At 41.4% G+C, this 144,179-nt stretch overlaps 3 protein-coding genes across 3 annotated transcripts; 1 reads left to right on the top strand and 2 right to left on the bottom strand.

Moving 5' to 3' along the window:
* The first annotated feature begins 4,435 nt into the window (after positions 1-4,435).
* On the top strand, positions 4,436-11,457 carry lrrc4.2 (leucine rich repeat containing 4.2). The gene is made up of 2 exons (XM_069162381.1): positions 4,436-5,799; positions 5,949-11,457. Exon 2 carries the CDS (start codon positions 6,070-6,072, stop codon positions 8,068-8,070), a length of 2,001 nt encoding a protein of 666 aa, XP_069018482.1. The 5' UTR covers positions 4,436-5,799; positions 5,949-6,069; the 3' UTR covers positions 8,071-11,457.
* Positions 11,458-49,673: 38,216 nt separating this feature from the next.
* hgfb (hepatocyte growth factor b) lies at positions 49,674-68,996 on the bottom strand. The gene is made up of 18 exons (XM_069163381.1): positions 68,876-68,996; positions 67,325-67,484; positions 66,897-67,009; positions 65,679-65,793; positions 63,573-63,721; positions 62,081-62,201; positions 60,919-61,037; positions 58,149-58,314; positions 57,881-58,014; positions 56,999-57,092; positions 55,627-55,757; positions 54,402-54,431; positions 53,687-53,792; positions 53,262-53,336; positions 52,868-53,017; positions 52,659-52,765; positions 52,034-52,176; positions 49,674-51,468 (listed from the first exon to the last, which is right to left on the bottom strand). Exons 1-18 carry the CDS (start codon positions 68,922-68,924, stop codon positions 51,289-51,291), a joined length of 2,142 nt encoding a protein of 713 aa, XP_069019482.1. The 5' UTR covers positions 68,925-68,996; the 3' UTR covers positions 49,674-51,288.
* Positions 68,997-77,952: 8,956 nt separating this feature from the next.
* Positions 77,953-142,051, bottom strand: LOC138206344 (voltage-dependent calcium channel subunit alpha-2/delta-1). Its single transcript, XM_069162977.1, has 38 exons — positions 141,963-142,051; positions 135,520-135,601; positions 135,123-135,239; positions 121,240-121,299; positions 120,380-120,415; positions 119,348-119,477; positions 113,601-113,732; positions 112,707-112,776; positions 112,037-112,087; positions 111,709-111,808; positions 107,718-107,876; positions 106,325-106,429; positions 103,717-103,795; positions 102,677-102,726; positions 102,472-102,561; positions 102,328-102,390; positions 102,157-102,237; positions 101,342-101,416; positions 96,723-96,794; positions 96,384-96,455; positions 95,740-95,801; positions 95,282-95,358; positions 92,655-92,715; positions 92,470-92,561; positions 90,521-90,602; positions 89,708-89,770; positions 89,040-89,143; positions 88,441-88,530; positions 88,276-88,343; positions 88,140-88,178; positions 87,799-87,870; positions 85,501-85,653; positions 84,808-84,860; positions 84,345-84,400; positions 84,074-84,203; positions 83,201-83,313; positions 82,330-82,412; positions 77,953-80,033 (listed from the first exon to the last, which is right to left on the bottom strand). The coding sequence occupies exons 1-38, from the start codon at positions 142,049-142,051 to the stop codon at positions 79,923-79,925; spliced, it is 3,222 nt and encodes a 1,073-aa protein (XP_069019078.1). The 3' UTR covers positions 77,953-79,922.
* Positions 142,052-144,179: the final 2,128 nt, after the last annotated feature.

Here is a 144,179-nt window from a genome sequence, read left to right as displayed (position 1 = left end):
TCTGTGTTGTATTTCTCCATTTGGAAACAATTACTATTTTGTCCGTTTTCAGGGAATACAAACTTTTTTTTTCAAATGACCTATTCCTGACCCTGTGATCCGATCATTGCCGGCCCAGTAACAAAAAGATCATCAGTTTTTGTGTCTCTTATTGAACTGGCCGTAGATGCCTAGCTTCCATCAATACTTGGGGATTCTGAAGCTTCTTCAGTGTTTCTGCCTTCAAGGCATGTAGAGCTGTGATTTATGCAACACTTTTAGCACTTAAGGATGCTCGTTCATCTGAAATATGTATTGAAAAAAATAATGATGCATGCTAAATAGGAAACCTAAGCATGCAGCACAATAAGTTATTATAAGCCTTTACTAGGAGTGGTTTTATAAATGACAAATGCTTAAGTGAATAAAAAATGTTCAACAGCAAACTGCGCGGTTTGTATAAAATGTAATGCTGCTGACTGCTCCACATGATTGTCGAGTAAAAGAGGTTGTCTATTAACGGACAATGTTATATTTTCGTACTGCTGTTGTAAGGAAATGGAAATGAATGCAATGCTGCGCTGCATTATTGATCTGTGGGGGTGGGGGGGGGGCTTTCTGGTTTGCCAACTAATTTGCCTGATTATCTACTGCTGTCATTTACCAAAATGAGCCAAAATATTATCACCACACACAGTTGAAGCCAATTATCTTATAACAATGGTGCATGTAAAAGGGCTGGGGTCCAAATGACGAGTCAGTCCCCACAGTGAATGTGTTGGATGCGGCAGAAATGGGCAGGTGCAAAGACCTGGGACACTTTGATAAGGGACAAATCGTTCTGGCCAGAGGACTGGGTCAGAGCATCTCTGAAGCAGCACAGCCTGTGGGGTAATTCCAGTCAACAGTGGTCCGAGAAGGGACAAGCCACGAACCGGTGACATGGTGCTGGGAAATGTTCTGCTGGAACAAGTTTGACCACAGCGGCTCAAACTGGAAACTTACAGGACTTAAAGGATCTGCTGCTAAACTCACGGTACCGGATGCCACAGGGCTGTTTCACAGGTCTTGAAGTTCCCATGCCATAGTGGCTTGGAGCTGTTTTGGTGGCACACAAAGGACCAACAGCATATTAGGCAGGGGTGGTCGGTCATACTGTTTTTGCTCATCAGGGAACAATTGTTTTTTTTTTTGCATGATGTATATTAAAAAAAAAAAAGATTAAATAGAAAATGTAAAATTAAATCCAGCTACAAACTAATATTCTTACAAAGAACCAACAAAACAAGAGGCCTTTCACATGGCTCCTCCAGAACAGGACCGGATGTCATTATAACAACATCACTCTTCAAGGAGCAAAATATCTATAAATCAACAAATCACAAAATGTAATTTGAATGACCAAAAACTGATATATTGACTAAACAGCTAACCCATCTCGTTCATAATTTCTGGCATTTTTAAACAAGACAGATTTTTTTTTTTAAATTGATTAATGTTGTGTATTTGACACTCTTACACAACAGACTATGATTTACTGCACACTATACATTTATTTTCAGATGGCAGTAAATCGTCACCCCGAACCTCACTTCACATATTTATAGGAAGAACTGGCCTTCAGCAGCTGTGGCTGATATTTCTTCCTCCAATAACCCCATGGAAACATGTAAACAATCCCAGAGGGACAGAGAGGCACAGGGAGACAGAGACGTAAAGACAGCGGGACGAAACGATATATATTCAATGTGCTAACTGACCTTTCCATGCTCATGCCCCCTGTAATCGCATTAACACAGCAGCTACCACCATGGCCATCAATTATCTGACCAACGCTGCCTGCCCCACCTTAACTAATAGTTATCCACCCTCCCCCTCCTCCTTCGTCTCCCCCCATTATGCATCACCTCTCACTATTTCTTCCTCATCTCGAATCTTCCCTTTAAAGCACCACATCTAATGGGAATAGAATAGGTACATGAGCTGCACTTGGCACGTTTTTGAAAATTCTTGTCCAGCCTATCCGGGATACTACCTCCAGACAGCCAGATGTGAGAGGGGTTTTTTTTTCTTCTTTTTTTTTTGCTCTTTCATTCAGTCTTTGACTTTGAGGCGGCTGAAATAACAGATAAAAAAAAAAAAATTCTTTGATGCATTAAACAAACTGAGATATAAGTTTCATTTATTCCCTTTGTTGCTCACACTGAGGTTTTACTCCCAAATATTGTAGGGCAACGAAGGACAGACGTGGTGGTTTTTGATAATAGCATTGGTCTTACCTGGTCACTCCTTTTTTTGTTGAAACATAAGATATCAAATAATCTGGACACAATGTTTATCATGTCCTTCTTTTGCAGCTTTAAGTAAATGATATTATTAAGGCTACACAATACAGGCATGGAACACAAGCCCACGGGGAAATAGAATGTAAATATGTGCACACAGTTGTCACCGATATATGCACAGCACTGAATTGCTTTAAAATCCACACAATACAAGAAGAAAGCATATTAGGGAATGCAATCTGTCAATCAGTGTGGAGAGAAGAGAAGAAATATATGTCATGCCCAAGCACATTATATCCATGTCCCTTCAGTTTCCTGACAAGGACGATGTAACTTTCTGAAATGAAAGCAGCAGAATGAAAATGAATGTGTTGCATTCAGAAAGGCAACAGCCTTCACTATTTTATTTATAAGTATTCGGAATATAATAATAAGCATTATCATTTATTCATTCTTATATTTTATTTATGTTTGTATATGTTAGCACAAACGAGGGATCACATTCAGAAACACGCATACATCAGTCCTGATGCTCTTCTTCTGTAAACTGCACTTTGCATCTATTTAAAATAGCTTCTTTATCACTTCGTCCTCTTTGTGGCCCAACGCAGACCCAGCACATGAATTTCTCAACAACATCTTCGTGGTGAAACGCAAAATCCCAGTAATGTGCTTCTTATTTTTATAAATTGGAATTAAGAGTGGAATTGACATATATTACTGTTTGCTGTATTGTTTTTCTTCCATCGATAGACCCCAACAGCAATATGTATGGGGCAGGATGGAGGAAGAGAGGGAGAGAACGTGGTCATTAGGGAGACTCCTTCTCCTGCATTCAAATGATGCTTAATCCAACACTATCAACACTCCTCTCGTCCCTCCTACTCCTCACCCTAATCCTCATCCTTCTTTTTCTCTATTTTTCTGTGCCATTTCACCGAGGAGTAGCACCATGCAGTACGTTCCCTCCCCTGTCTCCCTCATTCTTCTTCTCTATCCCTATTTATCTCATTCCTCTCTCCTTTCTATAGGCTCCTCTCCCCTATTTCACCAAGGACTTGGATATATCTCCTCCTACCCCCCCCCCCAACCCCTCCCTCCACTCTCTCAGTAAGTCTCTTTCCCCTCTATCTCTCTGTCTTTCTCTCATCTTTCCAAGAGATAACTGTGTGCGAGCTCTTTCATCTTCCTCCTCCCTGAAGAGAAGACTGCCCAGCAGACACAGAGAAGCAGAGTCAGCATTTCCGTCCTCTATGATGTCACGGACCGACCCAAACCTCCCTCCCCCTTCTCCCCGGCCACCACCTCCACCACCACTTCCAAATAACTGGCACCACATGAGAAATCCCACATAACTAACAAAATAAGAAAAATCAAACACAACAAACAGCTCTGTCTGCCTGTCCCTTACAGAACTAATGCACGAGGGAAACACTCACCAAACTGAGGCTTACAAGAGGTGAGGAATAGCAGCAAGCTGCATCTCCACTGGAAAACTCTGGCGCACTGCTGCGCTCATGAGAAAAGAGAGAGAGAGGGCGAGAGAGAGAGAGAGAGAGAGAGAGAGAGAGAGAGAGAGAGAGAGAGAGAGAGAGAGAGAGAGAGAGGAGAACACAAAACCACTACTGGAGCTGGAGTGTAAAAGTCTGACCTTTTGTCTGTGTATGATACATTGGAATGGGAGTTTTTTTTTTTTTAAATTTATTTGAAAGGTGGGTTGTGGAGAGGTGGCATCTAGAGGGGCAAGCAGGAGAGAGGGGAGGACGCAGGTAAAGTGATCCACAGAGTGAAGAGTGAAGGAAGGCGGCGAGGTGGGGGCGGGGGGGGGGGGGGGACGGCACGGGAGAAAGGGAGAAAGAGAGCGAGAGAAGGTAGAGGAGAAGATAGTTACAGTGAAGGGAGGGAGGAGGAGGGGTCAGGGGGGAGGAGGGGGGAGGAGGGGGGAGGTTGAATGTGTTAATACACAGGAACACTGCATCAAACCAATGCACTGCTCTGAGGCTGGCTGAGCAGCTGAGAGGAGTGCGTCAGCAGTACATTCACGTTCCCACTGAAGGACAAAGGGAGGGGGCAGAGCGAGCATCTTAGCCGCCTGCAACACCGACACACATCGGAGGGGGGGGGGGGGGTAATAGAGAAAAGAGAGAGATTGGAGAATAAACAAGAAGAGGAGATGTGGATTAGAATGCCGCTCCTGCTGTTTCGGTGACGGTGGGCTGCCTGTTAAGACTGCTTGCATGCCTCTCCATCTCTCTCTCACACACTCTGTCTTTCTCTTGCTCTCGATCTGTCAGTGGTTCTCTCTCTCTCTCTCTCTCTCTCTCTCTCTCTCGCTCTCTCGCTCTCTCTCTCTCCTTCTCTTTCAGGGTCTCTCTTTCCCTCCCTCGCCTCTCTCTCTCTCTCTCTCTTTCTCTGTTCTACTCTGGCTACTGCAGTAGTCCACCAGCCAGCCGCAAGTCTGACAGCCACACACATGGCTAACTGCCACAACTTACTACCTCAGCCCTGGAGAGAAAACTAACAAACAAGGGAGCAGGAGGACACTGCAGGAGACAGCCCGGGGGACAAACAGCGAGCGCGGAGAGAAGAAATCTCCAACGTCTTGCTCTGCTTATGGATACAGATACGGAGCTCACTTCCACACACATCCTCCCAGCGTCATCCTCTCTCTTTTTTCTCTCATTGCAGAAGAGGACAGGAGTGCGCGCTCTCCCTCTCCCTTCCCAACAGCCTTTTGCGAAGCTCCAACAGCGCAGCGCATCCCCTCCTCCACCCCCCACACAGCGCCACCATCTCTTCCACCACCCCTAACTCCCCCCCCCCCCAGGAGGAATAGATGGATTACTGCTAACTGTGCACACGGCAGCCTGCAGCTGCTCTGACCAGGGCCAGCCCAACGTTTGGGAGGAATCGAGAGGAGCACAGAGGAGGAGAGGAGAGGAGAGGAGGGGATGACTGTGCCCGGAGTTCTTTAGCCTTTTTCTGTCTCTCAGTCTCTGTCACAACAGGGCTAATCAGCGACCGACAAGCCCTTGGCAAAGTCACAGTGAGGGAGGTCTCTCACCCAAACAGGCGACCAGTCGACGAGCCAACACATGCATCAGGAGCCGACAGAACAGGGGATTTTTTTTTTTGACTTGTTTCAGTTGGTCACTTCCACTTCTTCTCTCCTCCTCTGTGGTGTTGAACTGTGTTATGGAGCGTTGTGATTTATCCACAGTGGAGCTGCATTTTGGAGTCTGCAGCCTGGCAGGGGGGCAGTTAGTGAGGGCAGGAGGGATCCAGGCACCTGCTAAGCCTTCATGGCCTTACCTCTGCCTGTGAGTGTTTTTCATGCTGCTCTCGGTCTTTAATATCAGGAGCCATTTTGTACCTTTGGCTCACAGAGGGCCACATCACTTTTTCCAAAAAGGGAAAACAAGAAAACGTCTGTCTCATGTCAGTCCACGGAGAGGAGTTATAAATGAGTGCGATGCTTGACTGTTGCTTTTAACATTTGGAAAGAGGCAAAAAGGAGCACTTTCAAACTAATGAGGTACGTCACTGACACTCTTACTCAACCGTTTTCTTAAACTGCTTCACTGCTTCCTCTCTGCTACTTCTTGTATTAATCTCTCTCACTCTGTCTCCCTGTCTGTCCCTCTTTTTTCCCCTTCCTTCGCTTACACTACAATTTTGATGTAGCATCTCCCTGCACTGTCGATGGAAGTTGGGAGCCTTGAGTTGCTCCAGCCAGGCTAGGGTGGTCTGTCCTTTGGTGTGTGCCATCTCCCCCCACCATGCAGAATAATGAGCCCTCCACACCATGAGTCCTCTGGGCCAGGTTAGTGTGCAGCCTACCTGGAACGCAGCCCTGCTCGCCTTGCTCTCTCTCATGGTGCCTGCTCTCAGTATGTGCCAGTCCACGGGCCCTGAGATGGGCTCAGCTAACCCCCAGAGCTGTCCAGGTGTGTGCTCCTGCACTAACCAGCTCAGCAAGGTGGTGTGTACCCGCAGAGGTCTGATCAGGGTTCCTCCGAACATCCCAACCAACACCAGGTACTTGAACCTTATGGAAAACAGCATAGAGACTATACAGGCAGACACCTTCAGACACCTGCATCACCTGGAGGTGCTACAGTTGGGCAGGAATGCTATCAGGCAGATTGAAGTGGGGGCCTTCAATGGCCTGACCAGTCTCAACACCCTGGAGCTGTTTGACAACCGACTAACAGTCATACCCAGTGGAGCTTTTGAATACCTGTCAAAGTTGAGAGAATTGTGGCTCCGAAACAATCCCATTGAGAGCATCCCCTCTTACGCCTTCAACCGTGTCCCCTCACTCATGAGACTGGACCTGGGAGAGCTGAGGAAATTGGAGTACATCTCTGATGGGGCGTTTGAGGGCCTTCATAACCTTAAGTACCTGAACTTGGGGATGTGCAACCTGAGGGAATTTCCTCATCTTCTGCCTCTGGTGGGATTGGAGGAGTTAGAGATATCCGAGAATGTTTTCCCTGAACTGAAGCCCGTTTCCTTCCGTGGGCTCAAGAATTTACGTAAACTGTGGATTATGAACTCAGCCATCACTACCATAGAGAGGAATGCGTTTGATGACATCACAGCCTTGGTGGAGCTCAATTTAGCCCATAATAACCTGTCGTCCCTGCCCCATAACCTCTTCACCCCACTGCAGTACCTGGTGGAGCTACACCTACACCACAACCCTTGGCGATGCGACTGTGATGTAGTGTGGCTCTCCTGGTGGCTCAGAGAATACATTCCCACAAATTCCACCTGCTGTGGACGCTGCCACACCCCACTCCACATGAGAGGACGATACCTGGTGGAGGTTGATCAGACCACCTTTCAGTGTTCGGCACCATTCATACTTGATGCTCCGAGAGATCTGAACATTTCGGCAGCGAGGGTGGCAGAACTGAAGTGCCGCACCGCTGCCATGAGCTCGGTCCGATGGCTTCTCCCGAATGGGACTGTGTTGACCCACGGCTCAACTCACCCGAGGATATCTGTCCTCAACGACGGCACGCTCAACTTCTCCAATGTTCTCCCATCAGACACGGGGGTCTACACCTGCATGGTGAGCAACATGGCAGGAAATTCCAATGCCTCGGCCTACCTAAACGTCAGCAATGCTGAACTCAACACATCTAATCTGTCCTACTTCACCACCGTTACAGTGGAAGTTTTGGAGCCCACAGTGGAGGAGACCCCGAAACCCAAGCCTACCGTCCCTGCCTCGCCCTCCGTCTTTCAACCTGTCTTTATCTCCACCCCTACTGTCCTGTTCCAAAACACTCAGACTCCAAGGCAGGTGTCAATTCCCACTGCCAGAGTCCCTAGTGGGCCAGCTGCCAGCCTGGACGAAGTGATGAAAACCACCAAAATCATCATTGGCTGTTTTGTTGCTGTCACCTTGCTGGCAGCTGCCATGTTGATAGCTTTCTATAAGTTGCGCAAGAGGCATCAACAGAGGAGCACGGTGGCAGCAGCCAGGACCATAGAAATCATACAGATGGAGGAAGAAGTTCCTCCTGTTCCGCCGCCCACATCCGGATCTAGCGGCTCTGATGACACAGGGTTGGTACTGCCTACACTAGTGGAACACAACAGCAACACCTTTAAGCCTGGGTACGTGTCCTCCTCCTCCGCATCTCGCTCAGGGGGCTACGGAGCCCACTGGACCCAGAACAACTCTCTTCATCGCTCTGTCAGACAGCATCACAGCCACATCAGCACCATTGCTGATCCCTACGTCATTAAGACTACTCACGGCAAGGAGAAGGTTCAAGAGACCCAAATCTGAGTAATGCTCCCTATGGATCTATCTCTGACTCTGCCCAAACCTCTCCTCTCCTCACTGCTCATCAGTCCATGCAATAGAATGCACAAAGAACAAAACGGTAACTTTCTTTTGTACAGAAGTGCAAAACAGAGACAGTTTTTTGTTTATTGTACATGCCTATACATAAGTATATAAATATGAAAAAATACAAATATATATATAAATGAAAATACCGTCAGGCAGTGGTGAGACATACAGATTATATTAGAAAAGAAAGCAATTTCAAACTATTTTCTAATAACTGGTGACTTCTATTTAAAAAAGACAAAGATAATGAATTGCTTTTTTGACTGAAAATAGAAGGTGATACTGTCTACTGTAGGATAAAAGGAATTTAGTTTGTTTTTTGACCATATTTAAGAGGCAGTAAAAAAAACTCTTTATAAAAAGGCACCAGTTTCTAAATACAACCCCAAATGTAAGCTACAGTTTTTACTGTGCCAAATATTATATGCAATAAAATGGTATTTCCAGACTAAGGAACACAAAAAGACACAGAAGCAAAATCTAGATAGATACAAACATTTGTCCAATAAGCAGCATAATGGCACAGATAGATTGTGCTGTTCAGTAGCTATCAGCCAAATGCTTTTGGACTGCAGTGAATTTCTGCAGCTAAGGTTTAACCCTCTGTTTGCTGGAGCTAAACTGCGTTTATTTGACAGTGCCAGTGCTTCTTAGTTGTAGCGTATCTAAACATGTTTATTTAGTGTGCACATGATTCCCCATTGGTTCAACTGGCAAAGGTGGAATGCAGGCTAATAACAGTTGTTGCAAATAGGTTGTTCTGTTATTGGTTGCATTTGTATTGTTTTTTTTTTGTTGTTCCCTTAGGTTTTGACATGCTTCTTAATGGCTTGTGTAGTGTTTAGGGCTAATTTAGTAATGCATTACAGCAGTTGCCTGACTTGTCTCTGCAAGGGCTCATTCCGATGCTAATTTTTCAAGGGAACAGACATGTGGTGCAGTGATACAGAGCTTTGCTGACCGTTCTGCTTTTGGAGAAAAACACAGGATTGAAACAAAATGAATGTCCGACACCGGGGCTTTTCCATGGACTACATTGAAACATTACTTTGTGTTTCTTTTTTCTTTTAACATTTTATTTTTAGCAACACTATTTTTATGGAGAGACAAAGGAGGCTATAAAAAATAAAAAACCTTTGGTTTGTATTTCTCTAATCAGAAAAACTTTCATCTGATGTTTTTTCTTCTCCCTGAATATATTTCCATTTGTGTGTGTAAGTTGTTTAATCGTAAAGGCTGGAGGCAGTATTGTAAATCGTATCCTACCCCAAACCCCCATCTTACGGTCCTATGCATTTACTTAGTGTCTGCATGAATGGGTCTTTAAGTAACTGGTGTACAATGCTGCATTATACCCCACAGTGGGGCTCTATGCAGGTCAGACAGGCTGTTGGTCTTTGATGCCTCAGCTTAGTTTTCAACATTGATTTCTCAGTGACTGTGAAGGGGAAAAATACATGTATCCCACAGTTCTACAGTTTGTGGGTTTCTTTTCCTTCCGCATTCATTTGCAGGTTGTAGTTTTTATCTGAATCTGACATTTATCAAGGGGGAAAAAAAGCATATGTTGTGTTTGTAACAGAAGACAAAAAACTGGGATTCAACATATGAGGTACAACACAAACCTACTTCAAAAAAAGCAAGTACTAGAATCCAATCTTAATATACCCAGTCCCTCCAGGATTTCGCCAAATTTTTTTTGTGATTGTTGCGATCAAAAATGTTTGATTTTGCGGGGGATTTTCTCAAAAATTGCGCAAGTGAGTTGTCTGTGTAAAATTGCGGCAATTTGAAAAAATTGCAAGTTCAGAAAGAAAAATGATATTTTTATAACACTACCTGATAAAGGAATAAATAATATAATAATAATCACTTCCTGTGATAATAATCATGCTGCACATCACAGAAATATTTTCGTTCTAATCTTTTTTTATTTATTTATTTATTGAACTTAGAGAACCATGGGGCTAAAAGTTACACACAAAAAAAAAAAAAAAAATCATAAAAGTGACGCAACTATACAGAACAGATAGGCTGTGACTGTAATATAGAATATGACTACATCAGCTGTCAAAATAAGAGCTTTAGATGCCGTTTAATTCATGTTAATTCAAAAACACAAAAACAAAGTGTGGTCTCTTACAGCTTGACGCGTGTATAAATTTCCTGTAGCATACAGTAATATGTAATCACTTCCATTGATAATAAGCATTTCATTAGAAACATTTATTGTGAAAACCACATCTCTGCAAACCCTGCCACTTCCATTTCTTCTGCTGTTCTGGTTTCCTCCCGTGCACAGTTTGTTTTGGTGAGGAGATGAGAGGAGGAGAGCCGTAATGATTGTAAATGAGGAGTTATTTGTGTGAATAAAGCGAGTTTTGTCTGAAAAGACTTACTTTATACCCTAATACTTTCAGCGCAGCTTCTGCTGACTACATTTTTCGCAGAAAAAAAAAATCGCAGAAATTTAAAAAAATTCCGCAGTTTGCTTGAACTTGTGTTAATTATTGCAATCGCAAGATCGCGATTTCCTGGAGGGATTGTATACCACCTAACAATGGGAAAGCACACAGATTTGTATTATTTATTTTGTGCAGTTGCTGTGTGTGTCAGTGCATTTCTGAGCAATCTGAATGATCTTAACATCAAGCAGCTAAAAGGCCCCCTGCCATAATTAAGTGTCTGTAGTGACTGAAATGTCTTACACATTATTATTATTATTATTATTATTATTAATTATATTATATAATTATACTGTCTCCCTTCATACAACCACTCATTAGTCCTTCTTATTTTGTACTGATTTTGACATATGCTATTCCAACCTGCAGGTTACTGGTCCTTTAAAAAGTTTAATTTTGCACGACAACAGTGCTCCTGCTGAGGCTATTTGTGGATAAAGAGGAAATTAAAGTGATAATTATGGAGCCTGATGAGTTGACAGGAACACCAAGGCTTCATTTAAAACCTCCAAGCTGGACAGACTGTAACATCAAGAGACAGTAATGTGTTGTGAGTTACTGACTGAAATGCTACTTTACGTATAGCCTACATGTTTCTTTTCTCCAAAATCCACACCACAATGAACTGCATTACAATAGATACACTTCCAGAGCAGTAAAACAAAACAGGAACAGCAACTATGTCACTCTTGAATAGAGGTTGAGTGAGAGAGAGTCCGTTTTCTCAGGAGTTTGTGTCCATTTTTTTTTTAAATAAATGTATTGTTTAAATACTGTGAATACATTAAGGTACAGAACATATTGCAAGCATAAATTAAATACCTCCAATTATTTTGGCGGTTTCCGAAGCTTTAAATGGATGGCTGAGAGTGTTTTCTGGCAGCACACCACTGTGTGAGTACAGGTAGGCCTCAGCAAGCAGATGGAACTCAAGTGTTTCCTCGTTTTCCTTAAGAAAATGTGAGAGCGACACACTACTGAATATTCAGCCACCAACAGAATGTGATGGCTGCTCTTTGCTTTGGCAAAACAGAATGTTCTTGGTTGTTACAGTATGTGTGGGTTGGAAAAGAACAGACTCTTATTATTTCCCCAGCACAGCGTGGCTCTGGCCGTGCAAGCGGCTTCATAAGAGGCTACTGGCTGTTTATAAAGCCTTTAATGTGCTTGATAACCAGCCACATACAAACACTGACAACCACTTCCTTTCTTCCTCCTCCTCCTCCTCTTCATTGGTAGCAGCAAAAGGGGAAGAAAGTCTGGAATTAACATACTGTCAACCATTCAGTCAATTCACCAGTGTCGAGGGTGAGAGGCTGAGGGGTGGACCGTCCAATGTGTTAACCGCTGAAAACAAGGACCCAGACAATAGACCGGCCCTGACAACATCAGTCGGGTTAATATGAATCTTTTCTCTGGGGTGGCTGCATTCTTATCTCTTGCAGCTGAGTCAGTCGTATGCTTTGGCTGTATGTTGCCTTGCTGCAGATGAGCTGTGAAGATGTCTTATCATAACTGCTGCCGTCTCCCTTTCTTCGTCCTCACCCTCTACCGCACGCTAATTGACTTGAAACCACTCACTGAAACCCCCTCATTACAGCACGGACAGGTTGTGTTTTAAGGCGGCGTCTTCCCCCACCTCTATTTCTCTTGTTATCTGTTTGACACACAGCTTTGCATGGCCCTTTGGAGCACGCTCGCTAATGCCCACCTGTTTTTTCCCCTCCTATTGATTTTCAGCCAATGGGTTACTGATAAAGCTTCAGCCAAAGACGTGATTCATCTTTCTGAAGTAAGCAGTGTGTCAGAGGCTCACGGTATCCCTATTGGCAGGGGATGGAAGAGGTGAAAAGAATGGCTAAGCTGCCACCATATAGTTTGTCTCACTTCAGCTTGATAAGATCTGCAGAGAAACAACAGGAAAAGGACTGGGATAAGGCTCTACGGCTGCCGTTCTATGAGGTTAAGGGTTTGTTGGGAACAAGTCCCTGAGCCTCTAGATCCATATCTGTTAATGAAGTCTCTCGCAGTAAGAGGTGTTGGTCAGGTGGCAGAAATTCTGTCACAGTTTCTCCACTGACTGATGCCTTTTTAAGCCCACAAAGGGATTGCAAGAAATGATTCATGGTACTCTTAGAAGTGAGAAATGACCTAGACTCAATTCACATCCCTCTCTCAACACTTGATTAGTCAAGCTACACCTGACAGCACTGTTTTACCATTCTGCTCTACCTTGTCAGGACCCAAGTCTACCGTCACAGCTATTTAAATGTCTACAACAACTACAATGTAAAATTTTAAACAACAGAAACAATGGGATGTGACAACATTGAAGAGAAAAACAATTTTGAAGACATTAATAAGCTTGAATCAAAGAAAATAAAAATAAAATGTGTGTGGCATTTTCCAATTGCACTGGCTATTGGTTTTGGGTCAAGGCAAAACAAAACAAAGAAAACGGGTGAAAAAAACGGGTGAAAAGAAGGTAACAGCTAGTCTCATCTACATCAAAATACAACATAAACCACCATAAAATCTACAAATCTTTTTTTTAAGAACAACTGCCAGTCCAAACAACTTTGATTTTCAGTCTTCAGTGTTCATAGATTTGTACTTTTTTTCTGTAGATGCAATTTCCCCAAGACTTCTTTTTCATAATTAGCTGAATATTGCATGCACATTAAGCGAGAAAACAGAGAAAGTTTATGTGATTACACTGCCAAGAAATTAATTCCATAGCAAAATATGGAAGGAAAGAGAAAAAGGCTACACACACACAGTCTCACACAAACACATACACAGAGCTACATGATAGGACTTTATACGTTTCTAATTCCTCAACATGGCTGTCTGTGCACCAGGTGAGTTGCCTTCTTCTCAAAATACTGACAAGACATTCTTTCTTTGACAGCTTTCTGTCAAATACTGGAGAAGGTATAAGACAGACCTCACTTAACTGAAATAGGGAGGGATGTTTACTTCCCCGTCCTGATTCACTGAAGGTTAAAACGTTAACATACGAAGCCCCCACACATACAGAATGCATGCCCGCATAACATATTGCACATTAAAAAAATTAGAAGCATTGTGTAAAATCCTTTGTCTTAGGTTGTGAAAATATATCACCACAATTATGTTGCTTTAAAGCAGGCGCACAGTGTAGATGAAACTGTACATACAGTGTGTGTCAGTGTCATTGCAATGTAGGCCACTGTGCTCTCTGTGAATCACTGCAGCTCAGGATGAGGAGCGGCATCTTTGTTCCTGGAGGTTTCTTACTCTGACAGTCAGTTACTCTTACTCTTTCATCTCCTCTTATCTTTAATTGTGTATGTGTGTGAACACGTGTGTATGTGTGTGAACACGCGTGTGCGTGTGTGTGCGTGTGTGTGTGTGTGTGTGTGTAACGTCAAAATGCATGCATGACCAAATATTGACCAGGTAACAAATAAACAAAACGGAAGGAATAAGCCAAAAAGAAACACAAATGCACGTTATGGACAGACGACACTGGATGGCACATTCTGTTTGCTACAATGAGGAGGCAGACGAGAGGTAACGTGGCTTTAGTTAAACTGTTAGTGGATGTACTTCTTTATGTATAGTGATGAACATGCCCCTGTGTAGGGGTTCACACAGGAACAGCAGCATCTTTTTAATCTAGTTCCATAGATTTTCACGTTTAGTTTTAAAAGCCCTGAAAAATTCTCCTGCTTAAACACCCTTTGAATAGAAGTGGTGTTGTCCTCGATGACCAAATCATTATCTACCTAAGTCGCAACCATTCTGCTTATTTCATTTGGGAGAGTTTTCATGTCTATAAAACTATGTGGCACTGCATTGTGGCATTGTTACCAGGAAGTAGTGCACATGCCAGGAACACAACCGTTTTTTTATATGGATCTTTTCAAGGCCCTATGTATTGTGGATAGTGTTTGTTGGAAAAACAGTGATCAATGAATCAGAATTTTTTTTTATACTGTATATATATTCTACTTATTGGGTGGGGGTCTGTTTTTGTTTGTTGTTGTAGTTTTTTTTTTTTTTTGGGGGGTGGGGGGTGGGAGGTGAGTTACCTGATGTTGACTGTTGTGTCAATCAAACATGATCAAACTCCTCCCCTACAGTCTTGATCAAAACGGATTTGCTGAGTGTTTTGCCTCTAGCCCCTGAAAACTACATGGTCTACAGTTCAAACGATGAACTTGTACTTTACATAAGTTTATCACAGACTATATTACACAAAGAAACAAAACTACAGTGACTACGAATACTGTAGATCTTCAAGTATCACAAGCACATCTCACACCTGCCACCTTTCTCCTTCTCTCACATAGAGCAAGATGAGTTATTCGCCACGAACTAACCCAGACATATTGAGGTGGTGTGCGAGGAAGCGAGTGAGAAAAAAAGAAAAAGAGAGTTGGGTGAAATTTCAAATGGTACAAAGATATTTTGTGAGCTGCATCAAGCCAACGTGCCACTGACACAGCATCAATTTGAGCTCATAGGTTTCATCAAGAGACTCACTGTCAAATCTCCACCGCTCAGCGACAGTTCTGGCAGTTGCATAGATTCAGTTATTTTTCTTTAAACTTGACTTCCGTCTCTTTTCTCCTTAGTTCCATCGACCCTGCCAATAACATCCAAGGCCTCAGGGTTGCTATGGTTTCCCTGGATTCCAGTGCAATGGTGATTGGCTGTGGAGGAAATTGTGGTAGACATGGAACTGTGTGAATAGGGAGCTTACTGTGACCCTGACAGAATGTACTGTATTCATATTTACTTTGAGGACCTTGGTTAGACAGCCACTCCAAATAAAGCTCAATGGGCCTATTCACTGACTGGTATGTGTTGAGTTCATGCTGTGGCAAATAGAAGAGAGTGATGTGAAATAGGAACAAAGTCATCATTTGTGCTGCTTCACAAATAACACAAAGCAGAGCTCTAATGACAATTTATTGTTACGTGATAATTTGAAGCAATTTACCAAGTTTTTCATGTTTCAGAGTTTCATAAGGTAATATCACTTGGAATAGAAATCCATTATAAAAACGTACAATATGGTACAAATGTAACAATAACTATTCCATGTCTGTTTTTATTTTGTTCTATCTGAACCAACCAAAACATGAAACAACCTCCAATCACCGTGGCATAATTTTATGGCCCTGCAACCAGTCAAGCTGCAGCCATATCTGTCCAGATTTATATGAGGACTGTGAAGAAATACGGCCATCAAAGCCGATTTGTAGTCGATTCGTATTCAAAGTCGTGGACATGACAGTAGACAATACTTCAAATATGGATGTTGCTCCAAAGAAGCTACAAATTCTTTAACGGGGATGCTTCACACACTCATATCTTCAAACAAACAGCACAGAAGATCTATATACTCACCACAGTTTCCAGGTGGACACCCAAGATTAGTTTCACCAATTCAGTATCTGACCGAATGTGAAATAGGGTCACAATCTCCCCTGGAGACGTGCTCTTGCAGAACATTATGATGTCACAATGCAGTTGACCTTTGACCTCTCAGATACAAAATGTCAGCACTTAATTTTGTCCTATTAGACATTGGTGCGAATTTTTTCATAATAAGCGTATCAATTCTTGAGGTGTAGCCACAAGGCTGTCAAGGTGACCTTTGACCTTCAAACAGCAAATTCTAATCAAGTCAGTTTAGTGCAAGTGAACATTTCTGCAAAAGCTCTTTTCATTACCCAGATCTTGTGTTCATGAGAATGGAACAGACAGAAAGACACGCAACCATAAGAAATAATGCCTCCAGCCACAGCTGTCGCATGAATAAATTCTAACATTTAGCAGCAAACATGAGATTTTTCTGTCTCAGTTCATGAGTATTTCTTGGTAAACTGTAGGTTAAAGAAGAAAACAACACAATCATTAGTTGAATGCAACAACAAACTGTACCATGTTTTTTTTTTTTGTCAAAGCTGTCAAATGTCAGTCTGAATAATACCGATATCAGCAGTATATATTTGTAGCCTGGCTCCTCCTGACTATCACTCATAGCTTCAGTCTTTGCTGTGATTATACACTGTGTGCACAATTATTAGGCAAGTTGTATTTTTGAGGATTCATTTTATTATTGTGTTCATTATTGTGAGCAACTACAGTGCTCTTGTTCAATCCAAAATGTTAATAAACCTCAAACCTAAATATTTAAGAAAGTAAAAGTGAGGTTTTGGCTTTCTCAGGAGAATATCGATGTGTGCACAATTATTGGGCAAGTATTAGTGTGCAGAATTATTATGCAACTAAATGAAAAAAGAAAATGTTCCCATCTCACTTGTTTATTTCCATCTGTTAAAGTGAGAATAATTAACAAACAACTCAAAATTTACAAATAAACATTTCTGACATTTCAAAAAAAACAAAAAACAGGGACCAATATTGCCACCCTTCTTTTCAATAACAGTAATAAGCCTTCCATTTATGGATTCTGTCAGTTTCTTGATCTGTTGACGATCAACTTTTTGTGCAGCAGCAACCACAGCCTCCCAGACACTGTTCAGAGAGGTGGACTGTTTTCCTTCATCGTAAATCTCCCGTTTAAGAAGGCCCCACAAGTTCTCAATAGGGTTTAGGTCAGATGAGGAAGGAGGCCATGTCATTATTCTTTTATCTTTAAGGTCCAACTAGCTCATCTCTAATAACACCAGCCCATACCAGTACCCCACCTCCACCTTGCTGGCGTCTGAGTCGAAGTGGAGCTGTGTGCCCGTTACTGATCCGGCCACGGGCCCGTCCATCTGGCCCGTCAAGAGTCACTCTCATCTCATCAGTCCATAAAACCTTTGAAAAATCTGTCTTCAGATATTTCTTTACCCAGTCTTGACATTTTAACTTATGTGTCTTGTTCAGTGGTGGTCGAGTTTCAGCCTTCCTTACCATGGCCATGTCTCTGAGTACTGAACACCTTGTACTTCTGGGCACTCCAGGTAGGTTCCAGTTCTGGAATATGACAGCACTGGAAGATAACGGCTTCACTTTTGATTCTTCTCAAATCAGTTAAATCTCTTTTTTGGAGGAAAAGGGGCTGCCTAATAATTATGCACACCTTGATATAGGGTGTTAATCTCCTTAAGCCACACCCAAAAGTTGGAAAATAAATAATTGTGCACACAGTGTAGTCTGCGATCCTGTTCTCATTAAGATTTGCTCAAGCACACTGAAGCGTAGACCGATTAGAGACCAGTCGGGTTGGCTAAATGCAATGATGTAGTTCCAACAATAGCAGCGGTGGTAGAGGTTCAGCAGACAACATAAAGTACATTGTGTCAATGTCGATTGGTTACAGGCTCCTCTAGTAGTTTCAAAATTAAGCCGAGGTCTACGCACACCTACTATCAAGCCATGCTGAACGCCACGAGCCCGAAACATCTGTGAAGTCATGAAAGGAAGCATTCAGGATTCAGCATCAGAAGGTTGTTTGCTGGACTTGTATAATGCAACTGACTTGCAGCAATAGCGCTTATTACGCAGACACAATTATATAAGGCAAACACAAGCTGATCATGTAAACTGTAGACCATTACACCTCAGACAGGAATACAGGGAGGCGTCTCTGTTTTCACATCACAATAATAATTTTTCAGTTTCAACTTGGGTAACAATAAAGATAAGAATCCTCTTTAACAGAATTTAGCACTCTTATTAAGTTGGTTCAGGTGTTTTGTCATTATACTATTGAAAGCACTCATAATTAATGGCCATGGTAACATTTGATAGGCTAAGTCGAATTATGACTGGAGTCAGCAGAAACACGTTGAACACCACTAAACAACCTGGCAAACACATCCAGCACTTAAAGCGCAACATTAACATTTGTTTGGAGTTGTGTTTCTGGCCACCGGGCAAATGCAAGTTCAATATTCACTTCCCTGCTCTGCTTTTGGTCTGTACCAGTTCTTATGATACCTGGCTGCTGAGCTGCTAAATGCTCCACTATGTTCACCAGCTAGTTACGAACTGTTTAAGTTTGCTGTAGCTGAAAATAATGCTGGGACAGAAAAGAAAAAAAAAAACATTTTATATGAGCACATATGTTTTTGTTGATATCTCTATAATAATAACAATTGAAGTGCAACGTGAAAGTGATTGCTCATCATAATAAACCTACAGATTTTGTTTTCATCAAAAGCTTTAGGGACCTTAACTGCGAGTTTCTCATTGTTGAGCTGTCAAACCCACAACTTTGCTGTCTGCCAAGACAAGCTGTTGATAGACATGCCTGTCCTAAAGTTCTGAGGCTCTTTTCTACCTCTATTCTATTAAAGTCTATTAAAACATGAATCACAGGATGCAAACTAACTGTACAACCTGCATTCCTTCATTTTTTTTTTCCATCAGCGAGATAAAGCTGCCGAAAGTTTTTTCAAAGGAAAAAAAATAACAGCTGATAATTCTTGGCTTTTGTTATGGCTGTATTTTGTTACTTTCAGCAGCGCTGTTGAGTGCAGCAGCGAAGCATTGTGCGTCTCTAACCTTCTACGAACCCATTTCAATAAACTAGCTGATATCTCAACCGTCGTGTTACAGAAAACGTGTTACTGTGACGGCATTGGGTCTGTTGTGCTGAATAGTTCTCCGAGAGGCTTGACGCTCTAAATATGATGCAATGTGCAGTACGTGAACGAAGCACAGGGCAGCACAGGTACAGTGTCATCCGTTTTCGATCACAGCGACGTGTTCTTCACGCCGACGACGTGACTCGCAACACCGGCACTAAAACGTCTTCGTGCGTGGCAGCGGAATGAATGTCCGGCGGCGGCATTGGGCGCCACGTACAGTACATGTGTTTGTTTTGTATGCGGTGGCCTGTTTTCCCCCACAGTGAACCCAATCACACAGTCGTTTAATGAACTGAAAGCACGATAAACGGCAATTACGCACGTTGCATAACTGACTACACATCGAGGTCCAATTTGTTCACGGCACAGACAAAATATGAATGAGCGGTTACGAGCACAGGTTGCATACTGTATGGGGGATAATTATGTGTTCTTAAGAGAAGCATTTATCTTAATACGCAGAAGATTACCCTCCAAATAACTCTCACAAATTCAAACTATCAGCTTGGAAATAACCTGCTGACAAACATGGGGGTGGGGGTGGGGGGGGCATAAATGTTTATGTTTTTTTTATTTTATTTCAACACTAATTCTGTTGTGTTTGAATTACGCAGACCATTAGCACCAGCAAATGTGCTCCAGGCCTGTCTGTGTGTGCGTGTGCGTGCGTGCGTGTGTGTTTGTTTAGAAATTACTATGTTGGAAACAAGTGTTCAACGATGTGTCAGTGGTATTAATAGGAGGATGAGAAGATGCAGTTGTCTCGCCTTCTGCCTGTGCTGCACATTCTCTAGCTTATCACTTCCAAACACTCTGGCTGTGCTCTGTCAACTCAAATGAGCTAATTGCTTTAGCCTTCCACTCTTACTTATTTTCATTTCGGCTCCCTCCCTCTCTTTCTTTCACTCTTCTGCCCACACACCACGGCCACTGACTCTCTCTCTCTCTCTCTGTTCTCCTTGTCCCTCGCTCTCGCTCTCTTGCACAGTCTCTAAATGCCTCTCTTTTAATTTGGTTTCTGTCTAAGAATTGCACCTTGTCCTAATTGCCGATGCAGCTGAGTCATAGTCCTCCCTTCAAGCTGTTCTCTTTAAGAAGCTCCCCTCTCAGCATAGCTCACCTCTTTTAAAATCTATTCCTGTTTTGCTAACTTTGCCATTTGTTGATCAGGTGTAGCCACAGATCTGTTGAATATGTTTTCATATGCCTTGTCTTTTTCTTGCCTCTCACTCTCTCTGAATTTCCATCTTGGCCTCTCAGCGAGTGAGGAAGGATTATACCGTGACAAAGAGCCATGGTGCAGTAGAGGGGGATTTGGGGACGCCAGGCTCTCTGTCATCTCAGGACTCACTCATATGCCTCTGCGCTCCATTATTGTCCCACTGACGCATCTGTCTAACACGGAGCAGGGAGAGAGTGAGAATTAAGTGTGTGTGTGTGTGTGTGTGTGTATATATATATATAGCAGTGTGTGTGTGAGTGTGTATATGTGTGAGTGTGTATATGTGTATGTGTGGGAGGATGGCTGGGCTTCATTGACAGAACAGTCTCAGTATCCTGGACTTTCTTTGACGGTCCAATTAGGAAACTTTGCAAAAATTGTCACTTCTTGGACTTTTCCATACTATATCACCTGTATATTAAAAGGTACGATATATAACTTCTACACAGTACAATGTCTAAAAAATAAAAATAAAAAAAGACTAGACCTTTGATATATATTTTGTTGAGCTGTGTACATATTTAAAAGGTTTCCTACAATTTTTAATCCCAGAGAAAGCCCGTCAAACCTTAACGTGTCATATCCACTTCTCCTGCTCCACTTGCTATGACTACCAACTAAACATGATGATACATAAGCGGGTTAGCCACTAGCTAACGGTGGCTAATTAAACTATTATACGGTGCTATTGTTTGTGTTGCCCCCTTGTGACGGAGCACGACTCATTGTCATGTCCCGTGCATTCTGTCACCGGAGCTGTCGCTGCAGAGCACAAACATACGGGTGAACCAAACAACCCAAGAAGATGAATGGACAAGAAGAAATCTAAATCGGGGAAAATATTGGTATGGCATTTCCAAGATGGAGAGAACTTCGTGACAAGCTTGGTCTGCAAAGAGAACACGGATTCTGCATGTGTTCTATTGCACAGGTAAGCAACCGCTTGGCGAATGTTATCAAAATGTCAAATATAACTTCCAGAGGCGTGTTATGAACCGTCAGTTTGTTTCTACCAGTGTATTACCAGCCCCGGTGACCTGCCGGGTCTGAGCATCTGGGAATCCTTTTAAGGTATGACTCAGAGTGAGTTTCTCAGCGGGTGTATCTCTGAGTGGGGAGAACCTGTTACACATCGACTGTTTAGCGGTGAACTGTGGGCGTCTGCTTGGGGCTATGCGTCCTTCAGACAGTCACCCGGGCCACCCGGGCCACCCTGGCTTCTCTGCTGCTCAGGAGCAGCCGAAGGGAGAGTAGTACCTACGAAGGGTCGGCCTGCACCGGCTTCTAAGGCCTGGTTAACTACAGCAGCGAAGGATTTGGTTTCCATGGTGCTGAGCCTCACCTTTAGCACAGCAAAAAAAAAAAAAAACTACATTTATTACAGGGACTAGGGGTCGACCGATTATCGGCCTGGCTGATTATCGGAGACGATATTTAGCACGTTTTTCCGATTATGGGTATATTTTGAATGAATTGTTTTATAAAAAAAAAAAATACGCTGTTTTGGCTCTGATGTAACATCTCTCAATCTGTCATCACCACTCTGTGGTGTTGGGCAATGTCCCGCCCACAACTTTATCTGATTGGTTACACCTCGTGAGTAATAGCCAATCAACTGGAAGCTGGGTTTCAAAAGGTAAGACTGGAGACACGGCAGAAGTTACAACATAACTCAACAGCTGAATACCCCTAGGGTTGGTGTAAGTCCTACAATGCTACAACTCAGTAAGAGTAGTACAGCATTTTTTTTTTTTTTCTGCCACACAGCATAACTATTTCATTAGCGCCATGTATTTTTCAGCACGGTAATCCAAGAGAGACCTAATTATTGATATGATATTACAATATTAATGTAGTTTACAACAAACAAACAGATTGAGGGGGAAAAAAAACACTGTACTGCAGAACTAATATATGATGTGTAATATAGTAAATTTGTTGAAATTGTGTCAATATTCTTAAAAACACTTTCGGTTTTTCAAAATGTCATTTTTTTGTGGGATTTTTTTCAAATCCCTTGTAATATTTTTTGTCTAAAAAGCTGTTTCAATAAATCAGTGTTTTGAAAATCTGCCTGGATTTTTTTTTGAAAAGCTGTTCACCGTGTCAAATTTACCCCCCAAAACATGTTTTTTAATGTTCTAAAAATCGTTGTCAATATTTTAAGACCCCCGATTCACCGAAGCACTCGTCTTTCCCTCACTGCTAAATGGAAATTTGTAATAAAGCTGTAAATATATACACAAGATACTGTGCATGAGCAAAGCTGGATTCTTTAGCCGTGAATCACAAGAGTATGCCACAGAGGCCAACTCTGTCCTATGCTCGAACGGATGATCTGGTCAGGTTTCTCTGGGGAAACTGTTAGAATCAGACTGGAGTTCAGGCCAATGGCATCACTTCACAGACTGTTATAAAACTATCGTATATCCAGCGTTCTGTGCCATCATTATATACCATAGTGGGTCTGAGGATAGCCCTTAAAGCACACTTACTACGGGGTGACTGCTGAGATGTAAAACAGCTGTCTGGGTGGGGAAATGAAAATAAGACTTGCCATCTCCATTACAATAGTGCTGCTGTGATCATCTTTAATGAGCAAAAGAGAGAGATTATGTCTGAGTGGATATAACGTCTTTTATTGTGTGCATGTGTTGGCAGGTTGGGGTTTTAACAATTAAGTTTGCATTTATATTAGAGGCTGATCTTATTGTAGTCTGATATACATAATTATCCAGCAGTTTGATGTAAATGATTGATTCTCTAATTCTCCAAATTTACCTCATTAGATACACGAGTCTAATAGATGTAAACAAAATTTGTCAGCAACTTGCGAATCCAAAGTACGAAGCCACGAGCCAAAACACACCCACGGTGTCGGACATCAGCCTGCTTTATTTGGATATTAATCATTGTCATGGCCACACCCACCCACCCACCCCCACACACACACACACACACACACACACACACACACACACACACACACACACAGACACACCGCTTTTGTTCAGCTGTACGAGTCTTTGCTCAGATAGGGTATGAATCACACACCAACACAGTCCTGAAAAGAAGATTCTCAGAAACAGTGCGACTTGTGTTGAGTGTGTGTGTTTGGGGAGAAGGAGGTGGGGGTTGGGTGGGTGAGTTGGGTTCAGGAAGCTTTTTTTATAAGCAGGTTAGGACTCGCAGTAGCATCAATCCTGCTACAAACCGCTTTGATCAGTTTGTAGTCTCAATCCAATTTAAGAGCTCGCCCCAAGCAAGAGGGTGTATGTGTGTCATTTTGTTTATAAACTGTAAACTGGTGTTTGGCCCATGGCAGGCAGCTGGGCAGAGACTGCAGGCTAGAGCTGAATAATGTATATTACGCCACACACACACATGCATATATATATATATATATATGTATGCACATAAAGTCACTTGCTTTGCAGTCTTTTCTGTGGGGAATCAGGCATCATTGATATTCTGTTGCTGCTTGCCACATTCAGGAAATAAGGACCAGCCCATGAAACACAGCCAGCCCTTTGTACCCGCTTCTGTCTCCCCGTCTCTCTCTGACACACACACACACACACACACACACACACACACACACACACACACAACCTCCATATAGCTAACACGCAGTCCACCAACTTATTCTGAATGAGTTACTATATTCAATATTTATTGTTCTAAAACTGCAGCTGATCAGATTAGCATTTTACCCCCGTAAGAAAAAAAAACACAGTATAAAATATTCAGCTTCTGGAAGTACGAGTCATGGGAGCCCAGAGAGTGTTTATTCATGTAGCACCCTGGGAAAGCACACACAGGAGCATGTTGGAGAGAACACTTTACAGTGCACAGCCGAGCTCATCAGCTGAATATATTACTCTGCTCCTGAAGGCAACGCTGTTCACCCCGGACTCCTACCGAGCGAACACTGCTGATCAGCGGGACACGCACACGCACGCACGCACACACACACACACACACACACCGATTCTCTCTCCCATTTCACACCCACCCACACCTCAACCTCTCTTCCCCCGAGCTGCCCTTTCTTCCATCTCGTTCCCTTGCCCATAATGGGGAGGAGGAGAGGATGTTAATAGGCAAGAAAAGGTCAAGGACAGCCACTGATGTCCTGCTTAGGCCACGAGACAGCTGCTAACGGGAGCTGGGCACCAGGAACGATTTTGTATGGCACAAGTACATAAAGAAAGCTTGGCAGACACATGAATGGTTAGTCACCTTGCCTCAGACTGGAGGCTTTTGTTTTTCAGCTGGTGTAAACGGCACTGTGAAGTGACAGTGCACAGTTTTGCCACTTTAATGAAAAGTGCTGATACATGTCCGTGTTCCCTGATCCATTAATCAAAGCACACACACCGAACTTATTCAAGCCAGCCTAGAGTAGCTCTTATCTTATCACGCCTGCAGTTTTCTCTTTTTCGCTTTGCTTTTGTCCCTCGTTGTCTGGCTGAATGATCATGTAAACAGACAGAGAGGCAAACCTTGCTAACAAGGCTCATGTATCTCAATCACCACAAAAAACGATATCAGTCTCAGCTAAAATATGCGAGTCAACACTGCTTACAACAACAATGCCAGGGGCCACAATGACTAGCATTTCTTGCCAAATACACTTATATTCGATGTTACAGTTTTTGTGTTGTTAAATTTTCCTCTTACTTGCTTACACACACACACACACACACACACACACACACACACACACACACAGTATTCCTCGTTCATTCTCTTTTGTCTTTTTATAAACGATAAGGTTTGAGTCCTGACTGACAGTGACCCAGCTTTCCCTGCACCCTCTTTCCCTTTTCTGCCTCTCCTTGTCTCTCATTTTCGGAGCTTCCTTCTGCTCTCATTCTGCCCGTCAGCATTATAAACCTCCATACCATGCACGCGCAAACACACACGCACGCACGCACGCACACACACACACACACACACACACACACACACACACACACACACACACACACACACACATAGGCAGGGGGGGGGGGGACAAGTTAGAAGGAAAGGAGAGCAGGGGAGAGAAGAGGCCCCGAGTCTTCGCTGACACAAAATGCATTATTCTGTGATTCATAGTAGGGATTTTAATATCACCGGGTGTAATAGATTACTGTAGGCATCACCTTTACGCACAAAAACAATCCATTGGCAGCACCAAGATTATTATATATATTTTTTTTTTACTTAATACGAGTCGCCACCGACAGCCGTGAAGTTCGCAAGGCACGCTTCCAAATAAATTCTCAAAACAATACTACCAGTGGGCCAAGCAAACAGCAACCTGTTCATATATTGTCAGTATCATCACAACACACATTGCGTTACTGCGGCCCGAAACCGACACTGAAACAGCGGCAATTACTGTATTGACTTTTTCCAACCTGTGGCATTTATCCTCACTGCAGGCAGAGACAACGTACACATACGAGTCGAGAAGAAAGAGTGGCAGAGCACACTCACCAATGGATAGATGTCACATTGTCGTCGTGGTCCCGTAGCAAAAGGCAACTGCGATGTCCCGCTCGTCAAGGTCCATATTCCCCGTTTTCACATGCCAGTTTTTTTGTTTTTTTTTTAAAGTCTCTCGTTGACTGCAGTGCTTTAGTTTTAAGGGCCACTCTCTCTCCGTAATTTGAAACTGGACCATGCGTCCCTGGCAAATTTACGTCCGGCACTCTCATCCTTTTGTTTGGAGTGACTGTGGGGCTTTAAGCCAAAGTGTTGAACCCTGTCACAGGTTAACGCGGTTTCTTCAAGGGAACCGTCGGCCTGTGAGTCCCATATTTGATGCGGGCAAAACGAAAAGCACGGTCAATGATCATTGAGTACTTGAGCCAAGCGTATTGCTCGTACCATTATCGATTGAATGGACAGCATTTGCTGCTTTTAGCCGGGGATTTGTTTTGGTTTTTTTTCCCACAACATAGGGTGTCTTGTTCTATCACCGGCTGTCAGTCTGATGCCAGATACGGTGAGGAAAAGCAGCGCACTGCAGCTTGGAGTAAAGGCCAGCTATTTACTCAATTATGATTCACTTGAGCACGCCAGCTACCTCCGTTTGGCAAGTTCACTGGCCTCTGACGCGACACATGCCCGCTCTCGCGAGACTTCAGTTCAAATGTTTGTTGTACTCGCTAAACGTGAAGAAAAAACAAAAACTGCTATCAAAAATAAATACATATTTTAATACATATCTGTTATCGCCTATATGTTTTTTTTTTTTAGTTTTCATATCAAAAGCCTTGGGGTTGCTTTATAAATGCTTGTTTATGGGCGCGATCGCGTTTGACTCACTCTTGAATGAGCCAGAAGTAGGTCGCATTAAGTCAAGCTGCGTGCCCGACACGTGTTTTTAAAAGTTTGTATTTATGATTTCACCGCTGGCCTAATGTTCTATTTTGTTGTGGGAAATACCCGATCCATTTTTGGTTCCCTTTGTTTGTAATGAAAGTAGAGTCACTGTTAAAGGCTGTAACCTTTCACTCTTATCCTTCACTCTTAGTCTTAAAGCAGCATCTATTATGTTAGCATTTTACTGCAGCATGTGTACGTTTGATTTTGATGCTCTGAGTAAATTTTTGCTGATAATACATACTTTTACATAAGTGGGGTTTCTAATGCAGGAGTATTTTCACAGTGTGGTATTTGCACTTTTACGTAAGTAATGGCCTCGAATCCTTCTTCCATCCCCGCCTCTACGTGACCCATATCATATAACCTGTGCATTAGGACTGTGTTGTCTAATACACTGTATTGTATGATAACTTAGAGATCCAAAGAAAAAAACCTTTTCTAACTGAGCCAGAGGGGAGCAGAGTTTGATACACACACACACACACACACACACACACACACACACACGGCTTATTCTATTGTGCATTTGTATCTGTCAACACAGATGTTTACTAAAGAACCAGAGACCCAGAGCTGCCTCCTGCCTATTTAATATGACATCACCAGAACACAACGCAGAATTGCCATCAATGTAAAACAGTAGGGGGTGAAAATGGGATGAATCATTACATCCAATAATCCCTTTATTTACATTCGCACCTTTGGGCTTGTACAGCACTTTCAATAAACCAGTGGTTAGTGCTGCCACATACAGTATTTTCTTTCTAAATAGCACTTCACTACATGGAGTGAAATAGACTGGTGTACATTACTTTTCCAAAAATCTAACAAATGAACTTGGATACCTGAGAAAATAATGGCTGCACATGATCATAAGACTCATCGGGCTGAATTTAACAGTTGCACAGTCACATTTTCATTTTTCATTCATCATTCTGTTTATTGCAAGTAATGAAGTAGGACTTTATGAAACAATTCACTCCCAGTAACAGCCTGTGAAGAAAGATTACCTTTGAGCAGGGACTATTAGACCAAGACAGTCAAGTGTGTGTGTGTGTGTGTGTGTGTGTGTGTGTGTGTGTGTGTGTGTGTGTGTGTGCGTGTGTGTGTGCGTGTGTGTGTGTGTATGCAGTTTGCCCAGTTAAACAACAATAAATGGCCCCCAAGCCTGTAAGCTCGGATTCATCTCAGCATCCCCTGAGCTGAGCTTTTTGAGGTGAGCAGTGTAACGCAAGATCCTTGAATACAAATAATTTGGCACAAAAATGTTATGGATCGATAAATCAGAAGACTTGAGATTCCTGAGACTTCATAGAATAAATTAAATGATTGTGGCCAATCGGACAGGAAAGTTTCAGGTACCGGCGTGTCTGTGCAGGCTTGTGACTATAGGAAGGACACTCCAACACTTTAGTCTTTAGACTAAAAAAAAAAATCGAAGCATATCAGGGATGGATTGTCATGAACTTTTGTATAAACATTTGTTGTCACCTGAGAATGACTTTTCACCAGCGGCGCCAACTGGTCAAATATTTCCCTTATTTGATTAAATAACCTACAGGATGGATTGAACCACAATTTTCTAGTTACATTCATGGCTCAGAAAAGACCTTCTCCTCAAACAGGACCATGACAGACTTGAGGTTCCTGAGACTTCATAGAATAAAAGTAATACAAAAACATTGTGGTATGTTTGCATTGGCACAGAACAAAAGCAGAAGGGCAGCAGACTTTTACAAATCAGAGTGAGGGTTTTAAGGTACTCAGAGCTCCAGATGTCAGGAAGCTTGTCGGGATTATTTTCTAATAAATTCGCCAAATTTAACGACCACTATCTATTACTGGATAGAATCCAGAATCTGCAAATATTTGCAGTTTATTTTAACCTGCTCACGAGCAATATTAACCCGCTGATATCACTTTCATTGCGCTTTGCACCAGATATAAGATAGAGCCCTTTAACTTTAAGATCAAATAACCACTTTTGGTGTAAAAAAAAACCTTTGTTAAGAACCGATTAATTAAAAGTAGCAGAAAACACACAAAGTGAGAGTCATGAATTGAAAATCTTTGTAAAAACATGCAAATATTATTGACAAAAAATAGATTAAGTGATGGTCAAACATACTGCTGGTAGCTCAGTAGCTAAGATGGATCGCTATCACATCTTGGATGCACATTATATTCCCCACAGGATACATTTTAATAACCTTAGCAGTCCCCTGACAGTAACTTACCTGTAAGGTTCATTTTTTTAAATTTATTTTTACTGTATGTATGTTTTCCAAACCATGTTGTGTGTTGTTGACAGTGTCCCGGCCATTATGCAGCCTTCTTGTGCGGTGTTGTCAACTTTACTGCATTGTGTTTTTTTTACGCTTTGTGCTAGACCAGAAAATAATCTTTCCCTAAATGGACAATAAAGTTCCTAAATGACAAACTAAACTAACTTCTTATAGGCCCATAATAAGGTCAAAACCTAACTTTTTACAATACTTCAGAACATGTATAAAATCCACATCATTTTTAGCTCTTCTTTGTCTTCACTGCTAAGTACCAAACCTCTTTCACATACTAAATTACAGTGGTGAAGACAGTAAATATACAAACTCTTAGCCTCAGCTCAAATCACCTCTTATGGCTGATGGATCGTAGCCTTGTGAAGATTGTGTTTGGTTGGTCGACCTCGTGGCCTGTTAGCGTAATCTCAAGAGAAGACAACGTAGTTAAGTGGATATTGTGGTTCCAGTAATGACAGAAGCTTACTGGATTTCACAGGGTTACATGACACCGGATGTCGGAACACTTTAGAGGAACTGCAAGTGAGAAATTAGAGTGGCGGGCTTGTGTGCGTTCGTTGTTGATTGAAATCCCTGGAAGGCGTTAAAAAAAAAAAAAAAAAAAAAAGAGAGACAGGAAGCCCTTTTGCAAAGTGAGTAACTCATAATTGATCTTATGTGCTGCTCAGTTTATGTTGGATAAATATGTTTATCTGGTGTCTTGTCTATTTGTCAGTTTTGTTTGGCTTAGCTCTTGTGTAATAGCACACTCTCCAGCTACACACTCAACAGTGAACATCAAGTGTTTACTCTAGAACCTCTCACTCTGATTTTCAAGTGACTTGACTTGTTGATGGGAAGCAGCAAACAGCTCCAGCCACAGTGAAACCCGCCTACACACCAAACAGAGCTGTTGAGTGTGTGTTTTATTTCTTCAGGTGTGAGCGGGAGGGAGAGAGAGAGAGAGAGAGAAAGGGAGAGAGAGGGAGAGACAGAGAGAGAGAGAGAGAGAGAGAGAGGGTGAGGGAGAGAGCGAGGGTTTGGAGAACTGTGTGACTGTGTATCTGATGACTGCTGCTGTGTATGCCGTCACTCCAAGTTCAGGCTTGTGCTGCTGTTTTTCTGCTGCACTGCAGAGGCCTGTGCTGCCTCTTGCTCACAACTTTAGACTGGTTTCCCCAGCAACCAGGGTGTCTGCACATGGAGAGCAACCATCTTCCCCAGATGAGAGCTTTTTGTCAGTACAGTCACGATCCCTAGGAAAGAGAGAGAGAGAGGAGGAGAAGAGAGAGGGAGACAGAGAGAGATGGGAAGAGCACAAAGTTACTCTTACCCATATATCACTTATATATCTTGGTGGGGCATAAATTGCTATTTGTTCAACCAAGTTGCCAAACCTTCCCTAGTTATAGTAGCATGGTATCTCTCCATTTTTCTCTCTCACACACATCCGCACACGTATGCGCTCCCAAGTTTTACCGGGACATTTTGCTTCTTCTAGCTGCCACCGTAAAGTGGATGTGAAGTTGAACTCAAAGCGTAAAGTAATATTTCGGCTCAAAATGGAAAATACCACAGCAAGTCTGAGTTATATTGCAACTGTGCCTCTGTGTATAAAAATAGGTGGACTTGAAACTGTGTAGAAGCTTGAATAAAACAATGCTAATAAGGGCCAGAGTTGAGCAACTCCACGTTCACTTGTTTAGAGACAGTAATGTAACATTGCATCTTTTTCCAATATAAAGTGGTTGCTGTAAATGTAAAGTAAATAGTTGCTGACAGGCAGTCATCGTGTCGGTGAACTCCATGAACATTGTCTAGTTTTAACAGGTATAGTTGGTAGGTTTAGTGTTTGCTCATTTTGTGCCAGCACAAACACACAAAAAAAGTTATAATCCTTACAATTTGCCCAAACTGAGTGTCAGCTGAGGCTAGGTTTGTACCTTAGATTTGAAAATGCAGTGTTCATTATGAAGACCCAGTTCGTTACTGTGGAAACAGTATAAAAAAAAATCTGTACTTAACTGTTAATAGAAAAAGAATTCTGAAAGACAATTTCGTCCACATAAAAATTGAAAATTGATCTTATCTTTTCAACAAAATTGCCGTTTCACTCTCTTTGCCATTGTGTAAAAGTTTACCAAATAGCCTCTTACCAGGGACAATTTGTAGTGTGGGCAGATTTTTGTGATACAGCAAGTTGAACTGTAGAATGGGAGAAACTTTCTGGAACCAGCAGAAGCGATTTTTAACAATTGCAAAATGACGAACTGTCTGGCAATGTTATGTTTGTCGGCAGTGTCAGTGTAATCCTGCAATTATTTTATTCTCTCTCCCTTATCAACAGGAATTAAATCTAAATATCTAAATTGTCCTCCTGTGAAATTCCATGAGCTGAACGAATGAAGTTTTATTGCAGATATTGGTGAGACGGGACATTTCGTGATCCGTGGGAAGCCTGAAATATAGGACTGTGGATGAGTTAATGTGAATCCTTCATTTAGTGAGTGTTTGTCTTTGGTATTAACTTTTGTTAGTCACTTGGGTACATTTTAAACAGATTCTCTGTTGGGAATACATTCAATAGTAGGAAGATAAATAAACCAGCAGTGTGACGCTACAAAACTTAATTAGCCAAATCAAATGACCCACAATGTTAACACAAAGCTTCCTTTTTTTTATAACCCTGATTACTGGAGTTATTGAATTTATGCTCTTTATGATCCCCATATGTTCTATGATTTGTGTTAAATAACTTTGGCTGTCCTCTTGTCCTGTTTGTGGATTTTGATGGATTTTTCTCAGCTTACTTCTTCTTTGTGTGACTCCCGTAGTGCTGAGTGCTGATATGACCAAACACGTGTACCCTGGTACGTTTCAATGTCGTGCCTATGTTGCACACTTGAATAAGGACTCGGTGGGAATTCTTCTTCTTCCTTGACTTTGTATTCTGCAAAATACACAGACATTACAATACATTGCTATGTGACTCCTTCTTGTAGCGTGACGTCGTAACAGTTCTTGTCTTTATGTGTCCGGTGTCTGAGTCCAGTAAACCGAAGCTTGATAACCTCACATGGCGTACTTTGATTCCAGTATCATTGCTCTGAACGCATATTTCATGATTGTCTGTTGCGGATTGTGTCCTTGTATAGGTGGATTGTTGTTGTGTTTGTTACGTCACCCCGCTGCTTGTTTTTCCTGTAAAATGTGGTGCCTCGAGAAAATGACTCTTAAAAATGATGTCCAACCCTTTGGCTTTACTGCTTTACTGGCGCTGCTGCCTTGAAACTGGCGAATGTAATTGCATTACACTCTTGGTATTCAACTTGGTACACAAGTTTTCTGCTGCGGTGATGGAGGAGGCTGCGAGTGTTCCCACCACCGGCATCAACAGTGGCTCAACAAACTTTACAATAAACTTTACAGTATTTTGGTGTTTGAGGTTGTGCTTTTTTTTTCTTTTTTTTTTTTTTTAAACCCCAAAAACTTTCAAACAGAAGACACAGCTCATCTCTTGGGCACAAGTTCTTCTGGTGCATCTGCGGTCTCTCTTTTTTCAGTCTCCGTCTCTCTTTTCTGTTCTTGAATGTACTGTAGCCACAGAGCTTCTCCCAACTGTTCACACAGTGTTTTGCTACCTGGCTGGATAGCAAGTGTACCCAGCAAGCCATTGATGAGTGTCATTTAAAAAAAATTTTTTTATAAATTGTTAATGTGTCAGAAATTGTTGTAGTGTTTTCCTCCAATAAGGAGAGAGAGCTGTGGATTATAATCATTGTTTAACCATTAATGAGGAGGGTTTGCATTTAACAGTGCTCTGGAGGGCTCAACATAGTGAACTGGCATTTTCCTTTCACTTTAATTCTATGAATGTGTATAGTTTGCTGCCTAATAGTTACAGCCATCATTTCAACTTTGCACTGGTGTGGTGGTATCTGAAAAATTCAAAGTTTACTGCTATTTAAAACCAATATGCTGGATGAACCGGTGTACTGCTCAGCAGCACTACTCCCACTTGATAAATCTGGTCAGAACAACATATGGAAAACAGCTCTAACAATCTTGACCAAGCTTCTTTCCTGATGCTTTGGTTGAGTGTATTGATGCTAGTAGGTAAAAAAAGAAAAGAAAAAGAAGCTATATAACTAGTTATTGATCATCAAAGGAGAGGAAAAAGCCACTCCACATTTCTATGTCCCCTCCTTGTTTTGATCCAATCAACTGAGTTTTGCAGTCTGAAAAAGTCCAGATATGCACAGGTTGTCATGAATCTTTATTGCGACAAGCCAAAAATACAGATAACGGATATCATATTTCCCAGTGACCTAAAAATACACAGGTGGGAAAGAAATTCTCGACGTGTGCTTCCGCTGCGTTGCTATTTTTTCCCGTATTTGTTTGGCTCTTTCCATTTGGGTTTTGTAAAAAGAGCAACGCGATGTTGCCCGAGGGAAAACCTTTACCTGTATTTCTAAAAAAAAAAGTGCAGATGGTATGTTCCTCTTCCAAATTCTGATCACCCTACCACCTACCTCTCTCTCCTGCTATGCTCTCCTTGTCTCGCTTCCATGTTCATTACACTCCTGCTGTATTTGTCTTGATGTATGACTCACCCGACTCAAATGCTCAGCTGCAATTTAGCGTTTCTGTTTCATTCAAAACATTCTCGCTCTCCGTCCCTCCACACACTCTCACTATCTCTTTCTCACTAGTGCTTTGTGGCCTCAACTGCCCTCTCCTCTTATGACTAATAATGAGTTCTCCTCTGCTCACGTTGGCCATTCAGATCCTGTCAAAGGTCACTTGATGAAGGCAGGCCAGCTTGCACTCTCTTTCATATGGTAGTAATATGATAATTATTATAACACTGTAACAACAAGGGCTTAATAGCTGTATTTGTATTCATATTAAACTTGGTCATTTGGTGGCCTAATAGCATATCAATGTTTTTAGGCTAGTCATTACTGCCACTCAATCTCTCATAACTCTTCATTACGGCTAACAAGGACATGAGAACTCCAGCAACAGAAACATGCAGGCACACCTCCAACAACAGAGGGCTGTTTTTGTTATTGGGTTGTGGACTGTGTGTGTGTGTGTGTGTGTGTGTGTGTGTGTGTGGGGGACAACTCTTCAATCTCAGAGGAGCTTCACTGTTGTGATGTACTGTCTGAACCATTAACTCAACTAAAACGCTGCCCCTGCCCTCGGCCCTAGTTTTGTCATGTCAAACATAACAAGGTTAAACACTGGCTCACATAAATTTATAAATCTTGATAAATCTAACGTGTCCTCTGTTCTATGATCTATGACTACAGCCGAAGCCACGTTGTTTTCCGTAGCTCAGATAGGCACTATCTTGAATTGTGACACAGAAACGGAGAGTGGTGAACACAATCAGGCAGATGCACAAGTAGATAAAGATCACCTCTCTGACATGACCTCTGTCAATGACACCACACACACACACACACACACACACACACACACACACACACACACACACACACACACACACACACACACACAAAATCACTACCTCAAACACAAACATTTCCACCAGCACAAATACTAAAGGTTGAACATAATGTTTGCAATGAGTCAGACAGACTCCTTGTGCACATACACGCACACAAGATACAAGATGGAGTGAAGGACGTATAGATTCACCCTCAAATCAGGTTTCTGTGTAGAGTGTCCTGGTGCCTTATCAGCAACTCAGAGTATTAAAGCTCACTGGCAGCATTGCACCAGTCAAAATCAGTGTTGCAGACCTCCTTTGCATTTTTAGTATCTGAAGCCATTTTGTCACTATTACTTGTTAAAGAATAATCTCTTTGATCACAGAAAACAAACACTCTTTTATGTGTTATGCGCCTCCTCTAACAAACAAAAGAAAGGTAAGAAAAGACGGTATGATTATGATAATGCAAGCCATTCAGAGGGTGCTTTAATTTGAACTACACTCAAATTTGATAAGGCCTATTTTTAGCAAGGATGGCTCCACAGGCAAATTTCTTTGCGAGCAAGTGTTGGTGCCGAGGCTTTGGTCTGTCTGTTGCAGGTTCACAAATATTCACTTTAATAAAAGGTTAGTCCTGTCGCTCTGAAGTGGTCGGTTGTAAACTAAGGTCAAAGGTTCACTTCAAGTGGCTTTGTGAGTATCCACTTCTTGTGTTTGGACGCTTCAGTGCAGTACAGATCTCAGAGTCTTAATGAGCCACAAGTAACAATGTCAGGCTGCTGACCAGAACAAAACTAGTTCCATATTTTCATCCAGAGTGCTGCTGTCCGACATTTGACGATACAAATCATGTGTTAGCCAGTTAGAATACGGCATTAGAAAATGAGCAAAAGAAGGCCATTCTGTGAAGTGGCCACATTGGTAGACCATCTGACAATCAATCACTGCCTTGAGTTTTGCTTTAATGGGAGGAGCCCCAAAAAATGTGAGGTGAAAACGAGATCTTTGGCCTCCCCAGTTTTCATAGCCATTATCCTTTCCACCTTTATCACTCTCAGTGAGAGTTAGTGAGGCTGACTTCATTCAGCCAGATGTGGACTGGAAGCAGTCAAATACAGGAATTGTGCCTCTGTGTGATTTCATTGTGCTAGTATCCGGGGAGGAAGTACGGACTTTACTCTCAGGGCAAGATGATGCCACAAGTGTGTTGAATCCAGCCTTTAGCACCAGCAATAGGAAGACCAAGAGAAAGGCACCAGCAATCCATCCTGTGAGAGCAGGCAATCTACCAGATCCTTATGATGCTGACATTTAAGGCCCAGAGTGAATTAGGAAAAAGTTCCGTGCTGCAATTATGAGGCCGAGTCCTCATACGGTTAGAAGTTTTATCCTGATCACATGTACACTGCATGTGCAGTGCAGGTCTCATGCAAGGTCATGTGCCTCATATTTAGTCTGGGACTGTTAGACAGTTAAGCATGTGTGAAGTACACGAAAAATGATTTTTATCCGATGGGGAAAAAAAACAGTAGAGTGCATCAATTTGTGCATCACAGTTGAAAGGAGTCATAATTGCGTGAAGCCATCAAAGCTAAAACAGCATACAAAAGCAAAATACCGATTCTATTCAAGGGAACCACACTTATGAAAAACAAACAGGATCCCCAAGGGGGTGTTTCACAAAACAGAATTAGCAAGATTATTGTTATCAACCATCAATATGCATGACGGAATCATAATCCTAAAGCTTATATTCACTTTTTGTGTTACAGATGCAAATCAGGAGCACCAGAATACACAGTGCCATCATTTATTTTTAGTTATTTGGCTTTATATTTCGGGCCACTTCTCGGCTTTACTATTGCTTGACAGACCTGCATTAAGAGGGCAAAACAAACAAATAAGGAACAACAAAAACACACGACTGAACAAAGGACTGTGTTACAGTAATTGGAGGCTTTGAATTGACATTGACATGTTAATCGTGTATTTGTCTTCTTTTCAGTGAGGCAAATTGACTGACAGTGACCTTTTGTTCTGAGCGAGCCAAGAAGATCCAGTCAGTGACTAAAGTGACTGCCTGTTGGATTTATTGACTGGTTAATAGTTGTTGATCTGATATGCAGAGTTGAAGCATTTTTCTGTCTATGCATCATTATGGATGAATTAATTGTAATTACCATTGCTGATTATTAAATTTGTAAGCTTTTTGCTCATGAATTTGTTTGTATTTTGTGTCCTTATGGTGCGACCCCGCTTCCAGACATCCTAAAACTAGACTGTCTGAGTACATTGTTCAGAAGTATAGGAATGATGTATCGACTCATGTCCAAGTTGATTGAAAATGAATCTGTCAATACAGATGATGATTTATCATATTTTGACGCCAGTGCCACCCCAGTGATGTGAAGGTAGTTCATTCTTCTGTATCAAATGATGAACAGATATTAATAACAGCGAGCGTACTCTAAATGTGACGAAGTGTAGATGTTTTTGATGTGCTGTCATTTTCTCTGTTAACATCAGCAAAACAAAGACGGTTCAATTTTATTTCCCAGAAATTTCAATCATATCACTAGAAACATTCCATTACACAGTGCTGAAGCACAGATAAGAAGTAATTGACATGAATGGACTGATACAGTAAAGACTATTGAGCACACTCATTATCTCGATGACCTGACCCTCAGCTCGCCCCAACCACACCCCACCCGCGGGCACACACACACACACACACACACACACACACACACACACACACACACACACACACACACACACACACATGCCCGGATCAACACTGTTACTAGGCAACTGCTGCAGTCAACCCCGTATCCATCCCAATCACATTGCCCCACAATGTGCGTGCGTGCGTGCGTGCGTGCGTGTGTGTGTATGTGTGTGTGTCTGTACGCACACTGATTTATTCCCATCCCTAATTTCCTAAAACAGTTTAATTTGAAGAATGAATTTCCATTAAGGATAACAAACATTTTTAATCTCACATTTCAGTTCACACCGTAAGTGAACACTCCGTTTGAACAGCTTTGCTACCTGCTGTATTTCTAGACTCAAAAGTAAGATGTCATTTCTTTTATAAATTGTTTGTGCATAGCCTGCCTGTTAAATATTGTTCCATATTTGCCACTCGCCCTGCATTACAACAAGGTGCTGCTGTTTTGGGGACGAGTTTCTTCACGTTCCACTGAGTAATGAAATAACATCCCAGAAGTCCAGTCTTAGTAACAGATCAGAGGATTTGACACCAAAGGACTGCAAATTGGTTTGTTATCCTTAAAGACTACTCTAATATTGAGCTACTGTGTAAAGTTGGAGTGTGAATTATTCTCATTTTTGTCAGAGATATTAATTGAGGAGATTGTGTGGTTATGGGGCTGCGTTTTTCCTCGCAGGTTAAAGTTGGTCTAAACCAGTTTGAAGCAGTTGCCTGTGTCACAACAAAAACAAAAGTTAACATTATTATATGTCCTTATTTTAACTTGGCCTAAATGTGATCAAATTGATCTGTCTGTCTGTTTTTCTATCTCTTCATCTCCTGTTTTGCTATTTTAGAAGGTCAGATACATTTGTGTATTGTGTAAGTGTGGGATTTTTTTTTTTTTTACACTGATTGTATAACACATTATATCACAACTTTTTGTAGAGTCCACTCACTTATTTCGACAGAGAGGCAGAGGCAGAAACATACACAACATGATTTCAGGCAAATGGTCCAAAGGGGGTTAGAGCTGGTCAGAGTAGAGAAGTGGGCCATTGTGAGTCCTCCAGCATCACGATGATAAACATAAACTGAGAGCGCTGCCCAATCCAGATCGATAGGCTGCAAAGGCATACAGTACATACACACAGACAAATACACAAATATACACACACGGGCACATCTAAAGAGATTCTTGAGGACTTGTGACTCAGAGGACAAGTAGAAGGCACAACTGCCTCCAGCACTACATAACCTACATTTCAATAACCTCACGTGAAAATTAAGTTGATCACATGCATAAAATGATATGTCATATTAACGTTTTATGCTGTTAATTGACCAAAACCACTCTAACAAGGATGTACTGGACAATTTAATTTAGATATATGAAGCTGCAAGAAACTCTGATTTTTTTATTTTTTTTTATTTTTTTTAATCTCTTTAAGTCTCTTTAAAACCGAGTTCAAATGACATGAAGTACTTTAAAAACCACGTTGACAGTGTTGTGGGGTGCTTACCACCCATCCCCACACTTTTTGATGGCTCGGTGTACTCGTTGAATTAATTGCTTCTACTTTCAGGATCTTTTTGGATCTTTTTACAGGCACTTTTTGGTCCATATTCGTGCATTCGCAGAAATACCTCCCTGTTGTGGCTTGAAAAAGTGTACTGGTATGTACAATATAGTGAAAAAAAAAATCTCTTCCTCTCTGCTTGTCAGGCAGTGTTGGCAGATTACTCATCTGCCAGATGGTAGTGTTTCTAGGTTTCCTAGAGGTGCTATACATTTACATGGTAGCCTGTTACATAAGAACCTCGTCTGCCTGTGGCTTTCCCAAATGTGAAAAGGTGGTGTCTCACATACGTCCCTGTTAGGCCGTGTTCTGGATATAGCCCACAACAGGAAGAATTTCTTGTCCTGGCATACAGAAGCTGTTTGAGGTTTTTTTTTGAGAAGTTAGAGTACATCGCTTCCATTACTGCAATAGACTCAGTGTTGGTTTCAGGTAAAGCTACTGACACTCAAACTGCACCATCCCAAACCATGCTGAATGAATATAGATGCAGCCATTTACTTTCTTCTCAGCCATCAACATCTACACAGATACGATTTGCATGAAAATGATCAGGTCTAAGCAATGTTTGTTTATCTCTCTTCTATTCTCCCCAGCCATTGGCTAAGAGAGAGTAATAACTGGGCATTTCTCCAATTCATCAGCGGTATGAACTAAACCGACCGTCTCAGAGGGGGCACAAAGATTCTCTCACAAACAAAACAGACCTTGAAAGAAAAAAAATGGAACCTGAACTAACATTACAAGAGGAAGTGGAGTAGATAGGGGAATGGGGGTAGAAAATAACACAGGCGGTGAATTGGGAATGCAGTCAAGCACTCAAGGGCCTGTGATTTTGTGCAGTCTGGCAAGCTAATCGCAACGCAAACGCCAGCTCACAAGATTTCACAGATTGCAGCGAACTTCTGGTGAACCTGGCTGTCACTGGGGAATGGGCCGGGAAAGAGGGACAAAAACGCAGGTAGCCGTGGAGCTGTCGAGCAATAGAAAGAGTGCACAATTAAGGTCAGACAAAAAGCACGGCAACTATATGAGCTGACAGTTATGCACGTTATTTTTGATAACAAATTGTGACTTTTCATTTTCGACCAACTGATACAGATGGCTACTTATAATAGGATGGAGGGCTTTTGCATCCCGGCGTCGGGGGGCAGGGAGGGGATCACTGGCGTGTGCGGAGTGTTTTCCCATACTGATGCTTTGGAAGGGAGACTTGAAGTAGACCTGGGACATTTGTGTGAATGTAGCCGATATTTGCGCGAGTCCAGCAGCGTGTTTGGTTTTGGGCAGCAGCCGAACACAAGGTCACCAGCTCTTAATCCGCATCCGCTGACAAAGGGCAGGATGGCAGAGATATAGACATACCGAACGCACGCAAGCTGGAGCGCAGGCACATACTGTAGACACATACTGTGCCAACCAGACAGACTGAGAGATATGCTCACACATGTACTGTACAGTTGTATTTACTGTATGTGCACAAGGTCACAGGCCTCGATGCGAGGAGACACTTAATAAATCATACGAGCGTCAGCAAACAAAAAGACACAGCTGCTCGCTCTCTAACTGACATCAGGGTCGCAATAAATGTCGTCCATGTCTGCGGATTCCTGCCATTATAGTGCAGGATAATAAAGTATTGGTGACTGACCTGATTTTCCCTATGTCGAGAGCACTTTGCTTCTCTGGGCCACCACACATGATCATACACGAAAAGACATTAAATCTTGTGTACATTTACAAAGAGCACAGTGCATGCCGTAATGAAAGACCGATTCTTAATGAAACGGAAGTGGAAGCTGATAAAAGAGAGCAGAGAGGAAAAGAAAGGGGTCAACCCACATGAAGCGGGGCATTGTGGATGTGCATGCCCTGTAGTGGAGTAATGCTAAAACTGTCAGTTGCATGTGGTATAATGTGCGAGTGTGACTGTTGGCTGTGTGTTTCAGTACATGACTGTTGGATCTTTTATTTATAACATACAGAAGTGGCACAGTAATGAGATTAGTAAGATCTGTGGTAAAAAGACAGAGTGAGAGACAAAAAGTCCTGATTTGATAGCATGTGCAGTGACAGACACAAACCACATTCAGAGCAGATTGCACATTCGGAATGCACAACAAACAAAATATCATTGAAAAATACTGCTCAACCCGGTGGAATATATGCAGTGTTTGCAATGACAAAATAGACCTACTTATCTGGTGCTTATTTGCAGTGCTCCGGTACAAACGCCAAAGTTGTTTTCTGCAGAGCTGTGCACATTTAAGGAGGTCTTCTCACCCTGCCTTCTTCTCAGACACATGTCCCAGCTACCAACTGCCTCTGTCAGCACACACATCACCCCACACACACACACACACACGCACACACACACACACACGCACACGCGCACACACACACACGCACACACACACACACACACACACGCACACACACGCACACACACGCACGCACGCACGCACGCACACACACACACACACACACAAGCACAAGTCTTCAAGGGCATTCTCACACGCATGCACAATCATGTCCTTTGCACGTACACACCACACTCGCGCGCACACGTACGCACACACACACAGGCAAATACCCTTTGGCAGCTGAATTCAGGTTGCTATAACTGTATGGGCCATTTTTAGTTCTTTAATAATACTAGAATAGTTGTTACCTGAGATAACCCCAAGGAGAGGAAAAACAATTCCAGTCTCCCACAAGCCCTGGAGTTTAATTCTCTCTCGTATCCCAGAGAGGGAAATAATGCGTCGTCTTATAATTCCTTTGGTCTTTCAGTTCAACATTGATGTCCTCTTGTGTTGGCTAAGGCCATTAGCTCTGACACATGTATAATTGATTATCATATTAACAGCTAAAATCATTCAGCTCATTTTTGCTGAGGCTGTGGGGATAGACAAGGTGCATAATGGCTTTGAGCATTTAGATCCATAGCTTGTCCCCTTTGCTTTAGTTGGAGATGTGGTCATGTGACTGCAAGGCCCTGCAGTGTTGTTCACGACTTCCTTTTAGTCAGTCTTGGAGCCCAGTTATTTCTCTCGTTACCGTAGTGAATATTTCCTTGTTAAGAAGAGCTTTCACTGTGTGTGGTGGTTGGGAGGAGGCACACAGATGTAAAGCTTTCGTCTCAAGTTCAAAGGTCACAAACCAGCAATATTCATAAGGGTTCAGTTAGATTCTCAGTGAGAGAGAGGACAGAACAAGGGGAAGTGGTTCCTGTGCCACTGTTCAATAAATGAGCAGAACACAAATTACTTTAAGTGTGTTGATGTAAGCCAATTCAAAGGGCAGTGCTGGGCCAGCACTCTTTAACCTTACGTAAAAGGAACGATTAGTAAGTAGTGTTTAAAATGCGCCCAATGACAATATATACACACAAACCCTCAGGCGTGAAAACGTATTTACACAAATATATATCCAAGTTGTATAATTCAGTTTCAAATCCTAGTCAATTGAAATCTGTGATATTTTAACAACATTGGAAAATCAATTGATGTTGATATGAAGGGTTGAGTCAAATCAAAGAATGTTAAAAACAATCGGCACACAAATATGTAGGGGTGACCCTTCAACTGCCATCATCAGCTCGAAATCTGATTTTCTACAATAGTTTAATAACCAAATACCTGCAAAACCTGTAACATTCCCAATCAGCCTCAGCTGTACTTCGTGTTTAGTACTAATTCGCACATTTTATTCAGGTTTATTTTTTGTCTATTTACTTTACGATAATAGCGTGGATCGGACGAGTCGGAAGGAGAGGGGAGGGGGGTCTATGACGTCAAAGGGTAGTTGGTGGCATACGTAGCCTTATCTGCGGCCTCTATCCCACGGTTACCATATGCCGAACACCGCTGGGAACCTGGGCCGGAGAAAGCAGGGTGACGCACTAGACACACGCACACACTGCAGGACAGCTGGCACCCAGCACAAACGCACACCAATGCAAACACATGTAGTCCACTCGCACCAGTGTCATTTCACTGCACCTGAAAGCAGCACTAATGTCTCGCTCACAGAGGGGCGTTTCTAATTCCATCCTGGGTTAGCGAGAACACAGAAGGCTAATATCTGCGGGATCTCCAACCGGGAGAGGTAATACACCTCCATCCCCATGAGATCATCCTGACAGAGGGAGATAGAAAAGAGGGAGACAGACAGGGAGAGATGCATATAGAGAGAGGCGGGGGGAGACGCAGACGAGCCCGTGGGGGGTGCGGAGGGTGGGTGGACAGAGTGAGACAGAGTCAAAGGTAGAGACAGACAGAAGGGGAAAAGAGGAGGAAGAGAAAGCAGCGCATTATCTCCGTGTTCGAGTCCTGGGAGGAAAAGGCCTGTTTGTAGAGTGATACCTATCAGCTCCCTGGCTGTCTTGGGAGATGTTACTGCACTGTGGTGTACTTTACCCAGATAAAACATCCCTGTGTCTCTGATAGAAAGAGTCAGACAGATAGTGGCAAGGTGAAAGAGAAAGACTGTCAGACAGAGTGACAGACTAAAGATTGGTGCAATTGCTGTTCACTTTTAAAAATGCATGTTGCAGCATAATGGATAAGATACAGATACAGATACAGAGAGTGCATGCATTCGTGGCGTCGTGTCCCAGCAGAAGTCAAACACAAAAATCGCTGATTTGTTTCACAGAACTGTAAGGTCGGAAACATTTACAAAGTGTTCAAGGCACACAAGAAAGTCCAAATCCATGAGCTTTAGAGTTCAACCACAGTAATGTACAGGTCCATATACACACTATGACGGGAATGTTTATGTTTATCTACATGTATTTGCCAACTACAGCAGCAGTCAATGGAAATCTCATCAAATCAAATCAAAAATGTGTGAAGTTTTCCATATGGAAAGTGACTTTTGATGTGAAACCTCTGGCCATAAACTTGGAAGTTGGTTGTCACTTTGCGACTCAGTGATCTCAGAGTATGCTGTTTAATGTCCCCCAGCCTTTCCCCCTTCTAAAGATTCACCCTGCTGCGTGTCTGCCTGCCTCCCTCCCTGTCTGTCTGTCTGTCTCTCAGTCTGTCATGCTGCCTCCTGTGGTCCTGGTTGAATAACTAATGATGAATATCAACACAGCCAATGTCACAGCAACTGATTTACCACATCCATTGATCCAGACCTTGAGATGTCATGAAATAAAAAAAAATAAAAAAAAATGCTGATTGAACTGCAGGCAAGGTTTCATGAGACTAAATTGTCTCGACAACCAGAGGTCCGTCAGAAATGCTGCCAAAGACAGAACTTGTCGAAACTCTCATTCAGCCAGGTGTGTTATGAAAAGTGAAGTGTGGGATTTTACTTGTACAAGGATGCAGTCAACAAAGTCTGAGATCAGCAATGACAGCAGCGACGTGTGACGTGTAGGAAGCAGGAAGTTACATTCATCCAAATCAACACCTGACTGTCACATTTTTGTGACCACTTGTACGGACGCATCTGCAATTTCACAACGCACTTGAGCGGAGAGTGCTCCGCATGACTTCTTTCTGTTCCCCAAACGTTTTACACATAATGTCAGGTCCATGTTCAAAATAGTAAAGACCACCGCTCACGACAACACGTGTAACTCGTGCGCTGATGGTGATCAAATGATCGAATTTGGAATACTGATTCACGAATGTTAGAACCTCCTCCTGCTCCATGCATATCATGGTGCTGCACTCTGATCGCATGCAACAGGGACAGTCAGTCTGTCACCTTTTCTGATTGGCTGTTGTATTCATACCTGACTGCTCCTTAGCAAGAATTTAATGTCAACTTGTTGGCTGATGAGTAGCTTCATTTGAACGGTAAAGTTTTAGCTGCTTTTATTCTACGTGTTTGCATGCAGTTGCTGATCAAAGATAGATTCCTTACTCTTACTTTCTCTCTGACAGTTTTTTTTCAATCCAGAAATATGTAACAACTTTTTGGATCCAAGTTATCTTCATGACAATGCCACTGAGGTTGCTCGACACTGTTTTTAAAAGATCAATCAGAACTGGGATTGAGAGTTGGAGTTGTGTTCAAATTAGAAATTGGATTTCTAAATGAATGTGAAACAGGGCTTTGCTATCCTGGTTTGTCTGGCTGTATGGTCAGGAAGCAGAAAGTAAGGGGCTACTCTGTCAAACAACATTTGCACCCACACATGTGATGAAAGCTTAATGGTTGTGACTCACATCTAATTGTGGTGCATAAATTATTGCTCACCCTTCATCTCTGTAGAATATAATAGACTCTTTCTTGTCCTTTTTCTTTCTTCTCTCTGCCTGTCTTAACAAATATTTTATGGTATGACCGTATAAAGTAAAAAAAAAAGAAAAAAAAAGAAGAAGAAGCCAGCCAACAGTGACTATTTCCAACCTGTATTCAGGCATACACCCTTCGGCAGTCCAAACTGCCCTTCCACAACAATACCACTCATACCCCCTCCCCATAAAGCTGGAAAAAAACAAAAAAATATTTTTTATTTTTGGACACTTGGCAACAGCACAAAGTTTTATTGCAAGCTTGTTAAAACAGTTACCTAGTTACACATTCAGCAGCAGACTCTTAGCAGCCTTGGCCTTCACTGGAAGTCGTGTTTCTATCCACTTGGCTAACATTCATACATTTATTTGTAGCTTTGTTTTGGCTTCCACATAAGGGGAATATCTTGCTATCAGAACCTAGATGCCTTCATATTTTCTCCAGTTGATGCTAACTTTATCTGCTGTTTAGCACTTGTTAGGTGAGGCAGTGGAGTTTTTTTTTTTTCTTTGCTGGAAATGGGGGAGAGAAGTGGTGGACTGACAGTGATCTGAAAACACTGTCGATTTGCTGTTTTTGTGTGTGTTTTTTTTCATCATGAGTGACCCCTTTCATGTTATGCAATAGCCGTTTCATCCATGTACAATGATAATTTCAGCACCCATAAGAAAAAGCGTAAGAAAGAAAAGCCTCCACCAGATGAATCCAAACACGTCAATCCACCTCAAACTAGAACTAGCTCGTGCACTATTTGTTTCCGTGGACAAACTGCACTTGATTAATGATGGTATGTCGAGAGTTTTCTTCTGGTGTTCACTTGCTGCACGCCTCATCTCACGAGTGCACATTTCCACAATGAGATGTGACTCACTCAGTCTCCAGCAGTCCAGACGTTTATTGAACACTTGATTTGGGCAATTAATTTCATGAGCAATGTGCTCTATTGTGTATGCTGCATATGGATTGTTCTACCTGTCAAGAGTTTCTGAATTTCTGGAAAACTTAATAACATTTTTATTTGATTTTGTTATCCTTTTCCTGACATCATTTTCTTATTGCATTAAGTTGGTAGGGGTCATGACACCAGGAAAAATAGTCTTAAAGTACATTTAAAGCTGTGAGAAAAGCCCATATACATACAGAAAGGCTAGAATTTCATGTTATTGTCTGAGTAAAACAAAGCATCTTTCCACTTCTGGAGTGCATTGGAAAAGCAATGCATTTGCACTTACCTTGTTGTGTTGGACTGTCTGGTGGGTTTCTTGGTTTTTTTTTTTTTCAACTGTAAGTAAGTAAAGATGTCGCTCTGCGGAAAGAAAGGTGTGTCCTGATATGATACTTTTAAGAGCTTTTTCTATCATCTTACACACTCCCTTCTGCATCAACCGTTGTAAGACTACACACGACACTTGGAAAAACTCACACACACACGCACGCACACACACGCGCACGCACGCACGCACATGCACAACAGAGGCCTAAAACTGAAGAGTCCACAGAGAGAAGACAAAGTGCCTAAAAAGAGGTTAAATGACATTACAAAGACAAGCCAATTAGATTATGAAAGATATACTTAACCAAGTCTGAAACTCAATGATCTGTAATGGGAGTCCTGTGGCTTATAAACGCCTTTCCCCAGTCTCTCATTTTTCCATCTATCTCACCGAACCACTCGTTTTTCCTTCCCGCACTCACTCATGTAACACACACATACAGAGGGATTGAGACGCAGATCTGCATGCAGTCATCAGCCAACTGTGGCAGCATGTGAGAGTATCCCGCTGCTGTGTTTTGAATTCCAAATGGCCAGCCAGCTAGAGAGAAATAAAAAAAAAAAATTCACAATTGGGGTGCTACAGAAAACCTCTGTTGACGGATATTCATTAATTCGTCATATCGCGGCATGGCAAATTCATTTTTGAGTTTGTCTTCTCAAAATTCATCAGCGACTGCTTTAAATATGGCTATAAAAACATAATTAGTTGTTTGAAAATTAATTATTACTCTTAATCATGTTTTACTGTGCAGTATATTATTTTTTTTTATTCCGTGCTTTCACGCCAGAATGAACAGCCCCGACACAAACCATGTTCAGTGGATCATTAGCCTCCTGTACGCTGTAGATCTCACGGTGCACGTAACCGGGAGGGGTGGGAGGGGCCAGATGTCCACGTGTCCGTCTTCTTATTTATGTCTACGTTTCCTGTCTTTCTGTCCATCCAGCTGACCTGCAGATGAAAGTAAACTTCTTACACGTCATCTCTCTTTGATGCCTGTACAGTATGTTATCAGAGTGCTCTGCTTGTGTGTATGTGTGTGTGTGTGTGTGTGTGTGTACTGTATATGTGTGAATTGTGTCAGCATCGTCGCACAAGGTGTGCATTGCAACAGAAAATGTCGATCCCAGTGTATTTTTCTGCTTGCTCCATAAATTCCTTAATACAGCATCAATGGATTCAGCGTTTAATCTCCAGCTCTCAGTCGCCGCTCTCCTGCGCTCTTTCACCTTTACGCAGTCCGCTTCACTCACTCACGCACACACGCACGCACACACACACACGCACACACACACGCACCTCAAAAAAATAAAGGGAACACTTAAACAACACAATGTAACTCCAAGTCCATCACACTTCTGGGAAATCAACCTGTCCAGTCAGGAAGCAACACTGATTGTGAATCAATTTCACCTGCTGTTGTGCAAATGGAACAGACAACAGGTGGAAATGAGAGGCAATTAGCAAGACACCCCCCTATAAAGGAACGGTTCTGCAGGTGGTGACCACAGACCATTTCTCTGTCCTCGTCCTTTTTGGCTGATTTTTGGTCACTTTTGCATTTTGCCAGTGCCCTCACCACTAGAGGTAGCATGAGGCGGTGTCCACAACCCACAGAGGTTGCTGAGGTAGTGCAGCTCATCCAGGATGGCACATCAATGCACGCTGTGGCAAGAAGGTTTGCTGTGTCTGTCAGCACAGTGTCAAGAGCACGGAGGAGATACCAGGAGACAGGCCGGTACACCAGGAGACGTGGAGGGGGCCGTAGGAGGACAACAACCCAGCAGCAGGACCGCTATCTGCTCCTTTGTGCAAGGAGGAACAGGAGGAGCACTGTCAGAGCCCTACAAAATGACCTCCAGCAGGCCACTAATGTGCATGTTTCTGCTCAAGCTGTCAGAAACAGACTCCATGAGGGTGGTACGAGGGCCCGACGTCCACAAGTGGGACCTGTGCTTACAGCCCAACACCGTGCAGGGTGATTGGCATTTGCCAGAGAACACCAAGATTGGCAGCTTCTCCATTGGCGCCCTGTGCTCTTCACGGATGAGAGCAGGTTCACACTGAACACATGTGACAGACGTGACAGAGTCCGGAGACGCCGTGGAGAACGTTCTGCTGCCTGCAACATCCTCCAGCGTGACCGGTTTGGCGGTGGGTCAGCGACGGTCTGGGGAGGCGTTTCTTTGGAGGGCCGCACAGCCCTCCGTGTGCTAGCCAGAGGTACCCTGACTGCCATTAGGTACCAGGATGAGATCCTCAGACCAATTGTAAGACCATATGCTGGTGCAGTGGGCCCTGGGTTCCTTCTGATGCATGACAATGCTGGGCCTCGTGTGGCTGGAGTGTGTCAGCAGTTCCTGCATGATGAAAGCATTGATGCTACGGACTGGCCTGCCCGTTCCCCAGACCTGAATCCAATCCAGCACATCTGGGACATCGTGTCTCGTTCCGTCCACCGACGCCACGTCGCACCACAGACTGTCCAGGAGTTGACTGATGCTTTGATCCAGGTCTGGAAGGAGATCCCTCAGGAGAACATCCGTGGTCTCATCAGGAGCATGCCCAGGCGTTGTAGGGAGTGCATACAGGCACGTGGAGGCCACACGCACACTACTGAGCCTCATTTTGACTTGTCTTGAGGCATTTCCACAGAAGTTGGATCAGCCTGTGATCTGACTTTTCCACTTTTATTTTGAGTATGATTCTGTATCCAGACCTCCATGGGATAATGATTTTGATTTCCATTGATCATTCTTGTTATTTTGTTCTCAACACATTCCACTATGTAATGAATAAAGATTTTCAACTGGAATATTTCATTCATTGAGATCTAGGATGTGTTGTTTAAGTGTTCCCTTTATTTTTTTTTTGAGCAGTCTTATGCCTCTCATATCTATCACTCACTCCCGGTCTATTAAACTTTGAATTGGGTGATGGCAAAAAAAAAAAAAAAAAAAAAAATGCTATTCTGTTGTATGTGGCCACAAGGCTGGTGTGTAGGAATGGGCTTTGTGGGCATGTAAGTGGATGACTATGTGACTATAGATGTAGGTGTGTGTGTGTGTGTGAGAGAGAGAAAGACTGAGAGATTAACAAGATTACCAAACCATCCATATAGTCTTTATGCTGCTGTGGTGCCATCTTCTGGTAGTGGAGCACAACAACCTTGTATTAATTATAGGTTACAGCAAACAAGAAAATTGTCAGAGACACATTTGCATTCAGAGCACAAATAGGCCTTTCAAAGAAAGCAGCCTTTAACACATGGAATCAAAAAGAAACTCTTAGATTTAAAAAAAACATTTAATATAGTGACAGACATCATGAAGCATTTCAAATTGCTGAAATTGCGTTTAACATTTAGCATATTGGATGAGCTTTACAGTGAATTATACAGAAAACACAAGGCAGTACTGTACAACCTGTAGGATATAGCAGCTTGCAGCATCTTTCAGTGCGCCCACACACACACACACACACACAACCATTTTCTCCCTCGTATACAAACATTATGTAGTTATAATATGAAGCCATCTCAATCATTTACACTGGTAAAAGAAGTGTGTTAATTTGTTTGAAGGGCCATTCAGTTATCACAGTGAAAGCCATTACAGACAATGCGGTTGCAAAGACCACCCCATCCACAAAGTTTGAAGCAACTGTGCACTAATATCCAGAGTGGAATGGAATTGGTGGTCCGCCAAGGTCTGAGTGTGGCGATAATTCATTCAGCTCTGGCTCAAACATGAACAAGCTCACACGCACACGCACACACACACACACACACACACACACACACACACACACACACACACACACACACACACACTCCCTCTGCAGTGCTATTTTTGTATACAGACACTGCTGCGGAAAAACATACAAAAACAGACACACCCACGATGAAATTACACTTAGTTTTAAGGGAATATTACATTTTGTATATAATGAGCTCGTGTGTACACATGAATATTACATTTTCTGTTTCCTATAAAGGCTGGGTAACCATACATTCATTGTATCTACACAGAAAGAGCATCTTCATATATACAGTCAGTGGTGTTGTGATAACGTGACAACACTGAAAAAGGAGTTTATTTAGGTGTTCCCGTACACCTGACATCATTGTGACAGAAACTTGACTGAAAGCTGCAACACACCGATAGCACACTTTATATTGTGTATCTGCCTACCACAACATTCATGTTCTCTTGTCATAGATCTATAAGACCTAAATTACATTTAGAGTGTCAAATACACTCATTAAAATACTATGTACAATAAGGACCACTTTAACTAATCCCCCGGAGATGCATGGAGTTTGCTTAGAGTGCCCTTAACTTTGCCCTACCACTGGATAGTTTTGTAAGTGGCCCACTGATGTACTCGAAAAAGGCAGCTGCTGAGCCACTGCATTTGGTGTTCGAAACATTCAAGTAATGCCAGGAATCAAGAGTATTCACATACACACATATGACTCTGGGTATTTGCTACCAAAAGAAAATCATGAAATAAATGAAATCCAAATATTTGCCCCGTCTGCTCCCAGCTCAAAACAATACTTTGCGTCTGTAGCGTTCAACTTGTGCCGCTCGTGCTGAACGTGTTAGATGCTCCCGCAGTTCATTTCCTACTTTATGTCCGATATATAAACGGTATCAACTTTTCGTCTTCATAAATCGCTCTAAACGACTCGTAGCATCTGTACGGTATTTGTTAAAGATGAATGAATGTTAAAGTCTTGCATTATAGTGTGAGTGCATCCTCGCATCATTTTCCTATTGGATCTTTGGGCCATGTAAGTATGCAAGACATACTGCAGAAATGATGAGTCCTGAATGCACCACTGGAGTTACAGAAGTAGAAGTTCTGGATTTAATTCAATCCACTTATTCTCTGTTGAGTCTCTAGACGATCTGAGGGTTGGGGTAATATTTGAAGACCTTGTAGATCCACTGCGTGTAGAAGGGCACATTGATGAAGATGCTGGGCTGGTTGGCGCGAGCGCAGCCTCTGCCGTGTACACTTACTCCGACAATGACCCTTATGTCACCATCCTGACACACGAGAGGGCCGCCGTAATCCCTCTGCGCAAGAAGAAATAAATGCCACATTTTCCTGTCAGTGGTTGAGAAATGACTAACATCACTGTTTGTATTTATGACCGGGTTTAATGAAAGCAAAATATATTTGAGCATTCTCAGTAAAAGACAGTAACACCAGTGTTTGTGAACGTGGCCGGCGCTCTTCCAACGCTCGAAACCACAAAACCAAGTCTTTTGATAGCTGATGAAATTTAGCGCAACACTCACCAGCTGCTGTGTTTACAACGGACTGAATACTAAACCTACGGATTCAAATACAATTTGTTTGAGATTAAGATCAAACTGGGCTTTTATAGCACTGTGTTGAACTAAGGCATTAATATCCCACTCTCACACTGGGAACAATTACGTTACCCAGAGAGCCGAAGGCCTGTTTTTGTTTACCAGCAAGAACTAAAACACACCATATGAATTCTGGTGTGGACTTTTTTATTTTTTTTTATTTTTTACTTTGATCACTTAAACAGTTATTTGTCCTCATGTTTAAAATAGTGAAATACCTCACGAGGATAATAATATGAACAAGAAAATAATACAAACAGTTTACCTCACACACTCCCTCATTCCTCTTCCCTCCTGCGCAGATCTTGGCGTTGGAGATGTGGAGGTTCCCTCTGTGCATCTCTCTACACCGGTCACCACTGACAATGGGCAAGTCCACTCCCTTTAGTACGTCATCATGGCCAGTGCCTGAAAGAGATGAGAGGTGCACTTCACTGCCTGTGTTCTGTTCTAGCATATACAACACAGATGCCACTCCTGGACTGCAGAACTCTTTCAGTTATTAACGTGAATATGATTTTATAATATACTATAAATATATTGCCATAACCTATGTAGCATGTTTCTATTTCACAACTGAATGAAGTCCGATTGGTTTTTACACAAATTATGGGACGCAACGTTTATTAAAAGTATCGGCCCTCTTTATGTCCTTCTGTTTATCTATCCCTGGGTTATCATGTTGCTCATGTCAAACAGTAAGCCATTATTTAAGAAGGGAATATGTTGAGATGTACTGTTGCACCTCCACTTTCTATCGTTCACAAAAGAGTGCAGGACTGCTGGAAGAGAAATGCAATATAGATGCAACATATTCCAAACCCGGAAGACTGAGAGAATAGATATGTGTAGTGTAGCTGTGGTGAATGTATAATATAGAAAATTAGTACCTTTGGTTTCTCCCCATCCATACATTTTACATATCGTTCCATCTGGGATGGAGCACCCAGCCACTGGCAGCTGAATCGTGTGGACATTGTCTGCAGGAAGGGCAGGCCTGGACATTTTTATGGAACACAAAGTATAAAACATGATCAACAACATCGCACACAGGGAAGTATATCAACATATCCTTGAAATGTATTTTCCAGGCACTCACTTTGAGAGCCTTAGGAGGGCTAAACTGGAACCTTCGGGGCCACATATCACATGAGCTATGCTGACTTCCTGTCTCTTGGACCAGTCAGGAGCATCCTCTCGAATATCAGAGACTCCCAGCCATACCCGATACTCACTGAGGTCTGGAACACTGAAGAGGCACACGAAAGTGTTAATACTTTCAGAAAAAAAACTGACATTTATTACTCTGCTCTGAGCAGCCAGTTCAGTATGATCCAGTAGCAACTACAGCCAGTTATGCTTGAATGCAGAGAAATACACGAACTGAACAAATGAATATTTTAATACACTGCGGGTATAAAAAAGAAAGTGCACTGACAGTATGAGGTTTCTAGCAAAAAAGATTTGACATTGGCAGCGAGCATTAAACTTACCATGAGGAGAAGCACTCCCTGTCAGTAAGTACCCACTCCTCTCGTATTAGTGAACCACCACACCAGTGAACTGATCTGGGAGGAGCACAAAACACAAACAGCACATGAATCAAAGACATCAACCTAATACTGTCTTAGTTTAAAAGACACACTGGAAATTCACAGAAAGCCAGTCGATCCCCCAGATGTACTTATTTCGGGGAGAGAGGGACATATAATAACCCACCAATACAGTCCAAAGCATCACATCACAAAATGGCCTTGTCTGCCAAAAGTCTGAATGCAAGAGTTTGCTAGCAAAATGGAAAGGCCGCTGAAAAAGGATTTTTTTTTTATTTTTTTATTCCAAGCGTCATCTGGGCAGGATGGTCTACTGTTCTTCTTCAATGGTTGAGGAAAATGTGTAGAATACAAAATGCCCGTACCCTTTTTGTATGCTGACCATCCAGCTGCCCTCTGATATGCCCACTGGACTTCCTCCCACAATCCTGGTTCTCTTATGCACAAAACATCCCACAGAGGAAAGCTCACCTTGAAAAGCAGAAACACACACACACACACACACACACACACACACACACACACACACACACACACACACACAGTCAAAATATTGTGTTATATCTCATGCCACAAAGTATACATTTCATTTGATGTCATAAATATGCATTCACAAGCTCAGACATGCTGCAATTAAAGTTAAGTTATTGTTTACGCAGTCACAATATAGAAGCACTTGAGCCGCCTAATGATCCGCCACAATCATTATATATAAAACATAATCTATTATGCTGATGAGACCATTAATTAAGGTACTTATTGCATATGCTCACAGAACACATGGGTGTAATTTGAACTGTACATGTCAAGAGAGTGGGGGATTCATCCTTTGTGTTGGAACACATATACATTGATACACACACACACACACACACACACACACACACACACACACACACACACACACACACACACACACACACACAGATGCTGCCACACCAGCATAATATCCTTCATCATGGACCATAATTACTGGACATTAAAAAATTGTGAAAAAAAAGCGTTACGCGCCTCGGAGGAACATCACACACAGACCAGCCACTCGCAAGCACAGACACGCGAGGTGACGGAGACACTCACCCAGTGGAATCGTGTTCTGCGCAGCATCACCTGTGCAGAGAGAAGAGGAGACAAACAAGTGATAAAGAAGTATCAACTGTTACAACGCAAGAGGCGACTTCACACAGGAGTGTAGATGTCACAGGGCTCATACAGCCGTAGCCAACCAGGGCTCTTGGGTTCGTCTGCCACGTCACAATCACTTCTTTCTAATCTAAACTTTTATTGAGTGTAACAAACCTTAGACGACTCTACTGCCGTGCCTGCAGTAGCTGTTTAACAGTTGTTGATTTTTTTTTTTTTTTTTGTGAATGTTACAAGCCTGAAATGGACGTAACTGGTTATGTTTTATACGTACTTTAAAGTACACTTTACGTAGCTTCAGGCCAGCTTCTGTGAATTTCTGTCCAGTATGATAATCAAATGAGAATCTGCTGATGTATAATCTACATAGTGAACCTTTTTTGTCATCATTTCATATTCTTGTGCGTTAATTTAGTTTACATGTTTACGCTGTATTACATCACTATGATAATGGTACTTTGAGAAGATACCAGATGGAGGACAGTTTTTTTTGTTGTTGTTGTTTAATGTAGTTGCAATTGTGGTACAGTTTTGGCGCGTATGGTGATTAAAGGCTGCTCCAGTAGTTTCTAAATTAACCTGAGGTCTATGCCCTGTAGGATGCAACCACTGGACACAATTCCCTCTGGAGCGTTACCAAAACGCCTCACGCGCTGCAAATTAATAGGTTCTACAACTTCCTATGTTTCGTAAATGCCTCACATGCAAGCTAATGGTAGATGCTGGCTAAGCCATGCGCACAGAGAGTCCTCTCGTTCTCACTCAGTTTCTGAAATGCAAACAATTCATGTGGCCAAAAGTGTAAAATAAGGTGTTCTAATGCAAGATTTACCTTTGTTGAGACCCAGTCTTTTCCCAACCATTGTGTGGTGTATTAAAATCCAATATAGTTTAATCTACTAACTGACAGATGTACAAGAGGGGTAGAGCGAAGGGAGATTGTCCACTAGTTAATCAATCATGTATCGGCAGACCTCCACACTGCAGATAAAAGGTGTGTCAGTCAGACAAGCGGACAGAATGAAAACAAAGCAGCTCAATCTTTGATCTAGAAATATAATAAACCTTCAATTTCACTTGGTATCACACGTTGTTTTCTCTAAGTGTGTCTTTCTGTGTGAATCTGTGTAGGTACTGCATGCACATACATCGATGCACTCACATGGTTTTACATTGCAGTAGTCCCAGGGTATGGCAGAATTGTTGGTGTAACACCAGGGACCATGTTTGTCTTTATCAGGATTTCTGCAGTAGTTTCCTTCCAGGCCAGCCATCAGCATGCCCCTCTCACCACTGGACAAACACAGAAACACAAAAGATCCCTTCACTAAGCTTTCATCAACATTCAGTAAGCCCCAAAGACAATGTCCAAAACAAAAGCAAGTTTGGTTTTTTTTCCGTTTGAAGCAGATAATTTGGCTCTTGGTGGAAGTAAAAAGAATTTCCCAGTGATTTATAACTATTAGTAAAAGCTGAATGAATTCAGCCAGATAGGATCTGGACAGTCCAACTTCACAGCTGTGTTGGCTCTCTCCCTCCAGACGAGATAAAGAGGTGCTCTGCAAAGGAATTAGTCACCGAGACTGTACACACCCACCTAGATTTATATATCTAATACGTGCTCATGCAGACGTATCCCACATGAGGCGATTGTCATAAGAATTCTAAAACCACAAACAAATTCTTTCTCACACTAAATTACTCAACTGATAAGGTGGATAATTGTAATGACAAAGGAGGCACAAGAGCGGGAATTCTAGGTCCCAAACCACAGTGAGCCATAGTTTAAAAACTGTGTTACATTTCTCGCACAGCGAGCTCTCACCGAGGTTCTCTAACTCTGACTTCTCACCCATGAGCAGGAGCCAAGCAGTGGAGCCGACTGGCTTTGAAGTGTTCCTCCATAGGAGGAGGTTTGGGGTCAAAGGTGAGGAGTGAAGTGTATATCCCCCAGCCAAGTTATCACTCGCAGTCATTCCTGCTGAGTTAGGTCATCTTCGGGGAAACACTTCTCCAGCCATTAGGAGATGCTGGAGAGGCTCGTCATGGTACCCGCAGGAGCCGCTTTTCTCCTCAGAGAACCAAAAGGCTGGACTCTGGCCGCTAACAACAATAACACTTAACCAGAGGTCAATAATAACGGGCCTCCCTGCATTACGGCCCTGTCTCAGGTTTGCACACATGGTTCTCGACAACACAGACGCGCTGTCCTGCATTCTGAGGCTGTAATGCACAAGCTTGTTTCTCAGAGAACTCAAAGCATTTCCCCAAGCGTTCTTTGTCCCATTGAAAACCCCTAAAATTTCCACTCATTATCAATGGTTTGCTTCAATTTCGCCGGATTCTTAAAAGTCCTTTGCCCTTCGAACGGCTCTAGTGGTTAACATGTTCGAGAGCTGTTTGACATCTTGATCTCTATTTTAGGGAGAGGCACTTGTCTGTAAGTTATTAATGGTGCTGGTCTGTTTTTGACATCATGTCGGAGTTTGGGAAAGTTATTAGGTCAGGAAGTAGCAGGGATCCAGTGGGCTGACCTGTTGCTGTGGTCTCTCCAGGGAGCACAGGGCAGGTTTGATCTGGTCTTTGATTGTTGTCCTTGGTAATTCTCTCCAAAGCTTTCATAGCAGTCTGTATTTGGGCACAAAAAGGGAAATAAAATGAGACAGGTATTCCGGACAAATACTCAATGTCTGAACAACCAAGCCCAAAAACATGCTAAACGGGCTGCACAAGCATTCTTTGCCCGTTTAGAGCATTATGAGTACAGTTATGTTAAAATAAAAATGATAAAAAACTGAAAACTAATAAAAGCACAAATACAAACGACCCTTAGTTGCCCTATAATGTTAGCTAGATTATATAAAGCTGGGAACATAAAAAAAAGTCACCCACAGTGATGCTTTCGAAAAACACAAGTCATAAATAAGTTTTTGAAGCAGTCACCCTGCATTTCGTTTCTATATGGGAATGTAGTCTACCCTCAAGGGTAAACCACAACGCAACCTCAGAGAGGGTTTATAATCCCAGTGCAAGGCCACACAATCTAAAAAAGAAATGTCCCCAAGATCCTTTGGGAAATTTGAATCTGTGTACTCAGCCATAGATCTACATCTTTTACTTCCAAATCTCTCGCTACACCAGAAAGAATCTAATCCCTCCGCGCCGTCTTTCACCGTCCACAGAGACCCAACCATCCTGAGCCGGTCAGATTTTATTTATGCGAGACGTGCTGGTCAGTCCTTCCCACAGGCCCATAGGGCTACAGTTTTCCGTAGGGATGGAGAAAACGTGGTTACAAACCAACATGTGTGGTTACAGGGTCTCATATGAACTCCACAGTCCACAGAATATGAAAATATCAAATATGTCTCTGCTTTGGATGTAGAGAACATTTATACAAAGCTGACCAGTCTCACCACTGACAGGCTTGTTTTGGGTGCCGCACTGAGGGATATTGGTGCAGAACACTGTGCGGACTCTCGGGTCTGTGGTGAAGCACCAGGGAGATTCTTGACCATCTGGATTCCGACAATAGTTCTCTCTCAGGTCCCTGGAAAACAGAGAAATCCAGCGTTTAATCTGCTTGGATATAAAAGCATGCTGGTGTGTGTGTGTGTGTGTGTGTGCGTGTGTGTGTGCGCGTGTGTGTGTGGACGGCAGTCTTGTGCGAGTTTTGTGACTCACTTGCAGGGGTAGGCTGGAGGTATGAATGTGTGGTTATGGGGATACTGAGAGTCCCAGCGTTGGCAGGTGAGTCCAGTCGGTGTCACGTCCACTGTCCCCCGGTAGCCCTCCCCTCTGGCCTGGTAACACTCGGTCGTTTCCACCACGTTACTTTTTGGAGGCGTTTCTGCGAAAGAGCAAGAAATATCACGTAGTCAAAGTCGAGGTAATTTACAGCATGTTTAGACTCGCTTAAATAACTTGTTGTGAATGCCAAGGAGTAAGACTTAGCAGGTTCGTACAAAAAAAAAAAAAAATCATCTTGTGGTGGTGGATATGCATGTAGATGGAGGTTTAATAGCATTGACAAACTTTTGATACTGGTTTAGCTACTTTGACTTCGATACAGGCCCCGAAACAATTTTAAGTCTTTAGTTTTCATGCAGTTTAGAGGGGGAGAGTTTAACCTGGGTTATTTTCTGTAAATACAATTAGCAGATGTCTCCTTAACACCTCATGCAGTTGTCACTAGATACTACAGTTTATCGAATTTCCCTAAATGCCTGACATAGAAGCAATCACGCAAAAATATACCTGTGTTACTTAAACGCCTCGCATGCATGGTAGATGCTACTTGGTCAGCTGCGCGCACAAAAACTCAGGTATGGAAAGGTATATGGCCAAAAAAAAAAAAGAAAGAAGACTTAAGTAAGAAATTCCAATCTAAGATTTGCCATGTTTGAAACCATGTGATTTTATCTATGTGAGCAGGACACCCGAGTAGAGGCTATATTTGTTCAAATCAAAACGTCTTAATGTGGCTGTTGGCAAGGTGTGGAAATTTTATCCCAAATGACAAGGCGTCAAAGTGGTCGCGTACATAGTAGAGGTGTGTATGTTTCATACCTGGCTCCAGTGTCGGTCTTGTGGTGTTACAGTTGAAAAATAACAATTTACATTTTTTTTTTTTATTATCACTCCAAAAAAAATGGCCTTTAACATACAGAAATACTGAATGTGTTACTCTACCCCCAATTTCAACATGGTTTTCTAATTTATGAATCAATTTGCATGGAAAAAACAAACAACTGATAAACTCTGATTTTGTTGAAATGGCTGAGAACACATTAATCAGGAGATCCAGGCTCAGTTGCCCATTTTTCCAACGATTTTGAAAACCGTGACTGTGAACTGTTGAGAGTTGAACTGAACTTCATATGCTTTGAAACCTTGATGAACTGGATTATAGGTTATAGAATAATACTTTGATAATCATGTCACACCATATGAATTTCTATTTGTCTGCCATTAGTAAATAGTTTTCCATACTGTAGGTGTTTTTCCAACAGAAGTTCCAGGAACTTTCACGGATAGTAAAGTTCCTCCAGCACGTAGTGATTTGCATTTGGACAGTAGGGCCATAAAGATTAGGCAAATTAATCCACTGGCATATCAAAGCGTGACAGTCTCAAATTTCCAGTGAATGCCATCCTATGCCAAAATGTGAGCCTTGATGTCTTGATTATTGTTGGCCAAAAACTGCAAGCAAAACACAGTATTTGCAGCTGCGTGCTTTTTATGATGTTGGGTGGAAAACAATGCGTTGGAAAACACAAGTGCAATTGACCAAACAGCTCTTTTTAGTGGTTTAAGTGGTTAAACGGCCTCAGTGTTTTGGCTACCTGCTTTCAACAGAATATCGCCCTCTATGGGTTTAGAAAACACACAGTCGAGTGTAACTGGGCTGGTTGTAACATTGGATAAACAAGGCAGGAAATCTTATCTGCTCTACTTTTCTACAGAAAGGCTGCTCATTATGGCCAAGTTATACAAGGTCATTAGCCTGGACATTGTATATGATTGTATCCAAAATTGCGCAACGCTGCAGATCATCAAGTCCTCTAAATCAGACATGTTCTGCCCATACAGTGTCTAAAAATAGATATGCACTAGTTTGACAGTAAACAAAAGAGAAGGCCTTGTCAAAAGAACACTTTATCACTCTGTCCTCAGTGCCTTGTTTTGATTAAGACTAACTGGGTCGTAAACTTGGTCTGTTCCCAAAAAAACTCCCATATCAGAGGGAAAGCGAGAGACACGGACAGAATCACTGAGTCCGTATGGAGGAGTGCCATCTAGTAAACACGGTGCCAGGACCGCTGATGATTCCAGCAGGCTAGTCGAAGGCTCGAGAGAAAGAAGCAGAGCCCAACAATAACACCAGTTCTCTCTCTCTCTCTCTCTCTCCGTTTTATGTTCTTGAGGACCACGGTGGCTGTCGGTCCCAGTGACTCGGCTCTGATTGCGGGGGTCAACTGTAAGCACGCAGCATCTGCTGCTTTACTACAAGTGTGACTTACTGAGGCGCGTACGCCCGGCTCTCACACATCAATCACACCACTTACACCGAGTGCATGAGGTGTAATGAAAGCGATCTGCTTGCAGTGTATTGTTGCGTCTAGATGCGTTACGCGGGGTTAATGTGGAGCAGTGACCGAGCCCGGTGCAGTTCGACTACCGCACGTAAGAGCCGGCATAGAACAATAACCAGCAGACCAGTGGTGGAGGGGGAAAATAAACACTCTGCCCATTAGAGAAGACGTAACAGAGAACCAGGCCTAAGGAGGAGGGGGGTGGGTGGGGGGGACTCTGAGCATGTGTGTGTGTGTGTGTGTGTGTGTGAGTGAGAGAGAGCGAGTGAGCGAGAGAGAAAGGGAGAACACACCTACAAAGATCTAACATGCATGGCAAATGCTAACGCATTCAACCACACATAAACAAACATGCTTACCACAGACTTTGATGTTGCAGTACTCCCAGGGTGTGTTTGTGTCCGTGGTGAAGCACCAGGGTCTGTGGCCTCCATCTGGATTCCTGCAGTAGTTGTCATCAAGGCCCTTGTCAGGGTACCTAGTACAAAAGACGCAGAACAACTACCTAAGTGTGTAGACAAAAGCTGCGTCGGAGCGAAAATCACAGCACAAAACAGCTATCACACTGTTGCAGAACTCACAGCACAACTCCCTGACCTGAACTTAAGTAATTGTCGCACAAACCACTATTCTTAAAGCCCGGGTGCGCCTGAAAGAAGAATCGCGTTTCTATTTTCCTCCCGAATCCCGAGCAGAAAAAAAATAGTTAGGAGACAATTCAACCATCGCATGCATGTAACACATTAATTACTGGAACGGTGCAAGGGCTCCATCTGTGAATCTGTTCCGAGCTCAGGGGAGTGAGGAAGAATAATAAGCTGCACCACTACAGGTGTTCTTCAGTAAGTCATCCCAGAGTCCCTCATCCCTTCAGGCCTGCTGCCTCCAGGCATGCAGGATCCGGCTGTGGGACCTTCTCATTACATTAGTGCTGCGAGCAGTCTGGGACCTCGTTTACACAAACAGTGGGATGATTAAGGATGTGTTAACGAGTCCCCGCTAATCCGAACCACCTGCCATCCACCTAGCTGGAACGGCCATGACACAGACGCACACGGCTGACACACGCACGCACGCACGCACATGCACGCACGCACACACAGCTCATGTAAGGAATACTAAAGCAGATGAAAATGCATGGCCTCCCTACAAAAAAAAAAAAAAAAAAAAGCCTTAAATTGATCTAACAGCTTAGACACAAGTCTGCTTTATAATTGACTGAGAGCTTAAAGGAATTTGGGCCAATTAAGTCCAAATGAAGAGTTTTCCCAGCATACCACAGTTCAAATCACAATTACGCACCAGATTCCGATAGTGATCCTTTGGGGAAAGTTTTCACTTGCTGACTCCAAATCACTTCATCTCCGGAGTTAGTGCGAAAGTATTATTGCATAAATAACTCATGCTTTTTGCTCTTACATGCATCCATGTGTGCGGGCTTAAGTGGGATTGAGCATGCACTATTTAGTGTGGTGCAGATGGACATGTGTGTGTGTGTGTGTGTGTGTGTGTGTGTGTCACCTCTTGGGGTGGTAGAGGTGTTTGTGTGGTTCATCCAGGTCCCACCGCTGGCATTCTTTTCCACTTTCTGTGTGGTCCATGGGTCCTCTGTAATCTTCGCCATTACAGTTCATACACTCAACTATCCAGCAATGAAACACAAAAGCACACACCGACACGTTCGTCACACACCTCCACAAAGAGGCAGAGCAAATAGTTTCCAGAAATACAGAAAATCCCAAGTGAAAATGAAACTTTACCAAACTCAGTTTGTGATTTTCTCCTCCCACATAACCATGCAACATTTTGATATAAACTCCTTGATGATATGACACGTAATACAGTTCCATTATAGACATTATATGCATGTACATTTAATTTAAGGAAGCTCCTATTATGAGTCAGACTTAAAAAGGTGACAGTTTCTTTCAGGAAGAGAAAGCAACATTTGCTGCATGGTGAGTAGTATACACTGTCTCGTGTAAACAACAAAGGGGTTGCAGATTAGAACCAGATGTTTATGGGTCCACTCCGGTCATGACAGAGCACATTTTAATACCACCAGCTGCATGCGTACGTTGTGCTTGTCGATGCCATGTTTGTGCGTCTGCGTGTGTATGTTTCTTATTATCGAGTTAATCTCTGTCGAAACCCCTCCAGTCCTTTTGTCCTGAAAGTGCGTAGACCTTCTATCGAAATGAAAAAGTCATTATATCTGTTGTACAACCGGCGATAACCCAATGGGACACCATACACGAGTGACAGAGAAAAGAATTCCCGTTCGGTCTTATCGAATCACAACCTGGTCCCTCATTAAAGTGATCCGGTGTCATGCATGCAGAGGAAACAGCCCCTTTGACAGCATGAATCTCCAGGGATTAGATAACAGAGGTCATTATCACCCCCCTCTTTGAGGCAGACATCCGTGCCTTGACAGTAACATTGTGTGATATAATGTAGAAGCTGAAACACACTGAGAAAGTGCTTTTCTTTCATCACAACCACATGTGTGCCACAGGGGTGGATGAAATGGCTGACAATTTATGTAGTGCAGACGACAGAGGGATTAATATCCTCAAACATTCCAACACCCGTTTCCCTGGGTTCAAACCATTTACAAAACCCGAGCCTGATGGAATGAGAGAGGACACTGTAAACTGAGCCACACACCTGGAAACAGCTGCAGGTGGCCTCAGCCAATAGAGGAGACCCTACGCACCCACACACTGATGAACAGATGTCCAGCGGAGCACAGTCAGAGCGAACTTTGCTTAATCCGAGTACGTGATTGCTAAATTTACTGCCGCTCATTTCAGACTATCATCCCTCAATTGGCGAGTCGATTTACAACGTGGGGTGGATATTATTCTGAGAGGAATGTCCGCTCAGGTACACGCAGACATACTTTGTGTGTGTGTGTGTGTGTGTGTGTGTGTGTGTGTGTGTGTGTGTGTGTGTGTGTGTGTGTGTGTGTGTGTGTGTGTGTATGTGTGTGTGGGTGTGTGTGGCATACCTTGTGAGCACTGCGGTATGCCACACTCCTGGTGTCTGAGGTGTGGCTGCGGGTCGGTGGTGAAGCACCACGGGCCAACGGTGGAGTTGTCTGGGTTGCGACAGTAGTTTTCTCTCAGATCCTTCTTCCTGAACCTCTTGGACATGAATCTGTCAGAAGCAGAGCTGCAGTTACACAAACCGACACATGTACCAAGACCAGCTGCCAGATATTTCAGCTCGAATGCAGAGCTTTTGAAAAAAACACCCAAGGCCACAGTTTCTGTTGTCTATTTTTTAGATCCCTGATGGAGTGATGTCTACTTTTGTCTGTTTACAAAAGAGCTGCTGCCTGACTAAAATCTTCCTGATAAACACGAGCAATGGAAATGAACAAGTGTAAAAGTAACCGATGGCGACGCTAAGAGACTGACTCATCAATGGCGTGTATTTTAAATTAAGAGAAAACTCACTGACACGTAAAAGTAATGTTAGTTTTCTGTGAGAGCTGGTTCTGAGAGTGATATAAACACTGACAAATGACTCATATCTTTGACATCAGGCGAGCACATGGCTGCGGTCACCAGTTTGGATGATGGACTCGGTAAGAGTAGTCTTTGTATCGGGCTGTGTTTTTCCATATGATGATGAAAAGATAAAGCTATGAGGTAGTCTTTCAGTGGAGTAGTTGGAAATGACAGGTACAGAAATGAGAAGGCTGGGCAATCAAAAAAGAGGGGAAACCTTTCACTGGTAAAAACACTGTTTGTACTTTGTGTGTGTGTGTGTGTGTGTGTGTGTGTGTGTGTGTGTGTGTGTCAGAGTTTCTCATGCCTGTAAGCCAACTGATAAAGCGTACAAAGTGCCTGGGTTTAATTACCTGATTTACAGAGACATTAATAGCAGTTTGATAAAGTAGGTTCACTGGAGGTACAAACGTGCACGGCCGGCTTTGATTGGTCTGCTGCTGCAACGAGTCACTACAAAGCTTTTTAAAGTCATTTAATATCTCCGAGGAGAGGGGAGTGGACTTTTCTCTTCTCGTGGAGGTAAATATTATTCACGTTAGTTGTGAGTGTTACATTATTTATTGTGAGCTTCTTCTTCGATATTAATACAATGTGTTATTGTCTTCTCATCAAAAATAATGAAAGGTACTGATGAAAGGGAAGCCCGCAGTTTTTGCACAAACCAGTTATGCAAAATGAGGAGAAGAGGGGGAAGAAGAAAAAAACAACAAAAAAAGGGAGGTTCAAAGATAAGATGTGTTTTGTGTATTGTTCAGTGATCTCTAATGGTACATATCTGGCTCATAATGAAAGTAAATTTTTACTGATATATAGTGTTGTTTTACAAAATTGTCCTCTTTTGACAAAATATCGTGCGATAAGCATGGCCACCATAAAACGAGTCTTTTTTTTTTTATTTTTTAAATTTTTTTATTCTTCAGTCTGAACAGAGACGATGGGGCAGTTTATTATCTTCAGTTTTTGAAGGAAAGCCTTTGGATACCTTTAATTACATGGCATGCTGTGTGTTTTCCTATTAACAGTGACGCCATTCGTGTGATATTGTCATGTTTCAGAAACCACGGTGGTAGTTTTTCATTTTTTTGTAAAGGGTTAATGCTGTTGTCGTGTTGCTTATCAGGCAATTCCTATATATCAGCGTGCATTTTCCTTTCATGATGCTCCACCGGCATCTTTTGTTTTTAAAGTTTTTTTTTTCACACTGTACCAGAAAGTAGCCCGCATATTGAAAAATTAGCTTTCTCTGAGAAGTTAGCTGGGGCATGTACCTAAGGCTTAACCAAGTGCTGCGTATTAGATATGATTCTAATCCCAGTAAAACAAACACGCATGCACCCACACACTCCTAGATAAACAGTAAGGCCGCAGCAGGAAATGATCTGTGACTCTGTAAAGCGTTACGATGAGGTCAGTTCTGATGAACGACTGCTCCCAGGAGCCTAATCAACCCCTAATATATCACACACATACACACACACATACAGACTAGCCTCTAGCTACCAGCTAATTGCAACACTAACACGCCAACACTAACAGTAAAGGAGCCGCTTATAACACTTTGGTTTGACGCTGCGATGAGAAGTACGTTCGACTCTTACTTGTGTTCATGGGGAATAGGGGAGGCCCAGGCCTGGCACAGGATCCCACTCACTGTCACCGACCTCCGCCCCCTGTAGCTCTGACCCGTTCCCACAATGCATTCTCTGACATAGTCTGAAAGAAAGACAGGCAGAGAGGAGGATGGGAGACAAAGTGACAGTGATGAAGAAAACAGACAGAAGGAGATGTTTCGCGGAGCTCAGCAAGGACATGACAATGCCAAAAGTCGGATCTGTTTTGCTCATCTTCAAACTTTGGATTCAGTAAAATAGGTTGCACAGTCGTCCGCACGCTCGCTGCTGCGGTCGGTCGGTCGGTCGGTCGGTCGGTCGGTCTGAATTTGGGCTGGGGATTTCCATTGTTTACACAAACACCGCTTAATGACAGAAAATGAACCATAATGTGCTGTAACACAACAAACACGACAATGGTCCTTGCCCTTCCTTGTCGTCCCCCCGAGGGTCGCCGTCATTACGAAACTTAAATCACTCTCAAAACGGACATTTGCAAAGTAATCGAGCTCTCCTGCATGCTCTCACACTACACTGTCTCCACTGAAAGAATGACAGATTGTCCTCCGCCAAAATATGACCCCACTGGTCTTTTTTTTTTTTTTTCGCAAACAGCTTATCATGACCATGGCGTTCGTATGAATTACGGCAATCTGGTGTCACGGAGACGTGACTCAGTTTGGATGACTTGTAAATAATTAATAATGTGAGCGTTCCCTGGTCAGGAAGAAGTGGTTTGGGTGGGTGGATTGATGCGACAGCGGACTTGGGGTGCAGGCTACCAATGTTTTCGTCCTGTTTCCAACCTCAAGTCAGGACACTTTTTTTTTTTTTTTAAAACGCATCGATTGCAATGACTGCAAAGGTTGGACAACTGTGTCGCAACTTTAGCGGAGAACATGGTTCAAGTCATCGTTTTTGTCATCATCTCTCCCCGACCAAGTGGTTTTTGTGCCTGAACCTAACCAGGGCTGCTGGGTTAGGAGACACTCCGTATCTGAGTCGTATTTGAGGGTAGGAACAAACAACCAAATGGTCATATGGGTTGGAGGACTTTTTGGGTAACGTCTTTGGATTGGAAGTTGACTATGAAAATACGTTTTTTTTTTCTTTCAGAGAGGTAGCTACGAGCCGGAGGGGGGGGGGGGGGGGGGCACTAGCTTTGTATCATCTGGCAAAGAGAAAAGGTGAAACAGCAGAGGGCACCTTTCTTCTGATAGAGCTGGTAGTTGACGTTCTGGTGGCTCTGAGCTCCTGGTGAGTTCCTGTCGAATGACAGCCACTGGCATTTCCTGTTTTTATGATCATAGAGGAACGCTCTGGAGAATAAAGAGGAAAGGAGAGGAGGCAAAGAGAACAGGGGAAAAGTGAAGATCACAGTGGTCAGTTTTCTTTCACTTCTTTAACCACAAGGCAACCAACCAGCTATTACATAAGTATGCAAAGAGACAGGCCTGCTAAACCAGATGAACCACAATTACACTGGCGAAAAGCACAATTGAGGAAGTTGTGTACCCACAACACATCTTCACACTCTACGACCAGACAGCCATTTCATGCACGTTACCAAAAAAAAAAAAAAAAAAAAAAAAATCTTGGAGCTGAAAGGTTCATGACTTTTCGAGGACACAAACCTGCAGGTGAAGTGGAGTCTTTTGTTGCGGCTGCAGGCTCTGGCACACTTGGAAATGCTCACTTTCCTGCTTTTGGTCAGGTGGGAGGAATCAGGTGACATGACAACCAGTTGGATGCCGTCAGTTCGCTGGTAGTCCTGGAGTGCATTTCTTTTGCCCTCTGATACAGAATTACATAACACGGTCATGACCATTCAGCAGTAGCAATTTGACATTTTAGATGTTAAACTGACAGTCATTTATCATTTATTGTTGATAAATATGCAGACAAGCACATCGGACAAACCCTTCTTCATGGTCTGGGAGACAATGTGGACATTCTGCAAATTAACCCAGACAGAACAAACACTGGACGCCAGCATTACAATGTGTGAATTAGTCTGCTTTAACTGTGCATCCTATTATGTCTACAGGACCTGATAGGATGCGCAGTCATTTATCCACATGACACCGGGGCTGACACTCACTCACTTACACCATCATAGGGGGAAGTCACTGGTGGGTCTGTGTGTTGCCTTAGTTGTTGGCAGGTCCTGTGCATCTCTGCAAGATCAGAGAGCCACTTAGACAATTGTATTTAGAGTGAAAACTCTGGTCACCTTCTCCTCCTCCTATCTATTCAATTATCGGCCGGCGTGTATGTGATTTGATTTAAGTACCCTACTTTTATCAATAGAAAAAAAAAAAAAAAATCCTAAATCACTCAAGAGTTTGTGTTGAACAGGTGCCTGAAAAGCAGGACAATTCTGCGACTTATCGCCGTGTAAACAACAGAAGGACTTCACGCATCAGAGCCGGTTTTAGATTCAGCGTTTGGACAATTTTTACGATGTGCTGAGCAAGCTGAGGATCACAGAGGCTTCATCGTGTTTGTCCGGACCTCAATTTGAGTCCACCGAGTGCCAATGAGCAGTGAACCTCAAAACTCTTTGTCAGAGTCTCAGGCTGACCGAACCGACTTATAGCATTTTAATAGATATGGTGGGTTATAACCTCTGTTTACTTTATCATGTGACTACCCCGTTATCCGGTCAGGTAAAGTGTGAGTGCGTTCCTCTGCGGTGTTACGCGCTCTGGTAGAAAATGACACACACACACGCACGCACACACACACACACACACACACACGCACAAAAGAAAGCCCCCGCTGTGTACTGGCTCTTTACAAAAGCATCGTTTTCATCCAAGTCCATAAACTGAGGGATAGGGGACTTAAGAAATATTTTAATGGCTGTGCTATGACACTAAAAACACTTAAACTACATTGTAGCCTACTGTTAGAATTGGAAGGGGTGGGGGGTGAGGGGGGACTGTGGTCATTTTCTGAGAGAAATAACACCAGCAGCCCAAACACGAACCAATAAACTGTAAAATATCACATATAGTAGCAATAAAGTAGGCGCTCTTAACTCGTGTTTGACAGGAGCGCCAACCAGCGTGGACACACACACACACGCACACGCACACACGCACACGCACCCACACCATCTTTTAGAGACAGACGTTAAGCACCAACCCGAGCAGTTGTAAATAGTTTTCGCACAAACTTACCGGAACAAGAAACGACAAAGAGTCCGAAAACGAGCTTGTAAATCCACATCTCTTCGTCACGCGTCAACAGTTTGAGACACAAAGTGGAAGCGCTGTTTGCTGAGCTGTCGGGACTGCAACCAGGAGATGTTGCTTCTACCACTGCACAGATGATGCGTCTCCTCTCTAAGTACTTCCTCGCCTCCCTCTCCCTCCTTCCCTCCCTCCCTCCCTCCCTCTCGCACTTTCTCTCTCTTTCGCTCTTACTGTATCTCTCTCTTCCTTTCACGTCTTTTTTTGTATCTCTGGTTCTCTCCATCCATATTCACCCACACCTATTTTCTATGAATTTGTATGTATTAACCTGTATGTTTAACACACACAATATAATGCCAAAGCTTCAGTAACAGCATTGAATAACTGAACGGCAGCATCATTTCCACGTGCTTTTCAGTCTGTGATCTTTATCTAACTACGTGTTTGTGTGAGCTGTTAAAAGCCACATGTATGTGTGTGTGTGCTCAGACCATTAACCACGACCTCTGACCAAATAAATATCATCTTTGATGCCATTTGTATTTCTTTTTGTTTTGTTTTTCATTTTACAAAACTTAAAATAACATACTAGGGTAATATATATAACCATTTATAGTTATAGAACAATGTTTAATGTCTAGGAATAAAAAGTATCGACACACTGATCTCTAGAATATTCAGTTATTGATACAAGCTTGTGGTCAGAGACCCTCCACAAGTATCTAGGAAACCTTTAAATTCTACAGGAGACTTCCAATTCTAATGAAGTCACCACAGACACACTTCTGGACACAATATAGTGAGGCTCACTACAAATCACTGTGGAAAAATTAGAGCACAATTATTGTAAAAAATTGCATATATTCATCGAGCATGCGCCCACCCCTGACTGTCACACTGCAGTGCTCCACTCAATCATCTTGTTGGGTATGTTTTTCTTTTTTTGTTTTTCTTCCAGAACTTACTAAACAACAGGGTCCAAAATGATTTTGCCAGGCACTTGTCAGCTACTGCAAACTCAGTGGGTATGCAAAAAAAAAAAAAAAAAGGGGGGTTGTTTATGCTACTTTACTACTTCCCCTTGTGTCAGATAAGAAGTGAAGTTGCTGGTGGGGGAGTGGACGGGGACAAGATATCCCGATCCATCCTCTGAGTGTCATCTCTACTTCCAGTAATGACAGCATGAGATAGCGGACACGACACGTTGCTGGTGTTAGCACTCCCTCCAAACATCAGGGAACACAGAGCATCTCTCCAGTCCTCCGGAGACAGTCCAGGAAAATAACCGTGATGTTAATTATCACAGTGCAAACGGAGATCCCCAGCAATTTGGGAATTCCTGGATTTTAAAATCACACCATATGTGCAAAACAAGACAGAGGAATACATGGATAAATATGTAAGAGGAGACAAATCTTTTCTCTGGATCAATGAATAATACTCCTGTGGCTTCATGAGAGAACTACACTCATTTGCAATAATAAACAATCAGCTATGAGTCAGATACTTTCACTGGAGCAAAGCGGAAGTCCCCTTTTTTTTAATTTTCTTTTTTTTTTTTCTCTTCCTCCACCTTTCCTCATATATATATACATATCTACACATGCAACAAAACCACATATACCGTCTCTTGCAGGCAAACACGCATCCAGACTCTTTTTATTCCTTTGTTTTCTACTTGAACACACAAACGCGCATGCTCACACTTAACGATCTGCAGATGACTGGATAACCTTCACCAGTTTGAGCTCGCAAACAAAAATCCCTCATCACCACAATTTCATTACTGACTCCCCTTCGCAAGAATCCAGTGGGTGTTTTCACTGCGTCTGAGAGCCACGGCTGCTGCTAGAGGATGGAAATTAGAGGGGACCCAGTAGCCCACTGCTCACTCGCATGAGCGCCGACACCATTCAGGACTCCTCACATCTGTGGCTGGTTAATACCAGAAACCTCATATCTTCATGCAGCTGCTAATGGAGGGAGGGAGTTCAGTGGGAGATGGAGATGATATGGAGAATGAAGAGGTTGATACACAGAGAGTGGAGAGGAAGAGCAGTGTGAGAAAATGAATTTACTATATGAGGGAGGTTCAATGTCGAGCAGTGTGCTGACAGCTGGTCTGTCTGTGCATATTTGTGGAGTGTTATTAGACCTGCAGATTTTTGGGGAAGTTTGTGTGTACATCGAGTTGTGTCCATATGTGAACATTTTCATCTGCAGCAAATTAGCAGGACCTCATTGTGACCGCTAATCCTTCCAGCCCACTCTTCCAAATTTCAGCCATATGACCTTACGTTCAAGAGGTGGATGGAGTGGGAAATTGAAAGAAGTGATGGGAGGAATATGGTACAGACAGTGTGATAGTCTGAGTGAGACGGAGAGAGATAAGTAAAGTGGAAAAGGAAGTCAGACTGAGGAAATGTGGGCGTACAGAGCAGAAGTGGCTCAGGTTTTTCACTCTAATTAGAAAAGAAAGACGTTTAGGGGTTGCTTTAGTGTATATGCGTGTGTGTTTGTGTGTGTTGGGGTTAGTGATGACAGTGGTGGGCCTAGACACTAAACACAGATACTGTGTCAAGAGATCCTCCTTTAAACAAACACACTCTTCCTGTTGTCAGTGCATGCGATTGTAGTCACTGCTGGTAATTGAGATCTGCTGACAGTTAAGGGCAACACAAATAAACTACGCAAACACACACACACACACACACACACACACACACGCACAATCTGTTTGTACAAACCTTTTAAAAACAAGGCTTCGCAGATGAAATGTGTGTAATACCGGACTTTTTTTTTGTTGTTGTTTTTTGCCACAGCCCCGTGGTCGGCCCTCAACTCACACTTCCATTTGATTTTCCTTCTGTCTGAGTTTGATTGCAAAAAAAACAAAAAAACATTGGTGTGTGGGCAGCAAAGAGAAATGCAGAAAGGGAGTGTTAACACATCTGTTGATGATGCACATTAGCAGACTGAGTCACCAACACAAACCCCAAAAATAGCTTAGAAGAGGATCCGATAACCATTACATATATAAATGGCTCAATATGCCATTGATTTCTCTATCGGTGAGAAAGTGCCTTCGTCATGGTCACTGACACACTGCAACTTTATCGATGACAGTGAGCACGGACCATGATGACTATTCTTTAAAGTGTCAAGTCATCAGTCAGGTTGTTTTTCATCTTTTGTTTCTTTTGTTTTTATTATGAAAGTGATTTTACAGTCAACAAAATATTTTTGGAGTAAATATTGAAACAAATATTTGTTAGTTATCAGTCAGTTTCTTATTATAAAGCAACTTTTCAAACTAACAAACTTCAACAAGATCATTTCTGCACTGAGAGACATGAAGTCTTAATGCATACTGAACATTTCAGTTCGACCGCACGTCCAGTTCACAGCGTGCAGTCCTTGTTCTGCCTTTGTCTGTCCGTCCTCCAGTGTTTATGGGTGTTGATGTGAACAGTCAGGACTGCATCTTGGAACAATTCATGAACAAAATGGCCTGGCGCGTTTGTATATCCACACAAACCATAACTGTTTAAATTACACATCCTTTAACATGGTACACATAAAGCGTGTCACACAAACCCATCAACATCCCACACCCTCTATTGTGACGGCCCTTTGGTGGTAGATGTCAGTCACTCAAGAGTGCACAACACTGAAACAAACTGGTTGATTCACACAAATAGGTCATGCTTACATACACAACATTTATTGTGGAGGGACTATTTTGTCCAACGGTCTTGCTTTCAGATGCAAATGTTTAATTTTGAAGCAAACATCCTGTACCTATATTTCCTATTGGGCCTTGTTAATTAGGAGCAGGGACATCAACTGTGTTACAAACCACACACAACAAATTGAAATCCAATGCAATCACCGAATCTAATACAGTTAAGTGTTTCAACATTCAGAGAGACTGTTCACAATCTGGAATTTTAGGCAAAACACACTCAGATTCGAAGCATTTATCACTACAAAAGAATAACCGCTGCATGGTCGCAATGTTCAGCCAAGATTGGAAACCAAACACTGCCTGAGGACGAGGGGAAATGGGAGAGCAGGTCCTTAAATAGTGCCTAAACCTGTGTTTCTTCATTTCTTACACATCTGCTAACAGTCAGCGTGTCTTGTCCGCTGCGCACTGATAATTTGCCCCCGCGTGATTCACGCTGAACTGGAGACACACAGGGGAGGAAAGGTGGTCGGTAAAATGAAAGAGGATAGGGGGGTGGGAGGGCTGCTCTGGGGCAGCAGGTACATTTCATCCCACATGTGTCTTTGTCAGACCTCATACATGTAATTAACGTGCTGATGGTGAGCATGGCATAGAGCAGGCGGCCTGGGTCTTCAGATTCCACCTGAGGGATTTACCACACACACACACACACACACACACACACACACACACACACACACACACACACACACACACACACACACACACACACACACACACAGGCACTGACATGCTCTCTAGATTTTTGCCACCAGCGACTACATTTGTATTGCTCCATTCCTCTTAGCGAGGGGCACTGCACCGAACAAGTGTCAGAACATACTGTAAGTGTTCAACCACAACCAGCTGACCTTTTACCCCCTCTGTCTCCGATGATTGATCTCATATCTCACTTATTTGGCCAGTTTCGTGACCAGAGAGTGATTGAGCTAACGAGGAAGCGTCACAAATCTCACAAGCTCAGAGCAAAGCAATATTAGTATTGAACGGCATTTTCAAGCACTGGAAGTTCAGAGAATGTATAAAAATGACTGGATTTTTGATGATCATAGGTTTCACTCTTCCTGCCACCTGTGTTCAAATAACAATAATGTTAGCTTGGAGCAATAGCTCACACAATCCCTGTTTTAGACTTAATTATTCATTTCAAACTCATCTCCAGCTAGCACTGCAAAATGTATAATCCATACTACTTCCTTCTTCTCAGCTATGAATTTATCTAGTTTTTTTTTCTTCTATTTAGTTTTTGGTGCAAAACATGGCACATCTGAGCACAACAGCTGATGATGACAGTCTGCCTCTTTGTTTTCCTCTAGTTACATTACATAACGCGAGTTTCTGTGAGATTTCAAGTCCCTGGAATCACTATTGAATCAACTAGTATGTCCGTCCTTATGATTTTAGACAAATCTGTTGTCCCTGGTCTCCCATGTTATAAAAGTAGTTAAGATTTGAAAAATTCTCTAGTGTGCACCAGGCATCAGTCCAAACAACTGTCGATCAGGGGAATAATGTGAAACCAGATGCAGGAATGTCCTCGTGAATGGTAAATAAAATACATTATTGTTGCATCATGCTACCAGTGGTCAGAAATTCCAAAGGTTGCCTTTTAAAAAAAAAAACTCCTTTTCAATGCCATTGACACAAAATATTGTCTATTACAGAAAGAGATTTAACAAAACACTTGATCCCATGCAAAGAATGTCATATACTTCCTGACCTTGGTGAATGCACATGCCCCCAACAAACCTCACACCTCATGTTACCAGTTAATATATGTCAGGCTCCACTCTAAACACAGAGAAAATCCACAAATCAAGCCCCAATCTGGGCTGGAACGGAATGTGTCACATTGAGGCTGTTCACCTGGACCGATTTTTCCATGGTTACGCCTGCCAATCACACTGAGGACACACACACACACACACACACACATGCATTGATAACACATAGATGCGAGAAAAGAAGCTAAGGTAGTGACAACAGACAAGTATGTGGTCATGTTTATGGGTTTGGAAAAGACTGTGGCATTTCCTGATAATCCTTGCCAAGAGTGTGTTTGGCGTTCTTTCCAAACCTCAGTTTGTTTAGCGCCGTCTTTCCCTCTCTCACAATTTTGCAAGTATATTTTAAGGTTCATTTTTGGCTTAGACTGTTCCCAGAGTGGGTGGTAAGAACAGGTGCCAAAAATTGTGGACAATAACAGGGAAGTATTTAAAGCCTATTTAAACCTCGTCAGTGATTAACAACTTAATTTGATACGATCTGTATTTTCCTTTTGCAGCAAACAAAACACATTTGGACATTTGATTTGAACCTGGCAAAAACGTGAAAATTTAGCGACAAGTACAGTTTGATTAAAGCATGAAGAAAAAGAGTGTCTCATCGCAGGAAAAAAAAAACACCGTTAAATTTTGCCAAACACTCATTCAGCCAGCAAACACTGAAGCCTTTTTTTGTGTGTTTTTTACAGAATGTCAGCACTCCTTAACAAAACCTTCATGACCTTAATGCCCCTGCACCGCAATGTTTTATGATGACGGAAAATCTGTGACATCTCCCACTGCTTACAGGAACTGTATTTTTTCACTGCACGAAAAAAAAACAACTGATGCCAATTAGAAATGTTGCATCTAATGTAAACCACATTATAGTTACTGGATTCAGGGAGGTTTTTATCAGACTTGGGTTGTTGGCCCCGGGGAGCGCCATGACCTTAAGAGCATCACTGAGTTGCAATACTGTTCTAAAAATAGTATTTGATTGTACAAGTCTACGCAAATGGATGAACTTTAGTGGGGTTCACTAATGACGTGCTGATCAGTGAAGTTCCACTCACGGGTCATGTTGTTGATGCAGCATCAATCTCATGTGTCACTTCCTGCAATTAGTGGAACAAACCCAAAAAGCCACTCTCAGACTTTAACCTATCCACCAATGAGTCATACAATTCCTGCTTTAAAGCTTTTAGATTTGAGATACGCTCTTCCAAGGGGAACATAACACTAATGGTGTTCTTCAGAAATACGTGAAGAAGAATTGCAGAGGAATAAAACAAAAGAACGACCCATCACAGTGGTGCAGTGGTTGGCATTGGCGCCTCACAGGGAAAAGGTTCCGTGTTCAAATCTGGGCCTGTAGGCCTTTCTGTGTGGAGTTTGCATGTTCTCCCTGTGCCTGCGTGGGTTCTCTCCGGGTACTCCGGCTTCCTCCCACCATCCAAAACACATGCTGGCTGGCGACCTGTCCAGGGTGTACCCTGCCTTCACCCAAAGTGAGCTGGGATAGGCTCCAGCCCCCTGTGACCATGCTCAGGATAAGGTTAGGTAGTTACTTAGGTTAGGTAGTTACTTTATTAATCCCCGAGGGGAAATTAAAGCGGGTATTAGATAATGGATGGATGGACCCATCACTCAAATTGAAATATTTCTATTGTATCAGTCATTGTTCTGTTTTACATCAATGTCTACAGAACAACTGAATCAAGATGTTGACTGACAAGTCAGAGTGGACTTTTCTGATCAGAGAAGTTTTCAACTCTCATTTTAGTCCAATAATCTAAACCATTCATTTGGATGCATAAAAAGGAGGAACATTCTCTACAGTATCAATTGTATTCAATTGTAAATCCTCACACTTTTGTTGTACTGGTCAGTTAGTTTGATAAACCAGAAAAAAAAAAAAAAAAATTAGGACTGTTTAGTAAATAGGATAAAAAAGGAACTTAAAGTTTGACTTTATCTTCTTTTCCAAACAAAAGTTTTAAATAAAATTGTGTCACACGCTGAAGAAAAACCCTCAATTGGGTTTAGTCAGTGTTTTTTGACATTGAAAAGAGATGTATAACCTGTTCCTGTTTTTTTTCCTGGGTCTGTAACTTCTTAAGCAAGGCATGTTAAAGGGTATGACCTTGTCCCTATTTACAGGAGTATCTCGTTACAACCTCCCTTGCTATAGAGCACACATACTAAGGCCTCCCAGCCTGACACATCTCCAAGAAAAACAAACATTTTTATACTCACCCCTCCAAACTGTGGCCATCCTGATCCTTAGATTACCATCAGATAAAAACAAATACCAGCTAGTAAAGCATAAATTATGTACAACTGCTCTCTATCTCTGGTGTTAGCATCTGACTTTCAACTGCTGCTCCGGGCAGGAGATAGCAAAGCTGTCTGTGTCAATAATGTTACAACAGGCATCACAAAAGTGGAAACACAGGGATCAGACCTTTGTCAGAACTCTAGAGGGGCACTCTCTGCCATGCTCTTGTCTTCTTACATACAGTTAAGCTTTTCATTTGTAGGAAGCTTCTGTTGTGCTTCCCACTCCGTGAGTCATATAAAAAAATGCATGCGTGTGTGTTTTGTAGCTGTTTTTACCTCAGGATGGAGGAGGAGGAACTCAGAAAACAGGAAATAACTAGTTCATGGATTTTCTTTAAATTAGCATGTGGGTATTTTCCTAGTTGGCCATTTCTACTGTACAATTACTGCGACTCATGTTTGGCCAAGTGTGTTTGCATGCTGAAACAAATTGCTTGAAATTACTTAATTAACTAAGATTAGATATTATTCGATCAAAATTTTACTTGATATAATGTAGCAAAATAAAATGGTAAAAATTAGCAATCATTTTGATGCTGTTGACGTTTACACTTTTACATTTCCATCCTGGGCAGCCAGCAAATTCAACATATCAGTAACCTCACACCTGGAAATCTTGGAAATCCGTCTGTCCACTAGAGGAGTCAAGTTTGGTCTCGCCAAGGTGTGAAAAGTGTGTTTGACCAGGGTCAAAGCAGGTGGTCGGTCATGTGACCGAGGTGACGAAGTACAAACAGTGTCAAAGTCCACATAGGATGAGGTGAGAGGGGTTGAATGGAACAATCACAGGGCTTTCACCTGGCAGACTACCGTTTGAGTCCATGACAAAGCAAAGGCCCACGTGGATATCTTTTCCATCACTGGATGGTGGTCAGATATACAACAGGCTTGAAACTCTCAACCAGAGAAGGTAATGGACAGTGTTCAGCCTGGTGTTAAGTTTCACTTTTTTCAGTGATTTATATAATAGGGCAGTGAAAAAAAAAAACTATTACAATGTGCAGGGCTAATTGAAAAAGTAGCAGTCACCCACACCTTCACTTCATGCACTAATACAGACCCAATGAAGCACAGATGCAGACGCTCGTTCCTTTTCCAGCAGCTGTCTCTTTCAGCAGGAAGGATGACATTTTTGGTTTGCTCCTAGTGGAGCCAAAGCAACTGGCCAGATGTGAGTAAAAAGGACAATCTCAGATCATAACAATACAACACTTTTATTGTGAATATATTGTATTTGCACAATAATCAACACCATAATATAAACATTTTTCTTCTCTTTGATTTTCGCTTTTATACAGTAAATAGTATTAGTGTACAAATGTATACAAAATTGATTCAGGCTAGTGAAGTTCCACAAAAGAGTATTTCATGTACGGTATTAAAGCACAATCAGATATCGGAGGGACACGCACATGCCTGCACATAGACACGGGACCCCCGGGGTAAAACACAAGTCAACACGGGACTTTGATACACAGCATAACCTGATCACTCAACACCAGCATGTCACCAAGAAGGTGAGGTGGAGAGAACTCAGCTTTTATTGTTAAAAGAGCTTTAGTTAAAAAAAAACCCTAAAAAAAACAGGAAAACTTAATGTGTGATCTTGATGAATCAAGATGAACTAAGGCAATGCAGAATTACCAACGATAGTAGTGTGTTGTCAAGAGTTCTCTCCAGCTGGCCCCGATGCTGATCTTAGGCATAGACAGTGTTCAAACACAGAACAAGCTCATCCCATGACATTGCAGCATTTCGACGCCGAGCCTTCAGCGTCTGCTTTACAGCATTTATAGAGCAACACAAAGAGGAAACAAGCATAAGGAGGAGAACAGCAAGGAGAACAAAACAAAGAAACAGTCATTTTGATATGCTGATCTCATTCACAAGTCATCTTGGCTCCTGAGTCTGGTGATCCAGAAAGGGAACAGAAACAGGATTAATAAAGCGAGGTGTTGGAACGCAAGCTCAAATCTGGTTTAGGTTTCTTTTGACTAGGGAGGAAAATAATGTCCCTCTCCCATAATCAGAGTCACGGGTTGGTTCTACTGTTGTCCGGGCCACATAGATTAGAACAACTGCAGCAGATTTGGCCCATTTCATAACATATTACTGCAAGGGCTACCCTCTCTGGTATGCTGCAGCAAGCATTCGCATAGAAGCGTACACGGTGAGAATGCAACTTGGATGCGTTGCTTCATTCAGATAACAGACTGTTTGAGCTACTTCGTAGGCACTGGGAATTTGATGCATCAAATTGAAGACAACCAAAGCTGTCAATCCAAGTACAAAATATTTTTGGAAATAGTAATATCCTAATAGATTTTCTCATTGGGTGCACCCTGACCTCAGTTATTTCTCTGTGAGCTCTCTAAGGTATCTACTGTATCTATCCATCGCCGTAACTTGAATACACACCTGTACACCCACGTCGGAGGAATCTCTTAAAATAAACTAGCCTGCAGATTCTCTGTCGTAGGTTTGTATCTGTGGTCCTCAGTGCTGTGTGGAGCTTTGGTGTCAAAGTGTCGGTGTTGTCTTTCGCTCTCTATTGAGCACATGCTGCTACAATACAACACCTAGCTAGTCACGAAATGCTTGATTTTGAGTACAAAAAATGAAATAGATAGATAGGTAAAGTACATTTAGAAACACTCAACTCAAAGGGATATTCTTAATAGTTGCACTGGTTGCCAAAAGAAACAATCATTACAGCATAATGATTCATACTCAATATATAATAAGCAACAAACAATATTGACAACGACACAAATCAATGCTGTCAGTGGACATACAGTCTTTGAATGATATTTAGTTGGCATAGTGGGATAACTCTTCAACCTCCATGAAATATAGTGAGAAACAAATGAGGCAGAATTAAAGGGTTTGGTTAGCTCTTACTCTTGCACCATAGGATAGTATAAGGAGTATATCATGGAAATGAGTGCAGCTGAGCACAATTAATGTGTCTCTATTTCTGAAAATGATGATGAGGAAATGAATGAGCACCCTTTGGCTTTGGAAAATGGAAATGCTGATACTTGTCATTGGAAAAAAACGTCTCGTTGCAAATATTCTGCAGACATCCTGCATGGCGTAACTGGAGTGTCTTCAGGCCTCCTGTGAAATGACATGATGGTCAGTGTGTGAGTGTGTGCGTAAGTGTGTGTAAGGGTCATGAGTGTTGTAAAGATGTGATGAGCCACAGCAGCAGCAGTTGGAGACCGAGCACTGGCCAAAGACTCGGGCTTAGATGGGTCCCTCCTCCACAATCAGAATCATCTTCCTGTGGGACAAATCAGTTATCAGAAAATTACATAAAGTCTTCTGTGACATTCAGTGGCTCTACTACTGCTAGCACTGTCATTGCTACCTCTGGAGATGGTCGTGTAGCACCAAGACTGCTCGTGTGGATCTGTCCAAAGGTGACAAGATCTGCCAACCAGCACAGCATAAGCTCACAAATTAGCTAATTAGATCTCATTGGTTCAATCTGTCCAAAAACTGAAATGTAGATATGAAAATGTATGGTTTTATTGAGAGTATGTGCTTTATTATGCGAGGAGCCGGGCTAGCTGTTTCTCTTTGTCTTGTCTCTGTGCTAAACTATTTGACAGCTGGCGCTAGCTTCATCTCTGTACTGAGCAGTGACAGCAGTATCAATCTTTTCATTTAACTCTCAGCAAGAAAGCAAACAAGCGTGTTTCCCAAAATGAATTATTCATCTGAAGGTAATGCTCGGTTGCTAATTTGAAAGTGTTGTAGGCCTCATTCTGCTTTATGTGCATGTGTGTGTATGCACATGCACCTGCCTGCTTCAGCGTGTGACTGTTTTTTTACTTGATGGGAGTATTCAGGATATCCCTGCATGCCAAGGGTATAGGAGAGAGAGGTGGGAGTCTTCTGTATTCAAAGGGCAGGAAAGCCATGTGAAGCTTCCTCTGTTTACTCCAGTGACAAAATGGACTGGCCTGGACACAAACTCTCTTCCTATGAGGAGCTGAGCCAAAAGTAATGGGACAGCTGGAGAGAGGAAAAGGCACACGGCCTACTTATACTCTGTTCATCTACTTCCTCAGCCATTCCTCCCCTCCCTTTTGCTTCCCAGCATGGCCTCTACATAATATAAACATGCAGCCGCATGAATTGGTGGCCTGTTATGCATATGATCTACGCCTTTACAACACAATGAAAGGCAGCGTTCACAAAGATATGGGAAATATTTTTTCCAAATATTTAGACGTCTTCTAAATTGTTCAAAGTTGGGTGGTGAAGCAGTGATCTCACATATGATTTATCCACTTTTCTCTTTTGTTTTACCTGTTTAGCTCAAAAGTCACAGTACATGAACTTCCTGAACTTTAGATTATTTCAAGGGAACCTCCATTATCTGCAGTTGCCTCTGAATTTTTCATTGAAATACCTGAAACCTTAAAGATTTCCAAATGTGGTTTTCATAGCATTCAGCAGTGCTAAAATCAGTAATGATAAATAAATTTGCACACGGTTTTCTTTTGCTATTATTGAATGGCGATGCAATTATATGAATTGATTTAGCACTTGTAACTGCTAAGTAAAATGATGCTCTGTCTGCTGGGGTAAAAAACAAACTCACTCAAAAACAATAAAAAGTAAACAAACAACAACATGATGCAAAAATGCCAAAGAAAGATGCCGCATTCTGTTGTTGAGAGAGGCATGCAAATAAGAAACAAATGCCAACTATTTACTAGTGTGTTATTTACTCATTCTGGGGAGCTATTTCCATCTCAAATTATTGTAATGTTGAAGAAAATAATCTAAAATTGTGAATCCAATTGAAAATATAGACATGCATTTATCGTAATGTTCATATTTAAATGTGTGTTTGTTAGAGTCATTAAGGTGAATCATGTTTAGTGTCTGTTACAGTCTAAACCGTGTTACTGGGATTGGTGGAGTTTATATGGTTGTAAAACAGGCTGAATAAATAATGACTAAGATATTACCCATGAAATATTACATATTGAAAAATATGTAACCGTAAGCATCGTCATGCCATTGTAGTTTCTGATTTCCATTGTCCTTGCCGAGAACATTGCAATAGCCTAGGGGTTGTAAAGATAAACATTTTTATATGAGAGTAAAGGAGCCTTTTGAAGCTGTTTAATGATACTGACCCTGAAGTCAGAAGCAGAAACAACAAGAAAGGTGCAGGGCTCAGTGCAGGACCTCTGCTGGTTGGGCACAGGGGCACATCCTGCCAGACAAGAGCAGCAGCCAATGGGATGCAAGAACCATGAAACAAGAATGAAAGATGATGAGTGTAAGATGACACAAAGCAAAGGGAAATAAAATGCAAATTGGTGAGCATTCAAAAGGCATGAAATTAAAAACAATTGTAAACTGATGAATGAAAAGAAACTGAATGAATAAGTCAAGTATAAAGCAGAGTGCGGGAGCAGGCAGCCAACAGACGCAGAAAGCAAAGTGCTGATAAAAACCAGGCAGAGATGGACAGAGGCAAACTGTGCAGTCTCACTAATAGAACCTGTTTCCAGCAATATTCTCTGCACAAAGCCACATGTGGGGTTAAGTCTTACGTTTTCATTGTTGTCAAAACACACATCCGGCCCTTTGCGATATCTGGGGCTCTGAGCCAGCTCACATGGATCTGGACCTTCAGCTGAATAGACACTCAGGAAAATAACTTTTACTGTCAGCAGTGCACATTTAATACTTTTTTCGCAATTAAAGCATGTGCTGACTTTTAATTTCTCTTTGCCAAAAACCTTTATGTAGGTTCACCTCGACGATTTATTTATTCCAGATCATTCATAATTTTCAACTAACATCTTCGGGAGATTAAAATAAAAATAATTAGTGTAAAAGTTAATGGAGCAGCAGTGTTATGGAGCCTGTGGTTGCAAGTCGTTTTGCCATTTTGTCCCTGATAACATAAATACCGTATTCTTATCAATTGGAAAATGTTGTGCGTCAGTGCTTGTGTGGCTTTAGTGTTAACATTATTAGCAAGTAGAGGCCCCTTTTGTGACCCCACCGTGACTTCTGATGATGACACCTTTACTGGTACATCAGCAGGAGGTGACATTCAAGACACATCTGTCAAACACATATCCTGAGCATATATACACATACATTGTACATGCGCACACATCCAGGCTCTTCACCTTAATTCAACCTGATAGTATCCTGTAGTCCAGATGAAGTTAAACAAAGAAATCTAATCTAGGAGTAACATGAGACCACCTTTCATATGCTGTGCATCTGGTTTACTGTTCACCCGTGAACATTCAGAGGGGACCTACTGCAAACTCCTTAGGTGTGCGTCCTTGTATTGACAGTTTAAAGCTCCAGAGTCATACAGGTGATGGATGGAGGATTGGAGAGCAAAGAGGAAGCGAAGCTCTGCATTTGATTTTTTTTTTTTTTACGAGTTGAGTGAAAGGATACAGGGTTGTTCGGCCTGTCGTAGCGGTCTGGGGTCACATGACAAACAGGTTGCCTTAGCATCAGTGATCAGAAACACTAAGTTGGTGTTCGGCAGCTTCTCGGCACGGTACATCCTAGAGAACACACAGGACAACCAATAAACATAAATACAGTCTGTTTCAAATGTACCTGTGGTGTGAGGAAATCAGGCAGCTCCAATTTACATGCAGTTATAAATCCCCCACGATAAACATTTTAATTTACATATAGAGTATATACTGCATACACAGGTAGGTATGTGGACAGTCGTGCACCTACAGCATATATACATTCAAACCACTTCCCTCCTCCTGGGATTGGCTTTTTATGGTAGTCATTAAAGTTTCTGTGTCTACAGTTGTTAACTTTGGGGAGCGAAGCATCAGACACGTGGGACTCATAACACCCGGTAATTACAGCCATATTTAACCCCGTCAGACAGCCCGAATTGACTCAAAAGGAGGTTAGAGCAAAGTAAATGTGCAGTGGTCTGTGAATGTATCTATTAGTGAGTTTGAATTATAGCCAGAGAGTGGAGGACGAGAAACAGATAAAAGAGTTTTTGTGTTTCCCTTCGCAATTCCGGTCACTGACAGATCAAGGTTATCTGCGTTGGATCAGAGCTCATCACAAAACAGCTGCCTGAAATCTGGCCGCAAAAACAGAAAGCGGCCGGGAAACTAGCGCTTTTCTGGACCAATCCCCACAGACCGCTAAACACACGGAAGTCCAGAGAGAAGTAAAAGGTGGAAGACTTTAGCAACATAACATGTACAGTATGAGTGGAAATGGCCACTGAAGCGAGGGCATATACAGATTTGTACGCATTCAATTCATTCATATAAACAACAATACCTGGAACAGTTTCCACAGTCCAGGACACCTGAGTAGGATCTTTCATCGTTGTCAAAGAAGTACTGAGTCTGCTCTGTGATACAGCTTTCCTTAAACATGGCATCTGGTATGTCTTCATCTGCAGAGTCCGCTGGAAATAAGAAACAGGTTTACAGAAAAGGATTAGTGAGTAAGCGGAGGGATTAAAACTGAGGAGATGGATAGCCAAATACAATTTTCCCTGAGGCTGATGGTTATACCCAGCAGTCACAGCTCACTGTATATTGCTCACCTGCCTCTAGAAGGTTGGGAAACATGAGACTGAAGAAGAGCTGCTGGAGAATCGACCTAGACACAAAAACACAAAATGAGTCACGCGTGAGTCAACAAACCTTTAGGACATCTTTAATTTATTTACAATGAGCAACCAGGGGCTGTTTAGTAAAAGCAACACATCTGTCTGAGGTTAGAGTCACTGGTGATGTAAATGTCATGGGAAGAATCAACCATTCGATTTTCAAATACTGGCTATATTGCAGTTGGACAGCCATGCAGAAAAGTGTTGCAGGATAATGTTGTGTAACTGCCTTTGTCCCACACCGACCCAACCGGCTTCATCCTGCAACAACATGCAAGTCCACTCCCGTACAAACTCCTACCCTAAAGTACCACTGTACTCCCACTCTAAAATGCACACACAAATAAATAAATAAAAAAAACATTGAAACACAAGCACGCAACCTGACAACACTCACCAGGCAGCAGTGGAGGCCCACCAGCCGATACTGAGCAAGTCTGCAATGGTAGGCTGGAGATGGACAGGAAAAGAAATTCAAGTCATGAATTGTGCTATATTTTTTACTATTTGGCCATTTTATGTTGTTAGGAATCTACAAATAGAAAAAGAAATACAACACACATTCAGAATACCGCAAATGCACGATAATCTTTGAGTGATGCTGCGTTCAAATAGAACTCGTGAGCTCGTGGTTACAACATGGGAAGTCGAGGGCAACGGCAATGTGGACGACTTCTAGAAGCCACACAGGCTAACATATTAGTACGGTAACAGGCGGGTTACACTATGCAGGAAATGCAAAGGCACGGAGGGACAAGACGAGGCCGTTGGGAAGATCAACATTTTCCTCAGACGTAGGCTATTATCTAAGTTATGAAGACAAACTCTACAGGACTAAACTTACAACATATTAGTTTAACATCCAATGAAAAATGAACTTCCATGGCCTCTGCCATTTCTGTTAACATTAACAAACATGTCACTACTCGTGAACTTGAGGCTTTTAGAAAATTTGGAGTACCGACGCCGTGAGTACTATATAAGGTGGCTGTTCATATGGACTCTCCGAGTTTATGCGGTAAATACAACTCCATTTAAACGCAGTCACTGTGACTGCTTTCTGACAGCTTATGTGAGTGAGTTCTCTAACCACGTAGACAGAACGCGGTCCTGCTGCTGCCTTGCTGTCTTTCTCTGGGTCGCAGACTGACTGGTAGTCATAGGTCTTGTTGAAGGAGTACAGGGACGTGTTGACCAGGTTGATCATCAGCACTGGATCCACCTCACCAAAGAACTGACCTATCTAGATGAGTTGACACACACACACACACACACACACACACACACACACACACACACACACACACACACACACACACACACACACACACACACACAAGTAGAGTCAGTAAAACCGGTGTAAAACTCTGCTTGTAAAAAAACAAAGCCTGCAGCTGTGTCCCATTTTCTCTGAAAGGGCTTTATAGTTTTTAACAATTCAAATTTGCATCATTTCAATACAGTTAGCGCTGGATTACTTCTTTTAAAATATAAATGCATTGTACTGTGCAAACGTTTTTGGCCAATCACAATGAGCACAAACCATTTTGTTAATTTTCTTTTTTATCAACTCAAGGATTAAACTCAAGGCTTTTCGTAAAATCCTTGAGGTTAATCATTTTCTTTGCTTCATAATTTCAGTCACTATAATGATTTCAACACAGGCGACATAGGATTACTTCTTTGAAAGAATAGATAGGTTCAACTAAGCAAAGGTTTGATGCACTAAAAGTAAAGAGAGGTTGTTTCCATCATATTCTCCGAGGTAAACCTTGCATGTAGTCTTTCAAGGTACTCGGCAGGCAAGTTGTTCCCAGAATTTTAAGAACTTGCCAAAGTTCTGCTGCAGATTTAAATGGCCTCAGTGTCTTCTCTCTCTTCATGTTATCCCATAGTGAGTCCATGATATTTAGTTCTGTGGGGGGCATACCATCTGTTGGAGGACTTCTTGTTTTTTCTTGTGGCTGAGGATAGTTCTTTATGACTCTAGCTGATGTTTGGGTCTGTTCTGCTGCAGAATGAATTTTGGAACCAATCCGATGCCTCTCTGATGCTGTTGTGGGAAGTACCTACAGTTTTTGCACAGTACTGTACTTCCAGTGAATTATTCCCATGTGGTTTGTTAGCTGGCTGAATCATCTTTTTCAAAACAATGAAAGCTTCGAAAAAGAAGCTGAAAATCTCAAATGTAATAGTTTTAACTTTTTACAGTCATAATTATAGAAATGGTATGAAAATCTGGTTTTGGTTTTAAGGGAACTCTATTACCCTTGTGTAGCGAAGTGTGTTACTGCTCTGTCCTTTGACCCTCTTAACAAGCACTGGTTCAGTGGACAATGGTGGCTTGCTCCAGTGTCACCTGTCATGGTGATGTTATGTTGGAGTCATTGTCACAACAGTTTATGTGCTACGCAGTTTCTCGTTGCATTAAAAGACCAGTTTAAAGGTGAACCCAGGCCTGGTCCTGCTGTATGAGCAGTCAGATGATTAGTCTTCTTTAAAGGGCCTCTTTCATGAGTATACATTGGCTGAGCATATTAGGAGTGTACACATTTTTTGATAAGATGATATCCAAAGATAATAAGTAAAGAGGAGTGGCTTAACCTTGATACAAAGCTCTGGCCAGGATTGTAGATCTGCTGGAACAATACATAGCTATTGTTCTTCAGCAGCACAAAGACAGAAAAAAAAGGTTCTGCGTGGTCCCGACGGACACCAACTGTATCACGGTGTGAAAAATATATCGGAAAGGGCTTATTCAAATGCTAGAAAATGATATGTCTGAGATTGTGATTATAGAATGGATCAAAGACAGCAGATGTCCTGTCTTGACTGACATGCAATGTTTCCAAACCTAATGTATATCCCACCACCGACAGACAGGGGCCGAAGGCAGCCCTAACGAGTGGAGTTAACACCACAGAGCAGACTTCTTTACAATCACAGGGGACACACTTCAGAACAACTTCAATGACGGACTAAAACCCATCAGAGCCTTCCCTTTGATCCTCCTCCAGCGGCTAGTGCTTTACTTTCCCAGAGACATGGGTGTACTGCTGTCATACAGGAGTACAGCTCAGAGCAAACAGGCCATTCTCATAACTTAGCTGAGTCATAAGTCCTCTATTTGACCTCTATAAGAGATTGATGAATCACTGTGACAAATGCAAAAGGAGCGAGGTATGTGGAGAGGATGAAAAAAGAAACCTGGAGAAGGAATAAGAAATATGACTGCTGGCAAAGTCTTTGATTTCACCTTTTCTGATTGTGTGAGTGCAGATGTTTTATTGAATGATGACAACCTTTACTGACCATTTGTAGACGAGGAAAAAAGAGTGACGCATACATGGTCACAATAATGTAAAGATAATCACTGATAATAACTCACCAGGGTAATATACTCATCTTGATTGGACATGAGAAGAAATCCTCCATCATCCAGGATCACACAGTCTATATGCTGCAGGACAGAAAAATAAACAAATCTAAAATCCAATGAATAAAGTGTTAAATTATTTTTAAATAGCCTGTCAGTTTTTAAACAGTGGTACTATTGGGCTTAAATACATAAATACACGAAAGGAAAAAGATAAAATAAGAGTCCAAAATGAGTCTGTGGGTGAGCAAAAAAGCATATAAATAATGATAAACAATATAACTGAAATGAAAAAGTACTCCGTTCAGATTAAATATACTGCTATATATTTTTTTTATTCTTCATAGCTGTACCTTGTCATTCCTCAGACATCCACAAATCTCATCCTTGCACTAAAAGGTAAAAAATAAGAAATTAGAAATTAGCGTCACCAATAGATAAAGGTGTGAGCGATATTGTATACAGTACAAACAAACGTCATGAACTTACATTCAGTTTCAGTGTAGCATTTATGAAACTGTTCATCCAGAATGAGACATTGAGTTTTACTCCGACCACTACAGAACAAACCACAAAACAGGCAAAGGTCTTTTTTTTTTTTTTTATTGGTTTTGCATCACAAGAGGCAATCAATCCGGTGTCAGCGACACTGACCTGCTGGTTTGAGGGTGACTTCATCGATGATGAGGTCTACTGCTTTACTCACCAGAATACCTGAGTCAGACACAGGCTCCTTGCCCTCTGCTGTGATTTAACATGGAAACACAAGGGAAGACAAACGGTTATCATGGTAATTTAACTGAAATCCTGTCAGCAGAGAACATTTCTGAATGTGCATTACAACTTAAACGGTAATAATCGCTATTCTTTGTGGAAAATTCCAGGCATTTTTAGCTGCTGTAATTTATGAGAGTGGAGTCTGCGAGGGCCAGTACATGTGTTAATCCAGTCAAATGTACTGGAGCTGTAAGCATGGCCTCATGATGTTTGCCTGTCCTGATGTCTGTTAGAGAGATCAGTGGAGATGACAGGAAGTATACAGGGAGGGAGGGTGGGGATGAGCACTGAAAGACACAGCAGGAAGAGGAGAAGGATAAAGAGAGTGATATCAGAAGCCAGAGAGTCTGATCTTTGCCAGTGAGGTTGGGATGACGTCCAAAGGCAGAGAACACAATCGGCTCAGTGCCAGACCACACCGAAGATCCTCACGCACAGCAAAGTACACACAAATTCAAGCCTTTCAGAAAACTTACTGTTGAAAGATGGAGCTGTGAAAATATAAATTTCATTGTCCAGGGTCCTCTTGTAGAAGCTGGACTCATACGTCTCAGGATTCTCAGTCCACTCTTCCCCAGCACTAAAAAAAAAACATTAGAATTGTTATGTCAGATTATATATGGACAATTACAGCCATAAAACACCAAGCAAATGTGTTTGATCTATCCAAACTAATTATATTTTAATCTATAACCAAATGTAAATCCTAAAACTGTCACCATTGCAGTTGATATATGACAAAGGCTAAAGTTTATTAAATTCCATGCTATATCAAGAGAAGAAATAATCACCCAGTTTTAGTTAGACTGTTATATTTTCTCAAAGTGTAACCCTGAAATGTTTTTCAGGCAGTTGTAGCAGTGGGGAAATTGAGAACAATCAGCTATAGGATTTGTGGATTTGACCCATGTCCTGCATTGGCCTGGCAAGCTCCGTCAGTTCAGCTCGTAGAGTCTAATCCTCCATGTTCTGGATAATAACCCGGTGGAGCAGGTGAGAGAAGCAGCCAAAAGGGCTGAGCCTTAGAGTATTAGAGTCCGTATCCATTTTCATCTCACACATTTACACCAGGAAAAGCTTGCCATGCTGTTTCAAAAGAGCAGTGCTAACGCTTGCAGTGAAACTGAGAAGAGAGAAGAAATACCTTCTTGGATACACTCTTGTGATTCCTCCATCTGTGGCTACAAACCTGGCTACAATCCCATCCCTGAGAACATGGAGAACAAAAGCCAATCAAGCATCAAAGTCAATCAAAATCATGATTATTGAAAAAAAAAAAGTGTTTTTGAACTGTAAGACTAAGGTGCAGACACAACAGAAATTGTCGTATGCCCACTCGCTTGTCTCTACATGTCCTAATGTTAAACAGATACCTTTTAGTGTGTGTAAATGTGTAAAGATTACTTCAGACAAGTGGGCATACCACACACTGATGTAATTATTTTATTTTCCTCTCACGACAGCACATCTTGGCAGAGCTCATATGGTTGGGTGTGATGTGCATTTTGTGCATTGCTTTCATCACGTTTCACTCGTAATATCTGATCAAATCATTCATAGCAGAGAGGAAAGAAATAAAACTCTGGCTCAGTGAGTCATTAACTGTGCATGAAGTAAGAATCAACTAGTTCAGAGCAATAGCATACACACGCAACACAGAATTCCATACAAGAATAAATATTTATTTTTGGTAAAGACAGGGCTGGGTATCTGATACCTTTACTTCGGTACCGGTTCCTGAAAGATATTTTATTCTAAATCCATTATATAAAATCCACTTAAAGAAAAACAAAATAGCATTACGCATAACTGTATAAATCTTGAGTTTTCATGGACTTCAGAGGGCATGAGTGTAACCACGTTTTTCTGTTTTTACCAATTTACCAATGCTCCCTAAACGCCTCACACGAAAGCTATTGCTAGATGACATTTAGGGAACATTTAGGTGTCCACTTACATTGGCTGCTCGTTCCAAAGTTTAACCAGTTCAGCAGTCAAACCTGCATCCAGTATCAATCGACTTACAAGAGACACATTACCTGTGGATTAAAGATAAGATGGCATTTACATAATACAGACATTACAACACTAAAGTAACAGAGCTTGGCAAGGGAATTCTGGTAATGGAACAATGGCAGTTCATTATTTACAAACCTGGGCAGGAAAAATAAATAATTTGTGATTTTGCCTTCCAAATCTATTACTGCTTAAGTGCCACTGACCAATGCACTGAACCCAGCACTCATATATGTCTATTGTACTGTAAAAATACCAGGTAGACTTGTGATCCAGTGTATAAAGGTAAAAGTTAGCATCTGAAAAACAGCAGGTGTATTCAGCCAAATCTTTTCTCCACATAAATTAAGGGAAAAAAATGATCTCATGGCACCTGTCAGGAAATCATCCAGCAGTGAAACCTAAGTGGCCCTTATCATTTAGACAGCAGAAAGTACTTCGTGAAGGATTGGCTGTTGTAGCTTTAGGAGGTAGATGATGCGAAGGTATGGAGAATGAGCCTCATTATCAAGAATAGTACTTCTCAAAACGAAATCATGTGAGCATATTTCCTTCAAAGTATCTACAGAGTTTGAACAAAGTGTCTCTTGAGTGTTGTTTTAAATCATGTCCATAACTTTTTTACAAAGACTCAACATACTGCATAAACAGCAGAAAGAAGAAAAGCTTTAAAGCCAAAGTACGTGAGTTGACCTCGGGTTAAAATGGATCAAGAATATGTCGATCCATTAGCCGGATGATGGTGGTAAGCAATACTTAGGGTGAGATCCATTAGATGATGACGAATCAAACATCATGAGTCACTGTGTAGCATGACAGCATCAGGCTTCTAAGAAGCTTAGTCGATCAGTGTGATGTCACCCTGCTTAGACCACACTAATCCAATGACCAAAGTCGTGCTCTGACCTTGAGATGCTGGCCATCGTCACAGGTATCAGATTTTAGTTTTTTTTTTTTTTTTTACCAAGAATAACTCTAAAACATAACATGCAAGTACATACTCACCAACATTTACTAATTACTACACAAAAGGCTGGGTATCATTCAAAAATGTCCAACCTCAGTATCAGCGATACCGGTTTTATGAACGATACTTTTTCATACCCTTTTTATAAAATCCATTTTCAGGAAAGAATAATTAAATCACAGAAGGAATCTTTAGTTTTCATGCAGTTTAGAGGGGGGAGAGTGTAATTCAGGTTATTTTCTGTAGCTACAATTAACAGATGCCCCCTAAACGCGCCACATGCAAACAGTCGCTATAGTTGCGACAATTTATCAATGTTCCCTAAATGCCACACATTGAAACTATCGCTAGATGCTACAATTTACTCTTGTTCCCTCAACGCATCACATACTTTCAGTAGTTGCTAGCTGGCTGGCAGCACACAGACAAGCCTCTAGTTACTGCGTATGCAATTCAGAAAGATATGTGGCCAAAAAGCTGTTTGAAAAGAGTGAAATTCGTCATTGTAACGGACGGTTTTCTTAAGTTGAAATCAAAAGATTTTATGGGCAGGACTCCAAAGTAGAGCCTATATATGTTAAATGCTGTGGTTCACTGACGCTAATGAAATTTACTCTTGTGTAAATGGAGCTAAAGTTAAAACAAAAACGTGTTAGGGTGATAATAGCCTCGGTATTGAAATTTGGTAGTGAATGATAAGACATTTTTTTGAAAGTAGATAGTTAAACAATACTGTCAGTACCATAAACGTATCAAAGTTTGGTGCCCAGCCCTGACTACAAATGCAACACACTGTGAATTAGGTGAAATTGTGCGGGTCAGCGGTATTACAATAACTCATTGAAATACAAATAGTGCAGGAATCTCACACAGCCAGTGCAAATGTGTCAAGTGAATAACGGTGAGGAAGATGCATGACTCACATGCATCTGGAGTGTTTCTATCAATGTACTGGCTGAAGTCGAGGAGAAACTGGGTGTTGTTGAGTGACAACTTCAGTTCTTTGCAGTACTCCCTGAAGAAACAGTGTTGATCAGTTGGAATCTCTGGCCTTTGTTTGTTCGTGTATAGTACAACTGGGTTGCACAGTGATGTGAGGACCACTCACCTTGGAGCAACGTAGGTGTAACCGAACTCATCAAACCTCTCCTGCTGTATGGTGTCCATGGCTTTTAGAAAACACAGAATGCCTGGTTATGGCTCTTAATTTCTTAGATATTGCAGAATAAAAAACAAATATTTGGAATAAGTACTTAATGTGTAATGACATGACAAGCAGACATTTTAGGAAATGCTGTTGGTTCACGCATGGACACAATAGTGCACATTCCATCACAGGCTCCCACGTCCGTACGCACATACAGACACATAGAATACTGGACAGATATGAGGTGATGGATTAAGGTAGAGACTGTGAATGGAGTTTGGAGGCTTGAGAGAATAACTGACTGAGAAATACTTGCCTTCTTGCCCTGTGGTGACCCCAGCGAGAAAGAGTCGGGGAGAGGCGAAAGTAGTAAAGACAAAGGGTGATAAAAAGGCATTTATCATCTGACAAATGATGTCATAGAGGACTTGGGAAAATATGCTGAAATTTATGAATATTTCCCACAGTAGGTAATAAAATGCAGCAGTGAAAGAATATTAGCTGTAATAGATCAACCTAGAATATGTATATATATATACATGAAAAAGAAGATTTAGTGCACTATGTGGAAAAGCAAAACATAAATGAATGAAAGGGAACAAGTGCATAAACATAGAAGAAAACAACACTTAAACATGCAGAAGTGTGAGAGAATATTCCTTCCAAGGCTTTGCTTGCCCCGACTCTGGATTTCATTTAAAACACTGTCTGGTAACTCTTATCTCATAAATGACATGACAGGCATCAACGGCCATCATTCACTGGTCTCTTAAAATGAAGACATTTTGGACATTGCCTTTAAAATATATTGACTCGTGCAGTGCAGTCTGCGAAAACAATTACTGAGCACTGAGTTTCCTCAGGGTCATGGAAATCTGGTGCAGGATGAAACAATGCCCGTCATATAAAACGTAATAAGCAGATTCATTGTCGCTTTGTCTCTATAGGCCGTGGAGGGTGTCTCTAAGTCCGATAGCTTTCCACACCAGTCATTCTTTCTTGCTCTTTACTTATCTGTCACCATTTCCTCAACCTGTTTTAGGTCATTTATTCAACAAATACACCATTTCTCCTATCGATGAAAACAAATCTTTGTTCATCAATCACACCTTTAGGCTAGGGACCCTCCCTAATGTATCCTAAAGGACAAGTGGCTGCAGACAGCACCTACTGCAGGAAAGATGGTATGATGGATTGAGGTTTTGGTGGTCTGGCTCCAATGTGAAACTCTATATGGCTGAACAGGGAACTTTAGAGTCCCAAACTCCCTATCGGAGTAGTCTGTGGCAGCAAGGCATGGTGTGTTACTTTCTTTAACAGGCCCGTAAACGTTCTGACAGCCTTTATGGCACAGTGACAGACTTGTTATGGCCGGGGGGGAGTGATACAGAGGCTGAGATGCTCAGTCAAAATCTCATCTGTTGGAATAAGCGCACCATCAGTTGTTTATGCTTTGTGGCGTCACATCAAAGTTATGAAAAATTCACTGAAGCCAGATGGTTATGTGCTGAATCTGGTGTTTTTCTACTAATTATATCCTTTTGATCAAAGTGACCATCCACCCCTGCTTTTATCAAGTCAGCATTAGCATTCACACAGTGATCCATCCATCCCTTACAGAAAATATGTTGTGAAATGTAGCCATGCAAATATCAAGAGAAAAAACATGTTTATGCAGTGGAGAGACATCAAATAGCAAGAAGACTACAGAGGACAAAAAACAGTGAGTACTTGCCCCAAGGAGAAGCTGTAAAGTTCAGATATTGAAGCAGGACAAGAGAGAAAAAGTTGCTTTAGAATCAGAATGCTAATAATTGCAAAGACAGAATGTTGAGTTTTGTCCTTGTGATGTATCAGCAGCAATTGAATCGCTTCTGAGCTGTTCGACGAAGCAGCTGGATTGTATCATACGGCGAGACAGCCTTGGGAGCACAAACAGAGCAAAACTAAAGAAATAAATAAGCTGAAAAAGAAGATGCATAGAGAGGAAGGGGAGAGGAAGAATACAGGGCATGAGGTGAGGATAGGTTTACAGATTAGATAGAGAGAGAAAAACAGGTCGACAGACAGAGAAAACAATCCAGAGCTGAGTGCGTCTGCTTAACGTAGCTGAACTTGAAGACAGGAATAAAGATCGAATTGGCGACAGAAATATATTTAAAAGGGTAAAGAAAACCAGTTTGGTAAAGGAGGTGATAATGAGGAGATGAGGGAGGTTTTGTCTTCTCCTTAACCAGATGAAGGGAGTAAAGAAGAGTAGGGGAGCAAAATGCAGACAAGATCAAAAGAGCCAGTGCTTGGGCTGGGTATGGGAGAGGGAGAGCATGGGGAAGAGTCTGCGTGGGAGTGCAAGGGCGACTGACCAGTGGGTTACTCTACAAAAGAAAAGCGCCGTGGGGATTCGCTGTTCTGAGCAAAAAAAAACACAAAGGAGTGGCTGTGGTTTCAGCAAGGAGCTAGTAATACAAAGCAAGTGGAGATACTCAAGAGTACAACCCAAAGAAAGTATGCATGGGAGTTGGCTGGGAGACATCAACAAAATGAGATCTCATTGATTTGTTTATCACGAGTGTGTTTGTCATACTCACACATGGCTTGTTTCATGTCGTCCCCCAGTTTAGCTTGAATGAAGTGTTCACTGTACTTCGGCAAAACGAGGGCCAGGCTGCAGAACAGACAATGATATTGACACTTTTGTGGTTGGAGGTAATTCGTGATTAAATTGTTTTGGGAAACTGAAACTCATCTCCAGTGAGTTCCAACTGAAATATAATTCAATGCATGAAATGTTTTCCAAAAGACATGTTTTTAGTGATTTTTTTTATTTTCGTTTTTTTGCGTGTTCACTGAAATGTAAAATCTCTTAAATGTATTTCCCATTAAGCAAGCAGAGCCTGATGTTATAAACAAGAGAGTGACCCCTGTTGGCTAAAGCAGTATCCTCCATCAATTGAAGCGCTCCCAGTAGTTACACTGAACTGATATTTACAGCTCGATAAACCATAAACAAACATACGTGGTTCTTTTGTAATAAGAATCATCTCACCTGTAATCTGTTCCATTGACTGGTGCCCACGTGTACGTCCTGATGCCTCTGTCTATGTACCTCTGCCAAAGAGGAAACACACAAAACTGGTATTCAGAACTGCTCTGGGAAATGCAATGTAACAAGCGCCCCGTGTTTTTTTGTGACAAGAAAATTAGATTATAAAAAGTCTGGCCCATTGTCAGCCGCTTATTTATGTCGCCTCTCAATGCCTCTCCACAGATCGTGTAAGTGGATATAGTCAAACCTAACTTCAAAGCAAAAGGACTTTAATTATTGCAAGCAACAGCAAACAATCTTTCGTGTTGCGAAGGAACATAACTTTGAAAATGTGAGAGAGAGCAGAAGTAGAAAAATACGGATTATAGAATTTTAACCAATTCAATATTTACCCTGACGGCTGCCTTAAAATGTTGTTATGACAGAATCATTTTTATCATGTTGACAATAGTAGACTGTACACTGTAACAGGAGCCTTACTGTTTACTTCATACAACGGATATAGTTTTGCACTGAAAATATGCTGCAGTATAAGAGCCAGTCTGTCTATTTTACAACATCTGACAATAACTCCCACAACACGACAACAAATTTAAGGATCCTCAACATATTCTAGTGTAACATGTTCCAGTATTTTCCCTTACCTCATCCTGAGTTTTCACCAGAGTGTCAATCGTGCGTTCTCCTGTCTCACCGTTAATCATCATTCTCCTGATCTGCAGGGAGAAACAGAGACACACACAGTGCAGTTTCAGTGTCACTGGGTTTTATTCACTGAGTAGCAGTTCATTTGAAGACAGTCTGTGTCATAACAGCATACTAACAAGTTATTATCACTGTGTAAATCATTTGCAGGGACTTATCTTAGTGACTTCATGAGGAGACATTAGACATCTAGCACCTGGATGCCTGTCTGAATGTACGTGTGTGTGTGTATCCACAGATGTGTTTGTTTGTTGGCGAGATTAATCTGCATACTTTACCTCCACTTTAATGTCGTTCTCCAGCTCAGCATCCAGGAAGTCGAGGGTAACAGGTTCCTGAAATTTAGGATTCTGTGGAAAAGATCATATTTCTGTCTCAAGTGGAGCACAATTTACGAATACTACACACGAACCAATTCAATGATGCATAACAGGATCAAGTTTAGCAAAACAGAGACGAGCCTTTTACTTTAGGCTTGTGACTAGTTCGGCTGGAGACAGTTCTTATGTAAAAACCCTCTTTCATATCACTTCATTTAAATGTTATAAAATGCAGTGGACCATTTTATAGTTGTTATCCAGAAATGGGCTTTTACCATCAGTCAACCACACAGAGAAATATACCTCTGCATCCTAGTGCTGCCAATGCATTTTATACTGAAATGCACTGCTCACATTTGTATGTAAAGACTATTACATACCTTGGGTCACGTGCAACCTGGCACTAATGCAAGGTAGATTAAGTCATATTAAAATCATATTGCCTGTAATTTTTGAGATTATCGTAATAACAACAACAAAGACATATTTTACATTTTGCATATGTCATGTTATATATCTTGAACACAGCCCGCTGTTAGTCAGGACAGCAATCACTAATCACAGTCACTTGCTCAAGGTTATTTTAACCTGGATAGTGCACAAAAAGTGCATTGCTGCATTTGATTTGTGATTGAGTTTGTTATAAATTGTTTAACTGAAATAGTTCTGACTCTGGAGTTTGTACGAGCAGTGGGTGGCAGGTCGACCACCGTAACTTTCAGAGCCAATACTGCTGTGACATTTTTCATGACCTCTGGTTTTGTTTTCAAATCATATGATTCATGATTGGCACAAAGCTCAACTTCTCATCATCCATAGCCTGAGGTATTTCTTCATATACAAGGCTGTTGTCACTCCATAATCAAAGAAAATGCAGCTCTGCATTGAACTTGGAACTGAAAACTGGAAATCATAACATTGCCCCTCATATTTTATAATTTACATAGTTACATAGCTAGATACCCTTCACACTGTTTGAGAGTCGAGTATACTTAATACTTAAGTGTAATATGACTCAGTAACAGGGTGTAATACAGTCCCAGGTAACTAACGACCCCAAGATTGTATGATAGACTTCAGTTATTTGCACCACAATGTTCTTTTGTAGTTACTTCAGGAGCAATGACAATCATTTTCCTCCACACGAATCCAATCAAATCCAGAACATAAAAAACAGAGGGTACCATATGGCAGCGTTTTGACAACATACCTGACACCAGACACAGCTGAATCCGATTTGATACATAGTGACACTGAACTCTATTAATGTCCCCCTCTTAAAAACCCTATACGTCTGAGTGGCTTTATGGTGGTATAAAATGGTAGCAGTAATCTAGTGCTTCGCTACAAAACAGCAGTAGATGGAATCTGATACCAGTCTGTCCTCCACAGTGTTTTGTCACTCAAAGTGTGCGGTAATGTGGTGACAGCAGAGTAGTGTTGAAGTGATGTTTTTTTACATAGTTTCCTACATTTTGGCATGACGTATACAAGCAGACATTCAATGCATTTAAGATTAAAAGGATATGAGAGATATGTTTCTCTTTCCATAGAAAAGCTTACATTTTAAAATAAGCTCCTAATAGATAAAGTGTGAGTCAGTACAAAGACAAGAAAGGCAATAAATGAAATAATCATCTACTGTAAAGAGCACGAGTTGAGTTCCTTACATGCGATGATGAGGGAAATGAAATGAAGCAGCAAAGGAGGATGATGAAGATGAAGCATCTCAACATGAAAATGAGAAAAGAAAGAATAAAAGATCAAGCAGTGCGACACTGGGTGATACAGCATGAAACATCAAACATACACTAAGACAGGAAAGAATATGAAAAGAACAAAAAATGTGAACACTGGATGGTGTGAATAGCTTGGCAAAAAGAAAAAAAGAAGATCAAATGATGAATAAAGAGTGAGAAAAGAAGACCAACAAGGGATTTGTTGAGGTGAGTTGGGGTGTGAGATCAAAATCAAAACACAGGGAAGGTTTGTCTGATGAATATGAAATATGTGCAAACGTGATCAAATACGGAAAGAGCTGAGACATTGCTGAGAGAGAGACACAGAGAGAAGGGAAATGTTGTAAAGGTCGCCATCAGTATTCACGCACGCACGCACGCACGCACACACACACACACACACACACACACACACACACACACTTGCTTGAATGCAACATTAAAATGAGATCATTCTCATGATGCCTTTCATGCCTTTGCATGTGTGCGTGTCTGTGTTGAAACAGTAAGGTTGCTCCAAGCTCATGTTGCTTTTAAGACTAATTTGAGAAGAAAGCTGAAGTCACGTTATTATATTAGTGCAATCTGCGAAGCATCATCTCAAAACAATGTCATGACAACCCTCTGTTCTCTCTTCTTTCCACTGTACTTTTTCTACAACATACCAAAAAAAAAAAATTGCATCAAGGAAACTTTTTTTTATTATACTCCAAAAGTATAAAAAACAAGTAATTTTGTTCTTCTTCTAGTAAGTCTAATCCTTGGTCTTAACGTTGCCATGTACTGTATATCCTTATTTTTATTACGTACTATTCAGATCATTCTGTTTGATTACCTACACATTGTCATATACTATCATGAATAATGGCTTAGACCACAAAGAATGTCTTTCCCCTATTTAAGGGTATATGACCAGCAAACTATTTTGTCACTTACTTTTTCTCAGTATCAACCCTATCAAAAAAAATATGTCCTCATAGAGACATGCGCATTATTGCAAAACATGTGTTTGTAAATTTCTTGCTCAGTCATTCAATCATCCCAAGCAACAAAAGAAAGCAGCATCACTTCAATTTGGGGTAGTTCAGGCAGGGTTGCAAACCAAACCAAATAGGAATATCCCCTGAAAAAAGTGATGGTTACCTCTGGTGACTGCTACTACATCTACTAAAAATTATATCTACAAGACTACAGTACAGAAAACTACCTGGGGAAACTACCTCCGCAATCTATATTACATCTACATTGTCTCACCTCATGGAAAGTGACAGCATACTTATTATTGAGCCTGATCTTCCTGTTATGAATCCTTTTCTAGGGAAAGTTATGAAAAGATGCACAGTGATCAATTTGGGGGTTTCAAAAAGTTGTGGGGGAGTCGAGTTTTCAGAGTTAACAAAAAAAACAAAAAAAAGATTTTAAATGCATACACTGTGTCAATCCCAGCTGCAGCTTTATTAATCATTTTAAATGTATTTATACACGTACAGCATTGACCAGATTTAAATGTTCTAGTCTGGGTGGAACGATTGGAAGGTGACAAAAAAAACAAAGAAATTCCCTTCAAACAATTGGAAAGAAAGAACAATTATGTGGCTTTGTAGAGTACTGTAGTAGTCATAAATATGTAGACGGTTATGAATATACTGCATTTTCATAATCTACTTATAATTGCCATTCCCTTCTTACTTATTTGTGCTTGTTTACTATTTATAAACCACCTTTTCACCACTGTCTATTAAAGTTACTTCCCTTTTCATTTGAGTTCCAGGAACCTAGAGCTGTATAGTTATACTTGATTTATTTTGCATTGACAATGTTGCAATTACCACCCATAAACCTACTAGACTGTGAATTAAAGTAACTTGATCCATAAGTGTTTATGGATTTGATTGCGGTGACTGGACTGATAGACGGGATGTAAGTGTCTCGAAACCACAGCCTCAGATCCAGGAAGGTGCCGCTCTCAAGTTCTGGGCAGCACATGGCCCTCGTGTAGCCTTTCGGTGCTTCGCTTGCCTCGGGCTGAAGGGAGTGAAGGGAGTTGGATTTGCTGAAAAGTGGGCTGGAAGCTCTCGTGGGGTCATGGCTAATTTATACTGGGGCACATCTCAATACCTGCCAGTGGCGAGAAATCCTGCTGCATTTATTTGAGTTATTGTAAGAGTGCTCAGGGCCTTTGGCAGGTCAAGACAGGCGGCATCAAAGTTGGTATGTTAAGTGGCATTTTATTGCTTGTGGTGGAAGTGTTAATGTTGCCTTCAGAGTTCAACTTCGAGCCTGTGTAAACTGTTATTAAACAGTTTAATGAATATACTTGGCTAAAACTAAGTGCAGCAGAGGCTGCCCGAAAAAACTCTTTTCATTTTGCAAAACTTAATCTCTATAAAAGAGAAAATACAAACAGGAGGAGTGTGATATATTCACCAAATTAAATTACAGTCTGGGGTGTAGTATTTCCTCTTTAAAACACTATCTGTACAATGAGCCACAGTGCTCCTTTTTATCCTTCAATTTTAAACATATATGCCAGTTCACTGCCAAGTCTACATATCTATTTAATCCACAGGGTAGAAGTGACCTTCTAGCCGATATTTGAGGACTAATGATATCAAGTCACACTCTAACCGGGAAATGAATTCTCTGTATGAAGATTGATGAGGTGACTGCACGTGGAAAAGTTTGAAAAGAGACTTCGCCATCTGCTAGCATGCATATTATTCACTGAGTGTGAGTAGTTACTGTGAAACCATGTTGAATAGTCAGAATATAATGTAATGCTTCAACACATGGACCTGCTGAGCCACACAAAGTGATGCATAGGGCCAGATACCTTACCTTTGGTAGGAGGTTGGGATGCAGCAGGACGTATCCATTGGGATCAATGGCAAAGTAGTATCCATTTGGACCAATCTGATGTAAAAGATGAATAGATGAAAAGGAAATTAATTATCGTTTCCAGAAACCCCGCATGTTGCCAACACATGTCTGGTATAATGGCCCTCTGGTAATGTCTATCAATAATGTGTAACAGAAGGACCCCAGTGGTCCCAAAAACATGATTAGAACATGGAGCAAAGGGGGGGCTGTAATTAATAACAAGGGCACTCTTATTTTTGGACACTAAGGACAGTAGATAAGAACAACCCATCTAATGGAATCGCATCACTTACTAATCGCTCCAGAGGGAAACATCTGAGCAAGTTCTCCAAAACTGAGCCAGCTTGTTCTCATTCCCAGGCAGTCAAATACTGCCATCTTCTCAAAGCCGTTGGCGTCAGAGAGATACGACAAGGTGCCTTTTGGCAAAGTTTGTATGAAGAGGAGGTCCGAGGGGGCTGGATTGAACAAGCACAGGACTTTTACATGTTCAAGTCCATGAGAATACAAAAGTCGATTTAGATTTCTTAAATTATTAAATTACAAATTTTAACCCGACCTATGATCTTTTTTTTAAAACCCAGCCTTGTAGTTTTTGGTGCGTAAACTTAAGGGACCTTGAAAGTGTCTCTGTATCCAACAGGCCATGACAAAACAGAAGTATATGACGCCCTGGGATGAGAGCGGGTTGACTGAGCATGGTACAAGCCTTGGTATAATAAATGCATTTGTCTGCACATGCATGCATGATCACATACGGCTGTTAAACTCACTGTGAAACGTGGCGTGAGCTTCTTGACGTCATCGAGAGACACGTCAATCCCCATTACGCCAAGAATCAACTGACTCTGGTGCTGATGGGAAGTATGAGAGAAAAGATAAGGAAAAATACATTCAGCAGGCCAACTCCGCTCATCATGTGCTGATGCATTTCTATACTGCACCTCGCCATCGGTCTGGGTTTTATTGAAGACAGGTAGCGTTCCAGTGATGACCAGACCCAGTTCCTGATGGAGAGTCAAGCAGAAGCACAATTACAAAAAAATACATTTACAAAATCACAATTACACAATAGTATAATGACATACCAGAGCATCAAGGTATACATTAGTCCATTGGACTTGTTTGGCCTGCTTGTCTGCTAGAACCATGGGTCTTCCCAGCACATCTAGGTACTCCTAAATTGGACACACAGCACCCATCTAGTTATCCAGATTCTCTCCATGCAGATACAAAGAATACACTCCATAAATGCCTGGCGAATGTGGAAATTTAATTTTTTGTGAAAATCACCTGTGTGTTAATTCTGATGGCTCCGATGGAAGGAATCTCGTAGAAGTAACCTGAATAAATAGGAACACTTACAACGTTTAGGCAACACTATTGTAAACAAGTATACAAAAAGGAAACATAAAATAGGAGTAAAACAAATGGGGGATCCAAATCTGTGGTATTGTCCACTGCATCTTGTTTTTATTGTGTCAAGTTAGTTAATATACACAGAAAAACATGAAAAAAATTGCCAGTAATTTTTTTTTTGCATGTTCATGCACAAGAAAAACATAGATTAGAGAGAGTCTGACATGCTTGAGTTGACTTTGAAAAACTGGAGCAGCCCATAACCAGTTACCACTGACCAGCATAACGCGTATGTTGTGCGCCAAAACTCACAAAGCTGTAAACAACAGAGACCTTCCCCCAATGTGAGCATAGTGCAATACCATGTCAGTAAATGGCAATGAAATATGCTTCGTCCAGCTCCATCATCACTGCTGTTGTTGGAACTGTGTTCAGAAACACTTTTTTTTTCATTGCATTTATCCCCACTGGTCACTGATTGGTCAGCCCTTCAAAGTGGTAGAGCTAACCTCTCAGCGTACAGGGTTTCCAGACTATAATCAGTGAAAACTGAAGCTGTGAGCGATAGGCAGGTGGAGCCAGGCCAATGCATGATGGGACCCTTTACTGATTCTCCTCCTGCACTCCTCCACAGGGTGATTAGAGTGCAGTCATCCCTGTTTGAGCTGCTAAGGTTTCCAACATTTGGCCAAGAATGTTTAAAAAAGGGCAGATGACAAATGGGCTTGCAGGCAGCTCTGCTGTTTTAAAATGATGTCCATTATCATTTCAGCACTTTGTCCTCTTCAAACATTCTTATACTGCGCTGTAATGTTTTATTCTGCCCTAAGATGGCCAAAGCTGGTTGAAACTAATTGTAAGAAAGTATTTAAATTACTAGCCAGGCCTGTTGACAAAATGCCATGTATTATTTGGATAAAAAAAACACTGACTACACTGTTCAGTACTGGTGTGTGTTATGATCTGTGCTGTACCTTTGTTGGAGCAGGCCATCCACTGAATGGGTCCTTTATCATAGTTGTGTTGTCCTACTGAAAAGGTGAAGATTCTTACCTGGAGCATAAGATTAGAAAAACATAAATCTATCATGATAAAACCTCTTACCTTGTGAAAAAATATGCTGTCCTGTTCACACCCACTGATACATTTTTGTCATCATTTCTCCTAATATTCCTGTGAAGTGGTGACTGTCTTGTCCCTCATATAAGGCTATTACAGTGGGTACAGAAAGTATTCAGACCCCTTTCAATTTTTCACTGTTTCATTGCAGCCATTTGCTAAAATCAAAAAAGTTCATTTTATTTCTCATTAATGTACACTCAGCACCCCATCTTGACAGAAAAAAACAGAAATGTAGAAATTTGTGCAAATTTATTAAAAAAGAAAAACTGAAATATCACATGGTCATAAGTATTCAGACCCTTTGCTCAGTATTGAGTAGAAGCACCCTTTTGAGCTAGTACAGCCATGAGTCTTCTTGGGAATGATGCAACAAGCTTTTCACACCTGGATTTGGGGATCCTCTGCCATTCTTCCTTGCAGATCCTCTCCAGCTCCGTCAGGTTGGATGGTGAACGTTGGTGGACAGCCATTCTCAGGTCTCTCCAGAGATGCTCAATTGGGTTTTGGTCAGGGCTCTGGCTGGGCCAGTCAAGAATGGTCACAGAGTTGTTCCGAAGCCACTCCTTTGCTATTTTAGCTGTGTGCTTAGGGTCATTGTCTTGTTGGAAGGTGAACCTTCGGCCCAGTCTGAGGTCCAGAGCACTCTGGAAGAGGTTTTCTTCCAGGATATCTCTGTACTTGGCCGCATTCATCTTTCCTTCAATTGCAACCAGTCGTCCTGTCCCTGCAGCTGAAAAACACCCCCATAGCATGATGCTGCCACCACCATGTTTCACTGTTGGGATTGTATTGGGCAGGTGATGAGCAGTGCCTGGTTTTCTCCACACATACCGCTTAGAATTAACGCCAAAAAGTTCAATCTTGGTCTCATCAGACCAGAGAATCTTATTTCTCATAGTCTGGGAGTCCTTCATGTGTTTTTTGGCAAACTCTATGTGGGCTTTCATATGTCTTGCACTGAGGAGATGCTTCCGTCGGGCCACTCTGCCATAAAGCCCTGACTGGTGGAGGGCTGCAGTGATAGTTGACTTTGTGAAACTTTCTCCCATCTCCCTACTGCATCTCTGGAGCTCAGCCACAGTGATCTTTGGGTTCTTCTTTACCTCTCTCACCAAGGCTCTTCTCCCACGATTGCTCAGTTTGGCTGGACGGCCAGGTCTAGGAAGAGTTCTGGTCATCCCAAACTTCTTCCATTTAAGGATTATGGAGGCCACTGTGCTCTTAGGAACCTTGAGTGCTGCAGAAATTATTTTTTAACCTTGGCCAGATCTGTGCCTTGCCACAATTCTGTCTCTGAGCTCCTTGGACAGTTCCTTCGACCTCATGATTCTCATTTGCTCTGACATGCACTGTGAGCTGTAAGGTCTTATATAGACAGGTGTGTGCCTTTCCTAATCAAGTCCAATCAGTTTAATTAAACACAGCTGGACTCCAATGAAGGAGTAGAACCATCTCAAGGAGGATCAGAAGAAATGGACAGCATGTGAGTTAAATATGAGTGTCACAGCAAAGGGTCTGAATACTTATGACCATGTGATATTTCAGTTTTTCTTTTTTAATAAATTTGCACAAATTTCTACATTTCTGTTTTTTTCTGTCAAGATGGGGTGCTGAGTGTACATTAATGAGAAATAAAATGAACTTTTTTGATTTTAGCAAATGGCTGCAATGAAACAAAGAGTGAAAAATGTAAAGGGGTCTGAATACTTTCTGTACCCACTGCATATGGTAAATATCATTGAAGATTATGTTATGACAATTAAATTCAATGCATTAGATTATTTACCTATAATTTATATAAAACAGTCAAAAAAGATCTACAAAGCAATCTACTTTTTACATTTCCTAACTGTCCCAGATATAAAAAATAAAATAAAAGTCAGTGATACATTTAAAACCTCTCTGTGAATGTCTGACTTTGAACATTCGGTGTCATTGTTTGGCTCCCCCCCCCCCCCCCCTCCCATTGTATGTGTTGCTATGACCATCAAGTTGATGTGTGTGTGCAGCCTTATATACAAACACTTTTGTATTTATGCCTCCTGGATAAACTTTTGAGGATGTGCACACTGAAAGTTCAACTCAAAGGGAGTTCAAAAAAGTATCATACACACAAGTCACAGTGTGTGTGTGTGTGTGTGTGTGTGTGTGTGTGTGTGTGTGTGTGTGCAAGCACCATTGAATTATTCATTTTATGGGGACATAAATCTGTTTATTCAGTCACATTATGGGGATAGACCTCCCATCCTGGGACAAAAAGAAAGTGCCCATAATGTAAATCATTAAATTTCAAAAAGACTAAGATTAGAGTAAATTTAGGTTTAGATTGAGGTTAGGGTAAGAGTTAGGAATAGGGAAGCAGTAGTTATGGTTAGGGTAAGATGCCAAAAAAAAGAAAAAAAAAAGTCGATGTAATGTCCTCTGAAGTGTTGGAAACAGGACTGTGTGTTCTCTGTATACCTTTTTGTCAGGGTTGTATTTTTCCAGTATGGCCTGAGCTCTTTCCTCTCCTCCATCAGTAAACAGCATGATGATCTTGTTGCAGTTTGCTCGACTGACATTAGTCTAATCAAAGAAAATAAACAATAATTTTATGATTACTGTATTATTTATTTATCCCATTTTGGCCGACACCCCGTTTTTCCTGTGTTTTTCAGAAATTTTTAGGCCATCACTCAGCACCCTCCCATTTTGTTGTTTCTCTTGGGGAAACTCCCGTAATTTGCATGGCTCTCACACTTTATTATGAATAATCGTCAGATACTGATGCACAAGATTTGTATGTTTGTTTTTGACGTTACCCGAGTTTCCAGATCTATGAAAGTCTATGGAACACAGTCTACAAATACAATGTCACTGTAACCTGGCAAGCCTCAACCCAATTCAAGGGGCGTGTATGCAGCTGCTGTATGTGCAGGCGGGCCAGTTGAGTGCTGAATGAATTACCTAGCTAATATAGTGATTATCAAAAAGCTAAGGAAACAAACTCAAATATGTCTGCAAATTTAAGCAAGTCACTAGGACAGTGGCCTTTTGCAAGGTCTGTAGGGTTGATTTTAGTCTACAACAATATATGCATTTAGCATGAAGACAAACTTAGAAACATTATGTTCTTGGAATGATAAATGTTATAAATGTGATGTGTGTTTTGTATCACAGTGTTAAACTGCAGTGTTTCCATGATAAATTGATATTGAGGATGTGTAATAACATAAAATGTATTAGGTTATGTACATACCCCCCTTCTAAACATTTGGCCCAGAGAAAGATATCTGTTCACACTGCTATAACCTTCAGTTTAAATGTAGTGGCATCATTATCCTCATCAACTCGGGTCGATCAATACTCTATGTCAAACGTTCCATGACACGGTATCTCTAAAATGAATGGTTCAAAGTGATAGTCACAGTAAATTTCTATTGTATATTTACACATGCGTGATCCCCAGTGGATTAATTTTTACGTTTTTTTTTTTTTGTGTCTGAATGGCTAAAACCTTTTGGTTTTTAACACCCAGCAGCCTTTCCTCTTTTGTTTTGTACCACTCAACACAATCTCTAAGATGTTATGAACACTGCAGCTTCTTGGAACCATTATCAGGGCTTCAGACTCTGTGAAATCATTTAAATTCATCCCTAACTATGCAACATATCTAACCTCCTGCATCACCGTGTCATTGTGCAGGCAGTTGAGCCGGAGTAACAAATTCAACCAGCAGATGGCAGTGAAAGACAACAATCCAAGGCTGCTGAAATATGGAGGCATCACAGGTAAGATTCATTCAAAACTTTTTTTTTTACACTATTTGTACTCAATCACACTAAAGTCAGACAAAGTGACAAGTTTGTCTTACCGCAGAGAGCTGCTCAAAAGCAAACTCAAAGCCTTTTGTGTAGTTTGTTATTCCTTTAGCGGTGATGTTCTGCACAGCATCCTTCAGCAGCTTTTTGTTCCTCACGTTGGCTTGAACCAGATGGTCGAAACACGCTGTCTTCTTCACCCTGGTGTTAAACTGGGAAACAGAAGCACAGAGTTATGACTTGCAAATTAGTCATACAATTACAACATGTGTGCATATATAAGACATTATACAAACGCACACACACACACGCACGCACACACACACACACACACACACACACACACACACACACACACACACACACACACACACACACACACACACACACACACACATAAACACTCCCACCTGGCCTTGGCTATTATCAGGCAGTGGTAAACAGACACATTCATCAAGCCCCACTAATTGCTTCACATCCTCAGAGCTCAACGATTCGGTACCCATGGAAACAAGATTCTGCTATATAAAAACGAGGTTAGGCAGCAACACCATCTTTTTTTTAAAGGTGTGACCTCCTCATTTCCACCCCACAGCACACATATGCACAAATACTCCACCCAACATGAACCAAAAGCCTGCCTTAACAGACTGAGCTGTGGTGCAACTTAAACTGACGGCCCATACTTTCATTAGTAAGTATGTGAACAAAACCTTTCTAAAGGGAAAGAGAGAACATTTCAAAGAGCTCCCAATGACAATAAGAACAAATGACAGAATAAAATAAATAGAAAAGAATATGTAAGAATAGTGCATGATGGACATGGGACAACAGAGTAGTAAGCCATCTATTGTGTTGCAGAACTCTTCTAAAACAATGCTGCACCTCATCGATCTCAACTAATCAATGTGTCTCTGTGAGATGGCCAATAGGGAGGCAGAAAACTCTGATCTACACAGACAAGCAGGGAGGAAAAAAGCTCTGACCGTATGCGTGGGTGTGGGTGGTGTGCATGTGTGTATGTGTGAATACTGATGGCGAACACACGTGCGCGCACGTACACACTCATGTGTTTTCAAGGAGCCTGGCAGCCTTGAAGTTCCTTGTAGAGTGACAATAACAGACATACACATCTCTATTGGACTGAAAGGCAAACTGAAAAACCTGTGATTTGACAAAGACATGAAAGACACACACACACACACACACACACACACACACACACACACACACACACACACACACACACACACACACACACACACACACACACACACACAGAGGTTCACATAATTGCCCACAAAGAGCAGACAGGGATCTTTAATCACATAATCTATTAAAAGGAGAGGAAGGTGAGGTGGGAAAGTGTGAGGGTTTGGAGCATGAAGTGAGAGGAAGAGGACACAAAATGAGGAGTGGGAAGGTGTGAATACAGGATTTCAAGGCAGGAACGTGAGAGGGTCTATCTCGTATAGAAAATAATCTAAAGCTCACATATACAGTTTGTCAAGTGTAGTGGCTAGAAAGAAACTTTTTCTTTGTAGCCCATTCTGTCAAAAAAGAAGGAAAAGCATTTTGTATAATTGCTGAAAAACACACATTCTTGCTCTGTAAGATGTGTTATTGGCCTTGCACAGGGACGTGAATGCAGTCCACTGCAAATTCCACTGTTCTCTTGTGATCCAATTACAACAACTGTTATATGTGTGTGTGTGTGTGTGTGTGCGTGTGTGTGTGTGTGTGTGTGTGTGTGTGTGTGTGTGTGTGTGTGTGTGTGTGTGTGTGTGTGTGTGTGTGTGTGTGTGTGTGTGTGTGTGTGTGTGTGTGTGTGTGTGATGGTCCGGGCCGTGGGAATGGATTAGCTATGACACAAGAGAGAAGGCTAATCTTCAAGCTCTAATCCCATTGGACTCTCTGCTATTCTGGTTTAGTACTCGGGCTTGCCCACTGGACTGACACTGGCTAACAGCGCTGACACCGGCTAACATGGCTGAATGGGCTGGATAAAAGTGACAGAGGCTCAGTGAGGTGAGAGGTCTGGGGAAAGTGAGAACACACGTGTGAAAAAAAAAGGGGAAAAAAAGGCAGAGGGCAGGCAAGGGGGAAAAAAAGGGGGAAGAAAAGCAGCCATCAGCAATCTTCTGACCTGCCCAGCTATGAAGGAACAGTGTGAGCATCTTCCGTGACCAAATGCCAACTTTGTCCCTGGGCTACTGTTAATGAGGAGGGATTCATGGGTAATATCAGAGACTAATGATTTAGTGACAGGTAACAACACCCTCAGGGCCAGACATAGGGCACTGTTTGTGTGTGTGTGTGTGTGTGTGTGTGTGTGTGTGTGTGTGTGTGTGTGTGTGTGTGTGTGTGTGTGTGTGTGTGTGTGTGTGTGGTGTGTGTGTGTGTGTGTGTGTGTGTGTGTGTGTGTGTGTGTGTGAGTCTGTGTGCATGTGAGTGCTTGTATATAAGTGTATAAGGAATGAGTCAATGACAGAAGGAACCAGAGAGAGAGAGGTTTAGAGAGATAATAATGAATTTTACTGAAGTAGCTAATGGATATATTGAGTGGCAAGAAGACGGCAAGTTTGATTCTATTTTATAATAACTTACTGTTATTGTCTTATTTTTGCAGTTTTGGATAGCCTTCCTTTTGGTAATAATAATATTGTGCTCAGTAAATTACATTGCTGAGATCTGAAAATGTACAACATTGTTAAAAAAAAAGTCACAAATAATCACATGATCACGCAGGTTTATAGATCTGCCTGATTTAATTTGGTCCTTCTGCATCTCACCCAGTGCTTTGTATCTTTAAAGGACTCCAAAAAAACAAAGTTAAAAAGTTCTAAATCAAAGCTGAATTGGATTTCACTCTTTGAAGTAATCTTTCTCATTCTGTCTCACTTTCTTAGTAATGTACAAACACACATGCACGTACACGCACACACAAACAAACTGAGCTCCCCAACAGATTCCAATAATTGCACGTCTTTGCAGAATCACAAGTCCGCCGTGAAACAGAATACGTTGTGTCTAAGACAAAGGGTCCCCGGGGAGAGGAAACAGAGCCTGAATGGCTGTCTTTGTGTAGGCAGGTAGAAGACAGCTCCAATCTTTATAAAGACCCATCTCAATAAACACCTCCACAGGCACCCATCTACACATCGCGCAATCTCCTGATTGGCTTTTCTGAGTGTAATCACAAGTGTGATAGGCCCAAAATAGATGGTCTAAGAATGAAAAGGTGAAGAAGAAGAAGAAGGAGGATGGAAGTGATTGGTGGGTGAGAAAAGTACAAACGAAAGGAAGGAAAGTGGTAACGGTGAAAGGAGGAAAGTTGCAGTATTGTGTGTAGAGGAGTAGAAGCATATAGTGTACAGGAAGATCATTCAGTGCGACGAAGAGATGAATGGAGGTATGTGGCGAAAAGCTGAGAGGAATTGCATGGCTCAATGATGAAAGGAACAAGTGATGGAGAGATGAAGAGGGTGATGAATGAGTGTTTCCTGGGGTTCACCTCAGTCAGAGGTGCAGCGTTAATTCCTGTAGGAGCCGTGAGAATGGACACACACACACACACACACACACACACACACACACACACACACACACACACACACACACACACACACACACGCATGTATGGGTCTGGAGGTGGGGTGGATGCCGTTTTCTAATCCTGTACACCAAATGGAGCAGAGGGTGTTTCATTAAAGGTCTGTTTCAGGGTGGCCAGACCTGAGAGAAATCCATATTTCATTACTTGTTATCCATCTTTCCGCCTCTCTTGTTTGTGTGTGTTCATGTGTGCATGTGTGTGTGTGTGTGTGTGTGTGTGTGTGTGTGTGTGTGTGTGTGTGTGTGTGTATATATATAGGCATGTGCAAATGTATCTGAAAGTATGTGAATGGGCAGCAAGCCTTTTCATGCACACATTATGAATCCATCTTCCAGTCTCTGTCTCTTTTCTCAGCATGAATCAGCTACATCGCTCTGCACAAACAGTCCACAGAACATAAAGCAAGCGGAAGGTTTAATATTACTTACATAAACAACATTGACGTAGTCGTCGTCAGACAGAGTCTCCAGCATCTCACTGACAGAGGTCCTGATCAGTTTGAGAGTCAAGCCAGACACACTCCCGCTCCTGAAAGAAAGAAAGAAAAAAAAAAAAGAATTACCTGACAGCTTCTCACTGCAATCTATTCGCTCACTTCTTCTCCTTTGGGATTTCACTCAATGTAATTAGAACTGCCTCTGCCTTGGGAAATACATTACATTATGTGGCAGATTTAGAAAGGCATGCATTATAATCAAGGGAAATCATGACTGATACGAGGAGGTTATGGATCAGTGAGATTATCAAGCAACTCACGCATCCACGAGGATTAGCATGTCTTTGGGTGAGGCAGCTCCTTGAATGTACCTGAACGGACATTGATATATGAAAACATATTTCTAGACTGAGACACACACACTTTGAACAGTTCATAATATGTGAAAGGAAAATCCTTCACATAATACAAGTAATTTACTTTGAGATAACACAATATGATTTTATAAACTTTGATTCATATTTTTATGTTTACATTCTTGTATGAGTGAGGTTATTATCACACTGTTAATGAGAATACGTATTTGATGTAAATATAAACAAGGTAAAATTGCTTTTCAATGCAATGAAAATATGGACATCAAAATACATTCTATTACTTTAAATGTGCTTGTAACCATTAATTAAACAACATATTTAAAAATAAACAGGCAGTATAAATAGTCTCATAACACTATTCCAATGAGAGTCGATAGACATTATTTGATTGAACTGAATTCTTGCACAGCCTATAAGTACACATCAACTAAGATCCACGGAGCCACATTTATTTATTGTCCCAAAAAGCTACATTTCCACAACCAAACAAGATATTACATAAAAGATAAGATTCTGACAAATGTACATATAAAAACATAATATGAGAAGATTATTTTACATTCTGACATAAACAAAATGCTTTTAATGTCTGTATTTGTGCCAGTTTTCTTACCACGGCCTCCTGCGAACATCATAGAGATCAATTTTACTGGGGGTCTTACGAGCATCCATCCAGGGAGAGGCTATAAAAGGAGATCAGATTTCTGGGATCATTTTTTTTTTTAATCATCATTAAAGGGAATAAACAGCAATCCCTATTTTGGATTAATATCTGACACATCAGACTGTCAGACTGAGGTGTTCCTCAGCTAATATCTGGCAACCTGCAGTGTCATGTTCACCTCAGCAGTGTGGAGTCACTGTCATTCATTGTGCAGACAAGAAAAGCCACATTTAGTGTCACAATAAAAGTTGGCATGTTGGAAAGAATCCTAAATTTATCACACCATCTATTTTTTTTTTAATGTATTTTATGCTCACAAAATGCGTTCATAAAGACCTATAATCAGTTGCTTTTTACCTGTAGACTATTAGTGAGAGCCACCATGAAAACAACCCAGTTTGTGACTGGCTGACATGCATGCTAATAGGGTAAAAAAAAATAAAAATTAACAAAGTGGAATAAATTCAGGGCCAATGCAAATGTATGAATATTAGACATAAGCTTTTCCCACAAATCTATAGAGATTCAATGATGACAGGGAATCGCATGAATATAAATGGGTTGGCAGAGAAAACACTCACACAGTTAAGACGACTGCAGTAAAGGTAGTGTGATAGTATCTGTGGCATCACATAAATAAATCTGTTATTTACTGTGTGATGTGTAAAAAACAAAATCACGATTAAAAGTCACATGTATTTGAGGTCAAACTACTAATAACTGGCTGATTACTGCACTTTTGATTTCGCAGGGAAAGAAGCATACACAGCTTCGATGTGATATAAGCAGATACGCAAAAGGCTTATAGAGGCAAAGAGAGTAGCTTTTGTTTTTGTTTTTTACCTGGATAGTAGCGAGCCAGGCCTGTAGCGCTGCCAAACACCTGCCAGAGTAGGGTCGGGTCATCCTCTCTATTCTTTCTGAACACTTCCTCCAAAGCCTCTGTCCAGTTCAGCTCATTCAACACAATGGTGGCTGAAAATACACAGACATACACAAACACATTGCTCAAAAGACCACATACTTATACTAGAAAGACCAATATTTCTGTGACACATTGGTACAAATAGTATACAGTATATTGTTGTTTTATTTGGATTTTGCACAACTCTACGAACGTGTGTATGTCTGTGTGTTTATTGTGCAAGAATGTTTCGAAGACTTAGGAGTGCCTGTAAGAACAGTCTAAGACATGTGGATATCCCAGATTTGCACACAGGCCCACTCAGTGTCACATGAGCAAATGTTAGGCCAGTGGCCATATTCAGCAACAAATACAGAGGAACGAAGGAATGATATTTACACTGACAAACTTAAACTGTTTAATTTTCCCTGAAATATCCGATAACCTCTGTGTGTGTGTTTTTTTTTTTATGTGTACATGCGTGTGATTGATAGTGTGTTGTGAGAGGCAACAGGCATTATGGATGTAATGACACAGTACCCAGACAGCTCAGAGCCACATAACGCTCACTATGATGGATGGAGACACAACACATGCTGCTCCAACTCAATCTTTCCTCTGACTCTCCGCTGTTCCTCTATTATAGCATCTCCCATTTCTTCTTTTCTCTTTCTTCATACTATCGTGGCACATATAGTAATGTTTTTATTTGTGGACATGATTTTAAATGTGCGTATGTGTGTGGGTAGGTGTGTATGGGTGCATGTGTGGGGGCACATATTGGTATCCTGTGTTGAGTGTGACGTGGCTCATTGATGTGCAAAGCAAACACTGTTCATTTGCATGTATGCCTCTAGAGGGGAGAGTTAATGAAGCCTTGGCTGCCAGGAGTCCATGTTTTTTTATTATAGAGAGAGAGAGAGAGAGAACGTGCAGTGTGTTTGCACACAGTAATGTATTTATCTCATTAAGGGTAGAATTTTTAAAGGAAACTAACGCCACAGCTCTTGTTAGATAATGAGGAAAATGCAAGCTGTGTGTTTGATTTTCGGAGTGAAGACTGATGAAGACGGGCAGGTTGGCAGATATTTACACATGAGCGCACTCATTTAAATATTTAGCTTGAAAATATGAAACATTGAGAACACGTACATTTATATACTTTGGTCTGACAGATCACAATACAGCACCAATGAGCACTATGACCATTGCTTTACAAGTAAACCAAAATTCTAACAAATATGTTGCTTTTTAATCATTTCCTCTGTTTTGAATACTCCTGAGTTAGTGATAATATTTAATAAGCTAAACTCCACTGCTACTTCATAAGGGATACTGTATCCTCTCGTTGCCCATATTACCACTGACACTAATAAATGCCCTTGCTGCACTCGATATGTCTTTGATGCCACACTGAATCTACACCTCGAGATGGCTTCATCTCAGTGGAATTTCACGGGCGCTATATAATTCACAAAGAAATACAATATGGATTAACATAGATTTCATGAACATGAAAGAGTCCATTAATTTTTCACTGCATTGAATAAGTAATCCTTCCCTTATACAATAAAACAACAATCACACACTGTATTTTTTTTTTTTTTAAGGCCAATGAAGAAAAAATAAGCCGATATGCAGTGACACACATATACAGCGAGGTCAACAAAAGAAAGTCTCAATTCTGAGACATCAAAATTCCAGACCGATCTCACGGAAATATGTGAAATGACCATAACCTCTTACTGTGTTACATGGTGATGACACAAAATTTAACATGTAACGTACCACAGAAACAACACCGAAAGTCAGTTTGGATATTTTGTCATAAAAGCCACATTAATATAAGATGGAGAAGAGATGCATTTGAGATGATGTCAAAATATTGATACAGATTTGCTTGTTAGGAGGAAAGTGGTTGGGTGGAGGCTAGAAAGCAAAATGTTGCCTGACTTGAATGAAGTAGTAATTTTAAGCCACACCATGTTTCAAGTGTTAATTTGAACCCAAACCATGATATAACCCGAAATGTGCTTCCTGAAGCTTTTCAAGGGTCTCCATTGCCGATTTTCAGAGTTTGACACAAAATTAGATGTGCGCCTTTCGGTCATGTCCACGGAGAAATCGCCGACACACCTGGACCACTGCTCACAAAATCATGTGTTACATGTGCTAAATTTGATCAAGTGAAAAAACTACTTATTACTACTTACTCACAAAGTTTATAGCTTCCCTTTGCTCTGTGCACATCATGATGCTGCGCACTGTTCACGCGCAACAGGAGCAGTGTCAGAACTTTTTGATTCACCCTCGTATGACCACTAGTCAGGTACCACTACAGTAATGGAAGCATATAACCTGGATTCATCTACTGGACCATAGCCGGGAGGTATGGGGGTGTTAATAATGCGGCATGCTAACTGTAAAAGTTTATGATTATTTTTTTATATGGAGACTGTTGAGGGAATATCGTCATCATCCTCCATCCGAGTGTTGCTGTCGTTCTTATTTTCTGTTCAGTTCTTCTGGAGAAACAAAACTGCTAACTAGCATGCAGTCCTCAAAGAGCAACATTTCATATTGTATATAGGGCTGAATATTGTTAACAATTTTCAGTAGGTAACGCCAACAGTAATGACACCTTGGCTTGATAAGATGATGATATTTTTTTCGATACCAATTTTATGAATCCCTGAACAGAGGGAAATAAGGCATTCTGATGTATTAATCTACGAGTTATCTCCCTGGGTGGCCCACCCATGGAGGACCTGTATGGGAAATGCTGTGGCTCAAGAGATTTACCTCTGTGTAAACGTGGCAAAAGTTATGCGTTTTAAAAAGAAAAAAATGCCGGTGTGGATGTATCAAAATTTCGTATCAAATGACAATACATTTTTGATACCATATTGAAGCAGTGTAGTCAGTACTGTCAAAGCATTGAATTCCAGTGTCCCAGCTCTAACTGTACATACTTTGCAAAATATTCCTTTTTTTTTTTTTTTTTTATCAGTGCCTAGCTCCAGGAATTCACATATATTTAAAACACACACTTTCAGCTTCCACATCCAGCGTTTGTTTCTGTATCCACTGAATTCAATTATTTCTCCTGTCTTTTTTTAATGTTTTTTTTGTCCTTCAAAGGACAAACAGATTTGGGTTTTGTGATCTTATTGTCACCTGGCTGTCTGTTTCTTGTCAACACACGTGATGCTGATTTTATAAACTTGCCACCCATTTCACTGAGAAAATCCAATTTTCTCCAGCTGAGCAAAGGCTATTCCTGGAACATTTATAGGGTGGAGATCAAATTGGAGAGTTGAAACCTCAATAACATATAAATCGTCTTTCTCTTTTTTCTCCCGGTATACAAAGTACACACTCCTGCATGTGTGCCCATTTCTAGCATAGTGTATGAGCCAGAGCATGCTCAAGGCACATTTTTCCAGCTATTCACATTATTCCTCTTTGAATATATTCATTATTTTGCCTATATAATTCTAACATAAATCCTAAAGCCTTGTCTCAACCTCAAAATAAACTTACATTTCCATAACAGAGATTGTTCCCCACAACTTGCTGCCACCTTTGGGTTCTCAGTCATAAGTCCACACACACACACATGCACATATTTTTTTTTTCTCAGATCAGACAGCCTTGCATAGGTCCCAGAAGCTCAGCAGATCTATGCATACTCATTAAAGTCTACCAACAAACAGCATCCTTGAGAAAAAGGGAGTGTGAGGAGTCATGGCACCCAGCCCAGATTATGGCCAGAGAGGTATCTCATGAAAAAAAAAAAAAATGGCAAAGTCACAGGGAGTTCAACAGCATAAACAAGCCTTGCACTTTTACAGATAACAAAAGCTGACAGCGGCCCATTCCCATCCCCGTCCCTCATTTCTGTGTCTGGGGTCAGCAGAGAGGTGAGGCCCGTAACCTTGGGGCCAGACGGTTCCCCAGCAGGCTAAAGTCCATGCTGAGGAAGTCACTCCATCCTGCTGTCCCTCCAAGTCACTGTGACGCACCACATCCCACTGCACACTAATTACTGAAGATCCAAACACAAACACACAGAGATCCAGTCTCACAGAAACACAGATAGAAGTACACACGCAAAAGCCGACCGGCGAAATTGCAGCCTGGTGGTTAGAAAAACTATCCTGTAATTGAGTTAATGTAATTGAAGCTGATCGAGAACCTGGACTGTGGTGATTTATCCTTGAGCCGCAAAGGATGCTTTATTGCTCTCATTGTAAATCACACAATAATAAGAGCATCACCCCGGAGCTTCAAATATAAAAATAGAAGAAAAGAAAAGTCACTCAAATATAATACATAATTCAGACCACCGTTAAGATATTCAACAGACCATCCTTAAGTCATTGACATTCAACTTGAGCCGTGTTAATGTCAGAGAGACTCGAGAGAATCAAATTTATTCTGAACCACTCAAGGTAAATGTCACCACACGATGATGAAATGATTTGAAATGTACTTTTATAACAAACAGGGCAAAAACAATTTGTAACTGCACATCCCCAAACACTCTCTTTGCTTCATGGGTTCGCCCTCTCCAAACCACTCTTCTCTAGGAGCACCCCAAATGCCTCACTGTTTCAGAGGTGCAATTTGGCCCTTGTCAGTGCCGCTCAGGTCTTCACATCTGCTAATTTCTCCTGCATCCAGCACATGGACAACGTGAACCAAATATATCCCAGACATGTGCCATTCTTAAGAGATATATTTGCCTAAACTGAGTGGTCATGATGTTTTTGCTCATCGATGGCATGTTAATTCAAATCTTAAAATGTTTTATGTAGGACATGAATTACAGCTCCAGTAAATTCAAACCAACAAACATGATGCGTACGCGAGGCAACCAGATAATGGCCCAGATTCTGTTATATGGCAGTGAAATGAGGTTTACTTGGTTGTAAAAATGCTAATGCGGCAAGTACGTTGATTTATTTCAGCAGCTGATATTATTCCTTCATAATCACTAGCGTGGATGCAGTGTCAGGGAATTGTAGCGCAGCCACCCTGTTTAGGTAACAGTGTCACGCACAAGCAGCAGGTTAAAGTATAAATATAAATATTTTCACAAGTATAAATACTTTGTATTGTACTGTGAGGAAAAATACATTTCCAAAGTTTCAGCTCCAAGAGGATATAGAAAATAGAATTATATAATAGCAAATATTATGAGAGATCACTGGCAAAAATTAATATTACTCAAACTTTTTATTGATACTTTATATTCATTTATTTATGCTATGATAAACTATTAATTCAAAGCCTCAGAAGTGCTAAAACTTTCAATGAAAAGACTCACTGTCAAAACCTTTCGTGAAAAAAAGAAAAAGAAATGCACACATCACTGCACACTTCAATATATTTCAGTTAGAGGACCCTCTGTTTACTTGCATCTTAAGGACACACAGCTTGGCCAAGACACAGCAGAGTGCTTGAGAAGATTTTTTTTTTTTTTTTTTCAAACTATCATTTAGCTTTGGGCAAGTTTGCTATAGGCACAATTTGTAAACAAGATTTCATAATGGGCTGGTGTATCAGTTGTATCCATGGTCACCACTTGGGTTTGTGTGTGTGTGTGTGTGTGTGTGTGTGTGTGTGTGTGTGTGTGTGTGTGTGTGTGTGTGTGTGTGTGTGTGTGTGTGTGTGTACTCACAGCCATCGTAGATGTCAGTGGGGATGTGGACAGCCGTGTGGTTGTGATCAGTCAAACGTTTAAATGACGGGTCCTCTTTAAACTCTGGTCGAATCCTGTGTTTTCTCCCTTCTGTCTCATTTGCGTCCAGCTGAAGGGAAGAAAAATCAAGATGCAAACAGTTGTTCTGAATGCAAGCTTAAGACACCATCCCAAAACCCTTTATCGTACTTGCTCAAGCATCATAATGGATGAAACAGTTTATCTAAAAGCAGAAGACCTTAGCGACAGTCTGTCTCAACAACTCCTGACTGACGTAATCACGTCACTGCTGCACTTTTTACACCCTCCCAGCTTGTTTAAAAAAAAACAAAAAAAAACAAAAAAACATTATCGACTGTTTGCTTGATGATGTCTTTCTTCTCCTTATCATCTTCACTTGGGAATAGGAGCAGCAGACAGCCAGATTGTCTGTGCCCCTCGTGGAGATTTATAACTCCTGCCGCGTATTCACCAATTTACATCAATGAGAGCAGCAGAGACAGGGAGATATATGAAGAAAAGCATGATGAGATATGGATGAAAGAACACAGGGTAGGGAAGGAGTGGGGTAGTGAGATGGGGAGAGAACGCAAGAGGGGGGGGGCGAACAGTTGCTTCCTAATAAAGCAACAGCGTAGCCAGCTCATACATCTCATCTGTCAATTAGAGGAGAAACATGGCAGAGACCTCTTCACCTGAGAGAGGGGTGGGGGGAGGGATGACAGAGAGGAAGCTACATGGGAAGAAAAGGCTGAAGAAGAGGCAGAGGAGGGAGGGACTGCAGTAAGGAAGCTGAGGCAAAGAAAAAAAGTGAAAAAAAAAGAAAAAAAAAAAAGAAGAAAAAGATGTGAATGTGGTTAATAGGAGAAGGAAAACGAGGAAGAGGAAGGAAGACGAGGCAGTGTAAGGGAGAACCGTATTACTGACCCATGTCTATGTGTGACCTGTTTGTTTGCAGGGGCTTAAATAGACGGAGAACAAATAGACAGAAGGAGAACAAAGCACACTCACATTGTCCTTTGCGTTGTAGTAGGCAATTTCATCATCCTGTAAACAAGTCACAAAGAAGCACAAATAGCACATTTTGAATGCTTTAGGTGGGCGTTGCACGGAAAAGCATAACCTTTATGCAATCGTGAAATGCTTAATCCATTTCTAAACAGTTCTTTATTTTGTTGGCAGGCAACGCCAGTAGTTAATTCTCCAGTTGTATGGTAATGAAGACACTGGCTTGTGTATCTAGTTAAACGAATACTGTTAGATAAGCTAAGTGTGCAGAGTGTTACTTCATTTTTTTTTATTTATCTATTTTTTTTTATATACACATGTGCCTGTGTGCCTAAAGTCATTTCCAGTGCTCCAGGGAAGCATTTTCCTGCCACTGAGATCAATATGGTAATTCATAGCTTAGACACATACAAAACAGTCTCTGTGACGAGTATTTTTCCTGACCATCGCTTTACTCTACATTGTAATTGTCTGCCGCTGTGGTCCTTAGAAAGCAGAGTGTCTGTCATCTAAAATTAGGGGCATAATGTGTCATAACACACTGTATAATAAATAATATGCATAAACCTATTGAAAACTAATGGAGCTGTAATCACTGTTAATGACAGACAGCTGCAGACAGATTAGATCCATACAGAAAATAAAATAAATGCATGGTCAGTAAACCCGGACTCTGCACATGGCCGTTTGTCTGTGTCTGCCTGTGTTTTCCGGGTCTTTTTTTTTTTGTTTAATCATTCTGTAATTTTGTGTGTGTGTGTGTGTGTGTGTGTGTGTGTGTGTGTGTGTGTGTGTGTGTGTGTGTGTGTGTGTGTGTGCGCGCGCGCGCTGATGTGTCTTGCGTTTTCCTCTCCCTCTGTTACCTCAAACTCGTTTTTCCACGAATGCTCCATCTGGAATTTCTCAGCAGCTGTGGCCAGTTTCTGGGGAGTGAAATATGACAAGAGATTTAGATTGGAAACCGCACTACTCTAGCTGTGCTTCCTTCACAGCGTCTGTCTAATTATAGACAACCTGAGCAAAACAGGGGTATGTTAAAAAGCAAGATGGAGACCATCACAGAGACAGAGAAATGATTATGATCTCACTTGCGGAGCTCAAACCACCGAGCTATCATGGTCTTGCAGTGCTCTCTGCCCGCTAAAGGCCACACCACAGAGTATCAGAGTGTCAGAATGAAAAGGTTGTACGGTAGCAAAGTGTGTATGTGTGTGTGAACGAGACAGAGGGTGTGAAACACGGGGTGAAATGAAGAAAATGTTGGGGTCAGCCCCCTAAGAAATAGCAGATCACAGAAGAAAGTCAAGAGCAAATGGATTGCCCACTGAGAGGCTGTCAATCAAAGTGGACACTGTTAAATAACAAGGGGATATAAATGTAATTAACCTCACCTTTGATCTGCACATCTCTCTCACATGCACACGTAAACACAGTGGTGAGAGTGGTTCACTTGTCGCACTACAAGCAATAATAAGGGCAAGCACAAACTAAACAATACATATTTATCACACTCTGGGGACAAATTATGGTCTGCAGTGCTCTGTGCACACGCAGGGAACTATACTGTATATTCATTATTGAAACATCACGAGTTTGGAATTTTGCCTGCATGGTATTTAGACATATTTAGAACACTCTGGCGATGCTTCAGCTGGTTTACTCTATGACCTCCCACTGTGCATTTCGATCTTCATTTATTTTTTGTTCTATGGAAATGAGGGCAAAACTGAGAAAAATGCTAACAAGAACACAATGACTCATTAAGAAGACAAAAAAAAAAAAAAAAAAAAAAAAAAAAAAAAAAAAAAGGTTGGGGGGGGGGGCTGATTTCTACATCTTGAGTGTGAACTAATTTAACCGTTATTGCATGCGTTTATAGAGTTTCCTCAAAGTTTCACGACAAATACCATGCGCGCTGAGCTGGAAAAGGTAAGGAGGTTAGAATAAAAGAACAATAAGATCCCAGGGCAGACAGCAGACAGAGAAACAAACAGACACTGCTGCACACGGCTGTTTATGTGTTCACCCAGGCAAATCCACACAGATCAAACCTTAACCTGGCCCTGGCCTGCCCTGCCCTGCTTGGACTCCACTGGGTAATGACAACCGTGCAGAGGAAAGGCCCTGAAATAAACCCACCTGTCTGGCTTCCTCCACCACAGTAAGGTTTCGATAGCCTCAGAGAAACTCTCCGCTCAAGGAAGCACTTTGGATTAATCAAAGCAATTAGAAAGGATAACAGTAGGCTGTACTTATAGCTCCATCTGAAGTCCATCTGCTGGACTGTGCAAGTAGGAAAGTTTGAGAGGCATGTTGGCTCTGGATCAGATGCTTATAGAATCTGTCATTCTGAGATTTTATGGAGTGTGGGTCTTTGTGTCTATGACCATGTGTCTGCTGTCGGCAGTGGTTCCACTTTTGATCAACAGTTCCGTCCCTTTGGCCTCCGGTCCTGGGCTCAGTTCCAGACCTGTCTCCGCCTCCTCTGCACTGGATGTTAGCTGATAAATATACACCCTCTCCCAGCCATAAACACACACACAAAATAGTGATTGTGAAATGATCGCGCACAAATGTGCACTGCGCACAAAAATAGCATGTTCTATCTCTGCATCAAGTACTGAATCATATGTTACCCTGTTATGAACCCTGTCTGTCAAATGCTTGACGCTGACGCCTGCTGTCACCAGACGCTGATGGTGTTTTGACTATTTCTGTGATTCTGTCTGGACATCTCAAACAAGAGCTCTAATTTAAGTATAACAATTTTATGACTAATCCCAAAAACATGTCTGTTTTGCAGTCACATAATATCAGACAAACAGTTGGTGTCTTGTTATCCATTTTTAGAGTCCCCACATGGCACAAAGACAATATCTCCATTCCACTTCAAATCACATACTTTTCATACAGGCCTGTCTGTTCTTTTCCAACTAAATCTAATTCTGCAGATCCACATGTTTAACTTAACTGTGTTCTCAAAGGTTTTAAGAAAAGCAATATTTGCAAAAAGCTCAGACAGAACTGGGAGGTGGTATAAAATCAAATTATTTTTTATATTAAGAAATACATTTAGTGACACCACATCTCCAAATGCACCCAGGCTTTAATGACTTTGTAAGCAAACAGCTAGTTCTTTATAATTTCTATTTCTTTATGATTTCTATAAATTTAAGACTGTAATAATGTCCCTCCTGAGTGACAGATGGAGAACATGTAAAAGTAACACCATTGAACTAACTGAGATTTAACAGTTAACATAAATACAGGCCTCTTGAAATGTGTTCAGTTTGCTAGAAGAAGAGTATGACTGCAAATACACACACACACACAGGACAGCGCCTAAACATATGGATATTGATTACAGATCTCTCCTTCGGTCCAGGATTTCTCTCTCGGAACAATGTCGCATGTGATATGATACATCAGTATAAGCAACAGCTGTTCAATACTTGACGCATCATACATCACACTCAGGCGATTAGTGTGACATTAATGGTTAATATAGGGTTACAACTTTTTTTTTTTGGTGCGAGCACCTTTTTCCCTCGCAATTACTGTATATGAAGGAGCACATGCAAATACGCACACACACACCCCTCCGAGGAGAGCAGACCGACAGGGTTGTTAAAAATTCATGTCAGGGCTTTGACGAGGCTCCTCTCCCCTCTGGGAGATATGGGGGTGGGTGAGGACGGGTGCGGGAGGAAAGATACCTAATTACCCTTCTATCTTCTATCCCTCTGTATCTCTCTCTTCGTCGAACACATCCACACGCAGAGGTTATCCGGCTACCCAAAGAAAGCACAGTTAAATCCGCTCTAAACTGCAGTCCAAATTGTGACGAGACCGCTCCGTGAGTGACAGCTAACCTCTCTGAACTGGCATAGCAGTTCATTACGGAGCGACTGCGAGTTGCCGTGTCTGCCGGGTTGATTAGTAGCCAGTGTTCCTCTGTTGAAACGCACAAATGTGGCACTACAGTGGTTTACTTAATGGGAGGATTGCATAACACACTCTCCGTAGCATGCTTGATCTAACTGCTCATTAGTAACCCTTTCACTTATTTGGGAAAGCTCCACACCACAATTAATCGACTCTTTCACTGGCTGACCACTGGAGACCTGAGAAGAGCCACCAATCCCATGCAGCCTCATTAGGCACGGTGCTGCATGAATACAGGGACACTTGGAAAATTGGGTCTGTGTTGGTAGGAAAGTTGAGTAGTTTAAGGAACGTTGCTGAAATAGGTTGCTTAGCTGTATCTTAATCCCAGCTGAACATAAAAAGTGACCTAATGATGACTGCAACAACTGTTCTGCTTATCAATATTCCAACAGCCAATAGGGCACATACAGCATTCGATGCAACCGCCACTGTTCATGCACACTGATGTACGAGGTCATTACGGCTGCTGCCATTGAAAGCACAGCCTGGAGCTGGCCTGAGTGTTGGATGGCATTGGAGTCCTGCTCGCCCCACAGAGATATTTCTGCCCGGCTCTCGCCAGTCTTAGTTGTCATTCTGCCAGGGCAGCCCAGCAGCCCACCATGCATTTAGTGAGAAAGCAGAGCACAGCTTAAGGGATAGACGGGGAAGATGAGACAGGCTCTGCTAAACCTCACAGAGCATCCCAGACTCCCTCTGTGTGTGTGTGTGCGTGTGTGTGTGTGTGTGTGTGTGTGTGTGTGTGTGTGTGTGTGTGTGTGTGTGTGTGTGTGTGTGTGTGTGTGTGAGAGAGAGAGAGAGAGAGAGAGAGAGAGAGCGCGCGTGTGTGTCTAAAGGCTCCACACGCCTGAAATCAATGGTCCATTCAGAGCACACTGCCCCACACCCACAGACAACAAAGCAATACTCGTAGCGGCCTAAAAGATCATTAACACTCGCAGTCAGCCTTATCTTTACCCTCTTCCTTTCTGACAACGTGTCCACATTCATGAAAAGCTGTTTTCTATTGGCCATAATGAGTCCCATCTCAATGGGATGGAAAAAAAAAAAAAGTAACAAAGGGGAGGAGCAGTATGAAAGGTCAGTATGAGGAAAATAGAAGAAAGAGATGAGTCTGAAAAAGGAAAAACATAAATTACGAGCAGATGTATTAACAAAAGAGGACAGTCCAGAGAGAAAAACAATTCTCTAACTCGGCATGATTACTGTCGTCAAAGTTAGCTCATTAAAACCCGAGTTTATGAGAATGAACGTTGTGATGATGAAGAAGAGATAAACAGGAGTAGGAAGATGGAAGCTTTATTGAAAAATGCATTAGTTTGTATCTTGGGAAAAGGACAACAAATGCATCCTAATTCATGTTCAGAAATAAATACACGATGTGTGTGTGAGGAGAAATAACAGAAGAAAGGGAGATTAAAAAAAGAAGAGTAAGTAACAAGGGGATTAAGGGAATGGAAAACAGGGGAAATGGACAGACAGAAAAAGAGGAAGTCTAAGATAATTGTCATATGAAAGAGCAGAGAAGGGTGAGGAGGGGAGCTGCACGGGGACAGAAGATATAGTAGGAGAAAGGAGGGAGCAGGAAAAGACCGAGAGAGGGGTCAGGAGAGATAAAGAAAGGTTGATTTCAAATTCCACGTTGACAGAGAACTGTGACAAAAGGCCAAGAGCTGCACACAGGAGAGATACAGTAGAGCGGAGAAGGAGGTCGACAGAATGGGCGGGATGACTGAGAGAAACAGCCGAGGTATCAGCTGCTGTGAGAACTCGAGGGAGAGCCTCGCAGCTCCACATGACTTCTCTCTGAGGCCAGACCCGCTGATGGGAACAGTAAATCTACAGCTGTTGCCCATCTCAATCACTCTGTTTGGCGGTTTTGCTCCCATGGATGTATCTCAGAGATGTGTGCTCTTACTTTCCGCCCCACTGCCTTTTGCGGAGTGCGTCACCTGATCAAATATCAAAGGAAATGCTTGTTTACGACATTGAAACACTGAGAGAACAATTATCAAGGGAAGAACTTCTTCATAAAGGGGGGTGTAAGTTGGAACTAATTATTTTATCAATAAATAATTTAGTAATTCTCTAAAGATCAGATAGAAGCCATTAACTGGAAAAAATAAAGCCGGTTGTGTAAAATCCTATTGACTGTTGTTTATCATCTACTCTTGCAGCCACTTTTGGTAATTATTAAATTATAAATGTTGGTCATCAATTATTAAAGACTCACTTTTCCTCACTTTTAATAAGACATTACATCTGCAGTTAGAAATGTTGAGGAATTGCTCAATTAGATTTTCGGCCACTGGTGGACAGTGTAAAGATGTTTTGATCATAACATTAACACATGACATCATTTACTTTGATATTTGTAAACTTGTTAGCAAACAGTTGCTTATTTATAACTACAGCAGTGTTGGAGAAACGTTATCATTCATTTGGATGATTTATGACAATCCCTCTCTTTAGCTCTGTTTTGGTCTCTTCCCTTTCATTGACAATTAGAAAACAAAGCTATACGAGTGGGGAGAGTGACCAAAAACAGTATCCTTGCTATAAGTCTTTAAAAAAGCCAAGGAGAGCTGCAGATTCAGGTGACAATTGTCTGTAGGTTCATCATTACAGCTGACCCATTTCACATTGTCATTTGATACATTGTTATTCAGAAAACATCTATTATAGCCACTCGAATAATGAGAATTAATCATCATGTCTGCATTTCAAAGTGTTTAAAATTATTAATGAATGGATTTTAATCCATTTTTATATCCGCGGAGATTTTTTTAGGAATAAGTGGTCCAATGATGTAAACACTCAGAAGGAGATTTCACAATCAGGCATCTCAAAAGTTGTTGCTATTAATTTGTTGTAACTGATATGTAAAAATTTGTTTTTATTATTTATTAAGCATTTTTGAGGCCATAAGTTACAACCGAACTGCTGAATGTTGGGTGTTCTTTAAGAACAAGTGATAAACAAACGAAACACTCCCAACACAACTGCCATTTTAAGAACAAACATATGTAGTGAGGAAGGATGGAATAGTGGCAGATAAACACAAAATTAAACTGGCGTAAGAGAGGAGATACTAATTATCTTGTCACATCTCAGTCGCTGTGATTATTACAAAATATAAATGTCTTAATTCTGAAAAAAGCTGTCGGCCACATTTAATGGGTATTCATCAATGGGGGATATGCATCTCTTGGATATCCAGAGGTCGTAACTCTGAAACATGTTGTGATCCACCAACACAGTTTGGATCTCTTCTCGATGAATGTATTAGACGCTCGTCCCTGGCCGACCATACGTCTAGTTAGAATTCCCCATCTGCACTGCTCCCTCCCACTCCCTCTCTCACTGCCCGTCATCACACATAAACATGAACACAAGCGCACAGACGGAGACACACTCAGACACCTTGTCTGCTTAATATGATCAGCACAGAGCGGAGATGGGAGGTTGAGTAACATCTGCTCTGGAGACCGGAATATATCTGATCCTATCATAGCCTCAGCTCATTACTGCGTTACGTTGCCACACGCACACGCACACGCACACACACACACACACACACACACACACACACACACACACACACACACACACGCACACGCACACGCACGTAAAAACATCACAATGTCACACCCTGTGCTCATTATTATAACATTGTCACAGCAGGCAACTGTTTAATACAAAATATGGTCCAACACCTGGGCATAACGATTCTATTAAACATATGCACAAATAACACGCGAAACACTTAACACACAGCGCAAGATGAAGGCAACTGGATAACTGGTGTTTTGCTTTACATAAGAAATATTGAATATGATGCTAACATAATATAGATAATATAGTAAATTAGAGATAACAGGTGTGGATATTATTACAATCTGAAAAGTGAAGATCACATCTTGTTTACAATATTGGGCGAGTAACAGAGCGGTGTCTCATGAGCACAGTTATCTAAGTAAATGTATAAATTATAGAGATGGAGGAGCTGTCATTCGCCATGTTATGTTGTTTACAATACACGCTTGTTTCATTTGAAAGTTTGCAAAATTGCTGGGAGAAAGTTTTTTACATTATGTTCCTCTATACTATTTCACATTGAACTCATGAATGGAAGTTGAAGTACTTGTACAATCCAGTTCAATAGGGAAACACATGTTGTGACTACACCACTGGGCAAAGGAAATCTGGTGGAAAGATGTCAATATAAGTCTAGTAGTATCATATAATGTTCATGTAAGGCAAAGTGTCAATTGCATTAATGTTTGAAGTGTTTTTTGTGACTGTGACGCCCTGTGCTTTAAAAAGACATTGTTTTTGAAGCAAGAGCCTGTAAGCTTGAACTTTTCACACAAAATATTTAATTGAGGCGGGGAATTTAGTTAGTGAAAAATTAGGGCTGAAATCTTAGAGGAGAGCGAATATTTCAGAATATTAAGTCTAATCAAATTGTCAACATTTTAAGATTGAATTAACCAACTTTTATTGAATCATACATTAGGGATGATGATATAAATGTCTGTAATGCCAAGACAATCCCCCACACGATGGTTTTTGCAAGATATATAAAGCAGTTTTAAAGTAATAATAACATCCATCCCTCCATCCCTCCCTCTATCCCTCCCACAGGAGCCTATCCCACAGGAGCCTATCCCACAGGAGCCTATCCCAGTTGACTTTGGGCGAAGATCGGGTTGCCAGTCCATCACAGGCCCAACACAGTAAGACAGACAATCACTAACGCTCACATACACATCCACGTCCAACTTAGAGTCCCCATTGAGCTTAACCTAACAGTTTTTGGACTGTGGGACCCAGAGAAAACCCACGCAGACACAAGGAGAACATGCAAATTCCACACAATAAGGCTGCAGCTGAGGTTCCAACACAGAACCTTTTTGCTGTGAGACAATGCTAACCACTGTACCACCATGCTGCCAATATGGATTTTGTTACTATATTTCACACACTGTATTTGAGTCAAGTCTGTGACCGCATATCTACTGAGGTTGACACAATTACTTTTTAAGTAGCAAAGAAATTACTAGAGATGTTACCATGTAGAGATTTAAACTTTAATGATCTACAATATTCAAGGGAATGGTGTTTTGCCTATAATGCTATTGCAAAGTATCTCCTGAAAAATCTTCAATAAATATAGAAACAAAGTGTTTAAGGATAAAAGACTTGTGCAGAAGTATAAGGCACAATGTCTTGTTTGAAAAAGTACCAGAGCTAGACTTAAATATGTTCCCTGCTTCATTTAGGTAAATAAGAGCACAACGAGGGCAGAACTTTTCATTTCAAAGTCATAGTTCAAATCAATTTTGGAAAGAGGTCAGAATTAAAGGGACGATACGATCTAATACGCAGGTTGAAATCATTGAAAGATTTTTTTTGCGACAGTCAAACATTTTTTTGTCGAAGCTGCTGCTGAGTGTCTGAAGGAACTAAAGTGTATAGAGCGATGAGGAACGTAGATGAAACTAAGGCACGATTATGTGTGATTTTAACCCCGTATAAGCTAATTAAATTATACTGTACATCCAAACAATATGCTAAATTCGCTCTTTAGTGCCTTAAACACTCTCCCAGAAAAATTCAGTGTAAGAAAACAAAACCCATCAAAACATCTACAGTATCTGTTGCAGCATAATCTCTTTTTCCTCTCCCCATCTGTACAACTGTTATACTCCAAAATCGAAAAGATAAAAGCAAACAAAAGTAAACAGCCTTCTCTTGGTCGATATATTGCTAAATACACTTCTCATAGGGATTTTCGGAGCACAGCACAGATTCTGCATATATTCTCATGACTAAGTGTTTGGAACATACTGATTTCATTAAGAGCAGAGAAGTGTATTTTGCTTCAGGACAGATTTGACAATTTGATGGAACATTTTAACATATTTATACAACAGTGATAACTCTTACTCAACTGAATACATGCTAACCACAATACAGTAACAACTGCAAAGGTCTGCCATTATTAAATACATTTTCATCCTAAATTTTAATACACAGATGGTATCATGCAGTAAAATGGACATCATCATCATTTCAATCATTTTCAGTGGTTGTTATTTCAAATATTAAGTGGCATATCAGTAATCATGATGCCAACATTGGAAAATTGAAAAAAAAAAAATATATATATATAATTCTGAAATAAACATACTCTAAACCAAAAACATACAGTGCAGGTACCCTCAGAGAGCTGGTCACATACACAGTACAGTCTCACACACAGATTAATGGGCCACCTGTGTCCTGTAGAGTTTTAGTGCTGCTGGTTGAGGTATCACCATAAGTAATGCTGTAGACTGGCTCATTAGTCCCAGGACAGAGCCATTCACCTCAGGAGAAGAGACGAATTGCAAAGACACACACATACTGTACAGGAACTCACACACAGCAAAATCAAATAACTGCAGCAGAAATGATACTTCTGCATGTTAGGACGTCTTACAAGGGTCCAGAGGAGCATTCGACCCGCATTGGGCCAATTCATATCGCACTGATCAAACCCTCATTGTTACCAATCACACGAGTTGCAGGTCCATCATACATCCGCTGCAACATTTCCACTATGTCTCTGCATTGATGTCGCATCTGATATCAAAAGTAGACGTTAAGCACGGCGAGCAGATGGCAGCCATCTATTTATTAGGATTATTTTTGTTCATGCAACCACGGTATGAAATATTTCTGCACCAAGTAAAGTGTGGAGCTGAGTTTACTTATGGAAAGAGCTTATGTCGTACTCATTCTAGTGATGTTACCTCTGAAGCTGACAACTCGATGCATTTTTGACCTTTTAAAACAGTATTATCGTAACCTGATGTTTCAAAGCTTCGCTTCACCATGCAAAGTATCCTGTGAACACCCTCACAAACTCTTATTACGCTGGTTCTCATGATGCAGTAGTATTTAAAAACACAGTTGTAGACTCTGATTAAAAGTTAGCAGTTTTCAAATTCAGAAGCTATATTGTGCAGACAATGAAAGCTGTAAAATGAATTTTTTTTTCGGACATATTGTTTTATCATAGTTTCATCAATATCACAGAATCGCCTCAAAGTAACTCAGTGATGCAGAAAGGGTCATCTCACGCTTCTCACAACACTATGAATGGTGGCATAAGAGAGAGAGGTTTTTTGTGAAGCGCTAATAGCGTGACGCGTGAGCGGGCATTGGATGTCTTTCGTCAGTGTTTTATTAGTTCACATTTTGTCTTATCAATAATTAAGTTTTTAATTACATTGCGCACAGACAGCGAGACAAAGAGAAAGCCGGCTGGTGATGTGGAAAGAAGAGATGTGTTGAAGTAATTGGATCTAGCCTCGAGCACATCACACACTTTCACTAAGTGGTCAACTACATTTGACAATGATTTTCAGAGTCATCTCTCTTGCTCTAAGCAGAATTAAATGTTGACTCTAATGGCCCCTGCACAGTTCCATACTTTATCAAGGATATTGAAACATGTTATTGCATGTGTGATCGCTTGCCATCCATTTTATGTAAGGTTACTACCCTGCCATTAAGATGATTGCGATAAAACCATCAACTCTCTGTTCAATGGGAATAATAATGATGCTTATAATGCAATATGGGTTTTTAATCTCTGAAAATGTAGAGTAAGTGTCTGAGTTGAAAGATATAAATGTGACTGAGCCAAAATTCTGAGAGGATTCTGGGCAAATAGACTTTATTATATGAAGCTAAAGTAGATATGTGCAGTATATACAATGTGTGGCTTATAATAAAAATAAAAAAAAACAGACTTACCGTAACTGTTTTCTTAGCAAACAGCGACATAAACAACTTCACTGACCACAAGCAACCATTATGTGATAATTAGTTATTTGGTCAAGCGGGGCACTTCAGTCTCAGAAGGGGAAATGGAAATGGACTGAGTAACTAAACCTTACTATATGTGTATGTCCTAGTTGGTGTGAATGTTTGTGTGTGTTCCCCTGTTGAGCTCGAGCCGCGGTATACATTGTAAAACCTTTGATAAAGCCATCTCTCCTAACAGTGTGCAGCCAAGTACTCATTAATAATGCATGCTACATCCTGCCACACACTTATTTATGGAAGCATGAGTAGCCACACATAGACACACACTTGTGTCACACACCTGTGGCTCGGTAAACTGTGGCCTTTGGAAGGTCATCCATCATACAGCAGAGTTAGAGATCAGAGACGGAGAGGACAAGAGAGAGAAGAAGACAAGAGAGAGAGGAAGACGAGAGGCATAAGGGAGGATGAAAGTTGGAAAGCAGTTTGACAGCTAAGTGAAAATGGCTCGAGTGCCTTGGGCTATCTCCAATTATATTGACATTGCGAGTCACTCCAAAACTTATATCAAAGGCATTGAACAAAAAAAGGAAGTTCCAACTGCAATGAAGATTCTCCTCCTGTATTCTGTCTGATGAACTTTACAGCCAAAAAGCTCTGTGTTTAAGTTAGAAGATTGGTCAGCAAAAATCAACTTAAAGTGAAACTATAAAATCCACTGGGACAGTTTACTTTATATCATGTCCTGGTATGAGTTTGTCACTGCTACTATACTGTCTTAGAGAGACTACACACAACATATGAACCCTGTAACAATGAGCTTAAAGCCTTATTTGTTTCCCTCTCTTACTGTACCATGCTGTGCACCCATCTCCCTTTGCTCTCTCTGTCCATCAAGCCATGTATCAATCATGTGCATGTTCATTTTAACTTCTTTGCCAGCGTTCATTCATTCATTTATCTCCCCATCCATACATCTTAGGACAGATAAATCCAATATCAGTGTGCCTTGAGGTTATGCGTAAGAGAGGATGAGACACAATAAAGAGTGGGAAGTGATCGGTGTCTGGTAGTTGGATCGACTGTCAGAAATAGGCAAGCTGATGCCCCACCCACCACCTACCCTTGGAAACCATACACACATAAAAACACACGCTAACCTCACCCGACCCCACAGCCTCGGTTCATGCACTGGAGCCAATTTTTACTTTGCTGCTTACGCATCTTATGGCACCAGTGCTCGGAAAAATGATAAGAGCACCAGGGTCTTTACTTAACATACACAAGACAGACACTTGGCAGGAGATGTGTTTATAAACATTCATAAATACTCTCTTTCCATTACTAATAAGACAACAATGGTGAGGCCTTATAAAGGCAAAGTAAAGGGTGCTGTGAACTCGGTGTGAACACATTAAAACAGTTCATACTCCTGATATAGATGAGCATCTCTGACCCACTTTACAATGAAAAAAACGGGGGAAGAAAGAGTGGGGGAAAGAAAGAACCTCCCCAGGGTCAAGACTCTCATTATCACATTCAGTCCTGCAGAAGAACGTTTACATGCTTCACCCACTGCACATGCATCATCCTTCAAATGACAAAATTAGAATTGTAAATTTATATATATACACATTAACACCGAAATATCAGTGCGCTGCTACAGAATGACCCCAATGAAAAATGATATACACTAATAACATAAGAGTTTGTGACAAAATAGAACCTCCACAAGGTTGTTGACTTTGGTTAATTCTTAATATTAATTTCCATGAGTGGTTATGAGAAGCACCAGTGATCCGGTTGCTAAACAAAACCCTCAAAATGTTTCGAATGAATCTTCATCCATTTGAAGGCTTTGGACTTCAACCAAAGCCACAGCGACCACAGTTGGAAAACTCAGCCAGACGAATAGATAAACAAATAGATCATACGCAGATGGTGGTGGGACTGTAACATAATGTTTTATGTTTTGGACAATAACTTGTGAATTAGCTGATTTAAATAATAATTGTTTAAATAATTATGCTACTAGGTTATATATATATGCATACATACATATAGTCTTATTTTAATTAGAACTATGACATGTTTTGGCCGATAATCTATAATTTATCCTCATAGTATAATTCTGATTGTTCTCATTATGTTTGTTAATGCAGGAGCTTTGAAAAAACTTTAAGATATCTGACAGTTACTCAACCCATGCATAAAATAAAAGCAAAGTAAAATAAATAAATAAATAAAGGTATAAAATTCTAAATATATATTCAGTTTCAATTTCAGGTCTATTTTTCAATGTAATATTTCAATTTTTAAGTGTCTTTTATTCATTAACCCTATTCCATCTTGTGAGCCTCCTGGTTGGACGATCAGCCTGACAACTCTGTCCGCGGTGCGAAATCCTGTCAATATAGTCTGTAATAAGTCCATGAAGCTAAAATCACTTAGCTTGTTCAATTCAGTGAAGAAGTTGGAAATGATTTGTAGTGTAGTAGAAGTAATGTGCATATAAATCACGCAAAAGCATGTAATACACCCGTCAGTCCATGACAGGATACTGTGTAAGTGACCTGGGTCGAAGGAGGAGGTCATGTGGTTGAGGTCATGTGACAAAGCACAGGTGATAAAGTCTGTGTAAAGCAGAGGTTAGGGGAAGTTGGATGGAACAAACACCGGACTTTGACCTGGGAGACCAGTACTTGAGTTATTATTTTTAGTCTACTACTATTTACATGTACAGTAAATGTCACAATTTTCAACATGCCATCAATACCTACTGCACTTAATTATATTTCTAGTGTTTCCACATTACACTGTGTGATTGAATACAGAGTTTCAAGTGTACAAGAAGGACAGATGGCTAACTGCTCTACGTCATGGTCCCTGTTAACAAAGAGTTTGTCCTGCACTTCATCAAAAGCAACAAAAAAATTGCAAACTGACAGTTGGTTTCTCTGAGCGGGGTGAGTCTTACCTTCAAGGCAGCGGACCTCTTCCGCAGCAGCTGTTCTATGTTCATGGCTGCTCTAGCCACAAGCTCCTCTGCATCATTTTGCTCCACAGTGTAGAGGTGCTGGTTTCTCAGAAAAATCTAGTCAGATAAAGAGAGTAGAAAGTGTACACAATCACACGTATAACTGGCGATTTAACAAATCCTGACATGTCAGACATTCATGTGTTTTTCTAATAACTTGAATATGAATTGGCCTTAAAATGCAGACAAATGCAATGACTTGATTGAAATTTCAAACAAAGAGTAGTGTAACCTTCCTGATGCATCGGCGCTGCATGTAGGGGATCTACAGCAGAGTTAGATTTGGATTCTGCGGTCACCTTATGCCTCTCTGAGTGTAGCGTTTGGGTGTTTATACCTGAGTGAGTCCCTTCCCAGCTGTGGCTGTGTCTGCCAGGGTGACGAGCTCCTTCTGCATCTGATCAACCCATTCTTTTATCCTATGGGACAAAGCAATGCACACAAACCAATCTTGTAAGGGAGATGTAACCAGTTTCAAAGAGACATCAAAGACATTTCACAGTGCAATTAAACTGTCAATCAAGCTATCTTACATTTATGATCTAACAAGACCGTCCGGTCACATAACGTCAAAACAAACAAGGCCAAAGAGAATCACTCTCGCAGGTCAAGCAAAGCGCCAACCAATCCAACTCGAATCACCAGGAACAAATACAATGTCGGCTAATAAAAACCATGTCACTGGGTGCCAACCAATACCATTACTTTCTGGGAGTTCAAACATGAAGTCAACCAATCAGATAAGTGTCAGCCAGTGTTATGATGGGTTTCAGTGATATGAGTGGACAGGTGGGAGGTAGCCAGAACCAGAAAGCTTCTCTGTATATCAGAGCTTAGCCACAGTTCCAGCCTACTGGTGCCACAGATGTATATGCACCTATTCACTTAGATGAAAATTGCTCACCTGATGCATAAGCCAAAAAGGTTTTATAGCTTCCATGTGGTTGGGTTCAGGGATGCTACATCCACACCTGTGCCACATGCTGGATTATTAGTCTCATCCTGGTCTGTGATTACTGACCTCACTAACAGTCCATTATCCTGGATCGCTATCTTGTTATTTTCTCTCTCTGCTCTCCCTTTACCCCAACTGGTCGGTTTCTTCCTGTTAAAAAGGAGCTTGTCCTTCCCACGGATGGACTTTGTTCTTCCTGGTAAAGGGGAGTTTTTTTTTTCCTCCCCGCTGTTGCTCATGTGGAGAATGTTGAATTGTTGGCTTCCTTTGCACAATGCTGTGAAGTTCTGTTTTCAGAACTTTACAACGTTAAGTGCCCTCAAATAACTTGCGTTGTGATTTAGCACTACGTAAATAAATGTAATTGATTTTAATCGAATCCTCATCCAGTCATCTTATCAGAAGATAGTAAGTTAACAGCCTGCATCACACTGACACGGTATATCACTCTGTGGCTCCTAAATAAAGTGGCCATGGATAGAAATTCACAAGAGTAGGACGACATTATGCATTAGGTGGCACGATGACTTGTTAGAATAATCAGACTCATCTGGAGGTCCACCTCCTATGATAGGCTTCCAGACTTGTACACGTGTATATACATTAATTTAGTATATATATTGTATGCTGCTGCTATGTGTGCACTCATATACGTGTGTGACTGCAATGAGACAAGTGTCATTAATATTTTATGAGAGTGATAACAGGTTGGCATAGAATACAGATGTTCTCATTGCCATGCATTCACATTAACACAGACGCAGCTGTGATCCTCCCGGATGGTATAGAGACATATTTTCCACACATGCTCTCAATGGAAAAAAAAACCTGGAACCACTGATATCGATGCTCAGAATATATCCTCTGAAATGGTCTTTTCAGCAGTGTAATGAAAGTCATGCAATTTGCAGTAGGTGCGAAGCATCGACTGTGACTCTCTATAAGGGAGGTGGCGAAAAAGAAAGGTAGAGAAGATCAGAAAGCCAGGAAAAAAAATGGGAAAATATGCATCAGGGAAATAAAATCCACAGTGTATGGGGAAAATTCTGAGCAACCGCACTTTTGGAGCCGGATGAGACACTTTCCTAGACCAGAGGGGATAGCACAGTGTGAAATAGCTTAGAGGAAGCTTAACTAGCAAAAGTCAGGATATGATGACTTGGTCTTTGCTTCCCAGAGTCTGACTTTGCAAAAGCAGAAATTTGTGAATTCCCACAAGGTCATATGATTGTGGAAGTATTATGACATGATCAACGGACAAAAACCTGATTGTCTGTTGGCTGTGTACAGTTTAGAGATGCTACAATAGCAACAAACCGGCACTAGCAGGACGGAGGGCATTCTGTGGTGGAAGTAAATCTTTTCGTCTGGAATTTCGACTTTTTAGGTAAAGGTTCACCTGTTTTGACTGTTCTCATGTCTGCATGTAAAAGACATTTATAATGGGAAAAGGTGAAGTTGATCAACTAACCTGTAAGGCAGATAATACTAGTAGTTAACTGTGTGTTTATTGTGACTGAACCTATTGCATATTGACCAGAGGCAATACATTTGTGAGAAAGCCTTTATAAAACAAATATGTGACATTTTTGAAGAAGATATAAGAAAAATATAGCCCCGATGTTCGGTTGTGATCGGGCGTTAAATTCATCAGTACCAGGCAGATAAAGTCTGAAAGGTGCAGGTGGTTTGGGTCTGGTTCATGTACAGTCAGAAATATATTGCTATATATATATATATATATATAGCTATATATGTGATACTTTTCCTATCTTATTTTTTTTAACTGTATTTATTTTATGCTTAGCCTGTTAATTTACCTTTTCGCATGTTGCTGGGAGTGCATGTAATCTTGTATGTTCAACACAAATTTGAAATCAACACAACCAGTGAACCCAAACTTAAAGTAAGGGTCAATAAATCCAAATCTGATTGAGAATACTACATGATAGTTATTCTAATGGCTAACTGTGCATAATACTGCCACTCCTCTTTTTTTAATTTTGTATTATTGCCTCTCTTTTACTCTCTTCTCCTTTAAATTCTCCCTGTGGTCCTCCTCTCTTATGGCCCACTGTTCATCCTCCCCAAACCTACTAACTAGGTGTTTTAGTGGACCTTGGACTCCTAAGCTCTCAAAGCCTGATGTACTGACAAGTCAACTTTGAGATAGCTTGTGTGTGTGTGTGTGTGTGTGTGTGTGTGTGTGTGTGTGTGTGTGTGTGTGTGTGTGTGTGTGTGTTTTTCCAGAGACTGGATATTCAGAGAAGTATAGAGGGCCCTTTCTCCTGAGTTTAGCTTCTTTAAAATCTACTGCTACTAGTGTAAACCTTGATAACATCAACTCTCAGGTGCTGACAAATGGGTGAGACGACCCATGCTGTGGTGCAGTAGGTGCACACCTACTGACATGTGTTCCTTCTGCACATCCAATATGGTTGACATGAACTTTTTGCTGTGGGCTTTTTCTTTTCAGAATCTATTTAGAACATTTTGTCAGGGGCTTCATAAGTGTCTCATCTGCAGGACAACTCGGCCCAACTCTCGCATGATACTGAATCTCTTGTATGTTTATTTGCTTTAAGTGTTTATTTGCGTGTTTGTATGCGAAAAATACCGAACACTGCAATGTGCAGTGAAAGAAGTCTTGGTTGTGAAGTGTTCACAAAAAGGCTCATTATATGCAGCAAAGGAGAGAAAGTAATGCTTCTCCGCAAAATTATAAGTCTGTTATTTTATATGAATATTGGAAGTCAAATCACTGTTAAAGAGACATTAAATGGTCAGCTGTGTTATGCATAGGCATAAAAAAAATTCTTGCACATTAATTTCTCGGCCTTAAATCATGCATATCTCAGCATCCCCTGAAGTTCCAACCTAGTTTAATAGCAATACTTAATAAAGGTCATGAGGTGAAGGTAGATCGCCTGTAATGCATTTCATTTTAGGTCTTTCCATACAAATGAGCTAGATGAAGTACGGTAATGATAATTATCATATCATCTCTCACACTGTTAGCTCACGTCATAAGGTGGGCTCTTATCACTGGCTAAAACAAAAGGGTGATTAAGAAATGCCTGTAATTAACAGTAATAAAGTCAGTGTTGTTGAGCTGAGGTAGCAACATTTTTCAGCTCTGGTTGCTGGGCTTTGATTACTGCAGCCTGTGGTACAGTGCTGGATAATTAAGCACACACACACACACGCACACACAAGCACACGCACACGTACACACAAACGCACATACAAATGGCAACTGGGTCAGACACTGCCCTACATTGTTTTACAGACACAGGAAGAGCAAATAAGAGCAAAAACAGAAAGAGAGGTAGTGAAACAGTACAAGAAAGAGAGAGACAGATGTTGCGGTGCAATCAGTTTGGAACCAGAGAGAGTAATGAGCTGGCCCGCAGTGTGTATCTCAGTGGGCGGCTGTGTTAAACTACAGTCTAATTACACATCATTGCAGAGGCAAAGACAGAAGCGGTCCAGTCCAGACAGCAAAGCAAGATGAGGCATGGGAACACCAACTGTAATGCACCAAAACAACCCGCGGTGTTCTGCTCACACTCTGTAGCCTCTACACCAACACCCAAGTGGCCAATTCAACTCTTGTTCAGCTTGACCCAGAAACTCAACAGTGTCTTCAAATGAAGTAGAAAGTTTTTGGATCAAACTGTGACCGCAGCATCAAACTCAGCCTTTTATCCAACAATTATCAGCTTCGATTTGCGACTCTGCTTGTTGGTAATCGGATTGTGGAATATTCCCGGCACAGGATGTTGATCTCATGTTGCAACACGAGTTCGCAGTTATAACCTCAAAAACTCCCACGTCATACGGTGTCTTACTTTCAGGAAAGCTTTTGTACCAGTCTTGTTTTTATTCGCTGTAAAATGTTTCTTTAGTCATCAAAATGTTTTGTCTCCAGAGGAGCTGCGGGAACAACAGAGCTATTTAGGATTTTAAGAGAGAAAAGCAGCTGCTTACAGTTTGCCAAACTGCTCACCTGTAATGACCATGTTTCCTCTCCATCCATTTGATCAGCGTAATCCCCGAAAATGCACTTAATGAATGAGGTGTAAAATCCAGTTAATTTAGATTTCTTTTTTTTTTTTGCTCATTTTGTTTGAGTTGGAGCACTTTAATGTAGCTCATCATCATGCCTGATCCAAACAAAAACACCTTTTCTGTGGTTTTCCATTCTTCCAGATATATTACAGCTCCTTTCAGAGCCTTTTACTGATATCTATATGCAGAAACACAAGCAGGACACAACCAAATATACATAGCCACTGATCACTTTATTTCATTTGTTTATTTATTATGCAAGAATGAAAAAAAAATTTGATGAAGAAGGACAATCTGGCTGATGGTCCAGGCTGTAGATTTTTCTCCAGAGGAAGAGACGGGGCCATGGAAATATCACGATTGTTATACTGGAAGATTGAATGGTCGCCAGCAAACAGACTGATAGTTTTGTTCATACTACATAAAGAGAGCACGACGTGAATGAAGGGTGCAGTCTGATGGGTTTTTTAATGTTGCTATCATTGTTTTGTTTGTTTGTTTAACTTTTTTACCTGCAAGATGGTGGAAGCAGACACATAAAGCATTTAATGGAAATTATTTTTAAACTTACTGACTCATTTACACTGAGCATATTTCTCATGCAGATTCAGCACAAGGGGCTGTTAGCTGTTGAGTAGTTCTTTGCTTTCGCAATTAGGCTGTACAAATACAGGGATTTTCACTGAGTACACCAGGCAAGTCTGTTTTCTACTACAGCAGTCCGATCTGCTCTTGAATCTGAGACTTCTAGATGTGGATTAGAATATAAGCAAGAGTATATGACTCTTTCGGTGTTGTAAAATTGCACTGCATTGCTATTTAGTTTACCCGTAATGGGTGAGAAAAACTGCACAAAAAAAAAAAAAAAAAAGTTTGACAGATGCCAATATTCTGGTCTGTGCCGCCGACTACTCTTTTATTTCAAGTAAATCACAGAAATATGACATCTGTATTTTCCAGCCGGTTCCTGGCGCAGGTGCAGCGTCACTACACAGCCTGCTAATACTGCCAAAGGGACTGATACGCCCATCAACGCCAAATATTTCCTGATGCTGTTTAAGTTCTGCTTGTAAACATGGAATGTTGATTTTCCATCTGTGATTGAAACTCTTGAATTATAGTAGTGTCTGTGTCTTTGATTCTGATTGGTACTAAATTTCCAGCTCAGGCAAAGTGCATCTGAAATGCATTTCAAGAGGGCTTGGCATGATATTACCAAAATGCAAAGGACCATAATAGTCCAATATGGGTGTCATTTTGAGAATTATTGAAGTATTTGAGGAGTATTTTGCCACAGGCTATCGCTTTTGTTACAACAGGGGAATGAATAAACTACAAGGTTAGATCAGCTTGTTCCAAACTCATAAGGGCCACAGACAAAGGCCAACTTTTGTCATTTTTCAAAGGACCTAGGGAAGCCACTGTAACTCCTCTCCAACTTCATCGAGGTGCTGTCACGGAGCTCCGTGGCCACCGGCGACAAACTGCTGATTATTGTAACCAACATTAATCAGCGCCCGGAGGCGAGCAGACAGAGGGAAGACGGAACACCGTCTACCCCCAATGTGTCTCCCTCCAGATGACCGTCGGTGCATGAATGAGACGACCTGCCCACCCGACTCACACCCACCTACCGTGCAGCCTTTACCCACGCACCGTGAGCGGCTCATTAAGAAATGTATCACTCCAAACGAAGAGCACTTGAAACAATGAGTCTGCCAACCAGAAAATAGGATTACAAGGGCTATACTTACATGAGCTGTGTCGGAAACTGCGATGCCAAACAACCGTCCTGCCATAACAGGACAAGAAACATCCAGGCTCGTACCCTGCAGGTATCCATTGTAAAAAAAAAAAAAAAAAAAACAAAAAAAAAAAAACGGGGAAACTCCCCGACGCGAGTCAATATCCAATCTGCTCTGCTTCCCTTTGCCGCCGATGAATGGAGCTATGTGCGAGAGCTGCGTGTGTGGCAGTCTGTCGCTCCCTCACAGATTAACGAACCCTGACACCTCTAATCTGATCACTCGGCCATCCAGCACTCTAACAGGTACTGGAGCTGGATTTCAGACTCTCTCTCCCTCTCTCTCTCTCCCTCTCCCTCTCTCTGTCCCTCTCTCTCCTCCTGTTGTGTCTGTCAGTCTAGCGAGAGGAAAAAAAAAAAAAAAAATCTTATCATACCGTTGGCTACAGTGGTTTGAAATCATAACCAAACATGATCTCTGTGGTACTTAACACGAAATGCTGAGCTCCACTGTACTTCCCCCCCCCCCCCCTCTCTCCATGCCCTGACGGTGCAGCGCTCCATATTGTGAGTAACAAACCGTTTTTTTCACCTCCCTATAAAGAAACACCTGCTGGAAGGAGGGTCTGACTACAGGTACCTCCCACACAGGGACACGCACGTTGAATACAGATACCGGCTTTGCTTTTTAAAATGCCCCACAACCCTTTCAATGTCTACAACCTGGAGATGCAATGTATTGGAGAATTTACTGCCCAATCTCGACGTGAGAGGCAGCAAGCAGAGAAACTGTCCCACCTGAGAATGACTGACAGATGTATTGATTTCACACATGGGCAAGTGTGAAACCTTATGAGCAAAGTCCAGTGAAAGCCAGATAAATCTCAGCGCCATAGCTCTTTTATGAGATTGAATTTGTGACTATGCTGCGCTTCCCAACAGAAAAGTATAAATTATTGAATAGACAAGCTCTTGCATGTAAGCAGTTTAAAAAGTCACAGTTTCTATCATCATTTCAAATTAAAGAGCATCAAGATTTTAAATAATTGAATAACAAAGCGAGAGCATAAACCTACTCCATGTGTGTTTGCGCTCGTGTGTGTGTAATTCAGGACTACAGGGAGGACAGGGCAGCACAAGCAGGATGCTTGGGGATTTGGTTATCAATCGTTGCTTGGCAACCACACACCATCTCTCTTGTCCTCTCACCTTCCCCTCCTCCCGTTCCCTCCCCCTTTCCCTCTTTGTCTCTCCCTCCCCACCTATCCATTGCTCTCAATGTGATGCACTGTTGCTCCCCCCCCCCCATCAGTTCCCTCCACTGTTCCCGTCCCCTGTCACATCACCTTCTCCACATTCTCTCTTGCCACTCCTTTCTCTCATTTCCCCAAAACGGAAGAACAGTTGCACCTGCTGATGAAATAGAAGGAAAAAAAAAAAAGTACATGGTGAGAACTGGAAAGGTGGCGTGGAGGGGGGCGGGGACATAATAGCAAAGCATGAAGAGGATGGAGACATACTCATTCAATACATTTTTTTTTTTTAATTAATTGTTAGCACTTCACAGTACACCCTGAATAGGAAGACATGTCAAATTGTGCCTGCACTGCTACATCCTGTCCTACATAGGGTAGTCCAAGAAATTATTATTAAAAGGCCAGAATAAAATGTGCCATCTGTCACACAGACCCTGACAGACTGTCAGTCTGGATACCAGTTATTGCAATGAATATGGTTACATGACTCAAATTATTGAATATTACAGAATACATTTCACTTAATAAACAAGAATTCATATAACAAATGATATAGGTTAGTCCGATATTCATGCTTCTTTTTAAAAAAAAATTTTTTTACTCCACACAAAATAGGAACTGCACAAACAATATCAACATTTATCTATTAAACTAGTATCTATTATCTATTTGTTAAGCTAGTTAAATACAAAATCCCCTCTTTGAATATTAACAAGCTAATCCTGTCTTCAGAGGAGAACTCCCTGCAGACTTATGCTGTGATGGTGTTAATGAAATAATGTGTAAAAGCATCACTGGTTTCAGATCTGTTTACTGCTATTTTATTGCTTTTCTATTATTATCTTATTGCTTCTGTATGCTGCTGTAGCGAAAAAATGTCCCCTCGGGGATTAATAAAGTAACTACCTAACCTAACCTAACCTAATGTTCAGTGAATGCTGACGTTATTTGCCAGAGAATACTGCCATCTG

The sequence above is a fragment of the Embiotoca jacksoni genome, unplaced genomic scaffold (assembly GCF_022577435.1).
Source record: "Embiotoca jacksoni isolate LCO1_2020_lvr unplaced genomic scaffold, fEmbJac1.0.p SCAF_3, whole genome shotgun sequence".
Lineage (NCBI taxonomy): Eukaryota > Metazoa > Chordata > Actinopteri > Embiotocidae > Embiotoca > Embiotoca jacksoni.
Note: the sequence above shows the minus strand (reverse complement) of the source record. Positions and strands in the feature narration are given on the sequence as shown.

What these genes read in the sequence shown, in the direction of transcription:
- lrrc4.2 (XM_069162381.1), top strand. Translation starts at nt 6,070, where the DNA reads ATGAGTCCTCTGGGCCAGGTTAGTGTGCAGCCTACCTGGAACGCAGCC.
- hgfb (XM_069163381.1), bottom strand. Translation starts at nt 68,924, where the DNA reads ATGTGGATTTACAAGCTCGTTTTCGGACTCTTTGTCGTTTCTTGTTCC. An exon ending in CCTATTCCCCATGAACACAA is followed by an intron (nt 63,722 to 65,678) that starts GTAAGAGTCGAA and finishes TGCTTCTGACAG; the next exon opens with ATTCATGTCCAAGAGGTTCA. An exon ending in ATGGTCAGCATACAAAAAGG is followed by an intron (nt 53,337 to 53,686) that starts GTACGGGCATTT and finishes TGCTCCTCCCAG; the next exon opens with ATCAGTTCACTGGTGTGGTG.
- LOC138206344 (XM_069162977.1), bottom strand. Translation starts at nt 142,051, where the DNA reads ATGGATACCTGCAGGGTACGAGCCTGGATGTTTCTTGTCCTGTTATGG. An exon ending in CACAGCTCCATCTTTCAACA is followed by an intron (nt 88,531 to 89,039) that starts GTAAGTTTTCTG and finishes GTTAAATCACAG; the next exon opens with CAGAGGGCAAGGAGCCTGTG. An exon ending in ATGCTACACTGAAACTGAAT is followed by an intron (nt 88,179 to 88,275) that starts GTAAGTTCATGA and finishes TTTACCTTTTAG; the next exon opens with TGCAAGGATGAGATTTGTGG.